This window comes from Dromiciops gliroides, chromosome 3, assembly GCF_019393635.1.
Source record: "Dromiciops gliroides isolate mDroGli1 chromosome 3, mDroGli1.pri, whole genome shotgun sequence".
In the NCBI taxonomy this organism is placed as follows: Eukaryota; Metazoa; Chordata; class Mammalia; order Microbiotheria; family Microbiotheriidae; genus Dromiciops; species Dromiciops gliroides.
In genome coordinates, this window is record NC_057863.1 from 129,881,476 (window position 1) to 130,019,051 (window position 137,576).

At 36.2% G+C, this 137,576-nt stretch overlaps 1 protein-coding gene across 2 annotated transcripts; it reads left to right on the forward strand.

Annotated features, from left to right (window-relative positions):
* The first annotated feature begins 857 nt into the window (after positions 1-857).
* NDFIP2 (Nedd4 family interacting protein 2) lies at positions 858-117,516 on the forward strand. Of its 2 annotated transcripts, XM_043994516.1 has the most exons (9): positions 858-1,124; positions 57,073-57,229; positions 68,475-68,608; positions 75,022-75,081; positions 85,402-85,489; positions 108,386-108,510; positions 111,702-111,768; positions 114,586-114,691; positions 116,067-117,516. In XM_043994516.1, the coding sequence occupies exons 1-8, from the start codon at positions 1,083-1,085 to the stop codon at positions 114,687-114,689; spliced, it is 777 nt and encodes a 258-aa protein (XP_043850451.1). In that variant the 5' UTR covers positions 858-1,082; the 3' UTR covers positions 114,690-114,691; positions 116,067-117,516. The 2 variants fall into 2 exon arrangements, with proteins under 2 accessions (XP_043850451.1, XP_043850452.1); XM_043994517.1 differs by lacking the exon at positions 75,022-75,081.
* Positions 117,517-137,576: the final 20,060 nt, after the last annotated feature.

Below are 137,576 nucleotides of genomic sequence, written 5' to 3' on the forward strand. Positions count from 1 at the left end.
AGATGTTTAGGTCTATTTGGAAATGTCCTTGGGTATCTTGCTGAAAAAGTAACCTTACCTCACTCTAGCTTTTCTCCATGAAGCCTTTGGAAAACTCCTTGTATTTTTCAGGGATGGATCAGTTAATCATCAAGCGTATATCGTGCCCACTATGTCCCACACACCATAGTAAGCAGGGAGCAGGGGGATACATAGATAAAAATGAAAAGCGCCCTTGTCCTCAAGGACCTTACATTCCGTCCTACACCTACACATTAAAGTGTATACAAAAGAATAATACAGTGCTTTAAGGTTTGCAGTGTGTGTGTGTGTGTGTGTGTGTGTGTATGGGGGGGGGGTTAATCTCTAATTGCACCGAGACTTTTGGGACACCCTCTATCATCTCATTTGATCCTCACGACCACATACATCTAGTTAAGAATGCTGAGACGGACGGGTTAAATGTTTTGTCCGCTGTCAGATGATACAGCTAACTAGTATCTGACTCCCAAGTTTAGCACTCTATCCACTGCTCCACCTGTTTTGTTTTGTTTTTAATGTAAAAATAATTTTTTTTTGGGGGGGGGGAGTGGGAGGTCGGCAGGGAAATCTGAAGAGGCCTGAGATAGATGTGTGGGATCTATCTGGATTAGTCGGGTGTGTGTGCGTGTGGTGTGAACGGAAGGAACCCGTCAAGTCTAACCGTGGCAGGTAATAAGTTCCACTCTCTCGGCCACGGCCCACGCGACGGATAAGCCACCCCCGAGACAGCTCCTCCTTCCCCCTCTACATCCCCCTCTCTAACCAGCAAGTCTAACCTCGATCTGGAAAAAAAAAAAAAAGAGCCACCAAGCATGCGCATGTCCCCGAGTGGCGCATGCTTAGTAGCTCAGGCAGGTTCCCGATGAGGACTGCAGCGCCTCGTCCTGACCACGGACAGCGCGGAGGTCTCGGCAGGGGCAGGAAGTGAGTCTGCTCCGTCAGGAGGCGGCTGCGGCGGCGGTAACCTAAGTGTCTGAGAGCCCCGGGATCTCCGACGCCCCTCCTTCCCCACTCCCTCCCAACCCTTGCTTAGTCCAGGAGGTTCCAGCCGAAGAGCAGGGATGGATCTTCACAAGCCGATGGCTACTCGCCGCTACCAAGTGGTGAGTGAACCCGACCCTCCGTCCCTCCCTCCGTCCCCTTCGGGGCGAGACCTCGCTTCAGGAGCTGTCCCCCGAGTCCGGGCCGCGCAGCGGGAAGAGACGCTCCCTTCGGGAATCCGGTCCCGGGCTGGGCTCGGGGCTCGCACCCGGAGCTCGAGCTCGCGCTTGCGCTCGCGCGCGCTCTCTGCCCCCCCCCCCCCGCCGCCCCCGCCCCCGCCTTAAAATCAGTTTTCGTGTCCCGGCTTCTTCCCTGCCTCCCGAAGACTTGGGTGCCTCCGGAGCTTCGGGCACCCGGCGGAGGGGCTTCATTCTGGGAAAGGATTCTGCGTTTGGGAAACTCCGGGGAGGGCGGGCTGGGGGCGGGCAGGTACTTGGGCGGCGGAAGCTGGGTGGGGTAGTGGAACTGAGTAAACATCTGGGTGAAGCATTCGACTTCTGTTTTGGAGCATTTTTACCCCCGCTGGAGTTGCCCGAGACGGATTCTGACTCTGCCTTAACGAGATTGTGGACTTTGGAGTTAGAAAGACCCGGATTCGGAATCCTACCATTCATTGACCCTTGCCAGCCGTGCGACGGTGGGCACGGTTCCTCGGTGTCCGAGCCTCAGTTTCCTTGTCTGTAAAATGGAACAGTCGTAGTCGACTTCCACTCAAAAAGGGAGGTTATGAGGGCTCAAGTGAGAGAAATATATTTGTAGATGGCTTTGCAGACTTTAAAAGAGCCATATAACACCTATTATTAGATTTTTTAGGTTGGACCTGAGATTTTTTTCCTTGGGAAATCTAGCAGTTTAATGTACCATTTATAATCTGGAGCAAAAGTTCTCAGACTTTTAGTTTTTCAGGACTTCTTTACATTTAAAAAAAATTCTCCTCCCCAAGGAGCTTTCGCTTGTCTGAATTATATATATATATATATATATATATATATATGTCTGTGTGTATGCATATATCTCATTGTTATGAATATAATTTTGACTTGGAAGACTTCCAAGGGTCCCTGGACCGCTTGTCCAGAATGGCTAATGTAGACTTCCAGTTAAGGTTGAGGGAAGTAAATCTCTTCCCCATCTCAATAACTTCCTTTTTCATTTCCCTTTCTTTTCCCTTTTTTCTTGCCCTTCCCCTCCTTTCCCCTTATCTTTTCCCTCCCCTCCCCTCCGTTCCCCTCCATATTATTCTGTTTTATACATAGATTTTGTCATGTGTTAGACATTCTATGGTGCAACTTTTCCCATCGTAGAACCTACTTTAAAGTTGACGTAGACTAATAGTTTTTACTTCAAAATTTAATAAAGAACACAATGTGTTGTTCCATAAACTTTTCTTTGTGTGTTTTTAACATTTTTATTTAAAAAAAGTTTTGAGCTCCAAATTCTATCCCTCACCCCCCCCCCCCGCAGTAAGCAAGCAGATATAGGTTATACATGTGCAATTATGTAAAACATTTCCATATTAGTCATTTTGTATAAGTCCATAAACTTTCAAGACGTAAAAGCATTTGGATGGGGGTGGGGTTGGGAGAAGCTGAAACGCCATCACATATTCTTTTTTAATGCTACAATAGAGTGAATTGTTGCACCATTCTTAAATCTTTAAAAACCTAGCTATGTTACATCGTTTATGTCTCAGATTTCACCTTTCACATCTATTTGCTTTGCTTCTCTAAGGATTACCCATCTTGTTTCATTCACCATTTATTGTTGTAGGGCATTGACTAGTCAAGTATGTGTAAATGCTCAGAAAGATCATAAGTACAAATTGTAATTGGGTTAGTTATTTTATATAAAAGTACATTAAAAGGGGCAGCTAGATGGCACACTAGATAGAGCACCGGCCTTGGAGTCAGGATTACCTGAGTTCAAATCTGGCCTCAGACACTTAACACTTACTAGCTGTGTGACCCTGGGCAAGTCACTTAACCCCAATTGCCTCACTAAAAAAAAAAAGTACATTAAAAACTTAAATGACACTTAGGTTTTCAGCAATCTAAAAATTTCTTTTAATAGTCCAAAATACCTTCCAAAAAATCCTATTGCTTCTTTCAAGACAGTTCTAATACTGCCTCTGTTTTTGGAGGGCCTCTCTATTTTGTTAGTGAACTTCATCAGTTTTAGTATTATACTTTAAAAAATATATGCATTTTACAGAAATTAGCAAAAATACTCTTAAACAGAAAAATAGTTTCCTTTTTTTTCTTTTTGTCTTTTCAAATTCTTATCTATCAAGTTTAGGATCCTGAGGCTGATCTGCTTCAGAAGAGAGGCATATACAGTGAAGAAATTAGAGAGCTTTTGAAGCCTTGAATTAGATAAAGATAGCAGGTAGTTCCAGCTAACCCTGGGGCATTGTCTTGCATCCTCTCCTTTCTCTAATCTTTACTACTTCCCTTGGTGATCTCACCAGCCCCAGTAGATTCCTTATCATTCCTATGCTTATGATTCTCAGATCTGTTTATCCAACTGTAACCTCTTTCCTAACCTATGGACTCAGATGTCAGCTGGTTGTTAGACATCTCAAATAGGATGTCCCATAGACATCTTAAAACTCAACATGTCCGAAATAGAACTCGTTGTTTTTCTCTTTCCACTCCAATCTCTAAACTCTTCCCTCTTCTGAATTTCCTTAGCAATGTTGAGAGTACTACTGTGCTCCCTGTAACCCAGTCTTGGAAACTAGGTGTCATCCAGGACTCTGTACTTTTCATTCCCTCCTCCCCATTTCCAATCTGTTGCCAAGTCCTGTTGGTTTACCATCAAAACACCTCTCATATGTGCCTTCTCTCTGACACTGTCATACTCAGCTGTAAGCTATGCTCTCCTTAGCCTGGACGATTTCAGTAGTTTTCTGAGAAGGTCTGACTATGACAACTCCTCCTCCACCCCCTTCAGTAAACTCTCTTGGCTCCCAGTTGCCTCCAGGATCAAATATAAAATCCTCTATTTGGGATTTAAAAGGCCTATATAACATGGCCCCTTCTTATCTTTACAGTTTTCTTATGCCTTAATCCCTCCTGCCCCCCCCCCCCCAAGTGACTCATGCCTCCTAGTTTTTTCTCAAAGAAGATTTCATCTCCCAACTTGGGGCATTTTCACCAGCTACCCCTTATCCCTATAATTTACTCTTTCCTCATCTCCTTCCATCTCTCTCTCTCTCTCTCTCTCTCTCTCTCTCTCTCTCTCTCTCTTTCTCTCTCTCTCTCTCAGGTTTTGGACTGAGCAATGAGAGTCAAGTAACTTGCCCAGGGTCACACAGCTAGTAAGTGTCAAGTGTCTGAGGTCAAATTTGAACTCAGGTCCTCCTGAATACAGGGCCCATGCTTTATCCACTGGGCTACCTAGCTGCCCCCTGTTTTCATCTCTGCTTCAGATCTCAGCTAAAATCACACTGCCTTTCTCAAACTCCACCCTACATGCTTGTTACTTTCCTCTTTTGGTTAGTTCCAACTTATCTTGTATATATTTTGTTTGTATATAATCCACAAGTGTTCTTTTTATCAGTTCTTTCTATGGGGGTGAAAAGTAAGCTCCCTCATTAGTTCCTTGGGATTGTCTTGGATCATTGCATCGCTGAGAGTAGTTAAGTCATTCACAGTTGCTCATTGAACAATACTGCTGTCACTATGCACAATGTCCTCCCAGCTCTGCTCACTTCACTATACATCGATGTTCATTAGTCTTTCCAGGTTTTTCGGGGATCATTCTGTTTGTCATTTCCTGTAGCACAAGACTATTCCACTACAATCATATAGCACAGCTTTTTCCATCATTCCTCATTTGATGGACATTCCCTTGATTCTCAATTCTTAGCCTCCACCAAGAGTTGCTATAAATATTTTTTGTACAATTTTTCTCCCTTTTTTCTTTTTCATGATTACTGTTGTTAACTGTTTCCCTTCCATCCTATTCCCTTCCCCATGGTATTTATTCTATTATCCATCTTCTTTCATCCTATCACTCTTCAAAAGGGATTTGCTTCTGTCTGTCCCCTCCCCAACTCTGCCCTTCCTTCTTTTGCCCCTCTCTTTTTATCCCTTTCCCCTCCTATTTTCCTGCAGGGTTATAGAGATTACTCCACCCAATGAGTTTGTACATATCCTTCCTTGAGCCAATTCTAGTGAGATTGAGGTCTTTGAGCCAATTCTGATAAGTGTTAGGTTCATTTACTGCCCAGATTAAATATATTACTCCACCCAGTTGGGTGTGTGTGTTAGTTCCTCCTTGAGGCAGCTCTGATGAGTTTAAGGTCTTTGAGCCTTTTCTGCCATTTACTGCCCTGCTGCTCTCCCCATCTCTTCCCCACTCCTTAAGCCTTTTCCTGTTCCTTCTATGTAGGATTTACCTCTGCCCTTCCCTTCACCCCTCAATTTAACCCTAAAGATGTCATCACCTAGCTAGGTGACACAGTGGACAAAGCATCACCCCTGGACTCAGGGGTGTCCCAGCCAAACCTGGCCTCAGACACAAGACAGTTGCCCACTGTATGACCCCAGGTATGTCCCCCAGCTCCAATTTTTTATGGTTCTCTAGGTCTTGTATTTGAAAGTCAAATTTTGCCATTCAGTTCAGGTCTTTTCATCACAATATCTGAAAGTCTTCTTTTCATTAAAGTCCCATTTTTTTCCACTGAAAGATAATGCTGAGTTTTGCTGGGTAGGTGATTCTTGGTTGTATTCCCATTTTTCTTTGCCCTCTAGAATTCATATTCTATGCCCTCCGGTCCTATTAATGTAGAAGCTTCAAGATCGTGTGCTATCCTGACTGGGGCTCCACAGTACTTGAATTCTTTCTTTTTGGCAGCTTGCAATATTTCTACTTGACCTGAGAGCTCTGGAATTTGGCTATAATATTCCTAGAGTGTTCCTTTGGGATCTCTTTCTGGAGGTGATCGGTGGATTCTTTCAGTTTCTATTTTAGCTGTCTTCTTCTAGAATTTCAGGTACTTTTCCCTGAGAATATCTTGGAAGATGGTGTCTAAGATCTTTCCTTGATCATGGTTTTCAGGTAGACCAATAATTTTCCAATGATCTCTCTTGGACTTATTTTCAGCAGTTTTCCCAGAAGATACTCACATTGCCCTCTATTTTGTTATTCATTTAGATTTGCTTTATTGTGTCTTGGTTTCTCATAAAGTCACTGGCATCACATTTGTTTCAATCCTCATTCTTAGGCAATTATTTTCATCAGAGAGCTTTTGTACCTCCTTTTCCATTTGGCCAATTTGACTTTTCAAGCTGTTGACTTTTTTCTCACGTCTTTCCTGCATCACCCTCATTTCTCTTTCCATTTTTTCCTCTACCTCTCTAACTTTATCTTCAAAGTCCTTTTTGAGCACCTCTATGGCCTGAGACCAATTCATAATTCTTCTTGGAAGCTTTAGATATAGGGCCCTGATGTTGACATCTTCCTCTGAGGGTTGCCCCTTGGTCTTCCTTGTTACTGAAGAAACTTTCTATGGTCCTCACCTTTCTCTGTCTGCTCATCTTGCCTGTCTTTTACTTGACTTTTAGCTCCTTAAAGTGGGGCACTGTTTCCAGGCTGCAGTATCTCAAGCTTAAGAAGTCCCAGGTGGTAAGATTTTACTTGCTAATCAACCAGCTTTGTGTGTTGTGGTTGTTAGCTCCGATGACTCTGTGCCCCTCCCCCACCTGGGCCTACCTCCTGGTTCTCAGCAGGGGTGAAAAATCCAAGTTCTGCCTCAGCACCAGCATAGACCCCTGTAGTTTCCCCCCTGCCCAGGGCTCAGCCCTCTCACTAGACTGTGAGCTTAGTTCCAAATGACACTGGCGCTTCAGCTGATTCAGAGGCTCTGGGGGTCTCCTCTGGTGAGGCCTTCCTGGGACTGGATCTGTGTCAGGGTGACTGTAGGGTTGGCCTCGACTCCTGTATCAGCAAAGCAGCTCCCTCCTTCTGACTTTCCAAGTCGTTCTTGGTTAGAAGATGACTTCAGTACATTCTTCTGTGAGTTTTGCTGCTCCGGGCATTTTCCTATGGCATTATTTGGATGTTTTTTGGAGGGATTGTGTCATGAGTTTGAGGGCTCACTGCCTTTCCTCAGCCATCTTGGCTCCACCCCAGAACTCCTATTTTGTTTGTATACAGTTATTTGTATGTTAGCTCCCCCATTAAACCATGAGCTTCTTGAGAAGGGCTTTTTTTTTTTAACCCTTTGTGTCTCCAGCATACAAATTTCACAGTGCCTGACATAGTAGGTGTTTAATAGGTGTTTATCAACCTAACATATCCAATACTGAGTTTATCTTCTTCCCTTATGACTTCTCTATTTTTTATCAATGGAACCACCATTTCCCCAGTCTCTAGGTTGAAACTTTAGGATTATATCTGATTATTCATTTAAAAAAAATCTCATATTGTGCCTATTATCAAGTCCTCTGATTCTGCCTCAACATTCTTTTTTTCTGTTCCATTGTGGGTTTTTTTTTTTACTTCAGCCACTCTAGTACCCACTTGAAAGACTGCATATAACCTCTAAACAAGTCTTCTGTTTACTCTTCTTTCCTTAAGTCCATCCCTTCATACCAGTTTTGTGCCTAGATCTGGTGATAATCTTTTCTGCTCATAAATATTCGGTGACTCTTGAGGCCCTCCACCCTAGCATTACCCTATTTTTTTTCAGCCTCATCTCATACTTGCTACAAAGTTGACACCTTAGTGTCAACTAAATAGCCCAGTTTCCTCAAGACACCCCCTCTTCCCCCATCTATTGGTACACAAAGTGTACTAAGTGGAGGCAAAGATAGAAAGTTTAGATGACATAGTCTTTGCCTTTATAGAGCTTTACAGTCAAGACGGGGGGGGGGGGGGGCTGGGGGGTGTGGTGTGTGGGTGTTGCTAAGACATCAGTACAGATCACTACAATAGACAATATTACATGCCTTAGATCAGGGCTTTTAAAATTTTTTCCATTCATGACCCCTTCTTGCCAGAGAAAATTTAAACAACCCTGGGTAAATAGGTATATAAAATAGGTATACATAAGGTTTTAACTGTTTGCCCAATTTTTGAGACCCCCACATTCAGTTACTTGACTCCACAGTTTAACAAGCTTTGCCCTAGATTTTTCAGAAAAGTGCTTAAAGGGTATGAATGAATTCAGAAAAGAGGAGAGGGGAGGCCTATCTAGGGTATAGGCTATGTTGTGAAAAAAGGCAGGTAGGGTACATGGAGTGTGTGTTTGGAAAAGAGAGCAAACCTTTTTGGCCAGAGCATAGAGTTCATGAAACTGAATATATAGTTACAATAATATTAGCTCATGTTTACGTAGCCGTTTAAGATTAAACAAACTTTTAAAATTAGTTTTCTCCCATCCCTCTTCCCCCAGCCTATTTTGCAATAAAATTAAGAACAGCTGAACTTAAAAAATAAAGCTGTCAATTTATAATGCATAGTTTGGTAAAAACAAATGTCTACATTGGCCATGTCTGAAAACATATGTATCATGCTGCATTTTAAAGTGTCATCTTTTTGAACAGGAGTTTTGTTTTGTTCTTGGATCCATGTAAATCATTGCAGTTGATTATAATTTTTAAAGCCATTCATATTGTATTTTTCTCTGTATAATTATCATTGTTATAATTATCCTCCTAGTCCTGCTTACTTTATTATACATCACTTCATAGGTCTGTTGGTTTCCTCTAACTGTCCATTTTTTTCTATTTCTATGGCCTAATGATATTCTATTATATTCATATACCATGATTTATTTAGCCATTCCCCAAAAGGAGGACAGCCTCTTAGTTTTCAGTTTGGGGCTCCCATAAAAAGAACTCTGGTAAATATTTTTGTGACTTATAGGTCCTTTTCCTCTTTTGATTTCTTTGGGGTATTGGCCTAGTACTGGCATGAGACAGTACATAGAATAAATACAAATTAAGGATTATGGACCTCTTTTTTTTTTTTCTTTTTACTGTTTTGCTAGGGCAAAGGGTATGTTGTATACTTTAGTAACTGGGCAAATTTTCAAATTGTTTTCCAGGGTGGCTGGACCAGTTCACAGCTGTACCAACAGTGCATCAGTGTACCTGTTTTTCTGAAGCCCCTTTAACATTTGTCATTTTCCTTTTTTGTCAGCTTTGCCAATTTGATGGTTGTGAGGTGAAAGCTCAAAGTTGCTTTAACTTGCATTTCTCTAATTTGTGATTTAGTGCACTTAAAACATGATTGTTGATAGTTTGAATTTCTTCCTTTGAAAAATGTTTTTGGATTCTTTGTTTATCTATTGGGAATAATTCTTATTCTCATGCATTTGAATCTGTTCCTTGTTTATCTTGGATATGAGACCTTGTAAAAGAGAAAACTTGCAGCAAAAAATTTTTGCCTAGTTACTGTTTCAGTTTTAACTGTATTTGATTTGTTTATGCAAAAACTTTTGGATTTTACATAGAATTGTCAGTTCCATTTTATTATTTATTTATCTATTTATGGGGGCAGCTAGGTGGTGCAGTGGATAGAGCACCAGCCCTGGATTCAGAAGGATCTGAGTTCAAATCTGGCCTTAGACACTTGACACTTACTAGCTGTGTGACCCTGGGCAAGTCACTTAACCCCAATTGCCTCACCCCCCCACCCCCCCTCCAACAGAAGTGTACTATTGATCTATTTATTTATTCATTCATTCTTACATTCATCAATCCATCCATCCCTCCATTCATTCATTTATTTATTTTTGATCCTACTAATTGTTTTTGTCATGAACTCTTCTTCTAGCCATAAATATGGAAGGTAATTTCTTCCTTGCTCTTCTAATTTATTTATGATATGACATTTTATATTTAGGCCATGTAACCCTTTGGAGCTTATCTTGGAATATGGTGTGAGGTGTTGTACTTAAACCTAATTTCTGCCAGACTGTTGTCCAGTTTTGCCAAATAATGAGTCTTTCCCTCAGTACCTGGGTTTTTTGAGCTTGTCAAACACTGTGTTTGTTGCACTGCTCAATTCCCCTCCTCTCTCCTCTCCCCCCACCTTATTTTGTGAAGTAGTATCAAGTGATTTTTTTTTAACACTCTTGGGGGGGTGGAGTTGTTTTTGTTTTGTTTTTTTTTTTGGTGGGGCAATGGGGGTTAAGTGACTTGCCCAGGGTCACACAGCTGGTAAAGTGTCTGAGGCCGGATTTGAACTCAGGTACTCCTGAATCCAGGGCCGGTGCTTTATCCACTGTGCCCACTAGCCCGCCCCATCCACATTGTTTTTTTTGGTTTTGTTTTGTTTTTGTGGGCAATGGGGGTTAAGTGACTTGCCCAGGGTCACACAGCTAGTAAGTGTCAAGTGTCTGAGGCCGGATTTGAACTCAGGTACTCCTAATCCAGGGCCAGTGCTTTATCCACTGTGCCACCTAGCCGCCCCCCAAGTGATTTTAATGATTACTTTTTTGTACAACTTTTTGTACTTTATCTGTACTAATAAGGTCTCTTCCTTCCCACTTTTTTCATCATTACCTTGAGAATTCTTAACTTTATGTTTGTCTGTACTAATTTAATCATATTTCTAGTTCTATAAAAATATTCTTTGTAGTTTCACTGGTGCAGCATTAACTAAGTAAATTAATCCTTCACTTTATCACTTCCTATACCTTTATTCATGCTCTTTCCTTTATCTGGATATCTTCCTTGCCTGATTTACTGATCCAGTTTTTTTAAACCCAACTTCCAGCTCCAGTTTACATACCATCCCTACAAGGGATTGGCCGGGGATCTTGTTTTGAGGGGATGATGTTAATTTTCACATTGAGGTCTGAGGTTGAGTACAGGTTAGTAATTTGTCCTTTAACAATCTAAGTTTGGAAATGGATCACATGTTAGCCAAAGTAACTTTTGAAAAAGTCTGTCAATCAGAAGTGATTGTAATTGATATACATTAACACACTAACAAAATCATACATTCTTGAAGTATTGTAGAAGAGAAAAAATTAAAGTGATGGATAATTCAAGTGTACATTTATGCTAGTGTGTAGATATGCAGTCAGACCTAAGGGAAATCTTGATAAGAGTTACAAACAAAGTGTTATCTATAAAGGTGATTGAAAGAATCTAGTGAAAGAATTAGCAGAAAGCCAAAGACTGAGGAGACTGTGTGGTGCAGTGGAAATCTCACTGTATTTGGGAGTCACAGGACCTTAGTTAAATTGCTGGCTCTATTACTAATTAAATTGCTTTTTTTTTTTTTTACATGGGGCAAGTCACTTAACCTCTCTGGACCTCAGTTTTCTCATCTCTTTCATCACTTCTTATCACACAGTGCTATTCTTTTATGTTCATATACCATAATTTGTTTAGCTATTTTCCAGTTGATGGGTATCCCCTGATTTTCCTTTCTTTGCCACTATAAAAAAGTTGCTGTAAAGAGTTTGTACATTTAGAATTTTCTCCTCTTTCCTTGATCTTTTTTGGGTGTAGGCCTAGTATTGTTATCAGTGGGCAAATGTTATGCCCATTTTAAGCATCTTTTTGTATTTGTCCAGATGTTTTCTACTATGTCTGGAAAGCTCCATCAAACAGTGCATTTCCCCATTGCCCCTCCAGCAGTTGTCATTTTCCTTTTCCGTTAACTGTGCCAGTATGATGGTGTGAGATTGAACCTCAGGGTTGCTTAGTTTGCATTTCTGTAATCATTAGTGATTTGGAGCATTGGATAGTATGTGGGGGAATGAGAAATGTGGAAGGCTTGAGGAAAGAAAAGACATTTGGAATAGCTTCTAGGAGAGAGTGAGATAAAGAAATCCATTAGGAAAGAATAAAAAGATTGCATAGATGTGTGAAAGCTTAGGTTTGATATTGGATAATGATAAAATTTATAATGTAACCTAGTCATTTGGGTTGTGTGAGTACTCTAGTTCAGAGTCTGCATGGGTGTAAGGGAGTGGAGGATGAAGGTGGTGGGAATATTATAGGGCTGAGGTTGGCTGGGGAGAGAGGATAATGTTTGATTAAGACTTTTGTGGAGTTGTTGATTTAAACTGATAGTATTTGTGAATGGTGGGAAATAAATGTATTGAAAAGATATGTATGAAATTAGTATTAGTTGGTACCATGTAAATGAATCTAACTCCTTAGATGGATATGTAAAGGAACACTCAAGATTTGAGAACTAAAGTTTCTGAAAAGGTCATTTTTCTATTTATAACCTACTTTGAACTGTTTAAAAATATTCCTTCAGTTCCTGAAACTCATTTTTCCCTTCAAAATTAGGATTTCACATTTCAGTCCATGAGTGTCCTAATTGTTGGCAGTTTTATAAAATTAACCTAATGCAAATGTTTTCTGAAGGGAAGTTGTGCTTATAGGGTTAAAGGTGAAATAATTTTTTTTTACTAAGTAACCTTAGCCATTTTGGGGGGAGGGGGGAAATTTAAGAAGAAATTTCCCCACCTTCATCATCTCTTATTTATATACAAATTCTGTTTCCTGTATTAACAAAATTTACTACTAAGAGATAGGATAGTCTTAGCTAGAAACTTTCTTCTTGTTGAAGGTTTTGTTAGTTAGCTTTAGAGGTTGCCATGACTAAGTGAAGCTAGAGTCTAGACTGAAGGAATTCCATTTCAAATATTTTGATGTCATAACTAAAGTTCAAATTTAAATTTTACTGATAACAAACAGTTTCTTAGAAAAACATTTGAAACAGGAGAAACCAGATCAGGATAATAATCATACTGTATCTTTATACTTAAGCTTCAGTACAGTTTAAAACATTTTAAACCTGATGTGTTGAGAAAACATCTTAGATGTGTATATTTTCCAAGGGGGACATCGTTTAAACATGATTTTATTTTCAGGGGGAACTGAAAACACAGGGAAATTTTATCGTCTTAGTGGTTAGTTATCATTGTTAAATTATCTTTTAATAGAAGGGAGCCATCATTTTACAAACTATTTTCACATTTACTAGAGAAGTATAAATTAACTAATGGCAAAATAAAGTTTTAAATATTTATTTTGTTGATAATAGTTAAGTAGGTAGACAATTTTATCAAACATATTTCTTTTCTTCTTCTTTTTTTTTTTTGGTGAGGTAATTGGGGTTAAGTGACTTGCCCAGGGTTACACAGCTAGTAAATTTCAAGTGTCTGAGGCTGGATTTTAACTCAGGTCCTATTTATCCAGGGCCAGTGCTCTATCTACTGGGCCACCTAGCTGCCCCTAAACATTATATTTCTAACATTATAGATCAAGACCTTGATTGAGTATGACCTACATAGAGTAGGAACTCAATAAATACTTGTTGAATGAATATTTTAGCAAGTATTTAATAAAGTGCCACAGAAGATTTTTTAAAAAATTGACATTGATCATGGTTATTAGAAAATTTTGAAAAACCGTGGGTGTGCTTATTTTGTTTTAGTGTTAAGTAGTTGGATTAAGTTAATAATGCAATTTTAAAATTTAAATCTGTATTCTGTTACTACTTTTGGCTTATTTTACCACTTGTGCAAATTAGGGTATATTTGATTTAGAACTTTATTTAGGAAAATTCACTTCATTTTTTTCCTAATGAAACCCTATTCTTCTTGTTTGATAAAACACTATAATTTTAACATACTAAACTCCTCTAATCTGAAATTATTTCTTAAATAATTCTGTTATGCATGTAAGATACATTGGATATTGTTCATGATTATGATCCTGAGGTAGGTACCCTGCATACTCCTGAAATAACTTCTAAATTTAAAAGAGTACCTGAATTCTTTGTGTGTTAAAGTGAGACCATATAGTTATGCACAATACAAATATTAGCCATTATATTAAATCAAATATCACATTTAAAAATTAATAACACCTTATATGTTAACTTTTAGTTTTAAAAATTTGATTCATCAGATAGGCATTATATTAAAAGTCACATAAATGTCAGTAGTATGAAGGGCTTATGCTCCTTCTACTTAGATCCATTGAAATAAGAATTTAGATTTTGGTTTTAGATAGCATATAACTATGCACTTTAAAGTGTTTACTCTATCCATTTGGAGGAACTACTATTGATAAAGGTCCCCCCCCACCCCCACCCCCCCAACAATTCCCAATTTCTAGATTTCCTGGGGAAGGTTAGGGGATGTTATTTGACTGAGGTGGAGAGAAGCTGTTTACTCATTGAAATCCCCATTTGGAACTAGAAACACTGTTAGAAAGCATGGTTATTCTCTAGAGCCTTATTAGTAGTTTCAAGAGTGAGAGTTAAATAGAATTTTGTGGTTGGGAACCAAACCACCCTTATTAACAGTCTTACAAATGGGAAAATGTGTTCTGAGTTTCATTTGATTTCCAAGCTTTTCATCTGGAACTGCTGCCTTGTCTTGTACCTCTCCCACCTCTCCTGTTCCACTATTTTGGGAAGGCATGCCTCACTTCACTCCTTCCCCACCTCACAACAATCTCTTCAACAGTTTTTCCAAGGATTTGTTGATAGGTACAGTTGTCAATCATCATGTAGTAACATTTAAACAACTAGTTTATTAAATACTCAGCATAGACAGACCCCTAGTATATAAAACCTTTTGTTCCAAGAACATCAGTTTCAGCAACCTCGTATAGGTCTAGTTTGATCAGCAGGAGGGAGTCAGTGGCATTTTGCAGAGGGCAGAAAGCAAAGGTAAAGCGTTGTACATCAAAGAACAGATAATGGAAGAAGTTCTGCATCAGGCAATAGTAAAACACTAGGGATAAAGCTGGAATTTACAGACTAACCATTAACAACACAACTTTGCCTAGTTACTTGAAATGCTTTTCTCAAGTAAAAATAGAGGTAAAGCTGAGCTAGAAATTCTCTTAGCACTACCAAGCTCATTCTGCAAGCTCCAGCTAGTTATGGAACTTGCTGTTTTAAGGAAATGGTGGTCATAAAGTGAATACAGCATAATTCTCTTATCACACTATGAATAGCTAGAATATAGTAATTATTTTTTTTCTGAAAAAGTGACAAATTTAGTAATCATAGTGTTTATTTCTTGTTTTCAAAAGTTTTGTTTGGATTTTTGTTTTGTTTCTTCAGTAGCTCACTGAAGAAACATTATAATATTTTTCTAAATGTTATTCATTCCTTTTTCTCACACCATTGTAGATTCTTATGGGGAGAAGTTGACTACATTTGAAACATAGGGATATTCCAAAAAAATGATTTTAGACACCTTATGACCCTAGTGCTTATTGGCTATTGTTGGCATTGAAGTGCTATATACATGTTAGTTATTATTAATAACAGTAATAATAAGACTGTTTTATCCTTAGTTCATGTAAGTATCAAGGCAGACGATATATTTCGTTAAAACTAATTCCCAAAGACCATAAGCTAGGTAGAACTTAATAGCTAAAGATCATGTGTATATGATATTGACTTGAAGTATTTCCCAAAAACACTTTTATAGGATCAAAGAAAAATCATGGGATTGGAGGTAGAGAGCTCTAGGTAATTTGGGTGAAGCTAAATTGTGTAGGCATAGAAAGAAAATTCTGGTAAACTAGGAAGAAGCATATGTTGTGTCTACTACTGGCCATTTTCAACTTAGGGATCACACAGTTCAAGGATATTGTCTTTATATTATCTTGTACAGTTTGGGTACTCCCTATATTAATGCAAATTGCAGCCCCTTTTGTAACTTACTAGATAGTCTTTGGGAGTTGCTGTGACTGAATTATTCATAATTCTGCAGTCAAAATGGTGGTGACTTACTGGGCTGTATTCATCTATAGAGCATCTACATCGTGTAGTAGGTAAAAGCAGCCTGATCAGTGTTGTAGGTGAAATGTAATTATGGTTGATATTAGGGGTGGGGTTGTGTGGTGGTGGTGGTGGTAGTGGTGGTGGAGAAATCAGGAAATCTTTTACTACTTCATATATGTAATGCCCCAGTATGGCATACAGTAACCTAGGCTTCTACCCACCTTTTACTATACACAACTTTGCCAAAGCATTTAGACAGCAAGTCAGTAGCTGACTTCAAGATGGATGAAGGGAGAAGTAGCATAATTTCTTGTAATCCCAGAGATTCCATGTACTGATACCAAGGCATTAACTGAGGGTGAGAAGACAGGTTTTTTCATATCTTCACCATGTCAGGCAATCGTGAGCTTGCTTGCTTGCTTGCTTATTTATTTATTTATTGATTGATTGATTGATTGCTGGGCAATGAGGGTTAAGTGACTCGCCCAGAGTCACACAGATAGTGTCAAGTGTCTGAGGTCAGATTTGAACTCAGGTCCTCCTGAATCCAAGGCCAGTGCTTTATCCACTGTGCCACCTAGCTGCCTGAGCTTATTTTCAGTTCAGTTACATCTACCCTTTTACTCAGATACTTCCTCACTCTTATATCCTTCCTCTGCTGTGCATGCCCCCAGCCTCCCCACTTCTAAGCCAAGAATTGGTCTCAGGAGAATTATGACTTAAACTATCTTATCCCCACAGAAGCTGTGCAGGTGACTGGATAGCCCCCTTTAGAAGGAGGGGCAATGACCATATGAGACTTCTCTCCCTATACTTGTTTGTTTGTTTGTTAGGTTTTTATTTTGGGGTGTGTGTGTGTGTGTGTGTGTGTTTGCAGGGTAATGGGGGTTAAGTGACTTGCCCAGGGTCACACAGCTAGTAAGTGTCAAATATCTGAGGTCAGATTTGAACTCAGGTCCTCCTGAATCCAGGGCCAGTGCTTTATCCACTGCGCCACCTAGCTGCCCCCTGTTCGTTAGTTTTGGTGGGACAGATGGAGTCAAACAAGATGTGCAGGCACAGATATGTTGGGATCTGGGTCAAAGATACAATTGCTTGTCTTTCAGATTTCTCTGTTACTCTTCTAGGCACCACTTTCCTGCTGGTCATTCAGGTTGCACAACATATAGTGTTTTTTGAAATTTCTGTTATCCCACATCCACATATCCAACTAATGCCTGTATCTTAGCAGTTCTACCTCTGCACCTCACTAATTCTCTACTCAGACTACATCACCTGTCACCAGAACTATATTGTCATCGCCTCCTTGCCTCCTCTTTTCTCCTTCATACTGTCTTCTCCACACAGTTGCAAAGTGCTTTTCCTAAAAGCACAAATATGGCCACATCAGTCCATTGACTATAGGATCAAATGTGATTTCATCATTATCTCATATTTTTAAATTTAAGTGTTAAGTGTCTCAGGCTGGATTTGAACTCAGGTCCTCCTGAATCTAGGGCCGGTGCTCTATTCACTGTGCCATCTAGCTGCCTCCTTGCCTTACATTTCATTTAAAAAATTGAGGCCATTCATGAAGAGCTCCCTCTTCACCTTTTCTCCTCATCTCATATTACTCAGATGCTTTTTGTTGTTTCCTTCTTTACTCATGTCTCATGAAAAGATATTCCTTCTCCTTGCCAAGGCAAACTGCTCTACATAGACAAGTGACCCCATTTCATTCTGTTTTCTCCAGCAGTTTGCCCTCTCTGTTACCCTGATGGTCTCACAAATCTTCCTGTCTCCTAGTTCCTTTCCTGATGCCTAAAGATACACTCTTATCTCCCTCATCCTCAAAAATGTCACTGATGCTATTCCTATGTCTCTCCTTTTGTGGCTAAACTCCTTGGGAGGGTCATCTACAACATCTACAAGTGTTTCCACTTCCTTTTTTCTCATTCTTTTCTTGATATTCTGCTGTGGCTTCTCACTTCATCATTCAACTGAAACTATTCTCTTCAAAGTTACCAGTGATCTCTTAATTGTAGTGGCCTTTTCTCCATTCTCATTCTTCATAACCTCTCTGAAGCCTTTGACACTGTCCTTTACCCTGATCTCCTTGTTACTCTTTTCTCTAGATTTTCATGACACTGTTCTTTCTTGGCTCTCCTCCTGTTTAACCTCTCCTCAGTGTCCTTTGCTGGATTTTCAACTAGGTAGTGCCTAATAGCCATGGATGTCTCTCCCCCCTCCCCATTGCCTGTCTTGGGCCCTCTTCTCTTCTTCCTCTATACTATTTTCCTTGTTGATTTCATCAACCCTCACTAATTCAATTATAGGCTCTATGTAGATGATTCTCAGATTTATCAAGCCTAACCTCTCTTAAGTTAGAATCTCCAAATGGCCACTGAATATCCCAAACTGGATGTCCAGTAGATATTTTAAATTCAACTCATCTTTTTTTCCCAAGCCCTCCTTTCTTCTGAACTTCTCCGTGATTGTTGAAGGCACCCCTATTCCCTTTGTCACCCAGGTTCACAACCTCATTGTCACTGGACTCCTTTCTTATATTCACTCCACATATTCAGACTGTTGCCAAGTCTTGTTATTTCTGCCTTCACAACATGTCTCATATATGTCCTCTTTTCTCTATTTACACAGCTACCATCCTGGTCATCTCACTCCTGCACAACTGAAAAAGGTTACTGGTGGTTCTTCCTACCTCAAGTCTGTTCCCACTCTAGTCCATCCGACATTTAGCTGCCAAAGTACCTTCCTAGAGTTCAGATCTGACCAAATCACCCTCCTACGAAGTAAACTCCAGTGCCTCCCTGTTACTTCTAACATCAAAAATTTAAAACCCTTTATAACCTGGCCCCTTTCTACCTTTCCAGTCTTCTTATGCTTAACTCTCTTCCTGCTACTGAACAAGCCAGTGACACTGGCCTTCTTGCAATTATTACACAGGACATAACATTTTCACTAGCTCTCCTTATACTTGTAATTCTCTCCCTTTTTTACTCTATGCTTCCTGGGTTCCCTACCTTCTCACCTTCTGCAAGAGGTCTTTGTGAGACCACTCCTCTCCTTTCCACCACACTCCTAACTCAGCATGCTTGATAAATGCTTATTGTATTTTAGAGCTTCCTAAAAGACACTGTAGAAGGTTGCTAGATTGGAGATGGGGGAGGGGGGGAAGCTTAGTTGTATTTTCTGTGTATGAAATGAAATCACTTTTCAATGTGGCAAATGTAAATTATAAATAATTAATCATATAATTATATTGAATTATATTTATATTGAATTTAGCATTTGGGAAAGTTAATGTCTTAAAGGTTTTATTTTTTTTAAGGGAAAATTCTAGAAGGAATGATGGGTTTATTTATGCTTCAGTATTTGGGTTCTTTTTACAGTTTCAGAAAATAAACTTTTGTATGTAAATTATAATACTTTAATGTTTTCAAAGAGCATTTTTCTCACCACAAACATTTAGCATAATGACAATATCTATATATTGCCAAAGACAAAATTGACACATGAAATGATTTGCCTTTGGTTATATCTAATAAATGTTTAAGCCAGATTTTGACTCCAGGTCGACTGTTCTTTGCAGTACAGCACAAGTTAGAGACCACAGTTTGTAAGACTTTCATGTCAATGATTTTTCAGTCACTTTAGTTTTTCACAAATAGATACCAGTGATTATTGATGAGGCAACTTCTTTCCCCTTTAAAGGACATGGTTCAGGGTGATTGCATAAATATTGTTTGGCAATGTTACCTATGCTTATGAAGGTATGGTATGGTAGGAGAATACTAGAATTCATCAGAAAACTGTGTTTGAATGCTGGTTCCATTACTTTACTGTGTGACTTTGAGTAAATCACTTTATATCTTTGAGGTCACTTCCTTTTGTAAAAGAAGGCAGTTGGATTAGATAATCTTTAGAGTTCCTTTTAACTATAAAGTCCTGTGACTATATGCCCTTACATGGGTTGTGAAAGAAGTATGTTATAAATAGTAATGTGCAGTATATCAGCTAACCACAGTTATAGTTAACCCAACATGGGTAATATATTTGGGACTGTTGCAGTCTCTGAATCCTAGAAGTATATTTTAAATGTTAAGGGTATCAACAATTCACTCCACCTTCCCCCCTTGTGCAATTTGTTGCCAAGTACTGTTGATTTTACTAGGTGGTGCAGTGGATAGAATGCTGGGCTTGGTGTCAGGAAGACCTGAGTTCAAATACAGCATCAAAAATATATGATAGCTCTGTGACCCAGGGCAAATCATTTAACCTCTGTTTCCTCATCTGTAAAATGGGGGCAATAATAGCACTTACCTCTTGGGTTATTGTGAAGATCAAATGAAATCATATTTGTAAAGTGCTTAGGACAGTGCTATATAAATATAGTATAAACAATCTAATAAATATAATAGGAATACATAATAGAAATATAATGTAAACAGTGCACCTACTGGTGCTATATCAGTGCTAGAAATTATTATTTTAACCTTCTTAACGTCACTCACACAGGCCATTTCTCTCTGCTAATACTGTCACCTGTACCACCACTGTGCACCCCCCGGTACAGGCCCGCATCACTTTATGCCTGGACTATATGGCAAGAGCCTGCCAGTTGGTCTCTCTGCCACAAGCTTTTTCTCACTCCTCTCCATCCTTCATTCAGCTATCAAATTAATCTTCCTAAAGCACAGGTCTGTGTCAACCTCCCTAAATTCTAGAGGCTCCTTATCACTTCCAGGATCAAACATAAAATCCTCTGCCATTCAAAGCCCTTTGCAACCTTTACAACAGTCTTCTCAAACCCTGCATTCACCAATTCAGAATTGTACACTAGACTCCTGGCTGTTCTTGAACGAGACACTCTATCTTCTGACTGCAGGCAAGGCAGTTTCACCATGCCTGGAACACTCTCATCCCTGCCTCCTGGCTTCCTTCAAGTCCCAGCTAAAAGCCCACCTGGTCTAATAAGTCTTTTCTGAGCCTATTAATGCTTTCACCTGCCTTCTATTTTCTCTAATTGATGTTTAATTTTGTTTCCATGTTGTTTCCATGTTGTTTCCCCGATTTGAGTGTGAGCTCCTTGAGAGCACGGACTGTTTTGCCATTCACATCTCTAGTACTTAACCCAATGCCTGGAACATAATAGACTCTTTTTTTTTTTTTTTTTGGTGAGGCATTTGGGGTTAAGTGACTTGCCCAGGGTCACACAGCTAGTAAGTGTTAAGTGTCTGAGGCCAGATTTGAACTCAGATCCTTCTGAATCCAGGGCCTGTGCTGTATCCACAGCATATACAATATGTACAATATATACAATATATACAATACTACTATTGTAGTATTGTAAATACTACAATAACCTAGCTGCCCCTCATAATAGACTCTCTTCTTTTTTTTTTGGCAGGGCAATTGGGGTTAAGTGACTTGCCTAGGGTCACACAGCTAGTAAGTGGTAAGTGTCTGAGGCCAGATTTGAACTCAGGTACTCCTGACTCCAGGGCCTGTGCTCTATCCACTGCCCACCTAGCTGCCCCCTCATAATAGACTCTTAATGCTTATTAGTTAACTGATTTGTGGACCCTTTAATATCTATTGTTGAGTAATAATGATACCATCTTGCTTTTATATAGTGCTTTAGAGCTTACCTTTGGGACAGAAAGTTAAATAGTGCAATGTGTTCATTTTGCAAAATGGGGAAATTAACTCAGAATAGCTCAAGGTCACAGGGCTAATAAATGTCAGAATCTTCGGGACTTTTGTATCCCATTTCAGTGTTCTTTCATCTTGTTTCTCCATTGTTACACTCCATTGTTACATTTCTTTGTCTTTTAAGAGATAGCATGGTGTATTGGATAGAGTATTAAACTTTTTTTGGGGGGTGGGGGGCAGGGCAGTGAGGGTTAAATGACTTGCCCAGGGTCACAAAGCTAATCAGTGTCAAGTGTCTGAGGCCTAATTTAATTCAGGTCCTCCTGAATCCTGGGCCAGTGTGCACCTTCAAATACCAATGCAGGTAATTATGAGTCTTGTGATCAGGGGTAAATCAAGTTATCAGCATTTTAGTTTCCTCATCTGTAAAATGAATTTACTAAGAGTTGTACGTTTTATCTTAGAAAGTTGCTGTGAGCTAAGTGCTTGCAGATTTTAAAGCACTTGCAAATGTGTTTGTTGCTGTTGTTAGATTAGCTAGTAAATGTCAAGTATCTGAGGCCAGATTTGAACTCAGGTCCTGCTTTATCTATTGTACCACCTAGCTGCCCCCCCTGAGAGACTTTTAAAACCACTTGTACTTAGTTGTGGATCCATCTTATGAATGCAAGAAACCTCAGTATATAAAGCATTATAATGAATGAAGCTTTTAAATATACATTACTGACAAATGTAGGAAAATATAAACCTACCTCATAACTTTAAATTTGAATGGATTAAATAATCCAAGAAAATAAAAAAAAAAAGGGCCAATGGCTAAGAAAACAATACCCTAACATCTATTGCTTAGAGGCAACAAATGGAGTCCAGCTGATGCTGCAGTGGATTGGGCCCTGGATCTGGAGTCAGGAAGACCTGATTTCAAATTTGGCATCGGACAATTACTAGCTTTGTGCTCTGGGTAAATTACATAATCTGTTTGCCTCAGCTTCTTGAATTTAAAATGGGAATAATAACAATATCTCCCTTGCAGAGTAATGTTTGATTGTTCCAAAGAGATCATATTTGTGAAAGCACTTAGCACAGCACCTGGTACATTTAAGGTACTATTCCCTTTCTTGCCTGTTTATAAGAAATATACTTAAAAATGTCTCAAGATAATGGAACTCAGGGGTTCACCTGGAGATTGGTCTGGGCTGATTGAGTTGGGGAAGAGCGACTGACTGGCTACTAGAAGCACATCTGGCTGGTACTTAAGGGTACTTAATGAATTTGAATGACACTAGCCAATCAGCTAGGATTGCCAGGTTATAGGAAATCTGTTCTCCATCTTTCTCTTTCTCTCTTTTACTATTTTTCAATAAACTCTTAAAAAACCTAAACTCATTTATCGGTGGTTTTAGTCACTTAACCCCAATTACTTCACAAAAAAAAAACTAAATATGAATTAAAAAAACTAGAAAATCAGCAAATGTTTATTTTATAAACATTATTTTTAGAAATCAAAAAAGTATAGAAATAACAAGCTATTTTTTTAAGACTGATAAATCTTTAGTCATTCCAATTATAAAGAAAAGATCAGCATATCATATCAGCAAAATAGCATACAAGTTGAAATTTCAGCAAAACCAGGAGAAATATAAAGGATTATCAAAGGCTACTTTACATTACATTATATAAGAACATCTATAAATAAATCAAAAGTTGTTTCAAAATTACAAAGAATTAGTTTGAAAGAAGAGATATGAGAAGAAATCTTTACTTAGAGATAGGTCCTCAACTGTGGTACATTGTACATATTTTCAGACTTTTTTTCTTCATTATCACTGTTGCTAATTTTTCCCCCTTTTTTTTTTGGCATATCTAAAAATACTTGTTATTGGGTGCCTGTCTTGGCAGTTATGGGGCAAGTGAAAATTTTTGTCACATAAAAAATACAATGATAAAAAAATTTTAAATGTACTTAGAAAACAGATGGAATGTCTTGTGAAGAACAACAAAGACAATGGATCTTGGATTACATTATAAGGAGACTGGAAAGGTAGGAAAGTCCCATTGATGAAACACTTTAAAAGCCAAAAAGGTGATTTTTATTTTATGTTGAAGGTCTTAGGCAGTTTAATGAATGGGAATGTGAGGTGATATGGTTAGGCCAGTACTTTAGGAAGATCACTTTGGTTGGTGAGTAGAGGGTGGGTGGGAGTTGGCAGTGACTTGATGGAGACCCACATCAGAGTGGTGGCAACGTCAGAGGAGAAAAGGGGTTGTATACAGTTATTTTTTAAAGTATGATTGTCAGGATTTGGTAACATTGGGTACCAAACAGTTTGGAGCCTGGGTGACTATGAGGATGGTTGTGTCTTTGACATAATGGGGAAATTTAGAGGAGGGAATGATGGGTTTTCTTTCTCTCTTGTCTCTAATTTCTTTCTCTATTATTGTCCCATAGATTTAATTTTTTTTTATAGAAGTGCTGCAGAATTTTTGAGATTTATATAAAGTCTGTGGCATTGTTGAAGCTATTGTCTCAATTAGTATCTTTTTTAATTCCCTAAGATTTGCTAAGTTATGTTATTGGAAAATAGGCATAATTTTTATCTCATCTTTGCCTATGTTCATGGCTTCAATTTCTTTTTCTTATTGCTATTTCTAGAATTTTTAGGATTTGTCAAAAGTGGAAATGAGGGGTGATAGGAGTTGATCATGATAACTAGGATACAGGTCTAGATGACTGAGAGGATAGTGGTGCCCTCAATATTAATAGGAAAATTATAGAACTCATAACCAATCAACACAGTGACGTACCACAGTTCCAAAAAACTCATGATGAAAAATGCTATCTATTTCCAGATAGAAAACTAATGGACTCCAAGTTCAGATTGAATTTTATTTTTTTCTCTTTCTTTTTCTACTTCTGCCTTACCCCCACCCCTGCAACCAGCTTTTCCCATCCCCTCTGAACATGGCTAATGTAGAAATTTGTTTTGCATGACTTCCCATTTGTAATAGGGTTTGTATTTCTTGCCTTCTCAATGGGTGGAGGAGGGAAAGAGGAAGAGGGAGGAAGGGAATCTGTAATTGAAAATAAAATAAAACTGAATGGGAAAATAAAAAAAAATAAAATCTTAGAAAAGAAAATAAAAGTTATAAAAGGAGAGGGCTTTGGGGTTGAGGTGGGGAAAGTGAATTCAGTTTTGGATAGGTATATAAGGCAACCAGTGTGGTTGTAGAATGTTGTGGTAGATTGTTATTACTTCTGGAAAAGTTTCCTGTAGTCAGCTAATCCCATCTATAATATTAATCACACACCATGTTGCTTTTCCCAGAGCTGAATATTTTACTGTTTTTCTTGACCCTTCCCCTAGATTTTGGGATCTTTATTATAAGACAGTGGCCACTATATATTTATTCTGAAATCTGGCTGTGAATACAAAATGACCTTAACATTTCTGGAGGTTAGTAATATCACAGATGGTTTCACCTATTATATTAGAGGTATTACTGTTAAGGGAGAAAATGAGACTTTCAAGAAGTTTGTCATGGACACTTTTGTTTCCTACTCTCACTATCCCCAGTTATCTTCAGGTTATCCACTGATTTGGTTCTTGCTAATTTACATAGCAGCCAAGAAGAAGATGATACGTAGAAACAGCCACTTAGCATGAATTTGAAATAGAATAAAAAATTATAATCACATATTTGTACTTCTAGATTTAGGCATTGCAAAGTCAGTGCTGTACACTAAAATAGTGCTGAGAGAAATATTGAAAAAAAATTGGTGCATAAAGTTACAAGTATGTAGCTTCAGAAATACAAATTCAGGACTTGGTTGTTTGTTTCTATGAAACATTTTGGCCTGAAGCCACCACTTGAAGCATGTGACTGCTGAACAATGCATTGTTGAGCAACATCATATTCTGAGTAGCATTTGCATCATCATATAACCATGTGTTGCTGACTTCGGTCTTTGTCAACAGCGGTGATTCATGCATCAACAATGTCAAGTGTGTATCAGAGTGCTTGTGTATGTATGTGCTTGTGAGTTTGTGTTTTTCTGGAGTGTAGAAGAGATACATAAGAAGATATTTCAGAAATAAGTGAACTTCTTTGGTATTATAAACTTATTTAAATGGATAAAATAAGAAATGAACTTTCCATTGTTGAAAGTTGCTTAAGGAAATTTCAGGCTGGTGTGCATGATTAGCTATCTAGAGAATGATATTATCTCTGATTGTACATTTTTTTGGAAGGCTCATCCCACTTGCCATTTCTTTCATGAAGCCTTTCACTGATCCTTCCAGTTATTAATGTTCTCTCTCCTTTTAAATTACCTTGTATTTACTATTTTTTAACAGAATCCTCCCAGGAGAATAACTCCTTAATGACAGGGGGTATTTTATATTTCATTTCTGACTTTATGTCACCAGTGTGTAGTATTCCATAATTGTTTTATTTAAAATAATGGTATAGATAGGATATAAGAGATGTAGCCTAGGTATGAGATTTCATCTTTCTGGAGGACTTTTAGAATGGAAACTGCTTCAACCTATGTACAACTTCATTTCTATTATATCTCATAGTCTTAGTTGCCTGGGGACCCTGAGGGGTTAAGTGATTTACTCATAGTCAAACAGGATTTGAACCAACCCCAAGTCTGGCCCTCCAACCACTGTGCAGTTCTGCCCCTTGAACATGATAGGTACTTACCAAAGTGTTTTGCTGTGCTGTTGTGAGGATCAAGTGAGATGTATGTAAGCCAACTGTAAAACAGAAAATAAATGTAAATTGTTCTCTCATTAAGGTCTTACTCTAGTAGCTTCCTTGATGTGTGCAGTTGATATTGGACTTGAAAGTTGTGGCATCAGAGTACAAGCTTATTCAAGTGTAAGCAGGTTCCTTCCAACCTAAAAAAGGCATGCTATGAATTATTTTACATCTTTCTTTGGAGGTTCTCTTAACTTATCTGTTTAGAGTAACATAACTAAAGGTGAAGCTACTCAATGATTCACTTTTTGGCCATAGAAACTCATTAGACCATCTTCAGTACCAGGAAGTGGAGATGTAGTCTGCATTGATATAGGGAATATCCATACAGATGAAAATACAAATTCTTGTACTATTAAAGTACAAGTAAGTATTGTTTGTACTGCTATTAGATACTGTATTTTAAATGCCAAACAAATGATGGGAGCAAAGTTACTTCCTCTGATTTTATCATGGAAATCAAAGAGAAAAAAAGTATTTTCTCTACATGAATTTACTTGTACAAGCATTTATTTATTAAGTGGTAGGAACTATGGTACATGCTCTATAAATATTATTTCATTTGATTCTCACAAAAATAGGTAGATGTTATTATTATGCCCATTTTACAGTTGAGGAAATTCGGATAGAGAAGTTATGATACTTGCCCAGAGGAAGTTAAGTATCTGCAGTCACATTTGAACTCAGTTCCCCTAGCTCTGACTGTTCCCTAAAGGGAAGAGTACTCTTCTTAAGAGTATGTGATTTATGGGAGAGAATGTTAGTTAATTTCACAAAAAGACATGGTGGCTTTGTAGAACATAAGTTAAATGACTTTTCCTTATTAATAATTTCTCCAAACTCAGATCATTGGTCCAAATTTTGCCTGCTGCTTGTTTTTGAAATAAAGTTTTTATTGTAGTAGCTCAGGGACAGTACAAAAACAGAGGCTTCTAGATTTACCTCTTGCGCTATAGGTTGCAGATCTCTTTTGAATTTAATCAGTTTAATAAATTTGCTCATATCATCCCAAATTATTTTCTGAAATAATTGGATCAGTGTGTAACCTTACTCATAGTGCATTAGCATGCTTATCTTCTTACAGTCCTTTAAAAGGTTAATTTTCTTGTCTTTCCCACTTGGATGTGATAACTTGGAACTTTTTTGATTCACATTTCTCTGATTATTAGTGATTTTTTTTTTTTTGGTGAGGCAATTGGGGTTAAGTGACTTGCCCAGGGTCACACAGCTAGTAAGTGTTAAGTGTCTGAGGTTGGATTTGAACTCAGGTCTTCCTGAATCCAGGGCCGGTGCTCTATCCACTCTACCACCTAGCTGCCCCTTATTAGTGATTTTGAAGAGTTTTTCGTGTAGTTTGCATTCCATCCTTTAGTGGAAGTGACTCTTAATGTTAGTAGGTTTGTGCCAATTCCCTATAGATTTTAGATGTCATACTTTTATTAGAGATGCTTAATTAAAAGGTTTTCTCCCTCCACCAACCATGTCTTCTTCTAATTCAAGGTGTGTTGATTTAAGCAAAACTTCCATATTCTATATGATCAAATCTTTATACTTTGGTTTTTATAATCTACTTTGTCCTATTTCTTTTCCTGTATACAGTTGTAAATGATAACCTTATGTCAAAATATGTGACATGGTTTAGATAGTGGAATCATATGCGTAGTAAGATGCTGGCCTAAACTTATTATTATTATTTTTCATACCAAATTGCTTTATTTTTTTCTTAGTGGTTTTTAAATAAGGAGTTTTCCCCTAACAGTTTGGATTATGCACTTAATGGAGTTAAATAGACTTAAAGCTGTGTAGTTTGCTATATATTTTTGCTTCTGGGTCTTAGCTAATCTATACTACAAATGTATTTGTAAGCCACTTCTCTTGTTTGCCTCATCTAAAATTTTTATAAGAACTCTTAATTTGTGGTCTTATATCTTCCATATTGTTGGGGTTGGGGCAGGGTAAAGGGGGGTTCTTGTAATCATTCCAGTCTTGTTTCTGGAATTCCAGATTTAAAAAAAAATTATGATATTATGACTTCCTTCTCTTGAAAAGATATTTTGTTTTTCTTTCTTTTACCCTGGATATTTTTTTGATGACTTATTTTTCCAGTCTGTGCTATTTTTTCTCTGAGGGTTTTTTTGTGAGAATTTTTCCTCCTTTTCCTTTTTTTTTTTTTAAACATCTGCCACATTTCTTGTTGCTTTAAGAGAGATAGAGGAGATGTGCTTGGATGTAATATTTTTTTTCTCCCATTAAGTTTTATTTTCCCAAATTACATGTAAATACAAATTTTGACATAAAATTAAAAAAAAAAAATTGTGTTCCAAATTCTCTTCCTCCCCACCCTGCAAGAACTCAAGTAGTTCAATATACGCTATACATAAACAGTCCTGCAAAACATTTCCACATTAGCCAGGTTGTGAAAGAAAATAGACACAAACTTCAGATAAAGGAACTAACAGACAAAAAAATTATGCTTAAATCTTTATTCAGACACCATCAATTCTCTCTCTGTAGATGGACTGCATTTTTCATAGGGCCTTCAGAGTTGTCTTGGATCATTGCATTGCTTATTTTCAGCAATGTCATTCACAGCAGATCATCTAGTAAGTGTCAAGTGTCTGAGGCTGGATTTGAACTCAGGTCCTCCTGAATCCAGGGCCAGCACACAGCAGATCATCTTACAGTATTGCTGTTAATTTGTATACAGTACATTTCACATTTCATCAGCTCATGTAGGTCTTTCCTGCTCATCCTCATCATTTTTTTTTTTAGTGAGGCAATTGGGGTTAAGTGACTTGCTCAGGGTCACATAGCTAACAAGAGTTAAGTGTCTGAGGTCGGATTTGAACTCAGGTACTCCTGACTCCAGGGCTGGTGCTCTATCCACTGTGCCACCTAGCTGCCCCCTCATCATTTTTTAAAAATAATAAAACTATATTTATATAGTACTTTAAAGAGAGATTTCCCTACAATGAACCCATGAGGTTGATTCTTGCAACAACAGTAATAGAAAACATTTATATAGTACCTTATGCCTGCCAAAGAATTTTCTTCACAATAGCCCAGGAAAGTATGTACCATACGGTTTATCATCATTATCAATCAATTTTCATCATCATCATCAATCCATCCTCATTGTCATCAATCGCTCTCCATCTTCATCTAAGCAGCTTAGATATAATCTTGCCAGAAGTCAAATACAGGATGTGCATTTGATTAATTCCAGTATCCCATATAGGTTCAAATCTGTGATCCCTTGATAAAGACATATCTTTAAAAACCAAGTTTGTTGAGTTCTCCACACATCTTTATGCCTTTTCATAGCATTCCCCTTCCTTATCCTGTTAATCATTTCTGCTTGGGTCTTCAGAATTCAATTCTTAACAGCTTCTCATCAGTCTCAGGCATACTGCCCTTTCAAAATGTTAGGTCATTGAACTTGACCTGTACTTTTCCTGAACACTTTGAAATCTGTTCTGCAACATAGGGTGCATTCTAGGCTATTGTAGCATTCCTCTTCTTTACCATGATCTCAGAGGGTATGGTTACAGTTTCCAAGGTTCTTTTCGATAAATATATTCTCTCCATCCCAGTAAGCTGGAAGTTAGAGAGGTGATCCAACACTTTGATCTTCTTTGTCAGGAAGGCCAGCTGCATTTACTGTACATGAAGTTGACCATTGCCTCTGGAATGAAGATACACATATTTTGTAAATCACTGGAGCTGTGCTCTTTACATTTATGTCAAAATAAAAGTAAACAGTCTCTAAGTACTTTTGTTTGAATAAAATACAAAAGTTTTACTGTATGATCTTTGTAATTTCTCTTTTTAGCTTTTGGGTGAACTTCGTGGGTGAGAGCTAGACTTATTTTCTGTTTTGTATGCTCTGGGTTGATAAGCTTTTATCATAATTAGGGAATATTCATCATATTTAAAGTATATGTTGAGGACTGTTAAAGGGGCCTCTGAACTTTTCTTTTTGAGTTTTCACATTTTCCAGAAACACTGGATCCAGAGCATGCAAGAGTCCCTGAATGTGTCAAGGACAGCTCTTCGCCTCCATCCCCACCCCAGCTGACATAATTTCTTCTTTGCACCCCAAGCCGAATATCCTGTGTTACCTTAGGACGCAAGACAGGTGCCAGACAGTCTGTGCTAGGCTGGGAAAATGCTTGTACAACTGGGGTCCTTTGCTGGTAATCCGACCCTCCTTTCTTCATAGTCTAGCAGTTCCCAAGGGAAAAAGAATGTGGCTTTTGCCACTGCATTGATCTTACCCTTTGGGAGGGGTTTTGTCCTTTTCCCCACCTTTACTGTACCTTTCCCCTCCCATGCCACTCCCCTTTCTGTTTTCTTCTCCTTTTGTTGTACTGTCATAAATTCACAAACTTTTGTAAGGACTATGAACTCTTTGGGTTCCACATGCATGTTCATTTTTCTTTTAAAAAGCCTGGTTTTCATTTAAGTCTCCTGATATTGGGATTATCTGTTGACAAGATTTCCTAAGATATTAGAAGGTATTTGGTCCAGTTTCTCAGATTACCTATACTATCTTCTTTTTTCTAGTTTGTAACTCTTGAGAAAATGCAATATAATACAATAAAATATCCTATATAATGTTTTATAAACTCTTGATGGCAGTTTATTTGAAAATTACCCTTAGTTTTCTTTGCTCACATTAAACATTTAAATTTTGACTAACTACTATACTTTTTTTTTTTATACAGTCAAAGCAATAGTTTTTATGTGCCTAATCCTTATAGGGCATGCTGCTAGGTACTGGAGGAAATGCTTAGTACAGAGTACTTGTCCTAAAGAATAGATATTATTATCATAGCCTAATATTTTGCATATGAAAAAACAGAAGTGAAGCTAGTGAGTCTTAGATATAACCAGTTGAGATGGTTTCCAGGGCTTCTCTGTATTTCTTCATTAGCGATATTATATTAGACTTTTTTAACTAATAGGATTCTCTTGATAGCCTCCAGTGGCGGATAAATGTTTTTGATAGAATTATTATTTGGTAGCCCCTAGTTTCCCTTTTTCCATAGTTCTGTATTATCTTTTTTAATACCCTTCAAATGCTGTGAAGCCATGATGCTAGTTGATTTGGATGCTGTCCCTGTGCTTTAGCGATTTGAGTTTTTCGAAATACTCCTTTAGTGTGAAATATCATTCCTTGGGGAATTATAGTTTAAAAACCAATTTCCAAGTCTATGCTGACTAACTTCTGGTGAAGAAAATCAGAAAGCTTTCTAGACAGTCTAACAAAATGTTTGTTATGTGGTCTTGATTAAGAAAGTAGGGAAGAAGTATAACCTTTTCTGATAAGTTGCCATTGCTAACAGCATTTCATCTTGTGGAGGGGTTAAATTAACTGGAATATTATAAAAGTTCAGTATTCTAATACTTATTCACATTTGAATATCTTTAAATTTTTTCTTTTCTTCTTACTTTAACAAAGGAACATCCTGTTGGCCTATGTTGAATTTTAGTGCCCAAACCACATGGGCCCCTTAAATACTGGAGCCTCAGTATAATCTTATTAAAAATGGAATATTAGGACAACACTGTCACAAAAGCCTCTGCCTCTTATATTAAAGCAAGTTAAGGGAAGGGATGTGTGGGGATGTGTACTTGATCTGCCTCCTCAACTGCTGTTCCAAAACCTGGCCTATGGGTGGAATAGTGTCAGTATGGGAATGGGGCCATGGCTCTAGGAAGGAATGATTTGGTGGTGGTGCTGCTGTGGTAGAATGCATGAATTCAAGTCAGAAGTGCTTCTCCACCCATCCATGGAGGCATGTAGAAATGACCAAGGGTAGGCTGTGCTGGGGACCTTCAGCAGCTGCTTTCTGGTACAGATTTCTAACCAGTTCCTTTCAGGGGAAGGGATGCCTAGCTTTACTCTTGCTCTTGTCCCTACCCAAGCCTCAGATGCTCTCTTTTGAGTTGGGAATCTCTGTTAATTCCTCTAGGTTATTTCCCTGTTGTTTTGGTGGTGCTAGATTAAACTGTGCAAGTGGGAATACATGCCCAGAATGATAACAACCTATCTTTGGGTTGAGCTGGTCAGTCATTCAGCTAGCATTTATTTATTAAACTCTTACTCTGTGTCTGGCACCACACTAAGCCAGGGATGGAGGGTGGGGAGGGGGATAAAAAGAAAGGCTAGGGAGCAGCTAGGTGTAGTGGATAAAGCCCTGGCCCTGGATTCAGGAGGACCTGAGTTCAAATCCAGCCTCAGACACTTGACACTTACTAGCTGTGTGACCCTGGGCAAGTCACTCAAGCCTCATTGCCTTGCCAAAAACAAACAAAAGATTAACGTCTTTACAAAAAGAAAGGCTAAAAATAGCTCCTTTCTTCAGTGAACTTGCATTCTATTGAGGGAGACTACATTTCTTTTTTCTTTTTCTTTTTTTTTTTTTTTTGCGGGGCAGTGAGGGTTAAGTGACTTGCCCAGGGTCACACAGCTAGTAAGTGTCGTGTCTGAGGCTGGATTTAAACTCAGGTCCTCCTGAATCCAGGGCCGGTGCTTTATCCACAGTGCCACCTAGCTGCCCCCAAGAGACTACATTTAAATAATTGGGTTTGAAGGCTTTAGCTTTTAGGGGTGCTGAGAAAGAGTCAGAGTAAGTGAAAGGTTAAGTTAGATCTAGAGGAGTCGGAGCAGAATTAAGTGGAGAATTCATTTTGAATGACTCCCTCAGCATTCATAGACATATACATTCATATACACAGTACCACTAGAGCTTTTTGGTGCCTCAAATCCATGGTTTATAGGATCTTTTCCCCCATTATGTTGCACAGCCAGTGATGTTGTTTGCTATAAAATGGAATTTTATATGAGGACTTGTATGTCATATATGTCCAGTTGACACTATCATACACAGATCCCAGATGAAGTGTGTTTCCTAGGGAATTTTTAGACACATTGCTTTTGATGCCTGAAGTTCCCCATTATCTTGAACTAGTAAGGAAGCCAAATTTGTTGTAATCAAATCAAGTAGCATGTGCCCACTCTGGTATTTGAAAGTGTCAACAGGCAATCATACTTAAATTAACCTTAAGTGAAAAACTAGGTTTAGTATGAGAGAAATGAACATGCATATGGAACCCTAAGCATGTGCAAAGAGTTCACAATTCAAACAGAAGCTTACACATTTATGAAATTTCTCTTTTTTTTCCTAAGGGGAATGAGGGTTAAGTGACTTGCCCAGGGTGACACAGCTAATGGCAACTGAGTCTGGATTTGAACTCAGATCTTCCTGAATCCAAAGTCAGTGCTTTATCCACTGCAGTACCTATGAAATTTCAACAAAGGAAATATGAGAAAGAGAAATCTCCAACTAAATGGGAATGGCAGGGGAGGAGAAATCATGAATAATTAAGATGGCAAAAATAGCATTCTTCTCCCTTGGAAACTGTTAGACTCTGAAAATATGATGGTCTGCTTATCCACAAGGGTCCCAGTTGCACAAGTGGTTTCCTAGCAGCCTGACAAGCTCCTGTCTTGACTCCCAAGAACAAACAAAGAGTCCAGCTTGGGGTGCAAACAACAAATTATGTCGGCAGCGGAGGGACAGTAGGAAGGGGGAGGGTTTTCGTTGTTGACGCATTCAGGGCCTCTTGCATACTTTGATTGCATATTCTGGAAAATATGGTAACTCAAAAGAACAAAGTTCAAGGGACTCTTTAACAAGAGCACCAGACTTAGAGTAAGAAAGTTGAATTCAAGGCCCAACTTAACTAGTTGTGTATCTTCTTGGAAAAGGTCCATAACTTCCCTGAACCTATTCCCGTATTTGTAAAAAAAGGTAATACAATATCTACTTCTTAGTGTTGTGACACAATGCATGAAAATGCTTTGTTATTTGAAAAAGTTAATATAAGTTGTTATTGTAACTGGGTTATGTGACAATTGGAGTGATGCCACCTCCTGGAGAGTTACTGTAGGAAAGCTCTACCATGAGGAGAACGAGTCTGAGGGCAAGCCATATGGCTTGGAAGGTCAGTTGCTTGGTGTCAGGAAGTGACGTTTGCTCCTGGGTACTGTCAATCAAAGCTACCAGCCAACTAGCTTGGAGCTGTGTGTGGATGGGATGTTCCTGGTTTCACAGGAGGCTTGTGGGACAAAGAAGTGGCGAGGCGCTCTCGTTCTTGCTCGTGCTCGCTCTCTCTCTCTCTCTCTCTCTCTCTCTCTCTCTCTCTCTCTCTCTCTCTCTCTCTCTCTCTCTCTCTCTCGTCAGGACCTCATGGAGAGTGGAGCTAGAAATGCTGGCTCCCTGAGATAGATAGATGTAGGCATCTAGCCTCTTTCTCTCTTCACCAGATTCTTATGCTCCTTAATAAATGTTTAAAAGTCTAAACTCTTGCTAAAGCCTCTAATTTATTGGCGACCACTCATTAGATTTTTAGACCTTATAGCTAGAATTTTAGCCACATTACAGAAACCAACCATTCAGTTTAAAAAAATTACAGGAGCAGCAGAGGCTGTGAACCTAAATTTTTTGCTGCTTCTGCTTATTTTGTTCTCTTGTGATTCTTTCCAGATTAGAATCCTTGTCTTCTCTCTGGGTAGTAGATGGTGATGAAGTGTATATGTACACATACACATGCACACATATGTGTGTATGAAATACAGCTATTCATTTTCTTTCATAAAATCTACAGTGTGCACACTGGTAAATACAGCTCCAAAGTCTGTTATTACTGTATACATTCACACCTTAAAATATAACTTGTGAGTAGTTATAGAGCAGAAGGTTTTTAATCACTATTCAGTTCTTTTTACTTCTGGCATTTCAAGTAGCATTAAAATATATACTTGAATAATGATAAAGTTTTCTGTGGATAATCATCTTTCCATGACAAAATGCAGAGTAATTTGTGATAAGATGTACCTCTTTAAATGCAAAGACTATAATAGTATAAATTTTTCTAGTAGAATTGATGATTCTACATATTTTATTGCTCAGTTCCAGTTGTGACCAATAACATTTATAAGAAACTTATTTAGGGATACACATAACCGTAGAATAGAAGAAGGTTTTTTCACTGTGTGAAGCATATTGGATGATCTAGGAATGAGCCTTTGACCTTGGTGTCATTTACCAATAAAGCTTATAAAACTTGTGCTATAAGAAATGATGAGCATATGAATCTTGGAAAAACCTGGAAGGACTTACATGAATTGATGCTGAGTGAAGTGAGCAGAACCAGGAGAACATATACATAGTATCAACAACATTGTGTGACTATCAACAACATTGTGTGACGATCAACTGTGATAGACTTAACTCTTTTCAGCAATACAATGATCCAAGACAATGCCAAAAGACTTATGGTGGAAAATGCTCTCCACATTCAGAAAAAGAACTATGGAGTCTGAATGTAGATTGAAGCATACTATTTTCACTTTTGTTGTTGCTTTTTTTAAATTGTTCTTTTTCATTCTTTCTTGCGTTTTCACCCTTTTATTCTGATTCTTCTCTTACAATGTAACTAATGTGGAAATAATTTTGATATTATTGTAATGTATAACCTATATCGAATTGCTTGCTGGCTTTGGGAGGGGAAAGAGAAGGGAGGAGAAAAATTTGGAACTCAAAAAATTTCTTTACATGTAATTGGAAAAAATAAATAAAATTTAAAAATAAGGTGCTTATTTTAAAAAGCTTGAAAACATATTGAAAAGTTAGAGACATTTAAACCAAATGAATATTTATATTCTCAGCCTAAGCCATTTTGGTATGCTAGTCAATGGAATCACTTTTATTCTTCAGTGAATGTATGGCTTCATCTCTGTCTATGTTGGTATTCCCAACAACAGTGCAGAATGTAGCGCATCTGCACCTTCTCATTCTGTCCGAATCTTGTCCCTCTCCTTTCATAAATCTCATAAGGCAGTCTTCCCAACATGCTAAAGTCCTTCCTCTCTCTGACCTGACATTTGTGTACATATTAGTGGAACATACAAAGGATCCATCAGTTCTTGTTCTCTCTACATAATGTGCCCACCTTCTTTTGCAGTCATAAATCACTTTGATGACATCTTTTATGCTGCTTCTCCCATATAATTCTTTCTTGGTAATAAGTTGCAGCCTACTCACACACCCACCATTATTTTTTGAGTAACTATAGCTTTTAATTCTTCAGAGATTTTGGTATCCATGACTCACATCCAGCCACAGAGAATCTTCAGAATTGAGTTTAACCCTTTAGCTAAGTGATGTTGCCTTATATTGTCTCTAAAAGACTTTATAGTTGTGTAGGTAGATGAGAAAACTATAGCAACTTCATTTTGTCTATAGTTCCTCTGTTTTGGCTTCGATCCTGTTTGTATTGCAGCTCCTAGCCTCGTTTGCTATGTTCTTTACAGTTGAAACAGCAAGTATCTGGAACACAGTACTCTCTGTTAGGGCAAGGTTATAAGAAACAGCTAACCCAAACAAGACCCTTTCTTGTTATACATCCCCAATTTTATGCCCAAGCCCCCAGTAACAAGCCCTGTCCAATCAAGAGGTGTCCTGTACTTCTGCCTAATTAGAATGTATATAATCCTTGTTCCTTGGGGGGTGGAGGGGGGGAGGGTCTCTGCTCATGGGTGGTACTCCCTTGCTGGCAAACTCAATAAACCTTGATTAATTCCTAAATTTCTGATTCTTATTCTGGTTTCAGTATGTTATGCAACTGACAATTTTACTCACAGTGGTAATAAAAAAAGTTTTCTACCACTTCCCTAAAGCAGTGATCCCTAAAGTAGGTTGTATATACTGGGTTCCCAAGATGATTCATAGTGGGGATGTTAACAGCCAGTAGGAAGACGGGATTCATTCCACCCCTGCCATGACAACCAGTCATTGATTGTGTTTGTTTGTTTTCCTTTTTTATAATAAACATTTTTATTTAAAGTTTTGAGTTCCAAATTCTATCCCTTGTACCCTCCCTCTCTTCCCCTCTCCCATGGGCAGTAAGCAATCAGATAGATACAGGTTATACATGTGCAATTATGTAAAACATGACCATATTAGTCATTTTGTATAAGAAAATGAATAAAAGAAAAAAATGAAAGAAAGTGAAACATAGCATGCTTAAATCTGTGTTCAATCAGTATCAGTTCTTTCTTTGGGGTGAATAGAATACTTAATCATTAGTCTTCTGGAATTGTCTCAAGTCATTGTATTGCTGAGAATAGTTAAGCCATTCACAGTTCTTCATTGTATGATATTGCTGTCACTATGCATAACATTCTTCTGGTTCTTCTCACTTCACTAACCATCAGTTCAGACAAGTCTTTCTAGGCCTTTCTGAAATCATCCTGCTTGTCATTTCTTATAGCACAATACTATTCCATTACCATCATATAACACAGCTTGTTTAGCCATTTTACAATTGATGGACATTCCTTTGAATTCCAATTCTTAGCCACTACAAAAAGAGCTGCTATACATATTTTTGTACAAATTGGTCTTTTTCTCATTTTTGGGATGATTGTGTTTCAAACACAACTTCATCTCTTTCTTTATCTGTTATTGTACAACATTGACCCAAATTGTTGTACAGGCTCCTAAGTGTTTTCCTGTGCCAGGTGCTGGGGAAATTAGATTCAAAATTGCACAGTGGCTTTTAGGAAAATTCCCCTCTTTTCCTATTAGAACTGTCCTGCCTTTCATCATTTCCTGGTGTTGGTGGGTGCCCCCTGCAGTTGGCTTTATATCTTGGAGCAGTAGCTAGTAAGACCATTGTCACATGGGGTTTTATTTTTTTGTGGGAAGTATTTTCAGTATTGAACACCACTTGGGTGAAAGTCTTTCAAGGCCATTAGAACTCCCAAAACAAACTGAGGTCTCAATAACAAATCGGAACCCTTTTCAAAATGTCGCTGAATTCTAGTCTCAGGCCACTTAAGTGGCTGTGCTCCTTTTATGGGTACAGTGTCTGTGATCACAATTGGAACAACAATTTACAAATCTACTCTCCCAGAACATACAATATAGATTATGAAAAATATCAAAGTATTTTAAATCATAGTGACTTAAAAAAATAGCATTAGGGATAGGGTCAGGGACAGGGCCTGTGATTTCAGTGGTATAAGGAAATCTCAGATAAAGAAAATCGTTTTCCCAGTGCAATTTGGCATCTTCTCTGAGATTGATGGTTTTAGAAAGTTGCTTAGAGCACTGAGAGCTTAGGTGTCTTAGCAAGTCACATAGCCACCATGTATCAGATGTGTCATTTGAACCCAGGTCATTCTGGTTTTGAGGCTGTATTTCTTCTCACTGTTACACTCTTAGAATCTTAGAGTAGGAAAGCCCTTAGAATATCATCTAGTTCAGCCTCCTACACTATGCTGAAATCACCTCTCTATCATAGTCCATATTGATCTTAGTGCTGTACTGTGGAGCTACACAGAATTGTCTAATGCAGGGGTTCTTAACCTAGAATCCACGAACTTGCTTAAAAATCTTTTTTGATTATTACATTTCATTTTACTTGGCTTCTTTTGTCATCATCTGTTTTTTATGATATGATTCTGAGAAGGAGCACATAGGCTTTAACAGAGTGTTGAAGAGATTTGTTACACAAATTTTGTTCAATATTTTTTTCCATTTGGCCAATATTTGAAAATAGCTATCACTTGCTTTCCCTACCCCTATTATTTCCAGGTTTCTTATTTTTATTGGCTGTTTTTTATTTGTGTATGTGTGTGTGTGTGTATATATATGAATGTGTGTACATATGAATAAAACTTGGTTTCTGAGCTTGTTACCGTCCTAGTTGTTTTCTGGATGGCCTAGAAGTTACAGGTGATTTACACTGCTTTTAATTTTCCCCAAGTGGCTCCTAGGCAAGAAGACCTAGGATAAGTATTCCTGTTGTCACATCCTGGAACAAAGGACTAGCCCTTCATCATTATTATTTACAACTAACTCAATTTTCATGCTTGTAAGTTTCATAGGTGTAAAATAGCAAATTTGAGTAGTAAAATGTTAGGAAAATTTATATAAAATTTTCCCAAAAGACAAGTTAGATCATTAGGTAACTGTTATAATTTGCTCTTTGAACTTCCATACTTCCAAACTTCAGAGAACTCTATTGATATGAATACTCCATTGGTACAGCTTATTTTTTTTACCCTGTTATGATCTTGGCTTTGTTAACTAGCCCACAGATTCTTTATGCTGGAGTCCTTCTAGGGCTTTTAACTTTGCAGAGTTACCAGAGCAGCATTTGTGTTGTCCTTTTCTCATCCCTTCCTCTCATTACATAATAAGTAAACCTTATTTTTTCACATTTCGTAGATGCTCTTTTATACTGCTTCTTGCAGATGAGTTATTGATAATGTGCAGCAATAAATATGTTCACTACATGCCTTTGGTTCATCCGCAATTTTGGTTATTCAGAAATTGTGTTAAGGTGATTCATAGACATATGTTAACACTGGGAGAATGAGAATATTGAGCTTTTGTGTCAGCATCTTGGCATTGTTGTTAAGTGCTGCATGATTTTCTTTCTTTCTTTCTTTCTTTCTTTCTTTCTTTCTTTCTTTCTTTCTTTCTTTCTTTCTTTCTTTCTTTCGGTGAGGCAATTGGGGTTAAGTGACTTGCCCAGGGTCACAGAGCTAGTAAGAGTCAAGTGTCTGAGGCCGGATTTGAACTCAGGTCCTCCTGAATCCAGGGCCAGTGATCTAACCATTGTGCCACCTAGCTGCCCCTGCACAATTTTCTAAATGTAATCTAGTCACCTCCTTTGATCTCTCATGTTAAAACTAAAAGATTTTCAAAATTGATGTCTTCACAGGAACCACATAATTTATAAAACTAAACAGATTATTACAGTTACAATATTATATTCAAACTGAGTTGAAACTGCCCCATAAAGTATATAGTGGGCTATGTTGATGTGTGTTTTTGGGGGTGCGGTGGGGTAGGGAGGGTAGTTATATGAGATCCAGCATGGCATTTTGGATAAAGTTCTGACTCCTTGAAGCCAAAAGGATCTGAGTTTCAATTCCACCTCTGATATAAATTGATTCTGTCACCTTTGGTGAGTCACTTTGTCTCTCAAGTGCTCTATGTAACTTTCTGTTAAGACTTTAAATTACACAAAAGAAGTTCCTTATCAGGACCACTATATATCAAGAAGTCACAGATCTAGTTCCTATCTTTATAAACATGGTGAAAATGTTCAGTGTACACTATTTATACACTAGGATGTGCTACCTGGCAAATATGATCATAAAATTATATCTACACGGGTCTTAGAGATTAGGTTAAGTGACTTGCCATGGGTCTCACATGTAATGAATAAGAGATGAGATTTGAACTTGGGTCTTCTTGACTCCAAATACAGTGCTTTTTTCCCCACTAGTGCCTTAACTTAGTGGATGATTAAATATTGTTTTTACACTCAATTCAGTCTGTTAATTTATGTTCTTTCTTCAGTATCTTATATTGTATACCAAGATAAGGTCAAAGTGAGTAAGAAGTTAAACATAACAGGTGATACAAATTTGGAGAGTGAAGAATACTTTGTAAGATCTATGGAGAAGGGAAGAATATTTGACCAAAGAAAATATAGAGAGCTTTATTAGATATAAAATGAATAATTTTGATTACATTAAACAAAAACAATCCAATGCAACCAAGATTAGAAGGAAAACAGAAAGCCAGGCAACAATTTTTAAAGTAAGTATCTTTGATAAGGGCCTCATTTCTCATATATAGAGAATTGAGTCAAATTTATAAGAATGCTACAAGTCATTCCCCAGTTGATAGATAGACTATCTCTCTCTCTCACTCTATATATAGATAGATGTATGAAAAGGCAGTTTTCAGATGAAGAAATCAAAGCTATCTATATTCATTTGAAAAAAATGTTCTAAATTACTATTAATTAGAGAAATGCAGATTAAGACAACTTTGAGATATGACCTCATATCTATCAGATTGGCTAATGTGACAGAAAAGGAAAATGATAAATGATGGAGGGGATATGGGAAAATTGGGACACTATACGTTGGTATAGGTGTGAAATGATCCACATTCTGGAGAACAGTTTGGAACTATGTCCAAATAGCTATAAAACTGTGCATACCCTTTGATCCAGCAATACCACTAGTACGTTTGTATCCTGAAAAGACCAAAGGAAGGGGGAAAGGACCTATTTGTACAAAAATATTTATAACAGCTCTTTTTGTGGTGGCACAGAATCGGAAATTGAGGAGATGTCCATCAGTTGGGGAATGGCTGAATAAGTTGTGGTCTGTGATTGAAATGACAAGCAGGTTGATTTCAATAAAAGCTGGAAAGACTTATATGAACTGATATAAAGTGAAGTAAGAAGAACCAGAAGACCAATGTATACAGTAATAGCAATATCGTATGATGGTCAGCAGTGAATGACTTAGCTATTTTCAGCAATATGATTTTACAGGACAGTTCCAAAGGACTCATGATAGAAAATGCTACCCACACTGAGAGAAAGAACTGATGAAGTCTGAATGCAGATGGTGGAGGGCGGGCAGTGACTCCTCTCCCCCAAATCCCTTCAAATAATGCCATAAGACAAGTCCTGGAGCAGCAGAACCCACAAAAAGATGGGGTGAGATCATTTTCCAGCCAAAGATGGCTTAGAAGATCTGCAGGAAAGGTCTGTTTTACTGGGTGAGAGTAGAGTGCAGATGGGGCCATACCATATAGACCCAGCCCTAGCCCCAGACAATCAGGCCTCTGGAGCCTTGGAATCAGCTGAGGCAGTGGCTACTCAGTTCATGGACCAGTGAGGAGGTTGAGTTGTTGGCTGGGGGGAGATTTCAGGGGTCTCTACTGGTGCTGAGGTGGAACTCTGTTGTATTGCCCATACTCAGAACCAGGAAGCAGTCTTGAGTGCCAGCCCAGGTTGGGGAGGGGCACAGGCATGCCCAAGCTTGCAGCCATAGTGAAACAGAATTATGTTCCCAGGTTAAAGAGCAAGCAGGTCTGTGGTTACTTACAGACCAGAGCACAGGCCAAGGGAGTTTAGAACATGCCTCTCCTTAAATTGTACCACCTGGGACCCCTGAAGCTTGGGACAGTGTGCTGTGGAAGCAGTGCCCCACCATAAGAAGGAGTTAAAAGTCAAGAAATAGGCTGGCAAAATGAGCAGACAGAAAAAAATGCGGGCCCTAGAAAGTTTCTTTGGTGAAAAGGAAGATCAAAATACATCCTGAGAATAAGATAGTAGAGTCAAAGATCCTACATCCAAAGCTTCCAAGAAAAATATGAATTGGTCTCAAACCATGGAAGCACTCAAAAAGGACTTTGAAGATACGGTAAGAGAGGTAGAGGAAAAATTGGAAAGAGAAATGAGAGTGATGCAGGAAGGTCATGGAAAAAAAGTCAACAGCTTGAAAAGACAAATGGAAAAGAAGATATAAAATTTCTTTGAAGAAAATAATTGCTTAAGAATTAGGATTGAGCAAATGGAAGCTAATGACTTTATGAGAAATCAAGACACAATAAAGCAAAACCAAAAGAATGAAAAAATATCTCCTTAGAAAAACAGCTGACCTGGAAAATAGATCCAGGAGAGATAATTTGAAAATTATTGGACTACCTGAAAGCCATGTTCAAAAAAAGAACTTAGATGTGATCTTCCAAGAAATTGTTAGGGAAAATTGCCCTGATATTCTAGAATCAGAAGGTAAAATAAAAATTGAAAGAGTCCACCAGTCACCTCCTGAAAGAGACCCCAAAATGAAAACCTCCAGGAATATTATAACCAAATTCCAGAATTCCCAGGTCAAGGAGAAAATATTGCAAGTCTGAATGCAGATTGAAGCATACTATTTTTCACGCGCGCATGTGTGTGTGTGTGTGTGTGTGTGTGTGTGTGTGTGTGTGTGTGTTTCCCCTTTGGGTCTGTGTCTTTCACAACATAACTAATATTAAAATACATTTTGTATGATTTCACATGTATAACCTATATAAAATTATTTAGTGTTTCAGGAAGCAAAACATTTGGAACTCAAAAATTTTTAGAAATGAATGTTAAAAAATTGTCTTTACATGTAATTGGAGGAAAAATAAAAAGTCCTTTGAAATTTTTTTTTTAGAAAATAAATTAAGCTCTTTCTTCCTGTAGTGCTCCACCCTCCCCCCAACCCCCATCCTCATCCCCAACCAAACAGAAGGTAGGGGGTAATGTTAAAACATGCTATGCAAAAAAAAAAAATGTTTTGTGCATACTTAAACCTTGACTATAAATTTTAGCTAGTGAACTACAATTGCTATGATGCTTTCTACAGAAAAAGGAAATTTGTGAAGTAGGTGGGTTTTTGTTTGTTTTCTATTTTTGTTTTGTTTTAGGGAAAATAAGTTTGAATTTGGACACATTGGATTTGAGATCCTTTGGGACATCCAGGTGGGGCTGTCCATCTCTCAAATCCAACCCCTTTCTCCTCTCACATATTTACTGCCTTAGTTCAGACCTGTATTACTTTTTTCTTGGATTATTGCAAGCCTTCTAATTGTACTCTTCCCACTTTTGTCCTTCCTATACACTGCTGAAAAAGTAATTTTCTTAAAGGGTAGATCTGACTAACTCTTACTCAATAAACTCCAGTTGCTCCCTGTTACCTCTAGGTTTAGATTTTAAGCCTTAAATACTTGACCCCAATCCATCTTTCTAGCCTCATTGTACATTATTCTCTTTCCTTCCTGCACTCTCTGATCCAGGCAAACTGGTCTGTCTATTCTTTTTTTTTTTTTTTTTTGGGTGAGGCAGTTATGGTTAAGTGACTTGCCTAGGGTCACACAGCTAGTAAGTGTTTATTGTCTGAGGCTGGATTTGAACTCAGGACCTCTTGACTCCAAGGCCAGTGCTCTATCCACTGCGCCATCTAGCTGCCCCATGTCTCTTCTTTTTTTCTTTTTCTTTTTTTTTTTTTTTTTGGTTTTTTTAGTGAGGCAATTGGGGTTAAGTGACTTGCCCAGGGTCACACAGCTAGTAAGTGTGAAGTGTCTGAGGCCAGATTTGAACTCAGGTCCTCCTGACTCCAGGGCCAGTGCTCTATCCACTGCGCCATCTAGCTGCCCCCCCATGTCTCTTCTTAATACAGGACATTACATCCTCCATACCTGGAATACGTTCCTTCCTTAATTTCCCCCCATAGAGTCTCTATCTTCTTTAAGGTATAGCATCTTTTTTTTTTTTTTTTTACATATACATACATATATTGCTCACCTTTGCAGAAACTAGGAGAAAAAAAAACACACACAAAAAAATAACAAAGAAACCAGTCTAGGGGCAGCTAGGTGGCACAGTGGATAGAGCACTGGCCCTGCATTCAGGAGTACCTGAGTTCAAATCTGGCCTCAGATACTTACTAGCTGTGTGACCCTGGGCAAGTCACTTAACCCCAATTGCCTCACTAAAAAATTAAAAATTAAAAAAAAAAAGAAACCAGTCTAAATTAATATAGTATAAATGATGCACTGAAGCAATTTGCTCTTAAAAGTTTGGGAAAGAACAAGTACAAGAGAAAGGGCTCATTGAGTAGGTAAACTCATCCAATTCATAAAACTTGTAACTTCATTTATTAGTACTCAATAGCTCTTTGAAGGGTTAATTCCATAGCTCTGATCCTTGCAAAACTATAGTAATTTAAGACCCAAGCAGGAGAGGCACTGGGTCAGATCATCAAGTATCATATGTTGGTTAATAATAACCTGTCCTCACATAAGAAAAGGACACCATTAAACAAATGAATCAAGAATGGATTAATGTGTGTTGCTTTTAGGTGGTGGCAATGGTATATATTTTTACCTGACTAGTCTCCCTTATGCCCAACAGCCTATTTATTAAGTGCAGAACAGATTTAAGTTTTATTAAGTGAAGAACAAATTAAAGAAGCTAACGAAAACAGATTATGAACTTGGAATTACAAAACAGTCTATACAGTAATGTCAGTGAAATTGCCCAAACTAGTTAATTTATCTTTTTTTTTTTTAACTTTTTTTGGGGGGCGGGGCAATGGGGGTTAAGTGACTTGGCCAGGGTCACACTGCTAGTAAGTATCAAGCGTCCGAGGCTGGATTTGAACTCGGGTACTCCTGAATCCAGGTCCGATGCTTTATCCACTGCACCACCTAGCTGCCCCCAAACTAATTAATTTATAACATAATGGACAACTTCTCCCCCATGGACTTCTGAGAGTCATCGGCAGTGCCTTAAAATGTCCAGTATCACATGAAACCACTTGTCAACTTTCAAATTTGTGAATTCCTTTATATCAGCTTCTACTACAAAGTATTGGCCTTTGAGGCATACCATCTATTGCATGAGCCTTTTCTGATCTTTCCAAATGCTAGCACCCTCCTCTTAAAACTACCTTTTAATTCACTACTTTGTATCTTTTAACTTTATGCATTATTTATTATGTACTTGTTGTCTCCTCCATTGAAATGTATGTTCATTAAACAAATTACAAGTATCAAAAATGAAAGGGGTGAATTCACCACTACGGAAGGAGAAACTAAGACAATTGTTAAGAACCATTTTGCCCAATATATGTTAATAAATTTGACAATCTAAATAAAATGGATGGATACCTAAAAAAATATAACAGAAGAAGAAATAAAATACTTAACCCAATATTAGAAAAAGAAATTGAACAAGCCATCAATTAACTTTCTATGAAAAAATCCCCAGGACCAGATGGATTAACAAGTGAATTCTACCAAACATTTAAAGAACAATTAATCCCAATATTGTATCAACTATTTGAGAAAATAAGTGAAGGAGTCCTACCAAATTCCTTTAATGAGACACATTTGGTGCTGATACCCAAACCAGGAAAAGTGAAAACAGAGAAAGAAAATTATAGAGAAATATTGCTACCAAAAATTTTAAATAAAGTACTAGCAAAGAAATTACAGCGATATATCACAAGAATCATACACTGTGACCAAGTGGGATTTATACCAGGATTACAAGGCTGGTTCAATATTAGAAAAACTATCAGCATAATTGACCATATCAATAACAAAATCAACAGAAATCATATGATTATCTCAATAGATGCAGAAAAAGCCTTTGTCAAAATACAGTACCCATTCCTATTAAAAACTCTTGAGCATAGAAATAAATGGTGCTTACCTTAAAATGATAAGTAATATTTATAGAAAACCATTGGTGAGCATTATTTGTAATGGAATAACAATAGAATCAGGGTGAAGCAAGGATGCCCATTAATCACCTCTATTATTTAATATTATACTAGTGTGGGGACCAATTTTTAATTGGGGAGTGCTAGCTAAGCGGCTCGCCGTAATATTGGGGCAAAGGAGGAGACCGGCAAGCCTCCCTCAAAACAGAACAAGATTTATTTGAACAAGAATGAACTTTAAAAAAAACCACACACACACAGGATCTGTAGGATCATGGGAAAGGAAATAAAATGGGGAAAGGGAAATTATAATACATGAAAAAATACCACTGCCCAGGAATCAGCTGAAAATACGCAGCAGAATGCCTGTTGTTTTCCAGCTTCCACCTAGAATGCCCAATTCTCCCCCAAACCTAGAAACACCCCACACAACCCCAGCCAATGGGATGGCCGCTCTGACATTCACATGACTGCCCTCACTAGGCTTCCAATCATTATAATTTTGCCAGGCCCATGTAGGTGTCAGCGAGTGGTGATGACGTGAGGTGCCAGAGCCCTGGCAACTGCTACAACCAGTGGGTGGAGCACCATGTGGTTTGCGGAGCTCCAGGCCAGTGCGTGCTGAGGCATAAAAACCTCAAATAACAATTCTTTACACTAGAAATATTAGCTATAGCAGTAAGAGAAGAAAAAGAAATGAAAGGAATTAGAATAGGTTATGAGGAAACAGAACTATCACTCTTTGCAGATTGATATGATGTCATACTTAGAAAATCCTAGAGAATCAACTAAAAAACTACTTGAAAATATTAACAGTTTTAGCAAAGTTGCAGGATGCTAAATAAACCCACATAAATCATCAGCATTTCTATGTATCACTAACAAAGTCCAACAACAACAGAGAGAAATTCCATTTTTAAAAAGTGTAGACAATATAAAATACTTGGGAGTCTACCTGTCAAATTAAACCCAGGAACTATGTAAACAGAACTATAAAACACTTTTCACACAAAGTCAGATCCAAACAGTTGGAAAAATATTAATTGCTCATAGGTAGGGTGAGAAAATATAATGAAAATGACAATCCAACTTAAGTTAATTTATTTAGAACCATACTAAACTATCAAAAGTATTTTATAGATCTAGAAAAAAACAGTAACAAAATTCACCTGGAAGAACAAAAGCCCAAGGACATCAGGGGAATTCATGAAAAAGATGGACCAGTACCAGATCTCAAACTGTATTTTAAAGTGGTAATTATTAAAACAAGCTGGTACTGGCTAAGAAATAGAGAAGTGGATCAGTGGAATTCAATAGGTACAAATTACATCATAGTAAATGACTAATCTATCATAAATCCAAAGATCCATTTTTTTTGGAACAAAAACTCATTGTTTGACAAAAATTGGTGGGAAAAGTAGAAAACAGTACGGCAGAAATTAGGTATAGGCCAACATTTTACACCATCTACTAAAATAAGGTCAAAATGAGTACCTGATTTACACATAAAAGTTAATGCTGTTAAGGCTAAAATTCTAGCTAAACTATCTAAAATATCTATTGAGTGGTTGCCAATAAATTATAAGCTTTAGCAAGAGTTAGACTTTTAAGCATTTATTAAGGAGAATAAGAATTTGGTAAAGAGAGAGAGAAAGGCCTAGATTCCTATCTATTAAAGGGAGAGCACATTTCTAGCTCCCTTCTCCGCCGGAGTCCTCAGGAAAAAGCCCCAGTCAGAGCACCAGGCTCCCCCCTTCTTCCTCCCACAAGCAAACATCACTTCCTGGCGCCAAAGAAAAGACTCCTGGTCTTGCCCTCAAAGACCTTCGCTTCATGGCAGAACTTTTCTACAGTAAGTCTCCAGCAGGTGGTGTCATTCCAATCGTTACAATGCTATAAGCAAATTAAGAGAGCATGGAATAGTTTATCTATTAAATTTATGCACAGATGAAAAATTTAGGACCAAAGAAGATACAGAGAGCAATACGAAATATAAAAAGTTTTGATTATATAAAATTAAAAGGTTTTTGTACAAATAAAACTAACGTAACCAAGATTATAAGGAAAGCAGAAAACTGGGGAAGAAATTTTGAAACAAATATCTCTGATAAAGGACTCATTTCTGAAATATATAGAGAAGTGAGTCAGATTTATAAAAATACAAGTAATTTCATGACTGATAAATGGTCAAAGGATATGAACAGGCAGTTTTCAAAGAAATCAAAGCTATGTATAGTCATATAAAAAAATCAGTGGTGAATATAACAAAAAAGGTAAATGTTGGCTGTTGGAGGGGATGTGGTAAAACTGGGATGCTAATCTACTGTTGGTGGAGTTGTGAAAGGATCCAGCCACCCTGGAAAGCAATTTGGAACTATGCCCAAAGGGCTATAGAACTCTGAATACCCTTTGACCTAACAATACCACTGCTAGGTTTATATCCCAAAGACATCCCCCAAAAGAGAAAAAGACCTATTAGTACAAAAATATTTATATCATCTCTTTTTGTGGTGTCAAAGAATTAGAAATAGAAGGAATGTCCATCAGTTGGGGAATGGCTAAATAAACTGTGGTATATGATTGTGATGGAATTATTATTGTGCTATAAGAAATGACAACCAGGATGATTTCAGAAAGGCCTGGAAAGACTATATGAACTGATATATAGTGAAGTGAGCTGAACCAGGGGAACAGTGTGCACAATGAAAGCAATACTGTTTGATGAAGATCTGAGTGACTTAACTATTCTCACCATACAATGATCCAAGACCATCTCGAAGGACTAATGATAAAGCATACTATCTGCCTCTAAAGAAAGAACTGATATTGATGAAACACAGACTGAAGTATGCTATTGTTCACTTTCTTTCATTTTTTTATTCAAGTTTTCTTATAGAAAATGACTAATATGGTAATGTTTTACATAATTGTACATGTATAACCCATATCTGATTGCTTACTGCCTATGAGAGGGGAGGGAAGGGAGGAATGAAGGGATAGAATTTGGAACTCAAAACTTTAAATAAAAAAATGTTTATTATTATTATTTTAAAAAGATTGTAACAAATGGTTTCATTTCATTTTTATTTGCATACTAATATCACATTACTCCCATGCCATAAGCTTTTGTTTCTTCAGTTTCTTTTAGGATACCTTTTTCTTTTGAGCAACCTCCTCTTCTGGTTTAGGAACAATTTGTTCCTTTTCAGACAGTATCATCTCAATATGGCAAAGGGGAACTCATGTATAGATAGATTTGTCTGTGAACCCTGTAAGTACGCCATTGCATTTTGAAGGCCTTGTTAACCTGGATATGCTCAATGACAAGAGAACCCACATCCAAACCCTTCAATTCAGCGTTACTTTCTGCATTTTTAAGCATATGAAGCAATAATTTAGCACTCTTTTTGGGCCAACCACCCTGTGTCCAACCCTCTTGCTTAGCCTGGGCATACCTGCCAGCTCTATCATTGTATCAGTGGAAGGGAACACATTGTTTCTTCGATGTAACATCTTTCAAGTACTTGGTAGCTTTTCAGATATGCATGCCCTTGATAGTTTGGGCTATTTCACAGGTATTCTTGAAGTGGACCCAGAGATTTGAACCCCTTGACTCGCATGATTTTGTGGGGTTCTCTGGATCAATAGAGTACCTCACCATTTTAAATGATTACCTAGGACAGCTCAAGGGAAGAGGGAGAGCAAAGCCTTTCGGGATACTTGATGAAAACTCCTATTATTATTATTTTTTAAAAAAGAAATGTGTGCTCGTTGTCATTAGGGATTGTTTCATTCTTTGTGCTTTCACCCCCAGTATGGAGGCCTGGCACATTAGCCCTTAATGAATGTTGTCTGATTGATTGGACTTCAGAAGACATATGTAGTCTAGTTGTATAGATTGTGGAGTCATCAGCATAGAAATAATTTCAAACCACAAGAACTAATCAAATCACCAAATAATCATAAAAAGAGAAAATAGAGAGCCTAGGAATGAGTCCTCTTGTGTACAGATACATAGGGAGCAGGACGTGCGTGCTGAATCTGTAAAAGAGACTGAGAAGTCAGGCAGGAGAAAAGGGAAAACAATGTCATAAAAATCCTGGAAAGAGAGAATATCTGGAATTGAAGGAGGGTAGTCAAGGGTATCATCTGGAAAGGTAAAGAAGGATGAGGACTGAGAAAGGCAACTAATAAAATGTTTAACCCAAGAACGAGTATGAAGAGTTAATGGGATTCAAGAAATGAAAAGCAGTGATTATAGACAGCTCATTATAGTTTAAGGGTAATGTCCCTTTCCTATCTTATAGTTATTCTTAATTTTCTCCTTTCCCTTCATGGCGCTCTCTTTCTCTCTCTCTCTCTCTCTCTCTAGGTGAATATTATTCTGAGAATGAGTTCATAGTCTTTTTTTTTTTTTTTTGTGGGGCAATGAGGGCTAAGTGACTTGCCCAGGGTCACAGAGCTAGTAAGTGCCAAGTGTCTGAGCCTGGATTTGAACCCAGGTTCTCCTAAATCCAGGGCCCGTGCTTTATCCACTGTACTACCTAGCTGCTCCTTAAGAGATTATTTTATTCTAATTGGATTTGAGTGTGAGAGGATATAATTTTTTCTGGCTATAAAAGCATTGAAATATTACTCTTGAGTTAAGCACTCCCCACTCCTCCTTATATTCTCTTCCCATTCATTTCAGTTCTATATCTCTATGATCAAATTTGATGAAATTGAGTATAGAAATTTAGTGTCTACCAGCCTAGACTAGAGCCATGTAGATGGCTCTTTATAAAAAATAATTAATAAAAACTTACTTTGATATTTTGATTTGTGGCCTTGTGTATTCTTCAGTCAGTGCAGAGAACAGCCCCCTCATTTATCCAGCTCTAGATTTATGATCATATTTTCATTCTATATCTTTCAATAAAAATCCTTCATATATGATCTGTCAAGTATGCTAGAGGTCTTGATGTGTTCTTTTACTATCACAAGCATAACATTTCTGACTGACCATCTCTTATGTGACTTTTCTTCAAGTAATTTATGTCTTTATGGCATTTTATACCATTTCTTGAGAGAAAGTAATCTTTGATAATATGATGTAGCCTACTTAGATCTACTCTGTAGCTTTCATTATTCTAATTTCACTGAATCCTGGAAAAGTACAAAGCCTTTTCAATGAACTCTATAGCCACTTGCTAGAGACTGGTATAACCATACCTGCTGGACAGAAAAACAAAAAAAAAAGATGAAAACTACATTATTGCCCAGCGTTATTGATACAGATGGACAGTTTCCCTGCCTGTTTTAACTGCTTTGCATCTTCGAAGTTTTCAAAGAGGAGGTACCTTGGGCATTTACCCTGAAGGTAATAGGTCTCTAGTATGGGGTGCAGTTTAACTAATAGGATCATATATTAGAGCTAAAAAGGCCCTTAGATTCTGTCTAATCCAAATATTTTACATTTGGGGAAACTGAAGCCTAGAGAGTTTGAGTGATTTGTCCAATGTTACATAGATTGTAAGTTATAGAACCCTTGGTTTCAAAGCCAGGTCCTTTGCCTTCAAGTTAAGCCTTTCTACAGCTCTATGCACAAGGAAAGGCTTGCATCTTGAAACACCAGAGACAAAGCAGAAGAGAGGAAAAGGCAGAGTATATATCCAGCTCTCAGTACTTAAGGGTGAAGTATACAATTGGATCTCAGTTGCTTGGGTGTGGGAAAGGTGGGTTGCTAAGCCTTGATTGCAGTTCTCTTAAGGCCACGGGAGAAGGAGAAAGGAAATGGAGCCTTCGAAAGGCTTTCCTCAAGACTTGGGACCCAAAATTGTCAACCTCTTATTATTTTTTTCTAGTATCTTTCATATCAGAGCATCTAAGAGACAGATATGAGGGTTGAAAATTATTATAAAGAAAGGTGTAGTCTCCTCCTTGTCTTGATTTGTCTCCCATCTTTGATAATACCATCAAGGAACTGCTAGGACTGACTTTTGAGGCCTAGATGGCTATAGCATGGGTTAGAAGTTTCCAGAGTGGAAAAGTCTAGCAAAAGAAAGTAGTAGAGCTTAGATCATAGCCAGCCTGTTGCCTACTAGATTTATAGATCTGAGAGTTCCCAAACCACAATTTTTTTGGACTTTTTCAAATAGGAAATCGTTAAGTTATTAGTTTGTCAGGGAGTTGGGTTCAGAGTTGAATCAGGAGAAATTGTACTGAATTGCATTGGGGAACTTTTGCAGTACTTTCAGTGATTGTGGGTTTCTGTAGACTTTCATCTGTTTAATTCTAATATTCTCCCAGTGATGCTATATGCCTGCCAATCATGGAAGTAAATAATTAACCTTTCCAAGAAATCTTGCTAATATATATAATAAATGTATTAGCTCACAAAAATTTATTCTTCCAATGCTATCCCTTCAGGAAATATATTCACAGTGATATAAGAAAATTTTATATATGTATATATGTATACACATACATACATATACACAGAGGGAAGACACTAGAATTTAGGGGAATCTGGAAGGTTTCCTATAGATGGTTGATTTTAGCTGGCACTTGAAAGAAGTCAAGAGGAGGATAGAGGAGGGAGAATATTTTAAGCATGTGGTACAACCAAGTTGAAATGCCCAGTCTGGAGATGAAGTGACATATTTGAGGAACAGCAAGGTCAGTTTCACTGGGTTACTCGTGTGTGTTTGCATTTGATTAAGGGGGTTGTAAGGTGTAAGAAGATTAGAAAAGGGGAACAGATAATCAATGGCATTGAATACAAAAGAGGATTTTATATTTGCTCCTGTAGTTGAAAGGGAATTATTAGAGCTTATTGAGTAGGGAAGAAGTGGGGAATAACATGGTCAAATCTGTGGTTTAGGAATATAATTTTGATAGCATAGTGATAGTATACTGGGGAGGGGAGAGACTTGTGGCAAGTAAATTAATTTAGATAGAATTGTCATCTTTATTATATTAGCATTGCCCAACTCCCTAATTAATATCTATATTTGTGGAATTTTTTTATTTCTGTAAATCTTATTTTATGTTTTATTCATATAATTTCTGTGCAAGTCATGGTAGGTGACCCAGCAATACTGCTACTAGATCTGTACCTTAAAGACATAAAAGACAAAGGAAAAGGATCCATATGTATAAAAATATTCATAGCAGCTTTTTTTTGTAGTAGCAAAGAATTGGAAGCTGAGGGGATGTTCATCATTTGGGGAATGACTGGATAAGCTGTGGTATATGATTGTGATGAAATGCTTGTGTTGTAAAAAATGATGAAAGGGATGGTTTAAGAAAAATTGTGAGAGGCAGCTAGATGGCGCAGTGGATAGAGCACCGGCCCTGGAGTCAGGAGTACCTGAGTTCAAATCTGGCCTCAGACACTTAACACTTACTAGCTGTGTGACCCTAGGCAAGTCACTTAACCCCAATTGCCTCACTAAAAAAAAAAAGAAAAAGAAAAACTGTGGAAGGCTTGGAAGAATTCTTGTAAAGTGAAGTGAACCCAGTTAGGAAAAGATTGTACATAGTAACAGTAATACTGTAATGATCAGTTGCAAAAGAATTAGCTACTCTGATGAACAGTGACCCACAACAGTTCCAAAATACTAATGATTAAAAATGCTATCCACCTCCAGAGAGAAAATTAATGGACTCTTTTTAAAAATTTTATTTTATTTTACTTTTTTGCAAGGCAGTGAAGGTTAAGTGACTTGCTCAGGGTCACACAGCTAGTAAGTGTCAAGTGTCTGAGGTCATATTTGAACTCAGGTCCTCCTGAATCTAGGGCTGGTGCTCTATCTACTGCGCCACCTAGCTGCCCCTACTTTTTTTTTTTTAAACTATGTCTATTTTTACTGTTACTTTTTCTGGAATCATTATTACTAATGGTTTTTTGAGCTTATCTGAAACATAATAATTTGTGTTCTAAACCCTGTATTTTAACTGTGTGAATCTTTGTTTCAATTGTTTTTTTTTTAATAGCATTGAATTCTGCTTTAGAATCTATTCTACTTGTTTTTTTGTTTTTTTGGTGTGGCAATTGGGATTAAGTGACTTGCCTAGGGTCACACAGCTAGTAATTGTTAAGTGTGTGAGGCCGCATTTGAACTCAGGTCCTCCTGAATCCAGGGCCAGTGCTCTATCCACTGCACCACTTGTTTTAAGGGTGACTTAATCCTATTCATGTTCTAGTACATGGTTATGTTTGGTAATTGTTCATTTTCTTCCATCATGCCCTTTTATATTCTCTCCTCTGTTGTCAGGAAGGAATAAGAAAATGGTAAAAGAGCAAGCATGTGATCAATCTTAATGATTTGTAATTAAAGTGATCTGCTTACAATCACTACTGTTTTTTACTTCCTTTCATCTAGACCTTGATCACTGGTTCTTACTCTTTCTTTTAATCCCTCTATTACATCTGTCTGCTGAAGTTGGTTTGTTTAAATATATACATATATATATATATTCTAAAATGCTTCTATAAAAAATTCTGTGATGTCTTCAATTTTCTTTTGTTCTATTCTAATAAAAATCAGGTTCATAATAATGCCCATTCCCCTTCTATTCCTTTCTCCTTGTTCATCTATTTTATCCTCTGTTATGAGAAATAATAAGTTCTATACCCTTTTTCATTCTTCCCTGGGATGTTATGTTTTTGCCCCTGTTTATTTCCTTTTTTGGGGGGTGGGGCAGGGCAATGAGGGTTAAGTGATGTGCCCAGGGTCATATAGCTAGTAAGTGTCAGGTGTCTGAGGCCGGATTTGATATTTCCTCTTAAGAACATTAAAACAGAACAAAACCAATTGTTGTTCACATCATTTACTTCTCTTAATCTCTCTGTTCTTATTTCAGAGTATTTGCTCTTTTCTAGTCTTAAGGAAGACTTTCATTAAGTGGCCATGTTTTATTATAGGGTTATATATCCTCAGTCTCCCAGGATAAATTGTTCTTCATTGTATGCTATTGGCGTTTGGTTTTTGGAGTATTTCAAGATTTTCTCTTCTTTTAAGTAGTAGCGGTCAAATCTAATGTAATGCTAAGTATTTTCCATTGAATTCTTTCTTTCTGTCTGTTTGCATTATTTTTGTTTTGATTTTGGTGATGAAATTTCTGACAGTTTCTCATTTGGGACTTATTTCAGTAGGTTACCAGTGTATTCTTCCTAATTTCATTGTAGTCTCTGATTATTTTAATTCATTATTTCTTGATGTTATATTAGCTTTTATGGTTTGGGGGGGAATACAGTGATTTTCTTTCTTTTTTCCCAGCCTTTTGTTTTTGTTTTAATATTTCTTGACTCCAGGAGTCACTGAATTTTATTTATTCCATTTTCATTTCCAGAGTGTTTGTGCAAGGTTTTCTGCCTTCTTTCCCAAGTTCTATATTTTCCTTCCAATTCTTTCTTCTAGAGCGCTTATATTATTTATAATTTGATTTTTAAAATCTTGCTTCATTTTTTCCAAGTACTAAAATAGTTCTTGCAGCTAAGCTGTATGATAATTATTATTTCTGAAACTCTGATTATAGTTTTGAATGACTGTCTTATTCTGGTTGTACAATTTAGTTATCTCTTAATTCATAATAGTTCTTCATAGTGTTCATTGTCTTCTAACTATAACATCAATCTAAGTTCCTGATTTGAGATTTTGTAGCAGGCCCAGGCTTTGCTCCTTTCTTCATTGCTCAGACTTTTCAGCCAAAATGGCATAGTTTTGATTCCCCTGAAATGTTTCTAGCTTGGGGGGCAGCTAGATGGCGCATGAATGAAGCACCAGCCTGGTTTTCAGGAGTACCTGAGCTCAAACCCGTCCTCAGACACTTGACACTTACAAGCTGTGTGGCCCTGGGCAAGTCACTTACCTTCATTGCCCTGCAAAAAAAAAGATTCTAGTTTGTGTTGGTAGAATTATGGCTTGTTGACCTTCTTTTGTTCTCGCTTTTTAGTCAGAGTGAATGCAGTTTGAGAACTGGATTTTTATGTTGCCATCTTTAACAGGAAGTGACTATCTTATTTAAACGCTATTCACACCCATTGATGTGTTTAGTTCACATTGATATGTCTTCCTTTTTTGAATTTTGACTCTAAAAAGGGAACATGAAATGTCAGATTTTGTCATTTTGTCAAATGAACTTTTATTAATACTGAAAATCTTTTTTTTGGGGGGGGGTCTTTATCTGTTTACCTACCTTTGGAAGATCAATTAATGAATGTGTGCCTTTTATTAAGACAGAGTAAGTTTTATAGACTGTTTTATACCATAAGTTTATAATACATATGACTGTGTTGCAAATGAGATCTCTTGGTATTTTAGTAGCTAAATACCCTTGGACAGGGATCCATTTTTTTGATTGTATAGATTTTGTTTTTTCACAGTGACTTGTTTTCAACTCCATTTATAATGGGTGGTCCTGTGATGGTAGGATTGGGAAATTCTAACTTATTTTGGAGGAATGGGAAGAATGTACCTTGGAATTAGTTTCCTTTTTTCTTTTTTATTAAACAAATTTATGTAACTTGGCTTTAACTTTTTATATTTGGAAAGTAAAAGACCATATTTATTAGCAACTCTTTTCTAAGTATTCTTTAGCTTACTAGACTTTATAATTAGATCAATTTAGCATTGTTTTAGAGTTCTGAGAGGAAATTACTTTGGTATTCAGTACCTTACATTTTCTTTGGTTATATTTAATGAATTCCATTTTTTCTTTAGCTTCATAATGAAGATGATAATTCAGAATCACCTGCTGCTGAGCTACCTTCACCTTCAACACAGATAGCACGAACTTCTCCTTCTGCACCCATACTTGAACCTGAGGCTTCTCCTCCACCATACAGTAGCATTAGTGTGGAAGCTGCTGCTGCTTCAGGTAATTTAAGAATTCTTATGTTCATCTCTGATTAGGCATATTTAAATTTGGTGAGACAAGGGAAATGCCACTTGTCTATATATAAAATCTCAATTTTTTTGAAGATGTTATTGGTAGTTGGTGGCTGCATAATTTTTTCTGCTGTAAACTTAGGGCAATCATTGGTTTGTTTGAAGTGATGATTTTAAAACATTTCTTATTATTTGCAGTTATTCTGCTTTACATCTCTTACTGTATCTTTTTCCAAAAAAGAAACCATTAATAATATTCTTTGTCTAGTTCTTTCTGTTGCAACTTTGTGGCATTTCATTTTTGATAGTCACATGAATTTTAAGACTAAAAGTGATTCCCAGCTCTGTTTCCCACACTAAGGCCCCAGAGTGCTATGGTTAGCATAGAACATGCTATCACATTTGACTTTTCCCTAGAGTCATACCTTCCTAATTATTCTATTTTTGTACTTTTTTCAGAATTTTCCCAGACATTTTACCTATTTGTCAAAAAATTATTTACTATTTTCAACCTTTATCCTAGAAATATTCCATGTAAAATATTTCTATTTTTCTGCCAGACTATCTTATTTTCTTTTGTCCAATCACTCTTATTATTTTATTTATTTTTTGTTGGTGTGGCAGTTGGGGTTAAGTGACTTGTCCAGGTTCACACAGCTAGTAAGTGTTAAGTGTCTGATGCTGGATTTGAACTCAGGTCCTCCTGACTCCAGGGCCAGTGCTCTATCTACTGCGCCACCTAGCTGCCCCGTGTCCAATCACTCTTAAAAAATGACCTCCTTTTAACTTTCTCTGAGCAACTCAGTACGTAAATGCTTGGTCCTTTGCTTGTCCGTAATTTTGCTTTCTGAATTGTTATACTTGATCTAAATGTATGAGAGTTGAAAAAAGTTCCTTAAAGATTATCTAGTTCAGTCATAATTGACATATAGCCCTTAAAATTTGCAAAGCAGAATTCCAGTGTCAGGATGGCAGAGTGAGGAAGTAACCCTCTGTATCCCTCCCAAATTTCCCCTCCAAACCAGAAAGCCTCCTCAGAATTGTTCTAGGAGCTGGGAAGCAGCTTACCAGCCCTACGGGAAAGGTCTCTTCTACCTGGAGGAGAACAAGGTCTAAGAGCAATAGCAGCAGCTAGCCTAACAGAAAAGAGCCTGAAGCATTGCTTCCTCAAGGGAGGGGATATTGGGGAAGGTGTTGATCATAAGGAAAACACTTGTGAGGAGGGAAAGAGTTGGGGAGTAAGAGAAAGAGGGATAAACAAGGGAAAAAGAGTATGCAGGGAAATACACAGTTATAACTATAAATGGGATAAACTCACCTATTAAATGAAGGTAGACAGCAGAATGGATTAAAAACCAAAATACATTGTTTATAGGATATACATTTGAAGCAGAGATACACACAGGGTAAAGGTAAGGGGCTGAAACAGAATCTATTATACTTTAGTTGAAGCAAAAAGAAAACAGGGGTAGCAATCATTATTTCAGATAAAGCAAAAGCAAAAATAGATCTAATTAAAAGAGATAAAGAAGGAAACTATATCTTTCTGAAAGGTACCATAGACAGTAAGATCATATCAACCCATAACATATATGCACCAAGTGGTATAGTGACTAAATTTTTGAAGAAGTTTAATGAGGTACAGGAGGAAATAGATAATAACTATGCTAGTGGCCGACCTTAACCTTCTCCTCTCAGAGCTGGATAAATCTAGCCAAAGAGTAAACAAGAAAGAAGTTAAGAAAGTGAATAAAATTCTGGAATATTGATTATTTACTGCTAATGAATGGGAAGAGGGAGAGGAGAGAGGGAAGGAAAAATAGAATTTAGAACTCAAAACTTTAAATAAAGATGTTTTTAAAAAATATGCATATAAATTTCTTCACATAAATTAACTCCATTTTCCAGAAGGAAAGACTTCTATGATAATGTACAGAGTATGACTCTAGAATTTAGGTACCTAAATACAAATTCCCTGATTTTTACCTGTCACAAGTTATTTTACTTTCTTCTACTTACCTATAAAATGAAAGGGTTGAATTAGATAGGTAAAGGTCTTCCAATGCTATGATTCTAAACTTCCTGAGAGAAGAGAAGTGAGGTGTCTAACCTCCCACAGAGCCTGAGTTTGAACAAAAATCTTGAATCCATATTGCTTCCCTGTCTTGTTGATACCTGCTGGCATCATTATTGCTTGTCTTTGACCTGGCCTCTATTTGGTAGATCTGAAACCTGTCAAACTGTCATGAATAGATAGGGATTATTTTTTGTTTGTTTGTTTGTGGCAGCAAAACATTTTTTTCTTTTTTCTTTCTTTCTTTCTTTTTTTTTCTTTTTTGCTGGGCCATGGGGGTTAAGTGACTTGCCCAGGGTCACACAGCTAGTAAGTGTAAAGTGTCTGAGGCCGGATTTGAACTCAGGTACTCCTGACTCCAGGGCCAGTGCTTTATCCACTGTGCCACCTAGCTGCCCCAAAACATTTTTTCTTAAAACTATATAGTTATTCATGCCAAATATTCTTCTCTATGTTGCAGAATATTTTTCCTCATAGTGTCATATAATGGAAAGAGAGTTGAATTTTGGTCGTGTGTGGTGGAATACTACTGAAATCTCCACCTCCTGGGGAGGCTGAGGCTGGCAGAACACTTGAGATTGGGAGTTCAGAGCTGCAGAGGGTTTTGCTTATCAGTTGTTCATACTAAGTTCCGCATTAATATGGTGAGCCCTCAGGAAAGGTGCTAGCTACCAGGTTGTCTAAGGAAGGGCAAACTGACCTGGATTAGAAATGTAGTAGCTCAAAACTCTCATGCTGATTAGAGTGGGATTGTATTTGTAAGTAGCTTTTGCACTTCTAGCTGATGCCTGGTAGGTATTACTCAGCATTTTTTTGTTTTTGTTTTTGTTTGTTTGTTTAAAAATGTTTTGGATTCGTAGCTAGAGAGCCTAGGTTTGAATTCTGGCTCCTCTACTTGCTACTTCTAGACCTTGGGCAAGGCATTTTATCTCTGGGCTTTAGTTTTTCCTCAATTACAACATCCAGTGGTTAGATTAGATAATCTTTTTGGTCCCTTCTAGCTCTAAATCTTTGAATCTATAAACATAGTTTTCACTTAACTTTCTCTGATAACACCATAGAATCGATTTTCCGGTCACCTTTAATAGGAGAGAAACCTTTTCAACTTTTGAAGTCATTGTGGTTTGGATGATGGTAAATACTTACTTAAAGTTATGTATTCTCAATTCCATTATGCTATCTGGCATTGAATATATCACATTACTTTGTCCAAGGATGATTATGGTTATTTAAATGCTGAATATTTGTAGTGTTAGTAAAAATTGCTGATCCTATAACATATACATTTATCAACAGTATCTTTACTTATTATTCCTTTTAACTCTAAGTCTGAGTTGATGGTATTCTTATGTTGAAGAAACACCTTTAAAAAAAGAAAAGAATTGAAGAGTAGAAAAGTAGTGTTAACCTCCTGCCATTTCCAACACATTTCTTGTGGCATAATCTCAGATATTTTTCTTTTAGTCTATTTTTTAAAAAATGTCAGAAGTTTTTTCTTGGACATTTATGTTTTTGTATTGTAACGATTGTAATGATGCCCCTGCTGGAGACTTACTGTAGGAAAGCTCCAACATGAGGAGAGGGCCTCTGAGGGCAGGACCATGCAGCTTTTCTTTGGTGTCAGGAAGTGACGTTTGCTTGTGGGAAGAAGAACGGGGAGGCTGGCGCGCTGGCTGTCTCTCTTTCGTGTGGACTCTGGCGGAGAGTGGAGCTAGGAATGCTCTCTCCCTTTAATAGATAGATGAATTTAGGCCTTTCTCTTTCTCTTCACCAATTTCTTATTCTCCTTAATAAATGTTTAAAAGTCTAACTCTTGTTAAAGCTTATAATTTATTGGTGACCACTCATTGGATATTTTAGACAGACTAGCTAGAATTTTAGCCCTTACAGTATGTTGTTTCTGTTCATTCTTCCTTTGCCAATTTTATTTTTATCAAACCTTTTTTAATTATATCTATAATCTTAAGCTTTTTTTATTTTAATGATCCATTAAAATATTCATTTAGTAGTACTTTTCTTGCGAGACAGTAGGGGTTAAGTGATTTAGCCAGGGTCGCACAGCTGGTAAGTGTCAAGTGTCTGAGGCCAGATTTAAGCTCAGGTCCTCCTGACTCCAGGGCTGATGCTCACTGTGCCACCTAGCTGCCCCAGTACAAAAGCAAAATTAATACTCTTGGACTTCTTAGGGCTTCCTGAGTTGTTTATAAATTGGGAACTTATTGTTGTTGAGTTGTTTCAATTGTATCCAACTCTCCCTGACTCCATTTGGGGTTTTCTTGAGAAAGATACTGGATTGGTTTGCTATGCTCTTTTCTTCTCCAGCTCATTTTAAGTGACTTTCCCAGGGTCACACAGCTAGTAAGTGTCTGAGGCCAGATTTAAATTCAGATCCTCCTGACTCTAGGACCAGCATTCTATCCACTATGCCCCCTGGCTGTCCCAGTAAATTTTAATAACTAAGATTTTGGTTGATTTATTGCTTTACTTTTCACAATTTTATTTTTTTATTCTTTTATTGTTTTTTTCTCTCCTTAAATTTAGCTCCAAAAATTAATTTACCCCCAAACTACTAAGTGTATTTTACTTTGTAAATATCTTTTAGATGATTTCAATAATAGATAGATAGAATAGATAGAATTGAAAGTGGCAATAAGAATCATCCATTTAAACTACTACTGTACCTTTCAGAGAAGCACTAAGTAGGTGCTTTAAAACTGTGCAAGTAAACAACAACAACAAACCCTGACATATTTTCCATAATTTGGGCACCTAATGAAATGATGATGTATTTGTTTTCCCAACTCCTACTATTACGGCACAATTGACACAGAAAATACTCAGCCAGGTACTCAAGGTGGAGAGAGAGAGTTTATTATGTGAGGGCCCAAGGTGGGATCAAACCTCCAACAATGGGCCTGGAGTCTTGTACCCACCTGGTTATATACAAAAAGAGTAGGCATGGTATAGTGGTATAGTCATCATTACAGGACAGCAAGATACATACAAGTGTATCAAATAAGGATTTGAACTCAGGTCCTTCTGAATCCAGGGTCATTGCTCTATCTACTATGCCACCTAGCTGCCCCAAGAGTTATTGTTTTAATCAAGTATTTATGATTGGTAAAAGAAAGGTGTACCCTGTTTGCACTGACAGCATGAACAGGAATATGAGTGTAAACTGTTGGGAATTTTTGAGAAAAAAAATCATTTGTAAACATCCTTTGTGCATATCAAAATATTTATTTCTCAACCATTTGCAATGCAACAGATCTATAAGAGGGCTTAGCTAAATTAGATATACCCCAGTCTTTTACTGTGACACATTCCTAGCTTTGAGAAATAGTTTGATGACTATCCTGTATTAAGTAATTCAAAGCCAAAGGCTGTTCTTAGGCATTGTGGTTCAATGGTTAGAGACTAAAAGAAGCTATTTTCCTTTGAAACTTTTACACATTACAAATAATTCCTGATTTTAAGCTATTCTCCAACAAAAGATTTTAAGACAAATGAAAATATTAGGCACTAGATGCTTATTAGGGATAGCTCTCCTCGTGCGTGTACCCCCCCCCTCAGCAGAAACTGCCACATAGAAAAGCGGGGGTTATGGGGACTTTAGGACACATGGTATCTTCCATTTGATTTTAGACCCTGGAACCATTCTGGTAGTTATAATCCCAAAATATATTATCATTTTAAAACCTATTCTGGTACAAAGATCAATCATTAAAGATTACTTTTATATAATAAGTGACTTTATAAAATTCTCAGTACAACCATTCCTTATCTTGGGAATTTCACAAGCTCTTTTCTGGCAAATTTACAAATTAAGGGGCCTCTAGAAGGTCCTTTCCTATGATTTTTTTCTTCTTTTCATAAAATAATTTACCAGTATTCCCCTTTATCTTCAAAATCAATTAACATAGGAATCTCATATGATTTACAGTTATTTCCAATCTTAACACACACTAATTGAAAAGTTACTTAACTTATAATTTGCAAGACTCCATAACCAACTGGTCTTTCACTCTAACTCAAATATTTCCAAACTCACACAAACCTTTTCTCTCTCTTTTTTTTCTTAGAAATTCCCAACAGTTTACACTCATATTCCTGTTCATGCTGTCAGTACAAACAGGGGAAACCTTTCTTTTACCAATCATAAATACTTGATTAAAACAATAACTCTTGGGGCAGCTAGGTGGTGCAGTGGATAGAGCACTGGCCCTGGAGTCAGGAGTACCTGGGTTCAAATCTAGCTGCAGACACTTAACACTTACTAGCTGTGTGACCCTGGGCAAGTCACTTAACCCCAATTGCCTCACTAAAAAAACAAAAACAAAACAAAACCAATAACTCTTAATTATAGTACTTCAGATCATGTTGGTCAGCAAACAGCTTTCTAAACATTCATTCCTCCTTCTTACTTAAAACGAAATTAAACTTCCTCATACTTTCTCAACATGCTTAAACCATCTGAAAATAGCAAAATGGCAGTTTAGCTAATATTTCACTAAAGGCCCTACATTTTTTTTTAAAAACTTGAAACAAAACCCCTCAATTCTGAGCTGCCCCCTTGGGGAGACATGACCAGGTGTGCCACACCCCTGTGGTGCCAGGGGGAGAGATTTTGAGCTGCCCCTCCCCTAACCCCCATCACCAGTGGGGGATGGTCTCTCCATTTGTTAGTTTCCCACTCAGGGAGAAAGACATCTCAGAGAGCCATGCCCTGTGCTCTCTCCTAGCTTTCCTTCTCCCAAGCAAACCATTATACACAGAAAATCATTTATATAAACATTTGCCTTATGCTAAACACTTTACAATCATGTGATCTCCACAACCCTGGTAGGTAAGCTTTATTACAGAAAAGTAAACTGGCTAGTAGATTTCTTCCAGGGCAGATTTTAGTTTAATAAAATCAACTGTGGATTTATAATCATCATCACAAATCCCTGCAAAACCAAATTTGTCTCCCCTTTAGTTAAGGACCTCCGTAGCTATATTAGAAACTTAGCGGATAACAAGCTTAAAGTTAAAACATGCTGGCTTTCACAGGCTCTCTGAGAATCCATTCTGAATCGTATTCTCTTTTGACATGCATTTCCTCTCTCAGTGATTACTGCCCTCTACACAGCTGTGTCTCACTCCATGTTGCCCATTTGTTACACTCTTTCCAAGTTTAAAACAGTTCCCTCCCAATCCTTTTTTCCTTATGAGGGTTGATCAGACCCTACTTCTGCCCAGTAGGGGCAGACCTGTCTAGTGGGGCCCTGGCCTTACCTTCCCAGTAGTCCCATTCTTGGTCTTCGTCTTCTACACCGCTAATGAGTCCAGATACCAGGTTATACCATGGTAGGTTGCTTCAGAGAGTCCTGTCCAAAAAGGGTCCTGAAAACAATTCAGGTGGCACCTCCCTGTCGATGACAGGGCTTTCTGAGAGTCTGTGAGGCCTGAACTGGTGGCACAAAGGGGCCAATGTGGTTGAGGTTTCCCAGGCAAAGCGCCAAATGTTATGGCACAATTGACACAGAAAATACTCAGCCAGGTACTCAAGGTGGAGAGAGAGAGAGTTTATTATGTGTGGACCCAAGGTGGGATCAAACCTCTAACAATGGGCCTGGAGTCTTGTAGCCCACCTGGTTATATACAAAAAGAGTTGGTGTGGGATAGTCATCATTACAGGAAAGCAAGATACATACAAGTGTATCAAACAAGGATGAGGTAAGTGATTACTTTACAAGGGACAAAGGAGAGACAGGCCTGCAGCTGCAGCTGGAACACAGCAAGGCTAGGACCTGTCTGGGACAGACAAAGCCTATTTTTTATTGATTTGGAAAATCACAAATAGGCTTTGACGTGTCAAAGTTATGATGAAAATTTCCTTTTACTACATGGTGTAAAGTACTGTTGATATGGCGAAGTAGTGAGTTTAGACTGGGAGAAACTCATTGTATTATAGGGTTGGTCATTGTATGGTAGGATTGATCAAGTTAACCTTATAAGTTCCTTTCTGTTGAACAGTTTAACACTTCTGTGCTTGAATTTAGAGTCATAAAAAGTTACATTATTAAAAATAGTAATAACCTTGTAGATATTTACAATGCATTCTCTGAAGCTTTTAATAAATTCTTAGAACCTCATAAAAGATAGAAGGAAAGCAGGTGGTAAAATAAAACCATATGCTTTAAAAATATATATTTAGAATTTTATTTTCCAAATTACATGTAAAAACAAATTTTGACATCAATTTTTTAAAACTTTGTGTTCCAACTTCTTCCCCCCACCCCAACTCAAGCAATTCAATATAAGTTACCATATGCTTTTTTTTTTTTTTGTGGGGCAATGGGGGTTAAGTGACTTGCCCAGGGTCACACAGCTAGTAAGTGTCAAGTGTCTGAGGCCAGATTTGAACTCAGGTACTCCTGAATCCAGGGTCAGTGCTTTATCCACTGCGCCACCTAGCTGCCCCCTTACCATATGCTTTTTAAAAAAGCTGCAGTGCTTTTATGGTCTTTTAATTGTCATTTTTCCCTCTCCTGCCCCCAGTTGATTATATTTCATCACACCTAACAGGAACGATCAGAGATATTATCCTAATAAGTTGTTCCCTTCAAGGAGTATATCTTACTTTTGAGAATGTAGCAAGCCTCCCCAAATTATAAACACCAGTTGTGTCTGTTATATTTTCAAGTTTTCATTTTTTTCAGCAAATTTTAATGAGATTACCATGAGGATCACAGTCTTTGGTTCTTTTCAGACTAATAGACTGATATTGACACATTGACATACAGTAATCTATTTGACTATTTTATGGCTAAGCTTGAGAGGTCTCTATACAGTTATCCCTTTCACATTTCAATTTTCCCCATCACAATTTTGATATATTGTGGGTCAGCATAAGAAATAAAATGGAAATTTTTTGGAAGTTTTGTGGAAGCCACAAATGCCACACAAGGACCAACAGATGACACAGAAAAAGTTTAGAAACTAAAAAATGCAGAAAATATATGTATAGTATTGTGTAATATCAATATATTTTATATTTTAATATCATAAATATACACAATTTCTCTTCTAAAGTTAAAATAAGTAAAGTGTTAAAGTTTGCAAAAAGAATGCAAAAGCCAGCAAACACAAAAAGGCTGGTATTTTTACTTAACATTCATCTACATATAGCCTATGACCAAATATCCCAAATTTTGCAATAAGGTACTGTAAACACCCCATAAAAGAAAAAAAATTCAGACTTCTTCTCTGGTACAAAGATAGAGATAATAAATCTTATGCGGATTTTCTAGATTGTGGGAGTGCACTCTAGTTTCTCACCTCATCATTCAACTGAATCTGCTCTCCAAAGTTACCAGTGTTCTCTTGGAATTGCCACACTTAATGGCCCTTTCTTAGTCCTCTTTGTTCTTGACCTCTTTGCTGCCTTTGACACTGTTGGTGATCCTTTTCTCTTTAATACTTACTTCTCTCTAGGTTCCTGTGATAGTACTACTTTAGCCTCATTTTCCTATCTCTTAGTCTACTCCTCAGTCTCTTTTGCTGGATCTTGATCTTTGTTGCTCCTACTAAAACCAGCAAACAGTTATAGGGAAACTAAAGCCAAAAGATAATGGAAAATTTGATTAAGCTTACAAAGCTGGTTATTGACAAAACTGAAACCAGAACATAGGCTTCTTAGCTCTCAGTCTAGTGTTATTTTTGCCATGCCATTTTATAATTGGAAAATGGACAGGATGAAATGCTTTTGGCATCTACTTTGTTTTTCATGCCTAAGATCTTAAAGTAAAAAGTCTAACTTATAGTTTTTACAGATATACATTATATTTTAGTTTTTACAGATAAACATTATAATACCTCTTTGGAAAAGTAAGTAACATATAAATAGCCGTTGTACTCAATTTTTTTTTTTTTTTGCATATAGGCATTCCCTGATTCTTAAAAGAATTCTTTCCTGGAAATACTAATTCAACAAAATAATAAAACAAATATTTATTAAATATTAATGCATATCTTTACATAATAAAACATGCTAGATGCTGGGCACCATTTGGTCTTAGAAATCTAGTAAGGGGGCAGCTAGATGGCGCAGTGGATAGAGCACCGGCCTTGGAGTCAGGAGTACCTGAGTTCAAATCCGGCCTCAGACACTTAATACTTACTAGCTGTGTGACCCTGGGCAAGTCACTTAACCCCCATTACCCTGCAAAAAGAAGAAGAAGAAATTTAGTAAGGGAAGATAAACCAATATAAAGTAGACTATTTTAAGGCATAGTCAGAATTCATAGGGAGGGAATGAATCACTTTTGGATGAAAAGATAAGGGAGGATATAACATTTGTGGTAGGTTAGATTTTAGCTGGTAAGATAGGAGGTGGGTGTCATCTCACATCTAGGGAATAAGATGAAGAAAGGGATATAGATAGGAAGACTGGAATGTTTTCAAGTATGTAGTCTAGTCTGGCTGGAATATATGTGAGTAAGAGTCCTTTGAGATAAGGGTCCAAAGGTGGGTTGAAATTAATTAGATTAAGAAAGGGTTTGAATATCAGACTAAAGAGTATAGATTTCATTCAATACTTGGTGGTGGGTCATTGAAGATCTTTTAGTAATAGAGTGTCATGATCAAAGTTGTACATTAGGAAAATGAAATAGCCTTTTTATAGACTGGATTGGAAGGGGTATATACTGAAGACAGACTAAGTAGGAGGCAATGAAGCCCTGAACTAGTATTATAGGTTCTAGGATATTATTGGAAAGCAGAAGGGATTGGAAAGATCATTTAATCCAACGTGTTTTATCTTTTAGATAAAGACTCTCAGGCTGTAGACCACAGACATTGCTTGACATTACAATTAATAAATGGTAGGGTGGAAGTTTCCTTGTTTCCCAGCCTAGTACGCTTTCTAGGGCCCACTCTACCTCTTTTATGGTAGTAGCAGTAGATCTGGAAAGAAGGGAATAAGTAGCTTTACAGATAAAAAAAAATCAATCTTAAATGATTTTAGTTCCTTTTCCCTTGCCTTACATAGCTATATAGATGATTTTTGTAAATTATCATTGATGTAGATTTGTACAATGTACAGCATTTTATAATATGCACAAAACTGATTTCATATACTTTGCCTTTCATGTTTTTCTTTTTTCTTTTTCTTCAGAAACAGAAACTCACAGCGAATTTTATCCTGTGCCACCACCCTACAGTGTAGCTACCTCTCTTCCTACATATGATGAAGCAGAGAAGGCCAAAGCTGCTGCAATGGCAGCTGCTGCAGCAGAACCATCTCTGAGAGTAAGAAAAATAATGATCGCCCTTTCTAGAAATGCTGTTTTTGTTGTCTGCTTTTGGCCATTTTGTTTCCCCTGCTTGGAATAGAACTGCCCCCTCCTCCAACTATCTTTAATGTTTGAATCCTTCCTTTTTTTCCAGGGAACCTTCTCTTATCCAGCTTGTGAGATCATTTCTTCGTCTTGAGAATTCTCAGCACTTTTTCTGGACTTCTCTTTTGTGCTTATCACATTCTTTCTTGTAGAATAATTTTTGGTGTATTTTTCTTGCCTCACATTTTATGTTTTAAACTTAATGATATTATTTTTATATTTCCAGCACCATTTGTAATGGGAGCCTTGTATAATGAATTCATTTTACTTTGGATGACATTAAGGAAGACAGCAGCAGTCCATCCTTGTTAAGGTCCATATTAAAGTTGAAGGGTAAAATAGCCCATGTAATTTTAAGAATCTAACTGGATTGGGTTAAATATTCTAACAGTATCATTACTTAAAAAAACCCTTAAATTCCTATGTGTGATGCACTGCCAAGTGTTGTAGGAAGAGTTAGATTCCAGTCCACCCCATGTGTATGGACAGCACTGATATGTATGCAATTTACAGGCTATATAGAGATTAAAAACATTTAATTAAAGAAATACCTTCATAGATAACTGGTAAGGAACATATGTTACATGTAGTTGAAGAATGTGATCTCAGGAGTTAGCTCTATTTCCAAATCAGTTAGGGTGGTGAATAGCTTCATAATCCATTAAAACTTAGTAGTTGGAGAAGGTGAAATTTCTGGAGCTGTTTAAATGCTTAGTGATGCTGGGAGATTGAGTTTTAGTAAGAGGTAGTGAGGGAGTAAGTTTTAGTAAGAAGTGGAATGTTGCAGTCAAAAGGAGTTTTAGGGATTTGTGTTCAGTGGGCACAGGGGGTGGGCTGTGTTAAAGGAAAAGACAAATGAAATAACACAGTCCAGGATGCTTTTGAAGCGACCTTTTAGGAGCTTAGATTTAGGAAAATGCAAAACGACAACAGAATTATAATGTATAATAATAAAGGAAGGATAAAATAACTTTGGCAATAGCAGGAGGATAAGCTAAAGGCAAGCCATCTGGTAAGGAGGTGGCTACAGTACTCTAGGCAAGAGAGGACAAGTTTTTAGGGCTCTGTTAGAGAAGAAAAGACAAGTAGAGAGTAGGTTTAGGTGAAAAAACCAGCAGCATAGTTACCTATTTAGTTAGATGGCTGTAGGCTAACGATGACTCAAACATCACTCTTAAATTCCTGACGGTAGGGTGTGATAGTATTTCCTACTGTGATGGAAAAGTTTGGCACGAGGCTTCAGTATCACAGAAATAGATGAGGTTAAATTTGTTGGTCCTTACATCCTAAAGATGGACAGTCTAGGATATAAAATGCTATGGGCTCATGATCACAAATTTGGGGTTGGGAAGATTAGCTCTATTGTCCTTTCTCCTTGATGATGGACTCTCATAGGTATAGCAAGGGAAAGGAAAAAGCAAAACAGTTCCTGCCCTCAAGGGGCTTTAATTTTTCAGTGAGTTACAACATGTACATAGACATATAAATACAAGGGATTTTGTAAGAGAGGGAGAGCATTAACAACTGGAGTGATCTGGAAAGCTTAATTGGAGGAAATGGTAGCAGAGCCAGGAAGATAAATAAGGATTTTGAGAAATGGAGGTAGAACACTCCAATATGTGGGGAGAGAAGGTGAAGTTCAGGAAGAGTCAATAATACAATAGCTTGGTTAGAATGTTTAATGTTTGAAGGGAAATAAGCTGGAATAAATCTGGAAAGCCAAGTTAAAGTAAGCTTATGAAGGGCCGTAAGTGTCAAGCTGAGGAGTTTGTATTTTATCCTACAGACTAAAGGGAGTTACTAAGTGTTTCTGAGCAGAGTAGTGAAATGGTTCGACCTCTACCTTAAGATGATTATTTTGCTAATTGTGTGGAGGATGAATTGGAGAGGGGAGAGACTGAGACAGAGATAGTTTTGGCAGCTGTTTGGGAGAGGGAGAGATTAGAAGCAAGGAGACTGTTTGGCACCCCTAGCAGCAACAGATCTTTGCCTGAAGTAAGGTAGTTGCTGCAGTGTAGTAAAAGACAGGAGGACATGATAGATGTTATAGAACTAGTACTCACAAGACTGTGACTGCTGGGGGGGAGAAAAAAGTTGAAGTATGATGACTCAGAGAGTATGAGTTTGGATGATTAATAAATGTTTATTGAGTTGAACTGAATGACTAGAAGGATAGAAGTGCCCTCAGCAAAGATGGTAGCAATGCAAGGAAGACATTTGGTTATTCTCCATAAAGAAGAAAAGTACCCATTTCTGACATATATTAGTGATGCTTCATTAGCTGCTCTGCTTCATGGAGGGCCTAGAACAATGGTTGTCCAATACAGGTATGGCTGTACTTGGGCTTGGAGTGCTTGACTCTTGAGAAACATAGTTCCTTGGAAATTTGAACAGAGGACTTCATTCTTAGAAATAAAAGGATTTGATGATCACGTGTACCTGTGTATGTATGAGAGAGCATCAGTAAGCACTTATTAAGCACCTGCTGTGCCAGGGATTGTGCTGAACACTGGGGATACAAAGAGAGGCCAAAAACAGTCCCCTTCCTCAGGGAGCTTTCAGTCTAATGGGGGAGACAACAAGCAAACAAAGATGTACAATTAATCTACACAGGATAAATAGGAAATAATTTACAGCAGGAAGGCACTAGAATTAAGAGGGACCAAGAAAGGCTTCTGTAAAAAGGAGGATTTTAGTTGGGACTTGAAGGAAGTCAAGGAAGCTGGGAGATAGAGTTGAAGAGGTAGAATATTTTGGGCATGGAGGTCAGCAAGAGAAAACTCCCACAGCTCAGAGATGGAGTCTTTTGTTTATGGAATAGCAAGGAAGCCGATGTTACAGAATTGAAGAGCATGAGGTAGAGGAGGGGCAATGTAAGAAGATTGGAGAGATGGAGCTGGGGGCTGGGGACAGGGACTAAAAGGTTTTGAATGACCAACAGAGGATTTTGTATTTGATCCTGGAGCCCTGGAGGTGATAGGGAGCCACTGGATTACTGAGTATGGGAGTGATATGGTCAGACCCGTGGTTTAAGGAAATCACTTTGGCGGCTGAACAGAGGATAGACTGGACTGGAGAGACTTGTGGTCAACAGATGAACCAGCAGATGATTTCAAAAGTCCAAGAACAGGAAGATTAGGGTCTGTATCAGGGTGGTGGCTGTATGGGAGGGGAGAAGGAAACATATTAGAGAGTTGTTGCAAAGGTGAAATGGACAGGCCTTGGCAACAGATTGGATGAGAGAAAGTGATAAATCAGAGATGACACCTATGCTGTGAGCTTGGAGGACGGGGAGGATGATAATGCCCTTGGCAGTGTAAAGAATTTGGCCCCTACAGTAGTAATAGGAAAGGGTTTAGGGACAAAGGTAATGAGTTCAATTTCAAATATATTGAGTTTAATATATCTATTGGACATGTAGATTGAGATATCTGGAAGGCAATTACAGATATCAGGCTGGAGGTCAGCAGACAGCCTGGGTAGGTAGATTTTAGAATCATCAGCATAGAGAGCTGATAACATTACCAAGTGAAATAGTAGAGAAGAGAAGAGGCAGCAGCTAGGTGGCGCAGTGGATAGAGCACCGGCCCTGAAGTCAGGAGGACCTGAGTTCAAATCTAGCCTCAGACACTTAACACTTACTAGCTGTGTGACCCTGGGCAAGTCACTTAACTCCAATTGCCTCAAAAAAAAGAAAAAAAAATGAACTATGTACAGAGAAGAGAAGAGGCCCAGGAGAGAGCCCTGTGGGACATCCAAGGTTAGTGTACTTGACCAGAATTAAGATTTGGCAAAGGAGACTGAGCAGGAATGGTCCAGACTTAAGAGGAGAATCAGGAGAGAGTGCTGACCAGAAAACCTGGAGAGACTAGCATATCAAAGAACAGATGGTGATCAAGAGTGTCAAAAATTGTAGAGAAGTCAAGAAGAATGAGGATTGAGAAAAGGCTATGAATTGGGCAAGTTAGATCACGGGTAACTTTGAAGAGAGCAATTTGAGTTTGTGAGATTTATAGGGTGTTAAGAGGGTGAGAACAAAGAAGGTGAAGGTACCTGTAGTAGACTGCTTCTGTCTTATTTCTCTTCTGACTTGATGAGGCAGGTATGGAAGGTTCATGTGAGGGCTTTTTGAGGAGCAGAGAGACATAGGCATGTTTATAAGCAGTAAGGAAGGGACCAGGAGACAGAAAGGGCTTGAAGATCAGTCGGCAGGGTGCTTGAATACTGGCCCTAGGAAGAGATCTTCTGCAAATCCAAGCTAAGCAGGGAATTTGAGTTTAAACTAGGTCCCTTCCACCTCTAAGTCGATGATTCCATAATTCTGAGTAGAAGTAAAACATATTTTCTAGATTTATTTTCCATTGTTTTTTCCAATCACTATTCTTCCCCTAGAATAAGAAAATAGATTGTTTTAACATTCATATTAATTTATGAGGGAGGTAGAGCAATTCTGAAGAAGGAAATGTTAAAATTGAGTTTAGTTTGTTTCTGAATTGTTTTTCAGTCTGAGTTTCTGTGACCTCATTTAGGCTTTTCTTGGCAAAGATAATGGAGTGGTTTGCCATTTCCTTCTCCAGCTCATTTTACAGATGATGAACTGAGGTAGTCACTTGACAAGTAAGTGTTTGAGAATGGATTTGAACTCATGAAGAGGGGTCTTCCTGACCCCAAAACTAGCACTCTCTCCGCTGTTCCACTAGTTGCCCTAGTTTAGTACACCCCAGTTTTTATTCAGAATTTAAAGATGAAGTAAATAGTGTTACATTATAATCCCAAATGAGAGAGGTGACTTGTCTGTGTAGGATTTTCCATGGGTAAAAAAGCAGTGCCTCAGCTATTGAAAGTAATACCTTGGAAAGAATTTTATAATTAAATTATGATGAAAGGATGACTTGAGGTCTTACTGTTTTGAATCTTTGTGAAGTGTAGGTCTACATTTTAAAAATATAGTATTCAAATGATCTATAGATTGCATGAAGATACTTTGTATCTCCTAAAATGACAACTGCTGCTATTACCTAGTAGTAGTAGTTGTCCTTTCTGCTCAAAGAGTATCAGAGTTTGTGGCATGCTTATATATAAATTTGAAAAGACTAGGATTTCTAATAAACCCCCTCAGGATTATAAAAATAAATTGATATATCTTCCCCAAAATATAAATATGAGGCAGTATGACGAAGTTGATAAAGGGGCTGGCCATTGGGTCAGAGACCAGGGTTTAAGTCCTGCTTCTGACACGTACTAGCTTTATGAATGGGATTCTTTAACTCCTGTGATAGAGGAAAACTTGTGTTAGAGGGTAGAAGATGAGCTTATAGACCTTGTTGAAAACATGAATAACCTACTTTCTATCATCTGAACTAATAGTCTGGAGAAGCAGCCATGGCTATTGCAAAACAGTAGATAAGCAGTTAATTCCCAGTTTGGAAAGCAGTTAGACAGACATACACATGTGCTTTGTCTGGAAATCTTACTTGTTGCCTTTTGTATTTATATATCCTGCTATGTCAGCATGCTCCAAATGATTGGGAGCAAGAAGGTGGTCTCTTGATGCTGGGGATAATATGTAAGAGGCAGATAATTAAAATTCTATCTGATAAATTGAAAGCCTCTAAGCCATCCTTTGTCTTTATTTGGTAATTGATACACCTTTTAAGAATTTACTATTTTGGGTTTTTGTTTTTTTAAACATTTGCTGATTAGTATATACTGTACCTGAAACATTCACTGTTCAATGGAAACTATTCTTCATTAAGAGGTTGCCAGGTGGCTCACTGTAGAGAGCACTGGGCCTGGAGTCAGGAAGACCTAAATTCACATATGGCCAAAGACACTTATTAGCTGTGTGACCCTGGGCAATTCACTTAACCTCTGTTTGCTTTAATCCACTGGAGAAGGAAATGGCAATATTTTTGCCAAGAAAACCTCATGAACAGCATTCGCATGCTATGTCCCATAGGCTCTCAAAAAGTCAGATATGATTGAACAGCTATGCTTCATTAAGTTTTTGATCTATATTAAATCTTTGGAGTAATTGTCTGAATAATTTTTTTAAAAAGTTAGATTTTAGAATTTATTACAATTTAAATTTTCAGGTAATAAGTTCCCATTGTGCACAATAATTAACATATACATTTAAAGTATGGGGGGGGAAGGTAGCTCTCATTTTAAATATGAATTTGAAAATTTAGATTTTTGAGTTTTAGACTGGTAGTGCCAAGAAACTCAAAATGTTGACAATGTTTAGTTTATGTATTATGAGTAATTTTCACAATTTTTAGTTTTCATCTTATATTTTTCTGTTTTATTGTTTTACATGCTTAGCACGGACAGTTTAGGGAGTCTAGGAGTCTATTTGATGAAATATTCCTGCACTCACCAGAGGTATGGTACAGTTCTACATAGTTTAGATTTTGTGATAATTTTTTTCCCTGGCAAATAAATGTGTTTTGTGTTTCAGTAATGTTGATCTTACAGTAAAATATTCATTTACAATTTTTGTATAATTTTGAATTGGCATTTGACCTCCTCAATATTATAAATTTTTATATAAAGTTGATCTTAATAGATTTGTTTCTTCTAGTTAAAAATGACCATTTATGACTCAGTTAAAGTTACAGTAATATAATACAGAGACCAGGTATTTATCTTTATGTCCCAGTCTCTGCCTCCAAGATCCCTGCCATCCTTTCCCTATCCCGTCATAATGAATCATACATTGTGGGTACTTTATAAGTATTGAATAAAAAAGAGAACCAAAATGCTCATGTTATTTACTCATGCCTTGGAAAGTAGACCCTGTGTTTTCTGTTCTTTTCCCTACTGGTTTATGCTGGGGTATAGGCAACATATGAAAATAACAGTAATACAGGATCACTGGATATTCTTCCAGTAGAAAATCAAGAGTTTATTCTTTATGATCATTTAAAAAGACAAGTTTGTAAATTTTCAGCCCCAAATCACAAAACTAACAACTTAGATGGATGACCCCAGTTCTTTACTATTCACATTCTGGTTACATTGTTACAAAGAATCAGCTTAGTTGTAGACTAGTAGGTATTAAAAAATGAATTCAGTATAGTTTGACTAGTCAGCCAGCAAAATTTTCATGAGAAAAATTAACTTATGTGTCTTAAATATAAAAAATAAGATTAGGTAAACTTGTTATATGGATGGAAAAAGTCTTGTCATGAATAATTATAAAATGAAATAAAGTCTGTGATATTATTTAATAGGCAGTGTTATCTTGCTACAGAATTCCCTCTATATTTGAAAATACTTTTGATTTTAGTTATTTGCTTACCTGCATCCTCCATTTAGCTACCAAAGTGATTTTCCTAAGGCTTAAGTCCAATCATGTCACCCTCTACTCCAGTAAACTCCCATGCCTCCCTATCACCTCCAGGATCAAGTATAATATAGTTTGGCTTTCAAAGCCCTTCATAGCTAACTTTCCCTGCTTTCTAGGCTTACTACATCTCACATCTATTTACGTCTTTCTTTCCTCTACCTTCCAGCTCCCTCTTTGATCCAGTGATGGCCTCTTTGCTGTTCTATGAACAAGGTGCTCCATCTCTTGCCTCTGGACATTTTCTCTGCCTGTTTCTTGTGCTAGAATTCTCTCCCTCCTCATCCTTGGCTTCCTTCAAGACCTAACTAAAATCCCACCTTTCTACAGAAAGCCTTTCTCAATCCCTCTTAATGCTAGGACCTTCCCTGTGTTGATTATTTTATACTCATCATGTACATAGCTTGTTCACACATAGTTGTTGCATGTTGTCTTCTCTCTTCAGTTGTAATCTCATTGGGCCTATGCCTGGCATTAATAGGCACTTAATAAATGTTTATTGACTGACTGACTTACTGCTTCACAAAACTTAAAAGGCTATATGAACATCAGCTATTGCTTTTTGGTTTTTGTTTTATTTTGGTTTGCAGGGCAATGAGAGTTAAGTGACTTGCCCAGGGTCCCACAGCTAGTAAGTGTCAAGTGTCTGAGGCCGGCTTTGAACTCAGGTCCTCCTCAATCCAGGGCCGGTGCTTTATCCATTGTGCCACTTAGCTGCCCCCTCAGCTATTATTTATTGTTGTGGTTGTCATTATTGAACCATGAAACTGTGAGAAATAGTATAAGTGTTGTGTATCCTGCAAGCGATCAGAGCTGAACTTTAGTGCTCACTGATCCTGATTTTAATTTGATAACTTTCCTATCTTTTTCCCATCTTCCATTTCTTGATTCTGATCTCCATCTTATTAGGATCATAAAATCTAGAGCTGGAAGGGGTATTAGAAATGATCCAGGATTACCCTTTTTTAAAATATATATATATTTAGAATTTTATTTTCCCAAATTACATGTAAAATACAAATTTTCACATTATTTTTTTTTAAACTTTGTGATCCAAATTTTCTTCCCCCCTACCCCCAAGAACTCTCAAGCAATTCAATATAAGCTATACATGAACAGTCATGCAAACCATTTCCACATTAGCTAAGTTGTGAAAGAAAACAGACAAAAACAAAACTTCAGATAAAGGAAGTAACAAAAAAAATTATGCTTCAGATACTGTCAATTCTCTCTCTGTAGATGGATTGCATTTTTCATAAGACCTTCAGAGTTGTCTTTGACTCTTTCTTTTTAGAAAACAAGAAATTGAGAGGCCAGAGAGGTTAAGTTGCCAAAAGTCACACTTAGTAAATAGCAGAGCTGGGTTTCAGACTCCATGACTCCATTTCTATATTCATTATTCTTGTTCACTGCTTCATCTTCAAGGTCATTTCCAGAAAAAGCAGACACCCTGCTTTGGGAGGATTTAGAGTATGTATGTGATTAGAATCCCCTAGTGTCCAAACGATTTACAGAAAAATTTAAATTTGATTGCTTACTGAACTAGACTTTAATTTTAGGTTGAACAAAAGCATTTTGTATGGAAATTTCTGACCTTAGACTTTTCTGGTTTTCCATAGGAAATGACCACAATAACTGTTTTGACTGCCTTTTAGTTTAGCTTTGCATTCAACTACTCATTTTTTCTCAAAAGTATTGATTTACTGTGAGAAATGGATAGTTGTCTCCTCTCAGTGTGGATATAACCATCAGTCATACTCCCCCTGACCTGTTTGTAGGACAAAGGTTTCAGATCCCCTCCTCCCCCTCAGGTTAGCAAGGTCACATGGTTCAAGGAACCCTGGTCTCAATAAGGTCCCCTCCAGAGTTGTGTCCATATAAGGAAGTATAAGGTCCACTCCTGAGTCATGCTTATACAAGGAGGAGGGGTGGGAATACTGCGTTCAGATTAGCTAGTTTTAACCCTTGAGTAATTGGACCATTGATGAAAAAGGGGAGGGTCCATTTGCATTAGGGACTAGGGTATAAAACAGGGCCTGCGAGCCCCCTTTCTGGGCACCCACTAGCTGAACACTAGGGTGCCTCCTTCTCATGAGAAGAAAATAAAGCCTTTGTCACTTGGCTGCTGAGTTCACATTTACAATAGACAGATTTTTTTTTTAAAGTTGATTTCTGTTTTCAGTCTTCATATATACCTCTTTGCTGGGCTGGTTTCAATAATTATTTGAAATAAAAATATAAATGTGAACAAAATTCTCACATTCTATTTTCCATCACTTTCAAGCTGCATGATTAAGGACTAAAGTAAAGTTGTTCTTCCTTGGCTCCCTCCTAACCTTCAGGCTATGATCAGAATGAGTCATTCTATACATCTCTTCCTCAAGAATCTTGAGGCTTCACCAGAAGCCCTTTCTCTGGCTCTCCTTATTCTCTTTGCTCTTTTATATAGCCAGAGACTGTATGAAGCCCACTTTATTTCAAAGCTTCTTTTAGCCAGAAATTGCAACTTGATGGAAAGAGAAAACACCCCAATTTTTTTTTCAGTTGTTTTCTGACTTGCCACAGGCAAGTGACACCCTCAAGCCCTCCCTCTTCTCCCCCAAAAAACCAAAACTAGATTTTCCAGTCCTCAGCTGGGCTGTGACATTTCAAAGAGTGATTAGACTGGAAAGTATAAAATTTTAGACTTAAAGATAGGTATATTGTGTGTATAAACTTAAGCATAGCTATTCATCATTAGCTGTACATTTCCCTTGTCAATTCTTTGCTGCCAGTTCCTACCTTTTTTTTGGAAGTAGTGATTAAAGCAGTACTCATAGCCCCCATTCCCTTTTCCTTCCTGAACAGGAAGCCCCAGAATTTCAGATATATTTAAGTGACCATCTAGTCCAACCAGTGCCTGAAAAAAGAAACCCCACTATAATGTATCTAACAAAGAGTCATTCAGCTTTTTCTTGAAAATCTTTTGTGAGAAAGAATCCATTTTTACCTGACTTAGCATTTTTAGATTGCTCTAGTTCTTCCTTAATCTAAGCCTAAATTTAATTGACATCTTTTCAACTTTCACTGTTATTCTTAGCCATACTTTCAGCAACAAGGAGGATAATTGATTTTATAAAAACCATTTATTTGTGTTGATAGCATTTGTTTTTACATTACCTACATTTCTGAATATATCCTTCTTCCCTGACTTACTCAGTGAGCTATTCTTTGTGACAGATTTAAAAAAAGCATTTCAGCGAAACCAACCACAGCATATTCCACAGTCATAGTCTCCTATCTCTGCGGAGGGAAGAGAGGTCCGTTTTCTAAGCTCTTCTTTAGGGCTGATCTTGCACATTATAGTTTCACCACACTCACTTTTGTGGTGATACTGTTTTCCATTTACATTATTGTGAGTCTTTCTATACCTTCCTAATTATTCTTCTTATCCCTGTAATCTTCCCTCCCTAAAGCAAAGGTTTTACTAGTGGTTCCCTTTTATCTCTAGGACCAAAAATAAAGGCCTGTTTGGCATTTTAATACCTTTATAACCTAGCTCCACCCTACCTTTCCAGTCTTATTATACCTTACTCCCTTTCATATGTCATTGTCATCAGCAAAGTTGGCATTCTTGTTCCTCATGCACAGCACCTCCATGCCTCTGCACAGACTGTGGGCCCCTACCCCCCCTCCCCCCCAGCCCCAGTGTCTGGAATACACTTCTTTCTTACCTCTGCTTCTTAGAATCATGCTTAGTTCAGTGCTATGTCCTTCTTCGTTCATGACTCCCCTCAGATGTTGGTGTTTATTCCTTCTGTATTTCCTTATGTGTTTATATTTTGTTTGTTAGATTGGTTCATAAAAGTGTTTTAGTTTTAGTTTTGGTTATGTCTTTGTATCCTCATTTTCTAGCACATAGATGTTTGAGAAGTGCTTATTGATTGATTTCTGCTTCTGATTACTTTTGCTCTGTATCAGCTCACATCTTCCTATGCTTCTTAGAATTTTTGATATTCATTATTTTTTACAGCACAGTAGTATTCTATTAACGTTTATGTGCCATGTCCATTGACAAAAAATGTGAATATTTTGGTGTCTGTGGGACTTTGCTTTGAAGCAGAATAATTCAACTTCTTCTTTGTGACCCTTTAGATACTTGTATCCTTCAGATACTTAAACAGCTGATGTTCCTCCTAAGTTTTGCTTTTCAGGATAAATATCCCTAGCTCCTTTGTGAGGCCCTTTACCTGGCTACCTTTCTCTGTACACTTTCCAGCTCAGGGATTCTTAACCTGCCTAAGATTCATGAATTTAAAAAAATATTGTTATAACTAAATTTTGAATAATTGCTTTCCTTTGTAATTCTATATATTTTTTGCATTTAAAAGCATTGTTCTGAGAAAGGGGTTCATGAGAAGATTTCGATGGGTTCCAAGAAAGTTTCACCATACTCCCAAAGGGGTCCACTACACAAAAAAGGTTAAGAATTCTTGTTCTAGCTTATTAGTCCCTTTCCTAAAATGGGTTCTAGAACTAAATACAGTAGTATAGATTTTGTCTGAGTATGCAAGTCATATGCTCAGGGATGTCCTAGAGCCAATTCGACCCCAGCCAATTGTTAAATTTTCAGTGTGAGCTGTTTACATCTTGGAAATTGGCAAATGCTACAAATTGGGGCTTGATTTATGTTTTGTTGATTACTTTAGACTTAGGAAAATGATGGGAAGAAATTTTAATAATGCAAATTAAACTTAAAAGTGTCATTGACACTTTTTATTTTAAATAAAGAGCCATTTAAACACTTAGCAGTACATCCCTGCTCATGACCCACCCTCCTAATCGTTGCTGTTTGTCGCATTATGTTTTTTAAGGTGAATAAGAGTAAATTACTGGGCTGCCATAACACACTGTTGATTCATATTGAGCTTACGTTATTAAAAAACCGCTAGATTTTTTTCAGACAAACCAGAGGTATACCTCCTTCACCTTCCAACTGTGAAATTAGTTTTTTAAAAAAACTTAAGTGTAAAACTTAAAGTTTAATAAGGATAAATCTTGTAATCTTTCTAGAATCAGTCTAATGTTTATTTTGTCAAGAACTTTTTGAAATCTTACAGTCATTTAACAGTGATAAATCTCCTCTAGCTTTGTTTCACTTTAATATTTGATAAGAGAAACATTGTGGCCAGAATATTTGAGGTAATAGTGCCACTTTGCTCTGGTTTTTATTTGGATTTTATAACTGATAAGTAAGGAGACTATAATAGAGTACCTAGTTTTGATGAACTATGTCCTCTCCAGTTACTGAAAGAACTGGCAGAGGTGTTTGCACCAGTATTTGAAAGATAGTGGTGAAACTGAGAAGTACCAAAAGACCAAAAAAGTGTAATGTCCCAATTTAAAAAAAAAAATGGTAAGAGAATGGAATCTTGTAGTTGTTGGCCAGTGAGCCTGACTTTGATTCTTGGCAAAATTCTAGAATGCATGATCAAAGAGATGGTTAGTGATCATGATAACTTATAAAGGATAATTTTATGAAAGAGGATTATTGGAATAGACAGTTTCAGGAAGTAGTGATTTTTCCTCGTTTAAAGAAAGCTGTTGGACACCGTGCAACCCACTTCTCAGGCATTTTTGTTTGTTGTTGTTGTTTTTTAAAGAGATACTCTTGTTCAGATTAAGGGCTGGACCAGTTGACCTTTGAGGTCTCTTTTTAAACACTGTGATTGTGTGAATATAGCTCTTATTTACAGTTTTGCATGGGCAAATATATTCCTGACTTCCAGAACTCTCAGAAACAAATTTTGGAACCCAACCTATTCATGTATTTTTGACTAGTTGTGCTGTAAACTTCTAGTAAGTAGGGATCATTGAAAAAAAAGGAAAGGAAACCTTTATGTAAACTAATGTCATGTGCTACATTAAATATTAACAATCAACCAATACATGTTGAATATGTGCATTTTGCTAGGCAGAACCCCCTAAGAAATATAGAAACTGTATAAATCAACCCTTATACAATATATGATCCTTCCTTGAAAAAACTTTTAAGACACAATTAACATAGGATTGTATTTTATAGATCTCTGATTTCATCTATGTGGACACTTTTTCCATTATTTCAGATCATGTCCTAGCCACAAGTTCTCATCCTTTCCAAATCTTGTCTGTGCCCTCATGTAAATCGCCTTCAGGTCATTCTCCTGGGGGGCCATCTTCTAGATCTCTTACTGTTATAGGAATACAATGACCCTGTTAGGTTTATATATTACAAACATCATTATTCCAGTTTTATATTTGGGGAGATTGACACTTATGTGTCTTAACCATAATACAATTTGTAAATGTCAGAGACAGGATTCAAACAAGCCCAGTACTCTGTACAGTATGTCCTGCTGACTAATGTCTGAGATTTCTTATAAGCCTTTGGTATTTACCCATCTATCAGATATCTGAAGATTTGATTCCTTAGCACCCTCAACATAATGTCTTTTCTCGTATAGATCTTCTCTTTTTATACTTGGTCTAGTCTAGCTACTTTCCATTGAATGATGACCTGTGATGTTAAGAGTTAAGATGTGGAATTCTACTGCCATTGATGGAAGAGTTCTAGAAATTTTTACAGTTGTATCCCATCTTTCATTATTCGTTGTCCTTCCAGTCTCAAACTTAAATGCCACTTAGGATGATCTGTTCAAATGATGTCTTGGGAAGCTTTTTATGTTTGTTTTTCCTTCTTGTTTCTTTCCGTTTTATGAGGTCATATTGTTCATATTTTTCTAACATGTTCTATAGGAACTAGTGATAGTCTATTGATGTTTGTTTTATTTTTCTACACTTAAAGCTTTTAAAACTAGATGTTTTAGTTTCTTTAATTCTGTGACATATAATCTCATTTTTATTAGTTTTTATATGGTGTCGATTTTTTCTTTGTCCGAGAAAGTCATTGGTATGACCACAAACAGCTGATTTGGAAATGAACACTATGTCATTAACTAGTTATTAACCTAGCTGTTAAAATATAATCAGTTTCCTTATGTGGTATCATTTGGTGCTTGCCACGACAAACATATAGGACATCATTAGTAAGTAACTTAAGAAAGTATTAATTGCTAAATTGCATTTATATACACAGCAAATATTGCAGATGATAGGACATAATGTAGCCATTGAGATTAAGGGGGAATTGGCAAAAGCTTCAGAGATGCTGGGTCTTGGAAGTGAAGTAGGATTTGGATCTGTGAAATGGAGAAGGGAAAACATCAGGAAAGGGGAATAACAGGTAAAATCAAATTTAAAAATTACTAAGTATATGCTATGTATAGACCACCGCTCAACCCTGGGGCAGATAAAAAGTTTTGATCATGCATGTTACTCTGAGGATGGTTTCTAGTTTAGATAGCAAATTGTGCCCATAGCTACTGAAGTACAATGCATAAGCAGTTTGCATTCATTATGCAATTCGATGTTCAAAACTCCACCAAGTGGAATTAGCATAAATGTTATTATTTTCTTCTATAGGGAACAGAAAACTGAAGTTTAGAGAGATTATAATTTACTTTATACAGGCTCAGATTATGGAGCATCTTGATGGCTAGGAAATAGGAAGCTATTAAAGTTTTTTGATAGGAGTATTTATAGTGTAGTTTTAGAATTTCCTTTTAGTGGTGTGGATACACCAGTGAATCTTAAGTTATCCTTTTTACTTGCACATGAATAAAAAGTGTTTTCTATGCAATTGTTTTAAAATCCATGCAAAGCAGAAGAGATCCCGAGGAATGCCTTTTTTGAGGAATGGAATTGTTTGGGAAATAAACTCCAGACTCGGTGCTAGCCCTATGCTACTATCAGTACTTATGATATGTCTTTCCTTAAACTATCTAAAAATTTTTTTTATCCTATTTGATGTCATATTGACAGTCCCTTTTAAAAAACAAAACAAAACAATATAGTAAGTAGTCATTTATTTCTTCAAATCAGTTAGGAATGCTATAGACATTTGAAAATGAATGCTGTTAAAAGATATTTCATGACTGACATAACATTCTGAATTAGCTGTTTGGGATTATCTTTTGGCTTCAGTGATAAAGAGCAAGACTGTTTAAACCTGAAACCTTTTTTTTTTCTTCTTAAAATGGCCTCATTTATTTGTACATGTTACTACAATCTTATAGATTTTACTTAGTTCTTACACAATGGGATTTATGTATGTAGACCCCATTGTATAAGAATTTTAATGTGTGAGGAGGCTGGGAACATTCCAGATTTCCAAGATAGCCATTGCCAGTACCTTAGAGATAGACCACAAGGAAACCTCTTGAAGTAGATCAGAATGACACACTTCCTGTGGTAAACCCAACATTTAAGAGTATAACCTTCAGTTCTGCAAACACTAAACAGTTTTTAGATTGATGGTTTTAATTGTCACGGATCATTTATGAGCCCTGTTCTGAGCATTGGAAAGACCATTATAAATAACCTTCCTAGCACTATTATAATATCATCAGAGGTAATCATTGTTGGGTTTGATCTCTAGCATATCCTGTCTTTATCTCCTACCCATTCACCCTGATCATATTATGAAACACAATGTTTTATAATTTTACACATTATATTTTCATACCCAAATAGGTACATAAGTTCTAGGTTCTAAAGTTTTATCTTTAGATAGATTTATGTCGATTGATTGTCCATCTCTGAACTATTTGGCTCTAATTAAATATACAAAAGTTTTTATTGTTAAATTTTAAATATCGAACTAAATGTATGAATAGTTTCAAAGATTACAAGATTGAAATCTGTAAAACATTATGCAGGTTGAAAGATCTTTGACATTTTTGTTTGTGTAATCTTAAACATCGGTCAAGAAGTGAAACAATGTTGCAAGATGACTTAGTCAAGAATACAAAGTTTTAAAAATCATATGACTAAAAACTGTAAGTGAATTGAAATTTGGCATAATATAGACCCCCAAAGTTTAACTAAATATTTTAAATATTAAAAAAAGATTCATGGTGATTTTTTGGTAATCTGATTTTAAATATTAGGGATAGTTACCTATATACTTTAAAAATAATATTGCATTAGTTATTAAAATTTTAAAATTTCATCATCTGTAAACTTTTGTTTAACTGGAACACTAGTTATTTTTTTCAAATGGTTTTACATTTTGTTATTTTTAAATTGAATTTAATGAAGTTTGAAATGTGGAAATTATAGCTTCATTAGTAAAATCCTTTAAGTGCATACCTTTTTAATAAAACAAATAACAGAGTTGGGTTATATTTTATTACATTGCTAGCATTACATTTAAGACTACCTATTTGCTATGATTTTAATGAGAAATACTAATTTTACATGTCCTATAAATTCAGGAAGAAGAGTTTCCTCCAAGAGATGACTTCAGTGATGCAGATCAACTTAGAGTGGGCAATGATGGTATCTTCATGCTGGCATTTTTCAGTAAGTTATTTTTCATTTACAAAGATATCATACCTAAGTAGCGATTACAGACCATTCAATTTTAAAAGAACATAGAGAGGAGTAAGTATTTTATTTATTTTGGTTATATTTAGGAGCTTTGAAAGACAAAAAAGTTAATTGTGAAAATATCCATAAATATTGACCTTATTTTTCCCTCTACAAAATCTTAAAAGATAGCTTTAAAAGAGATATTAAGGGGGGGGCACTGATGTATATGTAAAAAAGAAGAACAAACTTTTGAAAATTATATCCTATGGCAGACCACATCTTTGTCATCTTACACTTGACTGAAAGGTGCAGAAAAGGCAAGATCCAGCTCATTGTCAACTACCAAAAAAATTGATTCCATAAATCTGTGCTAGGTATTGTGCTATAGGTGCTATAAATACAAAGATAAGTCAAGACAAATCAAGAGGGTTCTATTAAGTGCTTAATAGGTGCCAGACATGTACTAAGTGTATAAAGAAGGGCACAGACTGTCTCTCCTCACATTCTAATTGTCAGCTTGCAAACAACTATGTATATATGGGATATATGCAGAGTAAATTGGAAGTCAGAAGCAGAGCACATTGAGGAAGCTCTTGCAGAAGATGGGATTTAAGCTGAGCCTCAAATCCTGCCAAGAGGAAGGTGTTCATTCCAGGCATGAGGGACAGTTAGTAAAAAATGCCCAGAGTTGGGAGATGGAGTGTCTTGTGTGGGAAAGAGCAAGAAGGTTGGATCATAGAGTATGTGGTGGGGATTAGGGTAAGAAGGCTGGAAAGGTAATGAAGGGGCCTGGCCATAGCCCAGGCATGAGGTGATGAGGACCTCTATTAGGGTAATGACTGTGCCAGAGGAGAGAATAGAATTCATATAAGGGATCTGCAAAGGTAGAAACTACAGGACTTGGCAACAGATTGGAAATGTGGGTTGAGAGTGAGGGCTCAAGAATGGCACATCTGCCTTTTGAGCCTGGATGAATGGGAGGATGGTAATGCCCTTGACAATAAGTGAAGTGCATGAGGTCTTTGATATGGGGAAACAATAGTCCCTGCCCTCAAATTCTGGTAATGGTGGATTCAAAACCAAGCAGTAGAGCTTGGAATTGAAGAATTGCCTGGGCTTCTGAGCTCTCTTTAAATGGGAGCTTTGAGGGTGCTGTCAAATTCAAAGAGAAACATCTTTACGGCTGCATATTGGCTTAGAAAACTACAAATTAACATTATATATGTTGTATTGTAATTTTATTTTTTTGAACATTTCCCAGTTACATTTTAATCTAGTTCCTGCTGGGTTTGACTTCTCTACAGCATAACTTTTATATTGTTCTTAAACTAATAGGTTATAAGTATTCCAAACCTGAATGTTAGTTAAATACTTAACCTTAGCTACTATTTCACTGGACACTGGAAGCTGGACACCTACACAATTCTACTCTTAAAGATTTCCACAATTCTACTTGACTACTTATTTCATTTGCCACAGTGACTATTAACAAATATTTTGCTATCTTTTCAAGTCCTCAGTTAAACCTGACTGGCCCTTACCACTTCTAACAATGACTATTTTCATAAGTAAACTTTTCCTCACCCCCAGTGCCTTCAAACATTGAAAATAATACTTATTAAGTATTTGTATTGAACAGAGATGAGAACCAAACTACCTTAGATATGAAATGTAAGTGGGGCTAACACTTTAAATAACTGGATTTCTCGGGAGATCTAAATGATTTCCTAGGTATAGGGAATTTTTGAGGTAGAGATCCTATTCACCAATATAGAGTGATAATTTTCTTTAAGTTAGAGACTTAGGGATTGCCTGGAGAATTGAGAGGTTAATAGCTAGCATGTGTCAAGAAATAGGAATTGAATTCAGGTCTTCCTGACTCCAAGCCTAGTCCTCCCTATTCACTGTACTGAGCTGCCTGTTATGATTTCTTATGTAGGCAGAAATTTTCAATTTAGTTTTTGATTTAAAATACTGAAATCATTGGACATAGAAATTCCACCTTTCCATTTTAAAATTCATTATATACATGGCTATTAAGTTAAATTTATTTAATTCTCAAGAGTGGTGGAAAAAAGAGTGCTGAGCACATAGCTTTGTATGCTTGATTTATTTCAACTTATTACTCTGCTCCTCCAATTCTGAGATCCAGTAACACTGACCTTCTAACTATTTCTTGAACAAGACACTATCTCCCAACTCTGGGCATTTTTATTGGTTGTCCCTTATGCCTGGAATTTTCTCTCTTCCTCTCTACCTCCTGACTTTCCTGGTTTCCTTCAAGTTCCAGCCAAAATCCTACCTTCGGAGAAAGCCTCTTCTAGCTCCCCCCACTCCCCCTGCCAATTCTAGTGCCTTTCCTCTCTTGATTATTTCCAATTTGTTAAATATCTATTTATACATAAATATATGCATATACATATTTTTGCTAAGTTAATTATAAATGTTTCTAAGTTGTTATATCACATGAATTTGTAAGCTGTAAATCTCATAATTCTTTATAGAATTTCAGTGTTATACAAAAGCACATATAAAAGTCAATTTTTTTACTTCTTAATTAAAGGATATTATTGATAATGGCTACAACCTATTGCTTTGGATTGGTAATCTTACGTTGAATATTAAAGATTTTGTATTAGGGGGTTGAAGGCTAACATTTCTCTTCTATAGCACTAATAATTAACTTTTCTAAATATCCTATTTTCTTAACAGATTAAACACTTATTTGTTATTATTTTTCCATAGTTAATATACTTTGGATAATAGGCAGTATAATAATTTAAATTTTATTTGCTAGCAATAATGTAAATTGTTATTTGGTGACTACCTCTAAACTTTAGTACTAAATTCTAGTTCCCATTAGTCTTCTCATTTCAACATTTACTTGGGACAAATTAATCCTTTTATTTTTTCTAATATTTCTTTTATACATCATGATTATCATTTAAATGTTAGGTAAAAGGCAATCTGATAATTATCATGTTAATCTTCCTAACATAGTAATGTTTATTAATAACTATATAAAACCTTTTTGTCCTGTAAATTTTATGAAACATATCCCAGATGCATATTTTAGAACTTATTTTCCATATTGGAGAGATTTCCTATCAATATTGACTATTAAATATACAGACCCTCAATTCCTCCTCTTTTCCTATCTGATTTATATTTTCCAGCGACTTACTTGAGTTTTATCTAATGTTTTCATTAGGCATTAGGTCTATTTGTGATCATTAGCTACCATCTAGTGGCAAATGTTTAAATTGCAATTTTGCCTTCTAGGCCATCTAGTGGTCATTTCTGCATTTGACATTTCTTTATAACTACTATCTACAAACTAGAGATCTATAAAAACAGGTTATATTTAATGTATTTTGAAATATTTGCATTTTAAATTCTTGCTGTTATGTTTTACAAAAAGTTTTTTTCAAAAGAAAAAGTAGTCATTTTAATAAGTAATGGTCACTGGTCATATCTTATTTCTTGCATTAATGAGAATTTAACAAATGCCTGTTGAATTCTTTTTCCATTTTTTCTTTATATAAACTATCATCTCATATTATAAATAACTATAAAAGGAAAATAAACACCAGTTGAGTGTGTGAGTTCCAAAGTTTGGTAGCATAAGTATGGAAAATATCCATATATTTTCATTTGATTGATAATTAGTCATTTATTAAATTTTTATTAAATACCTAATGTATGCTAGCACTGGGAATACAAATACAAAGAAAGGTAGAAGAGAGCCCCTGCTCTCAAGGAGATCACAATCTAATGAGGGAGAAAATATGAAAATAACTATGTATAGACAAACTATATACAGAATACAGTGGATATAATCCACAGAGGTGAAGACACTAGAATTAAGAGGGATTAGGAGAAGCTTCCTTTAGAAAACAGGATTTTATATTTAGGCAGGAAGTGATAGGGAGTCACTGGAGTTTATTGAGTAATGGGGTGACCTGGTCAGACTTGAGCAAGATCACTTTGACAGCTGAGTGTAGTTTGGATTGGAGTAGAGGGAGGATGGTGGCAAGGAGACAAACTAAAACACTTCTGCAGTAAACTCTGATAAGGTGATACAGGCCTGTACCAGGGTGGTGACAATGTCAAGGGAGAGAAAGGAGCAAATGTGAGAGATGTTACGAAAGCAAAATTGATAGGCCTTGGCAACAGATTGGATATAGAGGGTAAGAGAGTGAGGAGTTGAGGATGATACCTAAAGTGGGAGCATGGACTTCGAAGGATGGTGGTGCCCTTGACAGTAACAGGGAAGTTTGAAAGGAGGGGAGGTTTAGGGAGAAAGACAGTAAGTTCAGTTTTGGACATGCTGAGTTTACTCCAGGACATATAGTTTGAGATGTCTGAAATGCAGTTGGAAATGTGAGACAGGAGGTCAGAAGAAAGGTTAGGGTTGGATAGGTGGTTTGGAGAATCATCAAAGCAAAGAAGGTAATTAAATCCAGGGAGCTGATGAAATCACCAAGTATAGTAGTAAACAGGGAGAAGAGAAAAAATTAACTTGAGAGCCCTGTGGGACACCCAAGATAAGGTAGAATGACTTGGATGAAGATCCAGCAGAGAAGAGAATGAGAGGAAAGGAAATGGATAGTTGACAGAGAGAGATTGTAAATAAGTGAGAGAGGGGCACAGTGAATAAAGCACAGGCCCTGGATTCAGGAGGACCTCAGATACTTAACACTAGCTGCGTGACTCTGGGCAAGTCACTTAACCTTCATTGCCTCGCCAAAAAAAAGAAAAGAAAGTGAGAGAATGGGGATAGTAGAAAAGGCAGTCTGTTGGAGAAGATAGGATGGAATAGGATCACTTTTGCGTGTAGAGGGGTTAGCCTTGGCAAAGGGAAAGGCTACCTCTTCTTGTGAGGTGGGGTGAAGGAGGATGTCAGTGGCAGAAGGCCACTGGGTGACCTGAGATGAGAAGGAGGGGAGAAGAGAGAGCACAGGGAGGCAGGGTTCTCAGCTTAAAGGATGGAGGGAGAAGGAACTATGGGAAGTTTGAGCAGAGATAATAAGATTTGGAAGGGTTGTTGTGATAAATGGGAGAATGAGTTAATTAGGTAGATGTAAAAGGATTGTTTTTCATCAGTGAGACACAGTTGAGGTTTTGTAACATAAATTTGTGGTGGACTCACTCAGTATGATTTTGTGATTTTGTTATTCTCTCTACCTTTGTTCAGCAGCACTTATGTATTGGGATGATGGGAGGAATGGAAACTGAAGTTTGGCAGGTCAAAATCAGGTATAATATAAGAAGACTTAAGAGAAGAACACAGTATAGAGTTGAACTGGTGTTTAACAAGAGATGAAGATGAGAAAAGGAAGAGAATATAGCCAGTGCAGGAGTGGTGGCCTGGGAAAAAACTGAGGAGTGGCAGGATCAGAAGTTACTTTGGATGAAGAACTGGGATAAGGGATAAAGGCTGGAGAGGTAGGATAATTGATTTTGCTTGAATAAAGGAGTTTCAAAGTTCATGAACATGGAAGTGATGTGTTTGTGAGTAATGGAAATATCAAGGGCATAATAATCATGTGGTTGGGGTGTCAAAACTTCCTGGAAATTGCTACATGTGAAAGTAGAAAAATTCTATGGATTGCTTTATAGAATCACAGGGCAAGAAAAGTCATCTAAAGGAAGTCCATCTAGTCTGCTTGCTTTCAGATATTTATATATCCTGGTTTTTAAACAATTTTGACAAGATCCATTTTTCTTTTGTTACAGTAGTTATGTTTCATATCCCCTATACATTATGTACAAATAGCAACAGGAGACAAAAGTATGATTACTGAAAAATCTCCTAAGTTGAGCTTAGTCTATATAAACCCAGAACTTCAGTTCTTGAAAACTCTTGAAAACTATGTTTCCCCATATCAAAGACCTCATTGAAGGAATGGTCTATGAGCATTTGGAAAAGTATACACCAGTCATTAAACACTAACATGACTTTATTATGAACAGATTGGGCTAGGCTAACATAATTCCTTTGTAGAATAACTTTTTACTGGTAGATCAGGTGATATTCTTGACATTTTCTATACTTAGATTTTAGTACAGCATTTGATAGTCTCAGACTTTGTTTTTGGATAAAATGGAAGACCTAGGATGGGCTAGATCAGTAGTGTCAAACTCAAATAGAATTTGACTTAGCCACAAATTAACACATTGTATTGTGTTTTAAAAAAAATTTTCTTAAACAGTTTCCAATGATTTTTTTTTTTTGTGGGCCAGTGAGGTTATTAGTGACTTGCCCAGGGTCACACAGTGTCTGATGTCGAATTTGAACTCAGGTCCTCTTGAGTCCAGGGCCAGTGCTTTATCCAACACGCCATCTAGCTGCCCCCTTTGCAATTACATTTTAATCTGGTTCAAGCCACACTAGGGAGTTTCAGGCCACTTGTGACTGCATCTATACCGCATAAGTTATTGCTCTGCTGCTGAGAAAATCCTCCTTCCTTTTTCACTTGAACTGAGCGTTTACAAACTCAGCTAACCCTTACCTTAAAAGGACTTTTAGAAAGTGTTAGCTTTCAATATAAATAGTGGCTCTCTTCAAGCCTGAGAACTGCAAAGCTCATCAAAAAAGTTACAGGATGTTTCTTTGTCCAATCAGAATGGAGCTCACAGCTCCAGCTCACCAGAATATCAAAGCTACAGCAAATTCTCCTGTTTTTCCTTCTTAAGCCAAAGGTGACAGTAGAAAGCAATACAGCTTTAAGTGGCTAAAAGGCAATGACTGTAACTAGAGCTCTTGGCCAGTGAAGTCAGTTTGGTTTCCCCCACCCCAAATAATGAGGAACCACTCAGCTTGAAGTCTTCCATCAGCTGACCACCCGACGCTACCTCAGCTAGGACAGAGAGGTTTTTCTTTTTTTTTTTTTGCGGGGCAATGGGGGTTAAGTGACTTGCCCAGGGTCACACAGCTAGTAAGTGTCAAGTGTCTGAGGCCGGATTTGAACTCAGGTACTCCTGAATCCAGGGCCGGTGCTTTATCCACTGCGCCACCTAGCTGCCCCCTAGGTTTTTCTTTATACACATATATTATCAGTGTACATGAATATGAAAAGAAAGTTCTTTTTCTACTTGTATTAGGCATCACAATGATCATCTATAAAATCAGCAACACTACAAATTGCCAGAAGTGAGGAAATCACTTATTAATAAAACTCAGATCCCAGTGTACTTTTCAAGTGAAGGACTACAGACATTGAAATAAATTATTTATACAATTAAGAAGCTCTGAGCACAAACATAGAATTACCTACCCAGCAAAATAGCACAAACATAGAATTATCCACCCAGCAAAATTCATTACTCTTATGAAGGAAATGAATATTTAAAAAATGAAAGATTTTAGGGGCAGCTAGGTGGCTCAGTGGATAGAGCACTGGTCCTGGAGTCAGGAGTACCTGAGTTCAAATCCGGCCTCAGACACTTAACACTTACTAGCTGTGTGACCCTGGGCAAGTCACTTAACCCCAATTGCCTCACTAAAAAAAAAAAGAAAGAAAGAAAGAAAGAAAGAAAGAAAGAAAGATTTAACAGAGATACAACCACTTAAAAGAAGCATGGTAACAAATAGATCACCCAGCCAAAAATATTTAAAACAACAAGGATAAAACAGTTATTAAGGTAATGTGAGAATTCTCAGAGCATCATATTGACTAAACCTGCTAAAAGTTTATAAAGATGTTTGCTGGAGAATTTTAGATGTATGTATATTTAATATTACTGTTTTGTCTGGCACTTTTTTTAGTATAATATTATGTCCTTTCTCTATTTTAATACCTGTTAGCTTGAAATAAGTTTTATTGATAGTGCCACCTCTGATTTTTATGATTTGATTTTGTGAAATGTACACAGTACATTTTAGACTAAACTTTCATTTTTAATATTTAAATGTTTCTGATTTAAAAGTGTTCCTATAAACAAAATTTTTTATTCTGTTTTAATCCATTCTGTAATTTTTTGTATTTTATCAGATACTTTATTTTTTATGAAATATCATTAATTTGTTTTTTTTTAGTAAATACTACTTTATTTAAAGTTTTGAGTTCCAAATTTTATCCCTCCTTCCCTCCCTCACCTCCCCCCTCCCTGAGGCAGTAAGTAATCATATATAGGTTATACACGTGCAGTTATGTAAAACATTTACCTATTAGTCATTTTGTATAAGAAAGCTCAAAAGAAAAAAAATGAAAGAAAGTGAAAAATAGCATTCTTCAGTCTGTGTTCAATCAATATCAGTTCTTTCTTTGGAGGTGGATAGTATGCTTCATCATGAGTCCTTTGGGATTATTTTGGATCATTCTATTGTTGAGAATAGTTAAGTCATTCACAGTTCTTCATCAGACAACTTTGCTGTCACTGTGCACAATGTTCCCCAGGTTCTGCTCACTTCACTGTCCATCAGTTCATATATGTCTTTCCAGGCCTTTCTGAAATCATCCTGCTTCTAATTTCTTAATAGTATAATAATATTCCATCACCATCATTTACTACAGCTTGTATATATCATACACCATTCTCCAATTGATGGGCGTTCTTTTGATTTCCAATTCTTAAACACCACAAAAAGAGCTGCTATAAATATTTTTGCACAAATAGGTCTTTTACTCTTTTTTAGGATGTCTTTGGGATATAAACCTGCCAGTGGTACCGCTGAATCAAAGATTATGCACAGTTCTATACTCCTTTGGGCATAGTTCCAAATTGCTCTCCAGAATGGTTGGATCTTTTCACAACTCTACCAATAGTGAATTAGCTTCCCAGTATTCCCACATCCCCTCCAGCATCCAGTAATTCCTTTTTGGTTATATTTGCCACTCTATCAGATAGTTTAGCCTATTGCTTTTTTGTGTTGTGTCAATGTTTGTCATGCCTTTTATTCTATTGAAAGGAATACATACTTTGTATTTTTATTACTAATTATTATTTATTATTAATTCAGATTAAACAGTGTATCTCTACATAAAGTTCCCTCATATTATGTTATCTATTAAGTAGGTTACTTTAACTTGGATTTTCTCTTTTTAAAGATAGGAACTAGGGCAGCTAGGTGGCGCAGTGGATAGAGCACCGGCCCTGGATTCAGGACTACCTGAGTTCAAATCCGGCCTCAGACACTTAACACTTACCAGCTGTGTGACCCTGGGCAAGTCACTTAACCCCAATTGCCTCACTTAAAAAAAAAAATTAAAAAAAATAGGAACTTTGCTTTGGGAATCTCCTAATTAAGGCCCTCATGGCCTCTCTCTCAAACATTTTTAATACTTTCCTTCTCAGGCTCATTGCTTCGCGTTGCCTCCCCACTTCAGTCTGTCTTTCACATGTTGCTAAAACCATATCGGCACAGTTCTCACCATGTTATTCTCTGTTTAAAAACCTTTTGAACAGTCACTTTTGCTGTTGCATGTAAGATACAATACCAACTCCTTAACCCAGTATTTAAACTCTTTTGTACTCTTGATTCCAACCAGCCATTCTAACCTTATTTTTTTTTACTTTTCATTTCATTACGTTCCATCCAAACTTGAATTGAGCTCTTATCTAAACTTAGCATTCCCTAAATTTAACACTGTCACATCTGATTTTACCCATGCTGTGTCTCATGACTGAAAAACACTCCTTCCTTGTCTTCAACTTTCAGAATCCGTCTTCCTTCTGAAAGTTTCAGATTATGTGATATTTTGTCTATTCAGCAGTCCATATTCCTTCATTTTCTCTCTATTTGATTTTTCATAGAACACTTTTTATGTATACCTCCTCTACTTCTATCAATATTCTATTTTGTTTTATACTATTTGAATGTCTTATTTTCCCTCCCCTACCTCCTTTCAATAAGATGTAAGCCTCTTATTAGAAGGGTAGGCCTATTTTGTTTTTGTCTTTGTTACCCCAGAACTTAGTACCTACCTTGCAAGTAGCAGGCACTTAACAAATATTTGTTAGAATTGAATTAGAAATATAATTTCTATAATTATTCATGATTTCTATACTTTTAATGTATTTGAATTTTCACCCCTAAAATTAATTTACTTCTTATCTATATTCTGTATGTATGGTATGTACATTTTGTGACTATTCAGCAAATATTAACATATACTAGAAAATTGGGAGAAGTCTATAATTCTTTGATTGCATTTACAGAGTCCTACAATCTATTGTGTTTTTAAAACTTTTTCAGTGTTAGTAATACATGTTAACTGCCTCTGTACTACAGGGAAGATATACTCTTTCATTTTAAAATTTCTCTTCCATTGAATATCTGTCATTGGGCAAGATAGTGGAAAGAACATTGGCTCTGGAGTCTGAGGACCTAGGTTCAAATCCTTCCTTCAAATCAAAAGTGCCTGCTTGGTGTGCTCTTGGACTTTTGGGGCTAGTTTTAAAATATGTATATTTCACCAAAACATTTGGCAAACTGACTGATTTCCCATCCTAAACCTTTACTATTCCTCAGGCCAACATCTATGCAGCACATTACAAAATTGTATTATTCTGACATTAGAATAATGCTTATTATGTTAAATTTTATTACATTTCATAATTTTAACTACTGAAATATACTGGTTGGATTTATAGAAAAATTCTTTAGGAGTTAACAATTGGTTTTTTTATTCTTATACATAAAACTCAGTAGTTTTGAATGAGATGAGGGCCAGTCCAAATTAGTTGGAAGCTTAGATTAGAGAATATATCCAAAATAGGATTTTATTATTTTTTCAAGTATATATAATAACATACTTAAGCTAGAAAATTTTTTTCAAGTATAGATCCTTGGGGTCTAGTTTTATGAAGATTAGAGTAATTTGTAATCATATGTAAATAGGGGCTTCTAAAGTGTTTTCAATTAATTTGCTAAAATATATAGGTTAAACAACTTCCAACCTTTTTATTATTATTAATACTTCACAATAATGTGGCATAATGTAGAAGTAAGCATCTGCTTATCTTTGGTTGAATTATTACCAATTTCAAATTAGTAGGTTCTGAATTAATGACATTTTGTTGTACTGTAGGAAAGGTCCTGAATTTGTATTTTTGAAGTAGTTTCAGAAAGTATCAACCCTTCCAACTGATCATTAAAAGGGGTTCTGCCATTTTGAAATTCTGTTGTTTAAAGTGTTCAAAATAAACGATTTCATTAACAATTAGAGCTTCCCCAATATTGTCTAATGCAGTAGGTAGTGAATTTTCTGCACTAAAGGATTTGAGCAGAGGCTGAAGATCCCTTGAGATGATCAGTGAATACTGTACTGAAGAATAATAAAAGTTTAGGATGGGAAATCATATGGATATTGGCAGCTCATTTGTAACTTATACTCTCAGGGAGTTGTTTATGGTACTAAAATGTGAAAAGACTTGCCCATGGTCATAAACATAGCATGTGTTAAGGGTAGGACTTGAAGCTAAGTATTCCGGAATCCAAAGCTAGCTTTGTATCCAGAGTCTCACAGTGATTCTTGAATTGTTACTTGTCACTGGGAAATAGAGTTCCTATTTCCAAGGCACTATTAACATTTTATTGCTTACCCAAAAAAAGAAAATGGAGTATGAAACAAATTGATAAATTTATTTTATATAGTCAGGAGGAAAAAATTTAAAAGTGAATTATTTTAATTATCTGAGATTTCAATTTGATTTGACACCAATTATAAAACGCCAATAAAATAAAGCAGTGTTTTGGGTTTCTTATAATATATATGTTTAAGAAGAAAATATTTTACATAAAGAAAATACTTTACAACATCATACACACACATACACAAATACATACATACATGCATAAATACCTGAGCACCTAGGTGGCACCGTGGATAGAGCGCCAGGTCTAGAGTCAGGAAAACTGAGTTCAAATCCAGCCTTAGATACTTCATAGCTATGTGGCCCTGGGCAAGTCACTTAACTCTGTTTGCCTCAATTTCCTCATCTGTAAAATTAACTGGAGAAGGAAATGGCTAACCACTCTGATATCTTTGCCAAGAGAATCCCAAATGGGGTCATGAAGAGTCGGGTACAACCAAAAAAAAAGATTGAACAACATATTGTTATTCTTTCCATGAATTTCCTGTGTAATCTCGTGTGATTCAGAATGTTGTATTGTTACATTGATTCTTACTAGTTACTTGGACCATTTTTTTCTTTGACTTGTAAACTCTGGAGTTTGGCAGTAAAATTTCTGGGTGTGTTAATTTTTTCGTCTTTTCATTTATTGATCTGTTTCAGATGGTTCAATTTATTTTTTGTTCTTGAGATAATTTTAGAGGAAACTGAGTTTAGCTTGAAACATTCCCTTCACCATCTTGGCTGCCGTATGATAGAATTTAGAAAGAGCGCCTACAAAAACAATTATGGATGCAGTAGGTAAACTTCAATTCCTCAGGAACCTTACTTATCCAGAATGCCCACTCATCCTGGAATATTGAGATGTTACTGTTAATTAACGTGTGTGTGTGTGTGTGTGTGTGTTTTGTTATGAGAACCTAGAATAGGAATAGGCTGGAATTAAAGTACTAAGAATTCATACAATATTTCTGAAATACCAAACTTTATTAGATTTTTCAATATTAGGTAGAGATAGATTTGCTCATTTTGTTCAATGCCTCTATAATAGCAGCTGCCATTTATAGAGTGCTTTAATGTTTGCATAAGACTTTACATACTTTATATCGTTTGATCTCACAACAAGCATGTGAGGTAGGCATTGTAAGTTTTATCTTCATTTTTATAGGTTAGGAAACTAAAGCTGAGACAGTTTAAAAGACTTTTCCATTGTCACATAACTAGAAGTATCCACGAGACAGGAGTCTTCCTGACTTCAGGTCCTTTCCACACTACATTAGTAAAAAAGAGTTTGTCTCAGAGTAAAATAGGAACTCTATACTAATACAGTTCAGAACTGAGTAGTGTAAAATGAGTTATCTGATTTGCATACTTAACCCTTTTTTGTCAAGGATAACATCCTTCAAAAATTTACAGTATGTAATTGCATATCATCTCCATATGCTATAATTTAGTTTTCTTTTCCAAATTTTCTTACTAATCTTCCTTTTCTTTCTTTTCTCTTATCCATGGCTTCTGGGCCATTCCTCTTGCCTTAGTGATCAAAATTTGTAATCCATTCAAGTAGTGTGTCTTCTGAATAACCTTTCCATGTCACAAGCTACCTGCTAGACATTTCTAGCTGTATGACTCATAAGTATCTCAAACTCAACATGTGAAATACACTACTCTTCCTAACTTCTTTATTTCTGTAAAGGATACCACTAGCCTTTCACTCACCCAGCTTTGCAATGGTGTCATCCATCCTTGATTTTTCACTTTTACCCCATAGATTGGTTGCCAAATTTTGTTGTTCTTACCTCTGTGATATATCTCAGGTATATTCCCTTCTCTTCACTTATATAATAACCACCACCCTAATTTAGTCCTTCATTTTTTTCTCTCTCATCTCCCATGTGATGAATAGATAGAATAATTCTCCTTAAAGAACAACTATTGAAAATTATTAAGGCAAACCAGATTCTGTTTATTTTTCATTGACGGGATGATTTTCCCTTAATTTTTGTTTTCTACCTGAAAGCTGTGGTATTGTGAGAAAATTATTAATAATAGTGTGTTTTGGGGTTCTGTGAGACTCGGAGAGCCTGGCCAGACCTTTCTTGGGCCAGCCCAGAGTCAGGAGAATTTCAAAGGAAATGTGGTTGGACCTTGGACTGTGAATAGGGATTAAACCACACCTACCTGAAGGCTTTTTAGCTTTTGGAGGGCTCTGTCCTCTATCAATACATACTACACTGGACTACCCTCAAATCCAGTAAACCAATAGATTTGAATGATGCTAGCCAATTAGCTTTGAGAAATGTGTAAGGGTGGGCTCTCCTCTGGCCTGCAGGAAGCTTACACAAGTCTCTCTCTCTCTCTCTCTCTCTCTCTCTTGGCCTGGGAACTTGGTGAGAGCAGACATAGCCCACTGTGTTTCCCGTTTATCTCTCCTTCTTAACTTTCTGAGCCATGTGCTCTCTTTATTAATATTTAATATGCTTTAATAAATGCTTAATGCCCCCAAACTGGTGCAGTAGCCTCTAATTTCTAAGTAACAAATATATGATAAACCCCAGCTAATTTTCCCTAAACTTGGGACAGTAATAGGGCGATCCCATATGATTTTTTTTTTCCCTGCAGGGCAGTGGAGGTTAAGTGACTTGCCCAGGGTCACACAGCTAGTAAGTGTCAAGTGTCTGAGGCCAGATTTGAACTCAGGTCCTCCTGAATCCAGGGCCAGTGCTTTGTCCACTATGCTACCTAGTTGTCCCCCCCCCCATATAAATTTAATTGCCAGAGTTATCAACATTTTAAAAAGAAGACCCTGAAGCTGGAGAGAGGTGTGTGTGTGTGTGTGTGTGTGTGTGTGTGTGTGTGTGTGCGCGCATGCGCGCACGCTCAAATTACTTTAGTATCCTGGGCACAAAAACAACTCATTAGACTACAACCAAAAAGCTTAATTTGTAGAATTAAACTTTAAAACATTTGTGTTTCTGGATGGAAGAAGGGGAAAAACTCTTATTTTATATTTTGTCCCTTAGCTTAAAAAGAAATACATTGGGGCAGCTAGGTGGCAAAGTGGATAGAGGAGGAGGACCTGAGTTCAAATCCAGCCTCAGACACTTGACTCTTACTAGCTGTGTGACCCTGGGCAAGTCACTTAACCCTTATTGCCCCACCCCAAAAAAAACCCCAAACAAACAAAAAAAACATCTATTGGAGCCTGGAGTTCAAACTTCTATGTCTACTCTTTGCCAAGTTCACACTTATACTCTTTTATTTGAGAAATATTTTTTCTTCTATATTTGGCATATATCTGATCCTGTTCTATTCAATTAGCTTTTTGTGGTAAAACCATCATCTGAATGAATGACCATTTGTGTATTCTTGTTTAACTTTGTTAATTTTAGATTTATACTTGATCATCAGAGGAGCTGTGAATGAAAATTTCCAGATTTTACAGCACTCAAGCCCTTTGCTAATCACTTTTCGGTATTTGGGGGATACACAGAAATTCATTTGCTTTCACAAAATACCTTGAAAAAAAATAAGGATTTCATTCTTTTTTTGGTTTCATAAATTTCTTGTTCTTACCTGTAAGTAGAATTTATGATTAAATTACAAATCCTAAGGTAACACAATAAAACCTATTTGAACTTTGAGTTATCCCTTTGTTAACTACTTTTCTTCATTTTCACCTTCATGGTCCTGGAGCATGTTGTTGTTTATCCCTATAACTTGTAATTCCTTATTTATTGTTACTTCATTCTCTTCACCAATACCTACATTGCCATTTTTAATCTTTAGTCAGTCAACTAGCATTTAGTGTCTAATAAATGCCAGGGACTATGCTAAGTGCTAACGATACAAAGAATGTCTTAAAAACCCCATCAGTTCCTGATCCCGAGGAGCTCACAAGATACAAAAAAGAGAAGCCACCTACCTATCTATCACCATAAACTTAGGATAGTCTTAGAAGAAAGGCACTAAGCTTACACTTCCTGTAGAAGTTGCAAATTTAGTTGAGACTTGAAGGAAGCCCAAGAAGCCAGGAGGCAGACATGAAGAGGGAGAGAGTTCTAGGCATGGAGGACAACCAATGAAAACGCTTGGAATGGGGAGACAGAGGTTCATGTTTTGGAAATAGTGAAGAGCCCAGTGTCACTGGACTGCAGAGTATGTGGAGTAGAGTAAGGTATACGAAGATTGGAAAGGTAGGAAAGGTTATGAAGGCTTTAGAAGTCTTAGTATTTTATATTAGATCCTTGTCCATCCACAGGAGTTTATTAAATAGGAGGTAAGTACTTCACTATATCCTATGTTACATTGACTTTAAGGACAGAATCTTTATCATGTTTTTTCTCACTTCCTGTTTTCATAGTAGTCGTTGTAAAAATAAATATTATAAATAATATTTATATATAAATAAATAGTAGTTGTAAAAATAAAATAAATGTAATAATAGTTCAGATCTGGAGTTTGCTAACCTGTTATGAGTAATCCCTGGCTACTGAACAAGTCATCAAAGCCACTCCTGGGGGAGCCTACAGACCCCACCTGCATGGGAAGTTTGCTTCAGACCCATAGGCCAGGAGTTCCATCAACAGAAGTCACAATGATGCAACTACCACTGCCATAGGAACCAGGGATACTTCTTCCTACTGCTAGCATTGTAGATGTTATCTGATAGTGCTTCGATAGTAGTTACACATTGTTCATTCATGTCTCAATTGGGACTTGGGATTTAACTTTTTAAAGAAACCATATTTTAAATTCGACTTAGATACAATAGTTTCTTCATGGGATACTTCCTAGTTCTAGTTTTCCTAGGTATGGTGAATAATTTCATGTTTACTCTATAGCAGTTCTTAAACTTTTTTTTGTGTGTCACAGGCCCCTTGGGTATCTGGTAAAATTTGCGGACCTCTTTCAGAATAATGTTTTTAGATAATTGAAGAAAATGCTAAATTTCAGTTAGAAGCTAGTGACAATAAAGATGTATTTTTTCCTATTCATCTCCATAGATCTCTGAAATAATAATGATGATACTACTAGTATTATTTACATATCATCTTCTGTATATGTATATATACATACATGTATACATATATGCATACACAATACATATATTAATACTATATAGCTATACAACTGTTAAATAGCTGACATTTATATATCACCTTATATGCCAGGAACAACTGTGCTCAGTGCCTTATACATTAACTTATTTCTTTCTTGTAACAACCTTGGGAGGTAAGGGCTGTTATTATCCCCACTTTATAGTTGAAGAAACTGAGGCAAACAGAAGTGGAGTGACTTGCCCAGGGTCACATAGCAAAGTGTCTGAGGTCAGATTTAAATTCAGATTTGTGAATCTGAACATATATAGAAAAAGTCTGATGTTGTATATGTTGTTCCACACCCACTTACATGTGCCTTCTTTGGAGCCAAGCTTGGTCATGACTATTTTATAGCATTCAGTTTTAAAAATAAAAGATTCTTTCTATTTACATTGTTATAGTTATCTTTATTCCCTGCCCCCCCTAGTTCTGCACACCTCACTTTACTTCAGGTTTTTTTTGGGGGGGAGGCAGGTCAATGAGGGTTAATTGACTTGCCCATCTTCCCACAGTTAGTATCAAGTATATGAGGCTGAATTTGAACTCAGGTCCTCCTGAATCCAGGGCCTGTGCTTTATCAACTGTGCCACCTACCTAGCTTCTGCCCAAACTTCAGTTTATATGTCTTTCCATCCTTCTGTGTATTCATCAGAGTCATTGTTTCTTACAGCCTAGTAATGTTATACTAGATTTGTGTACCATGATTTGTTTTAGCTGTTCCCTAATGCATGGGTATTGACTTTGTTTCTTTGTCTTTGCTACCACAAAAAGAGATGCTAGAAATATTTTGGTGTATGTTGGGCCTTTGTTTTTGTCACAGACCTCCTTGGGAATCTATACTTAGCATTGGAATCTCAGTCTAAGGGCATGATATTTTAGTTGATATTTTGCATAATTCCTAATAGCTTTCAAGGGTGATCAGACTGCTTCACAGCTCCATCAACAGTGCATTAGTGTGATCATTTTTACACAACTCCAATATTGCCTAGCTCTATCTTTCATTACTTTTGATGTTTTTTGGTATGTGAAGTTAAACTTCTGGGTTGTTTTGACTTGCATTTTTTTTATTAGTGATTTAAATCATTCTCTCACATACTTGTTTACAGGAAGCTGTGGGCATCTTATGCTGGGTAGGGACTTGACAGTGAAGCAATGCAGGTCGAAAGAAGGAAATAAGTATTATTTTAGCACCTACTATGTGCCAAGCACTGTGCTAAGCACTTTACAAGTTTTATCTTATTTGATCCTCTTGACAATCCTGGGTCACACAAGTGACTGAGGCTGGATTTCAACTCAGGTTCTTTGACTCAGGGCCCATTGTGTCACCTCGCTGGCTTCCTTAAGTGAGAATACATATTGATACACTCTCTTTTCTCTCTCTCTTCCTGCTGCCCATTAATGTGCTGGGGCATGGGAGGGGAAGATAGAAAATGAAGCCTAAATCTAATTTTATTAGACTACTTAATAGTTTCCCCAGCAATTCTCGTCAAATAGGGAGTTGTTTCCTAAGTAATTTCTGTTGGGGGGTTTACTGAATTGAATTGTTGAGTTCAGCTGTTTCTTATTCTTTGTGCAGGTTGTCTCCTTATCTGTTTTTTAGGATAGGGATAAAAGACTGGAGTTATAATTTTATTATTATGTGAAGGGAACTCTATGGAAATGGAAATAACCTTTACCAATGCTGGTAAGTGTTTTCTTGGCAACTTATAGTTTTACAGAGTTGCGTAGAGCCTTGAAGCCTGTATAAGTGACTTATCCAGAGTTACAGATGTAGTAAGTATCAGAAATGAGACTTGAACCTTGGTCTTGAATTCAAAGTTAGTTCTTTAAATATGACATCCTATTGCTTTTTGGCCAGTACCAAATAATTTTGATGATTATTACTTTACAATAGAATTTGAAGACTAGAAGTGCTATACTTCATAAATGTCTTCTTTCAGTATTTTTGGCTTTCCAAGCCTTTCATAACCTAGTCTCCTCCTATACTTCCAGTCTTCCCAGTATATACTCTTTGATTCAGTGACACTAGTCTCCTATCTGTTCCATAAATATGATACTCTATCTCTCTGGATGGGCATACCCCATTGCAGGAATGGTCTCCTTCCACTTCAATTTCTCACCTCCCTAGCTTCCTTTAAGTCCTGACTAAAATCCCACCTTCTCATGAGTTAGACATATCATCTTTCCATGTAGGATTGTAAACAGTTTAACCTTGTAACATCCCTCATGATTTCTTTTTCCTGTTTACTTTTTTTTTTTTTTTTAGTGAGGCAATTGGGGTTACGTGACTTGCCCAGGGTCACACAGCTAGTAAGTGTTAAGTGTCTGAGGCTGGATCTGAACCCAGGTACTCCTGACTCCAGGGCCGGTGCGCCACCCAGCTGCCCCTCCTGTTTACTTTTTTATGTTTCTCTAGGGTCTTGTATTTGAAAGTCAAATTTTCTATTCAGTTCAGGTCTTTCCATCACAAATGCCTGAAAGTCCTCTTTTATTGAAGTCCCATTTTTTTCTCTGAGAGATTATACACAGTTTTGTTGGGTAGTTTTTCTTGGTTGTAATCCCAATTCCTTTGCCCTCAGGAATATTATATTCCATGCCCTCCGATTCTTTAATGTAGAAGCTGCTAGATCTTGTGCTGTCCTGACTGTGGCTCTACAGTACTTGAATTGTTTCTTTCTGGCTCCTTGAAATATTTTCTCCTTGACCTGGGAGCTCTGGAATTTGGCTATAATATTCCTGGAAGTTTTCCTTTTGGGATCTCTTTCAGGAGGTGATTAGTAGATTCTTTCAATTTCTATTTTACCTTCTGCTTCTAGAATATCAGGGCAATTTTCCCTGATAATCTCTTGGAAGATGCTGTTTAAGCTCTTAGTTCGATCATGGCTTTCAGGTAGTCCAATAATTTTCAAATTATTTCTCCTGGATCTATTTTCTAGGTCAGTAGTTTTTCCAAGAAGGTATTTCATATTGTCCTCTTTTTTTTTTTTAATTCATTTGGATTTGCTTTATTGTGTCCTGGTTTCTCATAAAGTCATTAGCTTCCATTTGTTCAATCCTAATTCTTAGGCAGTTATTTTCTTCAGAGAGCTTTTGTATCTCCTTTTCCATTTTGCTTTTCAAGCTGTTGACTTTTTTTTTCCCATGACTTTCCTGTATCACTCTCATTTCTCTTTCCATTTTTTCTTCTACCTCTCTTACTTTATCTTCAAAGTCCTTTTTGAGCACTTCTATGGCCTGAGGCCAATTCATATTTTTCTTGGAAGATTTGGATGTAGGAGCCCCGATGTTGCTATCCTCTTCTGATGGTGTACCTCCATCTTCCTTGTCACCAAAGAAACTTTCTATGGTCCTCACTTTTTTCTTCCTGCTCATCTTGCCAGCCTATTTCTTAACTTTTCATTCCTTAAAGTAGGACAGTACCTCCAGGATGCACTATCCCAAGCTTCAGGGTATCCCAGGTGGTAAGATTTAAGGAGAGGCATATTCTCATCTCATCTGGTTTGTTCTAGTCTGTAAGTAAGCACAGGCTGCTTGCTCTTTAACCTGGAAACAAATCTGGTTCACTTTGGTTGCAAGCTTTGGTGTGCCTGTGCCCCTCCCTTACCTGGGACCACTACTAATACAAGCCTGGACTAAACATCAGAATTCCATCTCAGTGCCAGCAGAGACCCTTGTAATCTACACCCAGCCAACCCCTTGACCCTCTCACCAAACTGTGAGCTGAGTTAGCCACAGCTGCAGCCGATTCAGAGGGTCAGGAAGTCTCCTGGCCATCTCTCTTAAACCAAAAGACCAAAATCCCACCTTCTCCAGGAAGCCTTTCCCAACCTCCCTTAATTCCAGTGTTAATTCTGTTAATTATTTCCTAATTATCCTGTATATAACTTGCTTTTTGTATACTTGCATGTCATCTCCCTGATTAGATTGAGGGCAGGACAGTCTTTTGCCTCTTTTTGTATCTCTAGTGCTTAGCACAGTGCCTTATACATAGTAGATACTTAATAAATGTTTATTGATTGATTGATTTCCCTTTGATATTCTACATCCTTTGTTTCTCCAAATGAATTTCATGATTTTGGTCTTGTTCTGTAAAGCATTCCTTTGTTATTTGGTGGTATAGTATGAAATCTGTTGATTAATTTTGGTTGTATTATCTTTGTTAAGCATTGGACTCATGTACTTTTTGTATCCCTAACAGGACCCAGGCAGAATAAGTATTTGATGATTGATAGATTGAAGTAAATTATTATAGTTCAAGTGAACACTTAAGTGTTTGCCATATACAAGATACTTGACAATATAAATGTGAATATAACATGGTTCTGTCAACAAAAAGTACTCTCTCAGATGAGAAACTAGATATATAACTAATACAAATTACCTGCATAGGAGAAATTCAAAGTTCTGCGAATTGAGAAGGGAAGAGATTCTAAAACTAAGGAATATTTAATAAATTTTGATGTCATCCTTCCTAAGTGGAGTTATTGTGGTTATCAGGAAGTTATTTGGGGCAGCTAGGTGGCGCAGTGGATAGAGCACCCGCCCTGGAGTCAGGAGTACCTGAGTTCAAATCCAGCCTCAGACACTTGACACTTACTAGCTGTGTGACCCTGGGCAAGTCACTTAACCCCAATTGCCTTACTAAAAAAGAAAGAAAAGAAAAGAAAAGGAAGTTATTTAACTATTTATAATTCTGTTCCATAAGGTGTTTTTTATATATTGATTGGTGGTTATAGAATTTATCCTATTTTGATGGAAAATAGATACCAGGCTCATAAAATATTGTGTTTATTATTCTACCTTTAACATTCTAACTCTTCTTTATCTTGGGGTTATCTCATGGCAATGTATTTTGAACTGAAAAGCTGTACTTTGTTGCAAATACTTTGGTAAATATACCTACTTGTTAACTTATGAATATTAAAGTTAACCTTTAAGTTAGTATTTAGGACAATATTGGGATTACCTCCGTCTCGGACCCGCTTCTTGAAAGTCTGGGTATCAAAAAGTTCATTTTATTTTATTTATTCATTTTTGCATGTCAATGAGAATTAAGTGACTTGGCCCAGGGTCACACAGCTAGTAAGTATCAAGTGTCTGAGGTCAGATTTGAACTCAGGTCCTCCTGAATCCAGGGCTGGTGCTTTATCCATTGTGCCACCTAGCTGCCCTAGTTCATTTTATCTTATGTATGATTTTGACCCAAGATGTCAGTCCTATTCAGTAACCATTACTAGCATATGAAGAGTTAACCTGCATCATGCATGAGGTAAGCCAAAAAAAGGGATTTAGGTTTTAACGAAATCTTTAAAGCCATAGCATATTTCATGGGAAAAACAGATTCTGGTTGAAGTCAGCTTTCTTGGAGGGTTGTACTTAGAAGAGAAATGGAAAGCCATGTATGTAGAGATGAGGTGGAGCTCCCCTCCCCTTTCCTCCATACCCCAGCAATATAAATGGAAAATTCTAAAGATTTTTCAATTAATTCTAAGTTAAGCCCTCTGTTACTGTTTTATTTACATTTTGAAATATTTGACATTTGGCAGAATTCTGTTTTTGAAACTATTGAAACTATTCTACTCTCCTCTCCTCCCCTCCCCCCCATCCTACACTCTTTGTAGCTTGCTTTTAAGTCTGACGTTCCCATGTTCAATGGATAAATTTTGTTAAAATAGTATTAAGTACATTCATTTTGTCTTCACCAATTCTTAATTCCTGATAATTCAATCAGAGCTGGGCCTTAGTTTTACTTTTGTATTATTCATAAAGAAAGAATTTAAGTAGATAAATAGTGTAAGCAAAATGCTACAGTCACATTTAACCTACTTAGTAGAGAACAACCTTTGCTCCTTTAATATGTAGATAGTTAATATGGCAATTACAAAAGATTCTCCAACAAAGAGGACAGCATATTTGGAATGTTCTTTTCTTGGCAACACTGTTTTCTGTTGCAATTATACTATTATCTATTGTTAAAAAGAAAAACGATGGGTTTAAGACTTACAGTGTTTACATATGTGTTTATATTTCATGAATTCTTGAAATGAAATCTGTGTGGGTGTGTGGGTGAGTGGGTGGTTTCCCCAGAAAACTTCATTAACAGTTCATGAATATAAATTAAGATTATTTTATTAATGTTGAATGTTCCTGATAAACATGTATTAATTTGGTTTACCTTAAGAGGGATGCTTTCTCTTTCCTGTAGTGGCATTTATTTTCAACTGGATTGGATTTTGTTTATCCTTCTGTATAACTAATACCATTGCTGGAAGGTATGGTGCCATCTGCGGATTTGGTCTTTCATTGATCAAATGGATCCTCATTGTTCGGGTAAGTTTCTTTATGGAAAATATGTTTAGTATAAATGGGAAAATGATTCAGTGTTTGGTCATTTTATCAATATATTAAATACTTGTTTTGGCTTTATCCTTCATCTTTCTAAGTTCTTTTCATAGGATCACAAAGATGTAGGTAGTTTTCTAGTTTGGTGAAATAAAAGCATAAACTTTTAAAGTTAGGAAAGTCATCCATTATTACATACAAAATACTACTTCATTCCATTGTTGTTGTTGTTTTTTAAATTGGGGGTTTTTAACTTTTGAGATTTTTTTTTTGTTTCCAGGTGGTTTGAGGTAGTGAAAATAGTATTGGATTTGTGGTCAGACCTGGATATGAGTCTTGTCCTCATCCTTGGGCCAAGTTAATTAAGTCTTTGAGCCTTAGTTGCCTTATCTAAAATATGGTGATCAGATATCTGTGTTAGTCACTTTGTAAGAGTTCTTTGTACTAGCTGTGTGACCCTGGGCAAGTCACTTAACCCCAATTGCCTCCAAAAAGAAAAAAGAGTCGTTTGCTTGTTTGCTGTAAGAATAAAATGGTAGCTTTCTTTGTAAACCATGAAGTAATATGTAAATAACAACAACTATATTCCTTATATAATTAAGATGAAAGTATTTTGGTAACTATAAAGTTATATAAATGTGATTTGTTTGTTAAACTTTTCTTTGAAAAAATTGAGAATAAAAAACTACTTTGGAAGTTTTATAAAACTGAACATTTTACTTCTCAGGGAATTCACCTTTTATAAAATGTCATACAATTTCCTTCAAATCTTTTAACTAAATGATGTAACTTAAAATTAAGACTTGAACTTTTTTAGGAACTCGAAAATCAAGTCTTATTATCTGGTATAAGAAAGCCATTAAGGAAGATTTAAAAAACCTTTTGCTCTGCAAAGTAATTACGAGGCCTTCTCATATTTCCTAATTTCTTAGTTATGATTTTTTTTATGTAACAAAAAGCTTTAAGTTTGTAAAAAAAAATTATCTTTTGTTTTTGCATCATCTACATTTTCCATTATATCTACCCACCCCTACCCCCCGCCCCAGGACAATGAGGGTTAGGTGACTTGCCCAGGGTCACACAGCTAATAAGTATCAAGTGTCTGAGGCAGGATTTGAACTCAGGTTCTCCTGAATCCAGGTCTGGTGCTTTATCCACTGTGCCACCTAGCTGCCCCCCCCCCATATAAGTTATGATATGTTTTTGCCAGTTATTAGCATTGACTTGAAAAAATAAATATCTGTGACCATTCTGTGTTAACTTTTTCCTGGAGTTGAAATTTTCTTAACCATGGCTGTGTTAATGACCATGACTAGTTAGTTTCATATATAAGAAACAGATTGTTCTAAAAATTATGTATTTAAATTTAAATGGAAAAAAAATCTGTTAATCCTCTGATAAGGTTGCACAGCTCAGCACTTTAACTTTGTTGCATAGTATTGCTTATTTGTTTTCATACATTTTTTTGAGGTTAAAAGGTAGGTGTATTTCTCTCTTACAATAAAGAAAAGGGCAACATTTTTTGGGTGGATTCTGATCCTGGTCTTAATATCTCTTCTTGTGGCATCCCTCAATAGCTAACATTTAATGACCTAAATGTGCTACAGTTTTCTTTTTCCTTTTAGTTTATATAGCTTCAAAAACATGTTTGAATAGAATTACCTGGGATCCTGTTGTTGTTTAAAATTTTTCTCTCTCTTAACAGAAACAGTATACCTGTCTACAAGCATACTTTATAAGGAGAAACATGGTTAAAAACACTTCGTTTTATTTTGGAAAGAAAGCACAGAAAAATAAAGTTTTTCCAATATGTTATTTCTTGGAAATTTAGATAAAGATTAACTTTGCTTTAAAGCACTAACATAGAAACTTGGAACTAAAATGGCTCCAAGTTTATCGATTAGATAACTCCATAATGTTTTATTATTTTATTTTATTTATTTATGTCCCCATTTTTAATGGGTATTCCTTCCCAGTGGTGATCTTTTATAGTTTATTAACATTCGGTATTTCTAAAATTGTAATTTTAAGACTTTATGAAAATAGCACTAAACAATTGGAAATAATTGCTTGTAAAGCTGGAGACAGATTCTTCTAATTAGTTTCAGATTGAAGTGGAAAATTTTTCTGTATAAGACTTTTTAAAATTGGACATAATTTATTTTGGAGTCAATTGATATATTCAATATAAAAATGTTTCTAGAATAGCTTGTCATTAATCATATCTTAAAGCAATAGTACTGAAAATTTATTAACTATAATTAAACAACTATTTTTAAGCTTATTTTTAGCAGCTATTTAGCAAAAAGCCTTAAGTGTTAGAAAGAAGAATACAAAGTAAATATCTGAAATAAGATCTGTAGACATTTGATTAGATTAGATTTTTTTTTTTTTAACCAGTGAAGCATGTAGTCTGGAGTCTGGTCAAGGAAAAGATACCTGTCTCCAATAGCATCACACCCTGCCCTCCAGCTGCCTGTTCATATTCCCACATCACAGAGAATATAAAACTGTCTACCATGGTCACTAACAGGAACAGTTGAAATGCCACTTCAAGGTTCATTTAGCTGCGCTCAGCTCACTGCTGGGAACTGAATGCTGGAGCATCTAGTTTGAAAATGAAAAGACTTTAATGAGTTGGGGGTCTTTATGTGACTAGTATTCTTGGCAGCGATTAACAGTCGGGGGTGTACAGAAGGTCAAAAGCTCTTCTTTTGAGGGGTCACCAGAACATCCCCATCTGATAAGATTAAACTAATGTGGCTTTTGGTGTTAATATCTAAAGCAGCGGGTTGCTGTAGTGTTTGGAATAGTAGTTGTGGCTTTGAGAGAACTGACATTGACTCTTTAATGGAAAAAATGTTTGATTCAGATATAACATTTTCTTACTCGCTTATAAACATGTGTAAATTGTTCCCCCCTCCCCAAACACTCAAAAAAATTAGGCTTCCATTGAATAATATATAATTTTCAAGTTTCTGTAGTATGTGAGTATGTGTGTTGTGTATGTTTATAAAATCTAATTTTTTTCCCTGTCATCTGTATTTTTCATTTTTTGCTTTATGTATTAAAGATTATTTGGGTGGACAGAAAGACTTACAACCCAATATTTTCCTCTTTGAGGCCATCTTATTTTGGTATTCAAGTATGAATTAATTCTTTTCATGTTCTTTTCATAGTTTTCTGATTTTTTTACTGGTTACGTCAATGGACAATACTGGCTTTGGTGGATATTTCTTGTCCTTGGTAAGTTTACTCAAGTCATTTTAATGATGTGCTAGGATGATTTTATATAATTTTTTTTAGCACATTAACTCATTAGAATAGTGTACTGATACTACCTTGAGGCTAAAAAAAATAACACTTATAATCAAAATGATTGTGTATTTTCTTCCTATTAAGTACCCATCACCAGTACATGGGTTTATAACAACTGTTAATTCTTCTTGAATTCACAAATCATTACAGTAGAGTAATATTCATTTCCATGGATTAAGTCAGGAAGCTATATAATTTATGGTATCAGCAAAAGACCAAATGATACTTTAGTACCAAATAACTTTCTTTGAAATTCTACTATAAATTTGACCCCCCCAAAAGGTGCTAACCTTTAACACTCCTGTCTTATATAAAAGCAGTCTTTAAAGCTCTTAGAGGAAGTGGGGGGGGTGGGTATGACTGATTTTGGATGTTATATCTGTCCTCTTGTTTTTGAATTATGGAAACATCCTTTTTGCCTTTGAAATGCATACTGCATTAATCATTACTCAGTCAGGCATAGGGAAAGGCTTCATGCCTGCTGATCACAGTGTTTCCGTTCAGTTGTCTTCTTTAAAAGTCTGTCTTTTCATTCATGCTAAGGAGCTTTATGGATTTTCAATTTTTACCTCCGTGGTTCTGTATGAGTTAAAGGAGCAGGATGTTAAAATCAGACTCTTTGAAGGGATATATTTTTACTTCTATATTTGTGGTGCACAGTGTTAAAAAGAAAACAAACGTTTCTTCCTTTATCTCACATTAACTACTAGTAGTTAACATCTCTAGAATTATAACAGAAAATGGTGTCAGCAATTCAGTAGGTGGCACTCTTCTCTTTGTGTATTCATTTAATCACTGGCGATCTTTAGGATCAGATGAAACACAGTTCTTGGTAGTCAATTATGTTTAACAAATATTATGTGTTTAATTTTTTTAAAATTGTAAGGGGAATGTCAATATGGTGTTATCATGTCAACTTTGCATTAATAGATTTTTCTCCTAACTAAAATTTCCATATACTTGAATAGCTAAGCAAAGGAAATATGGAAATTTTACTAAATATTGGAGCCTACTAAGTTACTGCATTTGATTATATCTCTGCACACTTTGGGGGTTAGAAAAACTTTAGGGGAAAATTGATAGGGTAGAATGGAGATAATGGGGTGAGGAGAGTAGCCTGAGTTCCAAATCAGATCTGTAATCTCTTATGTAAATTTAGGTCCTAAAAATTTCTGTGAGTCTTCACCCCTGATAGAATTATCTTCCAAAGATGTGACCTAAGTTGGGAATGTAGCAGCTAGTCATTGCTGAACAGGGACCGTCAATGGAGTGACTTTTTAGAACAAAGGCTTTATTTATTCTTAGAGAGAGGATGAATTGAGTAGTGCCTGGAATAGAATTTTAATGGTGGGGCCAGTACAAATATGGGAAGTCAATGGGATACATTAATTTTTTTCCTAAATTGTCCTCACTTGCTTTGTCATCGTTTCTTTCTCTCTTTTCCTCTCTTTCCTGTGGTTACATGTGTATCCTTGTTTTTAACCTTAAATGAATTATTAATATTATTGGATTCTGAGGTACCCCTTTCATTTTTGGCTCACCATTTACTTTCCTTGAGTCTTTATTCCACTACCATACATACCTCTCCTTCACCTCCCCACCTGGCTGTGCTTAAACGTTTACCTGTTGTACATGTTTACTGGAGAATTGAATGTTTAAAAATTTGAAAGACTTTAACTCTGCTAATGATGGTAATACTATCTTTCACATGACACTTTGATCTTGAAGTCCTTTATCAGCATCATCTTATAACTCTTCAGAGTATATATTATATATCAGGAGAGAATATTTTACAGAGAAAGAAATTGATAGATGAGATATATTTAAATTTCCATAACAAGTCATAATGAACTTAAATTTCCTAAGCACCATACATAGCTTTTACGTGTTCTTCCTTTTTAGCTATTCACAAATTAGTCTTCTGTCTATTGTTTCTAAATATTACTTTTTCTAAATACTGATCATTGAGTAAGTACTAATTTAAATGTGTAATTATACATGTATAGGCAAGTATGTATATAGTAAGAAGAATAGTATATGATATTAGAGAAGCTTACTGATCTTCATCAAATAGCATTGTTTAGCAGCAGCATACCTTGAATATGTCTTTATCCTGAATATGCTGAATATGTATGCTTTGCTTTATTCCATAAATATATTCCTGAAACGTTGTCTGTGAATTGGAACCTTCTTGATTGAATAATTTAAAGTACATTAGGGAATTTAGCTATTGAAGGAATCTTGTGGCGAGCCACCTTTAAAATCAAATATTCTTAAATGTGTCTTTTACGGGAATGTGGATTCTCCTCCCCCAATAAACCATGCATTTGAGTCAGTATAAGCATGCACAAAGAATATATATATATATATATATATATATATATATATATATATATATATAAACATAAACTAAATTTTGGGGACTTTTATTGAGGTAGTTAGAATGATATAACATAATGATATGTTATATTGCTGTATAAGTTAAACACAAAACCACTTAAAATTTTTATCCTTTTGTTTTATATATGATTTTACAATGAGATTAAAGTTCATTGTGTATTTCTTCATGATGAAGTAGACATTGTAGTAAAATTTAATTTTGAAGGGATGAACTTTGGTAGATGAAGTTCTCTGATTAACTCCTAGACAACAAGATTTCAAGATGTACTTTATATTTAATATATTTTTTCTGTCTATGAAATACGTACTATGTCTTAGATATAAATGATGTTATTTAATTTGCAGGCCTCCTCCTTTTCTTCAGAGGATTTGTCAATTATCTTAAAGTCAGAAACATGTCTGAAAGTATGGCAGCTGCTCATAGAACAAGATTTTTCTTCTTGTATTAGTGGTAAGGAAAAGTTATCACCGAGAATATTTGTTTAACTTATTTGTATTGAACTCAGTAGTAAACTTACTGGCATTTAATACTTAAGCTAAATGGAGGAGTTGTTCTTTACATGTTAGATAATTTTGGACTTTTGTTATCTAAATAATATAAGCTTTCATTTTTCATTTTGTAACTTGAAGATTTCATACTTGCTCAAAAATGTATGTATTCTGTAGAAACTTAACTATCATAATCACACTTTCTAAAGCTTGGCCACAGAAGGAGTGTGATATAATAAGAAGCACAGTTTTGGAGTCTGAAAAGCAATGACAAAATACAGCAAAAGGAATGTACGTTTTACCTAAAACTGTCAAATCAGTGAAAACATCTGGTGTAAAACCATATCTGTGATTGGAAAATAGAATTGTTATATACCAATCTCAATCTAGATCAAGGAAGAAAAGCTAAATGAACAAAATAGAAATTCTGTTACAAAAAGTAAATTGTCAATTTACATAAAAGTTTAAGGAAACTATGAAAATAAGATAAATATATATATATGTATAAAATGGATGTCTCCACCTTACAGAGGCTCCATTCTGTTTATTGAAAGAACATAAAGATATTAATTTCTTTTTATTTGAATAACATTTCTTTTTCCATAGCACATGATAACATCTTCAGATGAATTTTATAACTTTTCTCTTTGCAGCGCCTACTATGTACTTGAAATTTAGAAATACTTTTTTCTTAAAGTGTATAAAGTGGGAAAAAGAAATTGTAAAGTTACCTTTCTAAGTAAGACTATAAATAAATGCAAGCAGTTTCAGAATTACTATAATTATTCTATCATAAATTACCTCAAAGTATGGTTTGTGATAGTGTCATTATCTTCTTCATGTTAGTTACCAGTTCGTCTATAAGAATATATAATTTTCCTTTAATACATTACATTTTAGCTTTTTTTTTTCTCTTGAAGAGAAGACAGGCAATCAATATTTCTAGATAAAAAGCTGCAATGAGTTTTAGCTGTCAAATTAAATTTTCCGTAAACCATTTCACAGTGGTAGGGGTTGGGAAGAGGGAATGAAGGCTTAGTAAAACTTGAAAAAAATTGCAAGGATTTCTACCATCATTTAATTCACTAGTGTTCAGTATTAAAAATAATTAGCAAAAAAGATGGCAACATTTGAAATGATATTCAAGAGTTTTTTGCCAGTGGGATTACTTTTTGTAAATTTTTGGCTGTTAAAAATATTGTATGTTTTACAGTTAAAGTGCCCCAGTTATTATAGTCTTTAGTGTGAATAACTTTTTAAAAAATGAGATGCTGTCATAAATTAGCTCATTAATGCAATTTAATACATTTAAAGAATAATCCTTTCTTTATCCCTAGACTGCATCGACCAGACATTCCTTTCCTATACCAATGTGAAATTTCCAGATGATCTATAAGCCTCCAACCTAATAAGATAGAAGACTCCTAACAACAGAAGACCAATTAGAGACGAAAATAAATTGAGTGACAGGGTGGTTTATGCTTAAATGCCATTTCTGTTCATTCTGTTAAATATTTGTTACCTTTGTTTTTTGCACATTTGCATATGTTTCATTTAAAAGGCAAGAATTCAAATGAAAAAACAATTCATATAATTGAGTAGAAATAAGATGTAATTAGACATCATTAATCAGTGTTCATGTACCTGAAAGACTTGAGTAATAAACTCTCTTATAGCATGTATGTACCACTGATATGTTGATCTGAAGTTTAGTTGCATAAAAAATAAATTTACTAAACAATTCAGATTAGGTAGGTCAGACTCTTAATTAGTTTTATCAATAGATTCATCTAGTGATTATACACATAGAATATCCTTTGTTATAAAGTTTGCTAGAACTTTCAATGCTGACTATTAGAGGAGTTGTCAAGTTTTGACCAAGGTATTACTTCAACTACCAAAACTCTTTCCCTCTGTAAATAACCATGCATTAATATTTTTTCAGATTAGTTTCTTAGGCATTATGTCCAGATCTTTTACTATTCACTTAAAATTGTTTACTTTTAATAAATATGGAATATATGTCAATCCATAGACATATCTATAGATAGATATAAATATTTTGGGTGTTGAGACATAGATTGTTTTGGAACAAAACTTCAGAGGGGGGGTAAGTGTACCCAATGACTCTGGACAAATTTTCTTTCAAGTTTCAATGATAACTAAGGGAGGAACTTGGTTTGTAGTACTATCCATATTATTTGAACAGTGGTTTCTTTTAGAGATTAACATCACATCTGTTTGTTAAATTAATTTTTTGAAAATTATCTTTTAATTGTATCACTTTCATTTTGAAAAAAGAGCAGGCTTGATAGATATAGATGTACTTTTAGTAAGTAATAAAAACTTTTTTCTTTAGGTGTTTATTTAAACTTAGCTAACAAATAAAGGCCTGTACTATAAATAGCTTCTTGCTTCATAGTAATGGTGTTAAGTTTTGAGAAAATCATCTCTTGCATCTAGATGTATAAAACTTATGAGAATTATCAATGGCCTTCGTGCCATACTTTAAGAATACACTTTCTCAGCCATCACCAACAACTGGAATCCAGGTTGCAGTCATAAGTTAATGTATTTTGCACCTTTCAAAAACATTTCTCATTAGTTTTTAATTTTTTAATTATAATTTTACTTTTTTAATGTTAAAAATGGTGGAGTCTGTGTCAAATCCTCAAAATTAACTTTAACGTTATATCTATGTGGGACATAAAAATGTCAAATATTGATCATTTGGTTTATTATACTCTGAAGGCTACTAAAAAGTGAATAAAACTATTCAGAAAGACAGATGCTCTCTACTTTGTGAAATACAAGTTAGTGTGTTTAGCATCTTCCGAATTTCATCTATACTCTTGGTTTTTTTTCCTTGTCTTTATGAATGGCAAATAAAAACATATAGTTTTGTTTTGCTAATTGAGACTCCTTTTTTTGGCTTCTTCATGTTCTATTGCTTCCATCTACATTCCCTAAATTTTTGGCAAATGCAATAGAAAATTTGGCAATTCAAATATAAATTTAATTATAAGTTAAAACAACTAAAGGTTTTCCTTTTCCTCTCCCATTTCTTATAATACCCAGAATTTATTTCCTGAAAACTTGATTCTTTTGCCTACACAATAAAAAATTGTAAAGAAATTTAATTAAGATTATTCATTGCTTTTAAGCTTTATTAGCATGCTGAGTGAAAAGACAGCAGTTTATCAAAATATTGTCCAATTCAATTTTCCCTCTGAATGTGGATGTGTCACTTTATGGCCCAAATCAAATGTTACCTCCTTGTTTAACTCTACAGTGTTAAATCTGTATGAGGTTAAAGTTTGTACGTTATTTAAGCCTCATTACTCGGTACAGTATTGTGGTAACCTGAAATCTCATCAACAGGAACAAGAGAATTGGGACATCACTTTCAAAGACATCGCAATTTCTTCCAGATGAATCAAATGCCGCATACTTCCCTTGCTATTTCCTGTGAGTCTGGAGAGAGGAGCAGCTGCCTCTGTGTTTTAGGGACACCTGACTAGCTGTGCTTTCTGCCTTAAAACTTGGAAACTCCAAACCATGTTATGTTAGAATAAAAGGAGGTGAAATGATTTTGAGTGGATGCAGACTAGCACCTCGAATTTAATTAAAATTTCCTTAAATTTTTTTTCCCATTATTTTGGCACATAGCATATACCTGCACACAACAGTATTTTAATATATGTGTTTTATGCACTATGCTTAAGCCATTTATTGCCCATCACTAAAACATAACATAGCAAAAAAATAATAACATGGTACATTGAAAGTGCTATTTTTAGAGCTAGGAGAATCCTGCTTCTTACCCTTAGTCCCTCTGTTACCTCGGGCAAGTTGCTTTGGACTTCAGTTTCCTCCTTTATAAAATAAAGGGGTTGGACTTTATGACTTCTGTGAGACTTCCTACCTTAAATCAATTATTTTCTCCTAAACATTAGATGATCTCATCTAACTTCTTTTTGGAACTTAAGACTTTAAATCTTGAAATTGATTCAGCACAAATTCCATTACCATGAATGCATGGATGTTCAAAGTATTTCCTAATCTTCACTAGTGCCCCAATTTTTATTGTAAGCAATTTTCAATACAATGAATTTTCAGTAATTCTAAAATGTTTCAAACATTCTTTTGAGGTTCACTGTATTTGATCTCTAGTATCATCCCCCAAACTGACATTTAAAAACCAAATTCTATTGTAGTTGAATGAGTGCTGGGTCTGGGATCAGAGGACCTGGATGCCACCCTTGGTTTTGCCACCTTACTGGCTCTGTTACCTTGGTCAAACCCCCCTTTACTTCATTGGTCTCAAGTTTCTTCATCTGTAAAATGAGAATACTGAATGATATAATCTTTTGAGTTCCTTTCCATCTGCAAATCTATGATTGTTCCCTCTACCCATCTTAGTTGGCTATGGACAATGTGCAGCAACTAATTCAGTGAAACGTTTATGATTAGAATTTTTTCTATTATAGTACTTAGCATAATTAATGAATAAGACTTTATTAAGTACTTTTATGTGCCAAGCATCTTGCTAACTGCGGGGGATACAAAAGTAGATAAAACCCTTGAGGAGGGTTTACATGCTAATGGGAGGGAAAATATGCAAATAAATTGGTAGAATGTACATAAAAGATATTACCTTAGAGGGAAGACTCAAGTGACTAGGGAAATGGAAAGGCCTCTTGCAGATGGTTGCATTTAAGTTGAATCTTGAAAGTGCAAAGACAGAGATGGGTAATGATGTGCAAGGAATAGTAGTTTCTCTAGAATCATAATCATAGAATATGTGGATGGGGGAACAAAGTGTGAAAAGACTGGAAAGGTAGGAAGAAGCCAAGTTATGATCACCTTTAAATGCTGAATGATCCTGAAGGTATTTGGGAGCCACTTGACTACATTGAGTGGATGGTAAGGACCGAGGACAGTGGTGATGATGCCATGATTTATGCTTTGTAAGAAAATCAGTTTTACACCTGTGGAGGAAGGATTGAAGGGGAGGAGAACTTGAGGCAGGGCAACCAATTAGGGAACTATTGCTATACTATGGACTGTGTTTAATGAGGGTCTGAGCTAATATGAGTAGAGAGGTATATATGTGAGATGTTATCAAGGTAGAAGTAAAATTTGTTATAGCATTAGGTAAGGGGGAGGTAAATGAGAATGGGGTATCAAGGATGTAGAGATTGTGAATCTGGAGGACTGGGAGGGTGGTGGTGCCCTCAGCAATTGTTTGGGAGTTTGTCTGAGGAGAGCATCTAGGGAAAAGATGAATTCCGTTTTGGACATTGAGTTTGGAACAGCCAGTATACAGTTGGAGATGTAGGACTGGAATTCAGGGGAGAGATCAGGGCTGGATATATAGACCTGGGAATTATCATTATACAGATTACTAAACCCATGAGGTTTGATGAATTCACCAAGGGTAATAGTATATAAAAAAGAGAAGAGGACATATGTAGAAATATTATAGGATTAAGAAATTATCTGACTTTTGAAAAACTAATTAATGTGTTTTGTCACAATAACTATGAATTCCACAATTGGGGGAGAATATATCATACTTCTCTAAATTTGTAAATCTTTCTATTTTTGGAGTATGTATATGATTCTCTTAAGGTTAAAAAAATGATTGAAACTTAACTTGGAGCCTTATGTTATTTAATAGTTACTTTATGAATCACATGTTTTAGAGAACCGTGGTAGCTAATTGTATATTAGGCTGACCTAGAATTGGAGTGAAAAAATGTATGAAACAGGAACCCTTTCATTAGTTCACTTTGTGGATATAGGAATTATTTTTAATTATTATTTTTATTTTTATTATTTCATTATTATTTGAAAAATGTTTTTGTTGATGACTTTAAAAAAAGCCATCTCATCCTACTTAATCTGTCCACCCTTATAACAAGTAAATATAATCAATCAAAACAAAACACATTTGCTGTGGCTAAATGTGCCACTTTATTCTATACTGCTAGTCCACCACCCCTCTGCTGAACAACAGAAATCATATTTCACCATCTTTCTCCAGAATTTCATGATTGGTCATTACAGAGTTTTGAATTCTTTCATTGTTTACTTTTACTTTATTATGGTCAGTCTGAAAATGGTTGTACTTATTTTGCTTTTTGCCTCCTTCTCTTTGTATAAGTATAGGTAACATGCCTTGAGGAGATATTCCATTTACAGAAAATATCAGAGATGAAAAGAGAGCTTTCTGTAGGGTTTAGATGAGGGAGAATGATTCAAAGATATATTAATAATAACATTGTTGCAGTGCTTTACAGTTGCAGTGTGTTTTCATGTGTGTTCTCATTTGATTCTGACAATAACCCCATTGAGTACTTGCAGATTCCATGCCCATTTTACACATGGTTAAACTGAGACTCATTGAAATTAAATGACCCATTGAAGTACAGTTAACTGGTAAATATTGAAGGTAGACCTGAAACCCAGGTTTTCTGACTCCAAGTCCAGTGTTCCTTTTACCATACTTAATGCCCTTGAGAATGATATGTTATGGGAGATCTACCTTTCCCTGAGGCTCTGAACACCAAGTACCTTTCAAACCTTGAACTAAATGGTTACTGTACTTTGTATAATATATACAACTTTGATGTGTCTAGGGAACTCTCTATATGTGTGCCTAAAGAAGTCACTGAAGATTATTAAAAATTAGGGCAGTAGCTCCTAAAGGAAAAATTAAATTAAAAAGTCACCTAGCATAATTCTTAAGTTCCTATTTAGACTCATAAAATGAGTACTTGGCGTTTTATCTTGATATGTGCAGGCAGAGGAATACTGACTTTGTGACTATGAGTATGTATGTACCTATTGATGGTATTCTAGACCCAACATTGTCATTAAGATATTGGATAAGTCTAATCTTTTACTAATGAATACGTCTAATCTATTGTTTGTAAAGGCAGAATTAAGTATCCCTATTAAGTTTTGTTATGTTTGTACTTCGTTTCTTTGGGCTGTTTTGTGTTCTAAGAAAAATAGGAGTAGGGGATGGGGACAGAGATATTTAAAATGGTTAAAATGGTTACCAAACTCATAGGCAAGACGGACATCAGTTTTAAAAATATATATATATATATAAGTCTATGTATTAGGTATATGTGTATAAACTTGTATACAGAGAGAATTTTCTCATGGTTGAAAGAGATTCTTTTGGATTTTGAAAATCCAGTTAGAGATTTAAGGGGAAAGTGGGAAAAATAACATTCAGATACATAAAAAAAAATCATACATTTAAAATTGAGGTAAGAAAAACCCCCTTTTCTTAAAGAATACAAGGCACCATCATTAACGTCTCAGTTTTTTGCTTTTTTTGTTTTTGTTTTTGTTTTTGTGGGGAAGAAGGGGAGATGGGAATCTTATCTAAAAATTTGTCCAATTTTGTCCTTCCCAGTACCCCACCAATGGATACCCTTAATATGATGGTATCATTTTTCCTTTTTGATTTTTAAAGTGGGATAATCCTAGAAATATGTAGATATCTGTGCTATAGTATATCAGTGATTGATATTATAGTCTTTCATTTGTTGTATTACATGTAACAACCTCAACCTAAATATATTTCTCCATTTCACACGTTCTATTTGTATTAATTCTAGCCTTTTAAAAATCTTGCCCCAAACAGAATATTGCCCTCTACCCATTACTTCCTACATTTATGTAATTCATTTCTTATTATATATGTTTTTGTTTTATAAATTTTTTTCTTTTTAAAAAAATTATTATTTTCCAGTTACATATTACAAATAAGGATAGTTTTCAACATTTGTTTATACTGGTTTTTTAGTTCTAAATTTTTCTTTTCTCCCCCACTCTCTTCCCTCTCTCCTCCCCAAGACGGAAAGCAGTCTGATATAGGTTGTATATGTACAGTCCACATATATGATATGTTTTAAAATTAAGAACTATGTTGTGTTTAAATGACATGCAAAAAAAAAAAAGAACTATGTTGTAATTCAATCTCTATGCAGCAGTGATTGAATTTTTTGCCTTGGAAAGAGTGCTATATGTTTTTGGTGGTTATTACTTGCTTGAATATAAGATTCTTCTGGCAAATGGGAAATAAAATTATTCTTAAGGAGTTAAACTACTGGCTATCAGAAAGCAACTATGCAAATATCCTTATTGAAGACTAGTTAGTAGTAATTTTGTTGTTGTTGTTGTTGGGCAGTGAGAGTTATGTGACTTGCCCAGAGCCACACAACTAGTAAGTGTTAAGTGTCTGAGGTTGGATTTGAACTCAGGTCCTCCTGAATCCAGGACTCTATCCACTGCGCCACCTAGCTGTCCCAGTTAGTAGTAATTTAAATGAAGTATGCTTATAATTGTTTTGGACCCTTTACAACCTCCAAATAGTTCTGACAGAATTTAATTAGAAATTCTAAGCTCTGCAATCTGCTCATGGTTTTGATTTCTTAATTTGATGGGCAAACAATGTTATAATACATATTGGCACAAACATGTATTCTTAGCACTCTTCTGTCTATTGCTCCATGTTAAGGGGACCCCTGAACTTGTCTTCTTGATTTACCATATTTTCTAGACTCACTGGACCTAGAGTATGCAGGAGGCCCCGAGTGTGTCAAGGATGAAGCCACCCTTTCCCCCACCCTCCCAAGCTGACATAATCTGTTGTTTGTACCCCAAAGCATGCTACCTCACTGCCTGCTTCCAACTATAGAAACAGCTGCAGAGCAATGGTCTTAACCAAATTACCTCAAATGTATAGGTATTTTGTCTTTCGTATTGTTTGTTAACTTTGTATTTAGTGGATGACAGAAAAAGAGATCACTGGTATTAGACTGTTGGATGTACTTTCTCTAGATTCCATTTGTTTGTCTTGCAAATATGTTTGTTTTATTTTGCTTAAACTAAATTTGACTCACAATTATCTTCCATGGTTTCCTTATCCTTTATAGTGCATATTTTTTGCAGCCTAAAAGAGGAAGTGGAAATTTCCAAGACATCTGGCATTTCAAGGACAATGAGATTGTATTGTTGGTGAATAATCAAGTGAAGTATTTTAGAATTTGTCATTTTAGGGCATAAAACGCTTCTTTAGTCTTCAGCTTTACCTAAAAGTTGACACCTTTCTTAGAAACTAAATGGCAAAGCCTGCATGAGATTTCTGAAATGCATTTTCTTATTCTCAGAATATTGAGCACTCTTGCATGCTGATGGATTCAAAACATTTCCATCTTGATGAAAGTTACCTGTTAAAACTGGTTTTGTTAATGATTCTTTGATTTAAGAAACAATTGTAAAAGATGAAAAAAACCACACTGGTGCATGGAGAAAGTATATGTTCAATTAGTTATTGAACTAATTGTAAAAAATGCAGTACATGTCAGTACCTATTAGGCACACAAATTAACCTAGTATCACTGGTCTAAGCCAGGTCTAAAAGAAATTAGGTAATAAATAAGTAAGAATTTGAATAAAAGTAGAAAATTTGACCTATGTATCATTGTTACCATTTTTTTAAAAAAAGATTAATGATGCTTCTTGGAACCAATAGTTTCATTATTAGAATGAAAATAGTATGTTAGAAAGGCAGTTTAAAATGTCATTAGACTAAGTAAATCAGGTTTCAAAACTCTTAACTATTTTTATTTATTAAATTTATCATCTTGGGTGTCTTCCTATATAAATTGCAACTAATGGCATGAATATAAACTGTTGCCTTCTATACAAGTGCAGTTAAATTGAGTAAATCATATATTTATATCGTACATTTTACAGTGTATGTTTTCCCATATTATTTTTATTTGTGATTTACATGTCACTTATTTTTGTCCCTGTTGCCCAAAATGTATAATAGATTGGTATTAAACATAATTGTGGCAAATGAGTTCATTTTGTAGAGGCTTTAAATATTCCATAAACATTTTACTTATTTAATTGATGTGCTTAATTCACTATTTGTTTTATATAACTGTTCTATATTTTAAGCCTGTTAAACCTTTTACATTTTTTTTTCATGCTCTATTTCCCAAATAGACTATAAAGGATGTCAGGTATTTTTTGAAAAGTGTTATTTATAACACATTTCTGATATTCAGTATTCAGAAAAAGGATATTTTTCCTATTTCTGATGCAAGAAAACTAAATTATTACCAATGTTGCATAAAGGTTTTCATAGCTAGCTGCTTTGTTGGCATGCAGAATATGTATAGTATCTGGTAGATTTTTAAAAAATTATTTTTATGAAAAGCATATCTGAATGTAGATTTGTTTTGAATAGTTAATAATTACTGGGCCTTTATGTTTTAAAGTACATTAAATGTATTTAGCAATTTGAGCCATCATTTCATTGTTCTTTAGAAAGCATGTCAAATCTGTCAATTATAGAATGAAATATATTTTAAATATAATTCAGCTGTAAATATTACCATACAACTGAATCATGTCATATAGAAATGTCATACTGTGTGTAAGCATAACATGCTGGTATGTATTTTAATTACTAATAAAGTTATAAATACATCAAAGCTATGGATCTAATGCATTCTTCTGAAGGTAAATTTAAGATTTAATTATGATACCTATTTCATCATTTTTCCACACGTAAGTAGTTCCCTTGCTTTACTGAAATGTTGTGAATGTACTGATGTTTTCTGATTTATTAGGGACTTAAATAAAAATGTCTTGCTTTATTTAATTGGATGAGGAAAGTGTCTTCTAATTTTGCCCATGAAAGCTCATATGAAATGACAGATTATAATTAATATTTAACTTTGATGAAACCATACTAGAGAAGGCCAGGCTAACTCACCATGAATTGACCCAGAGCAGTGCTCAGAATATAAAAGTTAAGCCTGTTTGGAGAAAATGTCTCCCAGTATATTTTAAAGTTCTTGGACTCAATCTGTAGCACTGGAGAAGTATCAAGTTGTAGTGGAAAGATCACTTGATTTAGAGTCAAAGCACTTGTTGTCAAACCCAAAGTCTGCTACTTATTACCTCTGTGACCTTTAGCAAGCACTTCATCTCTCTGGGCATCAGTTTTTTTCCATGTGTAAAATGGCTTTGGCCATTTAAGCACTAAAGTCTCTTCCTGCTCTCTATCACTTATAAGCAAAGATCACTAACTAGAAGTCGGGGTGAGGGGGTGGAGTAAAGAAGGACACACAAATTTTGACTCGCCATATTAAAGGAATTCATGGCACTCTAGGTTTATATCCTACAAAAGCTGTCTGCTGCTCTGTGACAATTCTACCCTGAGACTGAACCTTTATGGATAATGATAACTGTGAGTGAGATTTTCCCCGTCCCTTAGTTATAAGAGATTTACTATAGTTTTAAGTGATTTAATTAAAATAATATTCAATATATTAACAAAAAAATAATTGTGATTCATATAGATTGCATAAGGTTAGTAGGTCAAGTCCTTTTTCCATGTTTCTCAATTTTCCTATGACATAGTGTAATAGATCTTGTGATATCCGCCCTAGGAAATGTCACAGGGTCTGTAGGTGGTCAGTAATACTGTTCACGCCGCTTTACACTGGCCTACCAATGATCCACCCTATTGATATCATAGCGCTGATCTCTTGTTATTACTCAAGACTATGTCCTAATCTTAGAAAATGTCCCCCAGGGTATATAAACCTATGTAGTTTGTACTTCTGGGTCTTTCAGGCCCAAAGCCTGGATGACCGGTTTAGTTGAGGGACTGGCCCTCTCTCAATAAACCTATTTTCTTCAGCCTGGAAACTTTGTTATTTTCATTCTTCCGTCGGACTTAAAATTTTTTCGCGACATAACCCACCAGAACTCATTCCTCAATTATTAACATACTCCCACCCTATCATACCCTCACCATCCCGGAGATCCTGAACTTTTACCTGCCATTGTACTGTTCTCTTCCTTATTCCTATTCCTCTCAATCCAATAGTACCTCCACCTCTACTCAACACCCCACTCTAAAGATATTCACCCCTCTCACTATACTCTCTGGAATGTCTGCTCCATAGATTAAAAAAAAAAACAAAAAACTAGCTTTCATTTTAAACTTTACCCATTCTCCTTTCCATCTTCTTGCAGTCACTAAGACCTGGCTCCCTCTTAATAATATTGCTTCTATGACCATTCTTTTCAACACTGATTCGACTTTCACTCATACCACTAACTTACTGGAGTTGGAAAACTTATTGCTCTGCATTGCCAGTTACAGAGTCTTCCTCTACCACCATCGCTACAGGACTCGACAACAGATTGAAGATAGGGAGGGGTAAAAGAGAAAAGAGTCAAGGATGACACCCAGGTTGCAAGCCTGGTTTCCTAGGAAGATGGGAGTGCTTTTAACAGTAATGGGGAAATTAGGAAGAGGGAAGGACTTGGTGGGAAAGATAAGTTTAATTCTGAACATGTTAAGTTTAAGTTGTATGTAGACTATACAGTTTGAGATATTCATTAGGCAGGACATGAGTCTGAAGGTTGGCAGAGAAGTTAGGGCTTGATAGATCTGTGAATCATCCATATAGAAATGAAAATTAAATCAATGAGAGCTGATGAAATCACCAAATGAAGTAGTATAGAGGGAGAAGAAAAAGGTCCAAAAAAGACACCCAAGCTTAGTGTGCGTGACCTGAACTAAGATCCAGGAAAAAAGAATGAGAATGAATGGTCAGATAGGTAGAAAGAGAACCAAAAGAGAGTGGTATCCTGAAAACCTGGAAAGAAGACAGTATTAAGAAGAGGGTAGAAGACTGCAGAGAAATCAAGGATAAGGATTGAGAGATGGCCCTTAGGTTTGGCAATTAGGAGAGCACTGATAACTTTGAAGAAAGAAGTTCCATTGAATGAGGAGGTAAGAAACCAGACTAAAAACAGTTAAGAAAGAGTGAGAGACATTACCTTCTAAAGGAGTTTAGCTACAAAAGCAAGGAAAGATATGGAACGATAACTAGTTGTGATGGACAGATCAAGTGAAGCAGCTTAAGAATGGATGGATCAAATGAGGGCTTTGTGAGGAAAGGGGAGATACGGGCTTGTTCTTTGGTAGCTGGAAAGAAAGGGAGACTATAGATAAGTGAGAGGGTGGGGATAATAGAGATTTAATCTGGAGAAGATAGAGGGGTAGAATAAGGTCCCTTGTGCATGAAGAGGGTATTTGCCTTGGCCAGAGGGTCCTGCTCTTCACCTGAGACAAGGATTCAGAAAAGTTGCAGAGCAGAATGGGATAATGAATGGATTAGGGAGATGTAAAAAGATTGCTTTGCTACAGGGAGGGCCCAGTTGAGATTTTGAAACTTAATTTTGTGGCTGGTTTTGTGATTTTCTCCAACTTTGTTCAACAAGCAGCATGTGATTAGACACATAAGCTGGAGAAGGTAGGAGCAATCCAAGGCTGAGGCTTGTTAGGGCAAGATTGGAACAGGATGAGGGGCTCAAGAAAAGACGGAGTTGAGGGTCAAGATGGGGGGAAAGAGTAGCCAGTGCCAGGAGGGAATGTGTTTGGGGGATGGAATTGGTCTGGGAAAGAATTGTGGGTGGGAAGGATTGGAAGGTGTGGTGAGGAGGATGAATCAAGTTTCAGGTTGTACCTGAGACTGAGAGTTTGGGTTTGAAGGGGAGTATAAACATTTGTTCTTTTGCTTAAGAATTGCTGATAGTTTATTCACTATGATTGATCCATATATAGCAGTATAGTGTAGATGTTTTTGATATATAATTATTATTATTCTGTGAGGGTGTCTCTAATGTGCTAGAATCTAATTCTCTTTCCATTTTAAGTGTAGGAAGTTTTGTTGCTTGCAGAGCAGATTGTTATTCTAATCCGCAAAAACTGTCAGTGGGCCATAGTTTGCTAATCCAGCAATAACCTTATGATCTCAAAAGAATGTGATGAAGTCTTCCATTAATTTGAGTGGACACCCTGTGGTGAATGTCTGATGGGAAGATATAAATGAGATTTGTATAGGATGGGTAAGCAGGGATAGGTTTCTATCCATATCATAAGAAGGAAGACTCCTATCAATGAGACTTTCTGGAATATTGGAATTATATTCCAAATGTCTAAATAGATTAAAAAGTAGATTAAATAAGTTATAGTCCTTTTCTGTCTTAATAGGTCTTTGTACATTGTACTTTAAGATACTTAGGTGACACATGCTAGTAAAGTCAGTTATTGTGATAGCTTCTTTATAAAACATGATGCATTCCCATATTCATCTAGCTCTAAAATAAAACTAACTTTAAAATGTAAAAATAAAATCTTGATACCTTTTGCTTTAAAATTGGATTTCTTTCTAAATATCTTTCTCTGTACCTCTCCCCAGCAAGTATTTTCTTGTATCCAAGATTAAAAACCAAACTAAAATAAAACACCACACATTAACTTTAAAATTTGATGACAAGAGTTTGAATTCTCATTTCCTACATTGTCATGTTAAATCATAAGTTATTTAGTAAAACATTATGTGTACCTAAAAACCAAGATAATCTAAGGTCTGTATCATACATGAGTATATATTTGATCATTATAATAAACTGCAATCCCAAATTTAAAGGAACTGGGGGAAATTTTCACTTTTTATAATACTAAAAATAGCCAGATTGTGATGTTTAACAATAGTAATCAAAAGACAATCAGTTATGTAGTCACCAATAAAATAAACTAAGAAAAATGTCAGGCCATGCCCTGCTTTGACTTAGTCAAGCCAAGACACAAGTGACTTAAGTTGGAGGAAAATCCAAATGATTTGTGTTATTGATGATTTAACAATACGTTTCAGGAATGCTAATGGGGGAAAAAAGGTTAAAGTGTTAACATTATGAACCACGGGGCTGTACTGAACATAGAAAAGGCATAGCCTCTACAAGAGCTTGAGAGGAAGAAGAAATGAATGGAATGAGATTGTCAGGAGGACTGTGGAGTGTAGGGGTATTGAATGAAGGGACTGAAGCCTATATATACAATGGAAGCTATTTTGGAGGAAATGTCTATAGAAAGAGCTGGGGAAGGAGAGCCGGCCAGATTCTCAGAAATCTGAAGGCTCTGCTTTACAGCCTTCTTGGAGGAGTGTCTGCTTGCTTTATACTCCACTAGAGAGCTAGATATACCATTAGTCCTGTATGTCATTGTGAACAAAAATACTTTAAAAATACATTTTAAAAGTCCATCCCTTGTGTAAATTGTGGCTAACTCTATCAAACTATTGCATACCATGTGTTGGTGATTATTCAAAAAAGAAAGATCTCTTTTTATAGTAAAAACAAAAAACAACAAAAAAATCTGCAGCTAGTTCCTTCATTTCTTTGTTTTAGCTTGCTCCTCCTCAGACCCGGTATTCTCTAGGATTTGCCTATCTGTACAAAGGGAGTACGAGGGCTGACTTGTTTAATTGTGTAGCCAAGTTTTACTTCTTTTGATTCCTGTGAAAAAGAAAAAAAAATGATTAGAGGTGTTTACATAAGGGTCAATAATAACTGAATGCTTACTGAGTGGCTAGATGAGTATCTGAGAGGTAATGGTTTATGTAAGCTTTGGATTCCGCTTGATGATCATGCCCACCCAGAAGGCTCAATAAAACACTCACCGTTGTTCTACTTAGAATTGGCCTTCCTGAATTCAGCTATATAAACTTTTAATGAGTGACCTATTTGTGAAACTCCTTTCCGGGTTGGCAAATAGAAGTGGATAGGGAACTTCTAATGCCTTTTTCCTTGTAACCTCCCTTCCCTTGTATTTCCCCTCTGCCTGGAATCTGACCAAAGCAGAAATAACACAAAGTAAACGGCGCTGACAACAGCTGTCCACAGCATTTCCGCACCATGATTTCAGAGTGAAATAAATTAAACACATTGATCCTGTTGTTTCAGGGTGTCTGCTTCAACCTACTGGGAATTTTTAGGCATAAAGCAAATAGTTCTTGTTAAATGTTGGGGCCTACCTAATTGTTGAAATAATGATAAAGTGGCATTCATAGAGAACGTTTTGTTTGCTTTCAGTGGGACTTATTTGGACCCCCCCCTTTTTAAGGTATAATGATTCTTGAAACAAAAGGAGGAAAGGATTTGAGGTTGTTATATCTTATTTTAAACAAGCAACTAGAGTGCATTGATGGCTTTTAGCCATTAAATTCTGAAGACAAATGTACAAATAGAAGAAATATTTCATTTACTTATTCATACAAAGCATTAAGGCCACAGTTAAATACAGAGGCACTTAATTTTTAGTACTGTTTCATTCTTTTTTATTTTTCCAGACTTTTTTTTTCAAATTACATGTAAAGATAGTTTTCAGAATTCACTTTTGTAAGATTTTGAGTTCCAGATTTTTCTCCCACCCTTCTTCCCTCCCTCCTCCCAAAGCCAGCTAGCAATCTGATATAGGTTATACATTACAATATATATTACATTACATTACTATATATATTACAATCTTGTTAAAAATATTTCCACATTAGTCATGTTGTAAAATAAGTGTCAAAACAAAAGGAAAAAAACACAAGAAAAAAAGAAACAACAACAAAAAAGCAACAACAACAGTGAAAATAGTATGTTTCAATCTGCATTCAGACTCCATAGTTCTTATCTTCGTGGAGAGCATTTTTCTTCATGAGTCTTTTGGCATAGTCTTGAATCATTGTATTTCTGAGAAGAGCTAAGTCTATCATAGTTGATCATCAGACAATGTTGTTGATTCTGTGTACTCTTGGTTCTGCTTATTTCACTCAGCATCAATTCATGTAATCCTTTGCAGGTTTTTCTGAAATCCACCTGCTTATTGTTTCTTACAGCACAATAATATTCCATTACATTCATATACCACTAATTTAGCCATTCCCCAATTGATGGACATGCCCTCAATTTCCAATTATTTGTCACCTCAAAAAGAGCAGCTATAAATATTTTTGTACATATGGGTCCTTTTCCCTTGTTTCTTTGGGATATAGACTTAGTAGTGGTATTTCTGCATCAAAGGATATGCATAATTGCTCTCCAGAATGGTTGGATCAGTTCACAGCTCCACCAATGTACTGTTTCATTCTTAATTCTTGTGCACATTTTCCTTGGGAAGTTACATATAAGATGTAAATGAACTATAAGACCAAATTGAATGAATGAATGAATGAATGGAAATGTGAATTGAACATGGAATATTTTATTTATTTAAAAAGTTAATTTGTATGTCTCTCCACCAATGTCCTACATTAATGCCTCACTGTAGTGTGGAGGTAGTTATGGGTTCTCGAAGTCTTTTCTTGACAATGGACTACAAATTTGTCCAGGCCCCACCAAGCTGGAAAGGCTTCAAGTATACAGCGGGGTAGATGACTTAGTGGATAAAGTGCTGGATATGGAATCAGGAAAACCTGAGTTCAAATGTAGCATCAGATACTTTACTAGCTGTATGACCCTGGGAAAATCATTTAACCTCTGTTTGCCTTAATCCAGGTGGTACAATGGATAGAGGTGGCACAGTGGATAGAGTGCCAGGCCTGGAGTCAGGAAGACTCCTCTTCCTGAGTTCAAATTTGACCTTAGACACTTACTAGCTGTGTGACCCTGGCCAAGTCACTTAACCCTGTTTTCCTCAGTTTCCTCATCTGTGAACTGAGCTGGATAAGGAAATGACAAACCACTCCAGTATTTTTGTTAAGAAAACTCTAAATGGAGTCATGAAGAGTTGGATATGACTGAAAACGACTGAACACCAACAACATACAGGTACTGATGGATTGTGCTGTTCTCTCAGGATTTACCTAAGTTCAGACAAGCTTATCACCAGAAGATTGGCCACCTTGCGATTCTTTTGGCCACAGCAAGTCATGAAATTTTTGAGATGTGGAGGGTTTCTGATCTGTGCTGGTGATGGGAGCACCCACAGTGATCAGACTACAGATACTGAAAGTGAATTGCTAGATACAGATATGATTTATTTTTAACTTTGTTCAAGGATTGCCTGCTTTGACATACATTGATCTAAAAGAGAAATGCCTATCATAATCAAAACCATTTTCAAACAGGCACAAATACGGATGGTGATAGCTAACATTTTTATAATGCTTTAAAGTGAACCTCACAACAACCCTGTGAGATAGCTACTAAAAGTGATGTGATCCTCATTTTACAGATGAAGAAACTAAGGTTCAGTGAGATTAAACAACTTGTTTACGGTCACACAGCTAGTTATCAGAGGGTTTGAGTCCTGCTTATTCTGACTCCAAGTTTAGGAAATAGTGCAAAGAATAAAACCATAGTTCAAGCATTTTATTATAGAGCTCTACTCTGGAGAAGTGTTGGAAAACCAATTTTTCTCTGGATAATTTTAGTGATAAAATGTTTAATGTGAAAGACAGTGAAACAAATGTTACACAGCTTGGTTTTATCCTTTTCTTTGTATCCTGGCTCTTAGCACAGTTCTTGGCAAATGGTAAGAGTTTGATAAATGCTAATTGATTGAAATTTAAAATCAAACCACAGAAGTTAGCCTCTCCAGGCCCGAAGCCACACAAACCCACTCAATCAAACAAAGGAAGCAAACCCTTTACCCAATTGAACCAGTTCACGTGGCCTCAAACCCAGAACAACCAACTTCTGCAGCCTGATTTATTGAGTGACCTACATAGTTGTAGAGGCAAGTGTGACACACTGGATAGAGTCACAGAGATCTGATTCAAATATGGTCCCAGACACTTAGAAGCTCTGGATAATTTTAAAGAATAAAGATAAAAGAATCTTCAATTATTTGTCCACATGTTCCAAAAATTAGAAATTTTCACAATTCTACTTAAAAATGCAATATTCTGCTTTACAGCCTCCTGCTGGAGGAATATCTGCTTGTTTCATAGATAGATAGATAGATAGATAGATAGATAGATAGATAGATAGATAGATAGATGGATGGATAGATAGACCAACCATCAGTCCTGTCTGTCATTGTGAACAAAAAACTTAAAACTATAGTAAAAAATGTCCAACTTTTGTGTAAATTGAGTCTGACTGTCCAACTAACTATTACTCACTATGAGTTGGTGATTATTCAAATAGGTAAGACCATATTCCTCCAGTAAAAACAATACAATGAGAAAAACAAATGCTAGTTCCTTCATCTTTTTGATGAAATGTTGCTATAGATTCTGCTAATATTATATTTACATTTTTGCATCAATATTCATGAGGGATATTGGTCTATAATTTTCTTTTTCTGTTTTGATTCTGGTTTAGGTATCAGGATCATATTTGTATCATAGAATGAATTTGGTAGGATCCCTTTTTCTATTTTTGCAAACTATAACATTGAAAGGAGTGATTCTTTAAATTTTTGATAGAATTTGCTTGCAAATCCATCTGGTTCTGAAGTTTGTTATTTGAGGGTTAATTTATGACTTGTTGAATTTCTTTTTCTGAGACTGAGTTGTTCAAATTCTCTATTGTTCTCTTAATGTGGGTATTTTATATTTTGGTAAGTAGTTTAAGTTATCTTTTTTATTGGCATGTAATTGAGCAAAAATAGTTTCTAAAAATCTCCTTTAGTTTGTTTTCATTTGTTGTGAATTATTGTTCAGTTTTGATGTTAGCAATTTAGTTTTCCTCTTTTTAAAAAAATCTAATTTCCAATCAGTTTTTTATTTAAAATTTTTTTTTTGCCAATCAATCAGTTTAATCTATTTTTATTGTTTTTAATTTATAAAAAGCTCCTTGCTTTATTTATTAATTTAGTGGGTTTTGTTTGATGTTGCCCTCAATTTTGTTAATTTCTTCTTTTTAAAATTTTTTTTTTAATTTTGGTATTTAATTAGGATTTTAAAATGTGTTGGTTTTATAGGTTATTTTTTTTTAGTTGTATGCTGAATATTAAACATCTGTTCTTTTTCTCGATGAAAGTGTTTTTCTTTAAGGACTGCTTTGACCGCATCCTCAAAATTTCAGTGTTTTGTTTCACTGCTGTCATTATCTCTGATGAAGTTATCTATCATTACTTTGATTTGTTCTTTGACCTATCGGTTCTTTACAATTAAATTATTCCATCTCTAGTTAATTTTTAATCCTTTCTTTAATGACCTTTTATAGAATACATTTTTGTTGAATTGTAGTCATTAAATGTTTTTAATATTGCTGTTTTTCTACATTTGTGAAGTTCTTAGTCCTTAACAATCATCAATTTTTTATAAAAGTGCAATACACTGTAGAAAAATATTTATGTTCTATCTATTCCCATTCATATTCACCAACAATCTAACATGTCTAGCATTTCTAAAATCCTAGTCAGGTCTGTAATTTGTTTTCATTTTTTGGGGGGGGGCAGGATGAGAGAAAAGACAAATATTTCTAGCTATGAAAGGGGCATTGATGTATCCCAATATCATAGTTTTACTATTTCACCCTGTTATTCATTTATTTTTTCCTTTTAAGTACTTAAATGCTATGCCAAGTATTGAAATAATTCATGGTAGCAATGTAATTTCCTTGTTTATCTTCTTTAATTAGGTTTATTTTTCATTTTGCTTTTTCTGAGATTATGATTACTACCCTACTCTCCCTTTTTAAAGTTCAACTGAGGCTTAATAAATATTAATTAAATTTTTTCAATTAATGAAAATCCACTTAACCCTCCACTTCTCTCCAATAAAAAACAGAAACCTTGTATCAAATATGTATAGTTAAGTAAAACAAATTCCCATAATTATAAAATTTGATCTATCTCTTTATTGTAATTTTGTGTGTCTTTATATTTTAAATGTGTTTATAATGAACAATAAATATATCATTGGATTTTGCTTTCTAATCTGTTTTGCTATCCTTTTCCATTTTGTAGGTGAGTTCATCCAATTCTTTATGATTGTTCATTGTCTATTCCCCTTTATCCTGTTCTCATACTTTTCTTTCTATTTGCTTTCTGCCCTCTCTTTATCATAGATTTACTCCTTTTTTTTTTTTTGTGGGGCAATGGGGGTTAAGTGACTTGCCCAGGGTCACACAGCTAGTAAGTGTTAAGTGTCTGAGGCTGGATTTGAACTCAGGTACTCCTGACTCCAGGGCTGGTGCTCTATTCACTGCGCCACCTAGCTGCCCCTACTCCTTTATTTTTAAAAATAATTTTGGGGGGAGGTAGTTAGGTGGCACAGCGGATAGAGCACCGGCCCTGGAGTCAGGAGTACCTGAGTTCAAATCCAGCTCAGACATTTAACACTTACTAGCTGTGTTACTCTGGGCAAGTCACTTAACCCCAATTGCCTCACTTAAAAAAAAATTGGGGGGGCAGCTAGGTGACGCAGTGGGTAGAGCACCGGCTCTGGATTCAGGAGGACTGAGTTCATATCCGGCCTCAGACACTTACACTTACTAGCTGTGTGACCCTGGACAAGTCACTTAACCCCAATTGCCTCACCAAAAAAACCAAAACAAACCAAACCAAAAATAATTTTTGTGATATATGTATTTTAACCTCACCAAAATCCTCTCTCTCTCTCTCTCTCTCTCTCTCTCTCTCTCACACACACACACACACACACACATACACACAAATTCCAAAATGGTTGAATTGATTCATAGTTCCACCAAAAATTTACTACTTACCTATTTTCCTATAGCCCCTCCAACTTTGGTGCTTCCTGTATTTGTCGTTTTTGTCAGTATGCAGGATGTGAAGTCAAACCTTAGGATTGTTTTGATTTGTATTCTTCCTGTTAGTGATTTGGAGCATTCTTTCATATGGTTGTTATATAGTTAACATTTTTCTTTTGGGAACTGTTTGCTTATATCTTGACCACTTATCAATGGCTTTTGGTCTTACATATATCTTAATTGTTTATTTATATTGGATACTGAATCCTTATCAGAGAAATCTGATAGAAAGTTCCTCCCTTCCCCATTCCACTACTTTCCTTATCCTAGGCACATTGGTTATGTTTACACAGTAGTTGCAAACTTCTATCTGTGGTTTTTTTTTAATCTATTTTATCTTTTGCCATTGCCTCTATGTTTGTCTTATTCTTTGTTTCTTTCCTTTAAAATCCTCTTCAGGATCCCCTGACCTTCAAACTTAGGGCTTATTTTGCTTGACTAATTCCTTTTTGAATATACCCTCCCAGTTGGGAAAAATTTCCTGTAAAAGATGGGATTTTAGTTCAGACTTAAAGTAAGTCAAGCAAGCAAGGAGCTAGAGATTAGGAGGGAGACCATTCCAGGCATGAGGGACAGGCAGAGAAAATACCAGTAGCCAAGAAATGGACTGTCTTGTCCCTGGAACAGCCAGGAGGCCAGTGTCGCTGAACTGAAAAGTACATGTCAGGGAGTAAGATGTAAGAAGCCCGAAAAGGTAGGAGGGAGGGAGGTTATGAAGGGCTTTAAATGCCATATAGAATGTTTTGTTTTTGATCCTGGAAGTGGTGGAGAGCCACTGCAGTTTATTAAACAGGGGGTGACATTACTGGACTTGTACTTTAGGAAAACCACTTTAGTAGTCAAATGGAGAATGAATTGGAAGAGGGAGAGACTTAAGGCAGGCAAACTCATCAGTAGGCTATTACAGTAGTTCAGGCTCAGGTGATGAGGGTTTGCACAAGAGTGGTGGTAGTATTAGAGGAAAGAAGGGAGCATCATTGAGAGATATTGCTAAGGTGCAATCAACAGACCTTGGCAACAGTTTGGATACATGGGTGAGAGAAAAAGTGAGGAGTTGAGGATGACTCATAGATTGCAATCCTAAGAGATTGGGAAGATGTGGGCAGCTAGATGGCGCAGTGGATAAAGCACTGGCCCTGGATTCAGGAGGACCTGAGTTCAAATCTGGCCTCAGATACTTGACACTTACTAGCTGTGTGACACTGGACAAGTCACTTAACCCTCATTGC

Coding starts and splice junctions, on each gene's coding strand:
- NDFIP2 (XM_043994516.1), top strand. CDS start 1,083: ATGGATCTTCACAAGCCGATGGCTACTCGCCGCTACCAAGTG. Junction 68,609..75,021: donor CAGCAGAACCATCTCTGAGA/GTAAGAAAAATA, acceptor TTACATGCTTAG/CACGGACAGTTTAGGGAGTC. Junction 108,511..111,701: donor AATGGATCCTCATTGTTCGG/GTAAGTTTCTTT, acceptor TTCTTTTCATAG/TTTTCTGATTTTTTTACTGG.